This window comes from Micropterus salmoides, unplaced genomic scaffold (genome assembly GCF_014851395.1).
Source record: "Micropterus salmoides isolate LMB-PRFRI ecotype aquatic unplaced genomic scaffold, ASM1485139v1 Ms_hic_scaffold_1, whole genome shotgun sequence".
Classification (NCBI taxonomy): Eukaryota; Metazoa; Chordata; class Actinopteri; order Centrarchiformes; family Centrarchidae; genus Micropterus; species Micropterus salmoides.
The window spans coordinates 35441467-35585340 of NW_024040040.1; the positions used below are offsets into that span (position 1 = coordinate 35441467).

Sequence of the window (143874 nt, forward strand, 5' to 3'; positions counted from 1 at the left end):
TCTTCCTGAGGAGCACTCCTCAGCCTGTGAAGGGAGCTCTCAAACTTTTGATGTTATCATACCTACATTTAACAGCCTGTGTTTCATCTCTGGTGTTGCTTCATCTTGGACCATTCCTTTTTTTTAAAAATCTGTCTCCAGTGATTCTACCAACTCTATGGAAGTGCAAACCACTGGAGGGGCCCTTTAAATTACACACTCTCCTCCCATGACCCCTGCAGGTTTTTGCAAATAATATAGGAAATATCTTCCCAAAACAAAACACTTTTTGACTCTCACCTCTGGACACCTCTTTCTCCCAATTAGGCTTTTAAGGGGGCGGGGTTTTATGTGAACACCTTTTTAAACAGTCTGTGGTGAACACCCATCTACTTTAGAAGTGTCCCCAACCCCTGGTGTCTTTTGTTTCCGTACAGCTGCTTGTGTTTCCGGGTTGCGGCTCCACGCTGGTTTGTTTCTCCCGTGTTTGCGTGGTGGTGGTGCAGGACCTGTGGAGACTTGCATCAGCCAGGAGGGGCCACTGAGCCGGCCGACCGGTTTGCCCGCGAGGTTTGGAGGAGAGAAAACCCAACAGTACGGACACAATATGCGAGGACGCCCACTAGGCTACATGATATTTAAATGATAAAACACCCCCTCCCCCTCTGAGCAGGCGCCCTGCTGAGTGAAAAGTTCACTTTACAGGAGTGAGCAGTTTGTGGAGTCGATAGGAGGTCGCCTGTGCGCTGTGGTCGGTGTATGGAGCAACAACAGGACAGCGTCCAGCTTACCGGGAAGGTGTTTCTGTGTGAATGTACACGCGGAGCAAAGTGCAAGGTCCCCTCAGAGCACTGATAGGAGCTGCGAGCAGCTCCAGACACGGCTCCTCTCTCCCCCCTCTCCTGTTAACTTAAATGAGCCTTTTTGCACTTTTGTTTTTAATAAGCTAGCTTCATTTACACCGAAGATGTCGTGCTTGTTGCTGGGCGTCATACGAAGGTGAGTAATTGTGGCTTTATTTGTGTTTCATGGGATTTAATGTGGTGTTTTAGCTTCGTGACGTTACATTTCATCGTGTCAAGATAATGTTCAGAGTTGTTAACGTAAGAATGCACAAATGCTTTTGCAGTGAATTAAAAATTGCTATTCAAATGTATGTTTGCCTGCTTATGTTAAGCCAATTAATTTGGCCTGTTTTTTTTTTTTTATTGAATTATTCTTAGGCCTATTTTCAAATGTATTGTGGAAAACTTCCTGTCCTGCCTATTTAAAATTAACCTATTTAATGTTCACCACTTTTTCTGAAGCAGACTTTTTATTATTATTAAGAATAGTCATTTACACTTTTACAATCAGATACCTGTGGCACTGTTCCGCCATTCATCTGGTATTAAGTTATAGTAAAAGAGTCACACCTTTTGAAGCTTTTTTTCAGGAGTTCCTGTTAAACTTCTAATTGTGTTGTCTGTCAGCTGTTATGCTGTCAGAAACTTGTCAGACTTGATCTCAGAGGCAAGCCTCACATCAAATCATCAAATGCCCTTGAGCGAAAACTTGTAGGTGTCTTTTTATAGATCAACACCTCACAGGAACAATCGAAAAAAGGGTCATCTTTCTGCATTCCTTCTCCTCACCAATTCCCCCCAGGTTTTGTGGTGAATCCACATCACACAGGGACTCTGGAGCCAATGTGAGCAGCACTCCGGGGCACTGTGTGTTTTGCATTGTATTTAGCCATTACAGATGCATGGAGTGACTGACACCATGGTAGGAGCATGTGAGTTGGTGACAGGGGAGGCCCATGTTCCTGTGCATTCTGTTTGTATTTCTGCTTGAGAGATTGTTAATGGCTGGAGTCATCACTCTTCTGTTTGCCTGAATGTCCTGGAGCATGTTGCCCACCCCCACCTGTGTACTCGCTGTACTATGAAGGAGGTTAATGCATAAAGCACGTGTGATACTCCAGCTTGGCTCCCCTTTGTGTATAGACTCTGCCCTAAGGAGGCTGTTGATCAGGATCCATGTGAAGGGGGAGTGTAGGCGTGTCTGGCAGTGGTGTGTGAGGATTGGCTTGCTGAATTGGAGGTGTGTTTTTGGAGGAAAAGTTGTTCAGCTGTTCATGAGTGTTATCTGTTCCTCGTTTTCCCCCCTGTGCATCGTCGCTCATTTCAAAATGTATACGTCTGAAAACTAGAGAATGACGGTCCCTGTTTCAGTGCTGCAGAGTACTCGCATAAAAAAAAAAAAAAAGTTTTCTTCTAAGCTGATGTCAGGATAAATCTATGCTAAATTTGTAAAATGGATGCATGCTGGTCCTCATCAGTTATGGGGGAGGGCAAAGACAAAGGCATGAGAGGATGAATGTCTGCGCTGTAAGGGGGGGTCTGTTTAGGCTTTGAAACTTCGCAGCATTTTTGCTGCAAAGGAGGACGAATAAAGCTACTAATCCCCATTGGCTGCTTTCACCTCTCACCTTCTGTCTCAAGTTGGCCACAGCCCGTGCTTGAGCAAGTAAATGAATAATCAAACAAATGCTTACTTTGTGTTAATTCATTTCAAATTCACTCGTCTCCTTTCCTAATCTTAAACCACACTGGAGATGATAGTCAGCACCACCCGAAGGGTTAGTGGCATGACAGGGTGGATGATTAGAAGCGTAGATAATTGATTTACTGTGTGTGGAGGGGGAGAGACTAAAGGACTATAGAGCTGATTAAACGAGACTGCATCTAACAGATAAGACTGACAATTCTTTTTCTTTGGGCCAAAGGTCAAGGGATGGTGTGACACAGTAACACTAATTTTCTTTTTAGTTCCCCTTCAGCTAATGATTCATTTATCTGCTTAGTCAAAAAAGTTAAAAGATCCGCTGAAACTAACAGTTTCTGCCCCACATCACATCAGTAAGTTTCTTTTTATAAAGAGGAGAAATGATCCAGTGAAGTGTGTCTGGTGGATTCAGGGGGTACGCAGACATAACAATGCCTTGACTTTTTTACTCTAGCGCTAAATTTTCATGGAAAAAATTTGGTGTATTAAAAAATTTGAAATTTGCTGCACTGGCACAGGTCACCTGTTCAGAGGGAGTGTGAACCCCAGGGCCGGCATCAGACTGTTCTCTGCTCTTTGCCCTCTCACTGTCAAGTTACGTGTTATCTTGTTTCTAGCATGCCCTTTGTGTGCCCCGACCACGTGTGTGTGTGTGTGTGTGTGTGTGTGTCTGCATGCACAAGTAGAGGGCTGTGTGAAGCACGTATAATGAACATGGCATGCAGCCAATTGGGAGCCGTGTCCCTTCACTTGCCGGGACGACTGTGTTGCTGTCTTTGATACAGCAAAGTAGAAGAGTGTGATCTGCGTTCCCAGTCAAATTAGCCACTCACTTTTGATTGGAGGGAAAATGTTGGTCATTTTATGGTTGAAACTAGTTTTAGAGCACCTAGAATTTCACATTTTTTTTTCTAAAGAGGTCATCTGGGGTCATCCACACTGTCCAGACAGACAACACAGCACATACCCACATAGTCTATTCTATTGTCAGACCATTGCTATGGATAGACAAGAGACGCATACAGACACTGGTGTGCGTTTTAACAGCTTGCATAGATGCAGCCCTCACAGGGGCTTGTGTTTTTGGATAGCATGCTGCTAAAGAATAATAAGTTGCCCCCCCGCATGCCTCTCTTTATGTGGAGAAGTCTGTTTGAGGCTCTTAGGTTGCACTAATAACTGCCCCAGGGCAGCAAATGCTCACTGCTGTTGTATAAAAAGCTTTTCAAACTCCACCAGTATCCATTGGTAAAAAAATTAATTGGTATCAATGACGAAGTATCTGGCTTTTTGCTAATTTTCTCACATATTTGTCACTCCGTGAGGGTTCAGTCATTTATTGTGTAAAAAAATGTAGCAGTGAGTAGATCAGAAAATCTCAAAGGCAATGCAGACAGAAAATATCTGGAAAGAAATTAAACTGAAGAGTAAGAAAATAAAGTTGTCAGTAAACCAAGAGTCTCCACTTGAGGCAGTAAGGACGCACACTCTGCTCTACATTCTGGTCAGAGTTAGAAATGATCTAGGAGAATACAGTAGCATTATGTAGATCACAGGACTGTCACAGTTTTATGTATCCCTATTCGGGAAGAACCTAGTGTGGCAGGTCTTGCAGGAATATCTTTTTACAGAGGAATGCACGCCACCTCACAACAGAAAGAAGACTTAATTTTTGGATTAGGGCAGTCTGCATTTTAGATGTGCTACTTGTGTAGAGTCAGACCCGGCTCAGCCACAGTTCATTGTATGAGTACATTGCCTCAATGGTCTGCCACTAAACAAAACCCGGTTCTCTATAGTGACTTTTGGGCATATAAAGATGGCCGCGTTTGTGGAAATAAGCAACTAGTGGAACCAATATCCTACACCCGACGACGCCAACAAATGATGTTGTTCTAGCTTGTCATTGAATCTCCTCTGGTCGCAAGGAAATGGCCAAAAAATTATTCATTGCTTAAATGCCTGTTCTCTTTCAGGCGGGGTGGTGTTGGGGCGAGTGTCGGGGTTCGGTCCCTGGCCACCATCCCCTCGCTGCCCCCGGCCGTCGCTGACTTTGTGAAGAGAGCGGCGGATGAGTGTAAACCCACCGGTGTGCATGTGGTGACAGGGACGCCGGAGGAAACGGCCAACATTCTGGCAGGACTGGAGAAAGAAGGGATGGTCAAGAAGCTTCCCAAATATGAGAACTGGTAAGGACTTTAGATTTGTTTTACCTACATGCATAGATTCACTGGTGTAAGTGTAATTTGTAACACTTAATTTTTCCCCACCGAATTAGCTCTGGTTCTTGATCCGGACTGGAACTGTCGTACAATCTAGTGAACCAGGCCATGTTTCCACCTGATATTAGCTGAACTATCGTCATCAAGGATGCGTCGTCATATTCTACATGTCATTGAGCAACACGCTCTGTTGACATGTCCACTTCAGTTCGCAAATTAAACCTTCTATTTCTTGGTTCCAACTGGGAACCAACTTGTTCAAAATGCTCTTATGGGTTCAAAATCAGCTGTACGAACCAGGACTGAGATGATTTCATGTTGATGGAAAAGGCCTATCATTGCGTGTATGTAATTCTCTTCTAAAGTTCCTCACTTTATCTTCAGCATGCTCAGTTTGCTGCTTTGTGTTTTAGCTGGTTGGCTCGTACAGACCCAAAGGACGTGGCTCGAGTAGAAAGCAAGACTGTGATTGTGACCAAGAACCAGAGGGACACTGTGCCCATCCCCTCTGGAGGGGCGAAGAGCCAGCTGGGCAGCTGGATGAGTGAGTCTGACTGGCAGAAAGCCAGAGAAGCGCGTTTCCCCGGCTGCATGGCAGGTATGTTGCTGGATGGAAATGTCCCTTTTTGCCATGAGATGTGGGTTTTCAACTTCCCTTTTGAAACTTGGAAGATTTGAATGGTAGGATTTTAACCTGAACACCAAGCAACAATTAAAGTGTAAAATAAGTTGTTTTATCTTAAAACCTCAATCAGGCTGAAAAGCTGTAGTTGCTTCTCCGGTTGACAGTTTCAAGCCTGTTTCACCTTTGGCTACACCAGGTGTCTTTCATGGGGCGCTGTTTCACGTCACCCATGTCTTTGTGGGTGTTACAAACTAAATGGAAATCCACTTGACAGCAGCACTAAAAGAAGTCATGTTCAACATGTGTGAATATAAAAACAATGTTGTCTGTATTGGAAAAATAAACTGCATTAATGTGTTCTATATGCTTCTGTGTGTAGGTCGAACCATGTATGTGATTCCCTTCAGTATGGGTCCTGTAGGCTCGACTCTGAGTAAATATGGTGTCCAGGTACTGACTGTGATCCTCTCAACACTTTGTTTTATTGCTGTAATTTATTATAGTCATTTATCATACAGTTTATTCTAATAAATTGCTGCTTATGGTTATTGCGCAGTAAGCGTTTTAGGTTGTAAATCAGGGTGATAAACATTCTGTTTACCTTTTTAAGGTGACAGACTCTCCATACGTTGTGGCCAGCATGGGGATCATGACACGCATGGGCACTCCTGTCCTGAAGAAACTGGCTGAAGGAGTGGACTTTGTCCGCTGTCAGCACTCTTTGGGCCGACCTTTACCACTCAAAGGTACCAATTCCAAGTGCCTAAAACAAGTTATTTTAGTGTTTCCTTTTACTTAAACCTGTCCTTACTGTTTATTATTCACACCTCTGTCCCACCCTCCCCTCTTTGCTCCATCCAACTCCCATCTTTCCCATCTCTGTTCTGTCTGATGTCTTTGTCTCCTCTCCAGCCCCTCTGGTCAACTCGTGGCCCTGTAACCCAGAGAAGGTGCTGATCTCTCACCTACCAGACATCAGGCAGATCATGTCCTTCGGCAGTGGCTATGGAGGAAACTCTCTCCTTGGGAAGAAGTGCTTTGCCCTCCGCATCGCCTCGCGCATCGCCAAGGACGAAGGCTGGCTGGCCGAACACATGCTGGTGAGTGAACACTGCTGCCCAAAGCCTACATGACACATGATTCTCTGTGGTAGGGAACTTGGGAAGATGCTCATTTGTTGGTGTCAAAACTTGAAATGAAGGTAAGGTTGTGTGACCATTACAGAATGAACAGTTTTAGTCACCCCTTCTCCTCAGATCCTGGGTATTACCAACCCTCAGGGGGTGAAGCGTTACGTAGCGGCGGCCTTCCCCAGTGCCTGTGGTAAAACCAACTTGGCTATGATGAAACCAACTCTGCCAGGTTGGAAGGTCGAGTGTGTGGGCGACGACATTGCGTGGATGAAGTTCGACAGCCAAGGTGAGAGGAAAGAGGATGGCTCGCACACAGAATCACTTTGTTACTCCATAAGCAGGGTAGATTTCCTCTGACACGTTTGTCTCTGCAGGTAAACTGAGAGCCATCAACCCAGAGAACGGTTTCTTCGGCGTGGCTCCCGGCACCTCAGACAAGACCAACCCCTACGCCATGGCCACCATTGCCAAAAACACAGTGTTCACCAACGTTGGCGAGACCAGCGATGGAGGAGTGTGGTGGGAGGGCCTTGACCCCCCTGCAGCTGGGGTCACACTCACAGACTGGCACGGCAAAACCTGGAAGCAAGGTAAGATCAGATAAAGATAAAGTTTCCTGCTGGTAGTTCAGCAGTTCTGGAGAAAAGTATTTGTTTTTACCTCTTAGTTTTTAATGAATGTCCAGCAGTTTAACCACCAGTTCGGATTATTAATAGGCCCTAGACCAGAAAAACTCACTGCAGCATCATACAGAGCAGGCCTGTCTCATATTAAACTTTAAGAATTTGTCAATGACACTCAATAGAGTACATATTCTTTCCATTGCATACTTTTTGCTTTCTGAATAAATCAAACCAATGAGGAGTAAACTGAACAGCCATAGTGTGTGTGTATATAGTGTCCCCTAGAGGTATACCTGAAGGTCTGTCACAGTATGAACCATGATAATTAGATGTAGATGTTTACAAAACATTGAAGGTAGAATAAACTGTTGTTTCCTCTCTGTAAACAGGAAGCTCGACTCCATGTGCCCACCCCAATTCCCGTTTTTGTGCCCCGGCGGCTCAGTGTCCGATCATTGACCCCCAGTGGGAGAGTGAGGAGGGCGTCCCCATCGACGCCATTATCTTCGGTGGCAGGAGGCCGGAAGGTTAGTGCTGATTTCATGTAATGCACATTAAGAGTTTTTTTTTCTCTCAATAGTCAGACGTTACTTGATGAGCATACCGAACGATCGATTCACATTTTAAGCATTAGTCAAGCATTTGTCTTAGGTGTTGCAGAGACAGAGGGAAGTAAACTCAATTAGCTTAAGTTAATTTATCTTACATTGCCAGCAGAAGGGGAAGCCTAGTAACATCGTGTAAAAGAGGGATGAAGTGGGAAAATAAGTGGGGGGGAAAGGGCTAATTATGGAAATGATTATGACTTTAATTTATTGCATGAAAATATAATGTAAGCTCAAAGAAGAACAGTTAGGTGTGTGTGTGTGTGTGTGTGTGTGTGTGTGTGTGTTTTTTTTTTTTTTTTTTTTTTTTAATGGGACAGTTAGTAGAAAGTCCTTGTAATTTCATGGTCAATATAATTTTGTTTATTTTTTATAAACGGTTCAAATAAAGCTTAAGCTACATTTAAGTCATGATTTATCATTGTCCTGTCACAGTGGCACTAAGGCCACTGTAAAATAATACATCAGAGGTTTAAAGACAGGTAAGGTGACTGTGCATGGCTTGCCTCGCACAACACAGTGCTTGTGTCCTCATCTTCATCATGTTTGAGTCATTGCAGCTACGATTTGTACTAAGTTGAGCAACATGTGCAACAGACACGTAGCTGTGCATTAAACATGATAACATGTTGATGTTTTCAGGAGTCCCTCTGGTCTACGAGTCTTTCAACTGGAAACACGGAGTCTTTGTTGGAGCCGCCATGAGGTCTGAGGCCACAGCAGCTGCTGAGCATAAAGGTACAAAAACACTCACCTGGTTTTCTTATGAATTCCTGTAACATTCATGCTGATACACATGTCTGGGGGGGAAAAAAGACATAGCCTAATTGTTTCAGAGTTGATTGTCATCACTTGTAATACTTCAGGCATTACAGAGAAGTCCTTTTAAGGAGGTGTTTTTAAAATAATGTGATAAGGAAGTTACTCTTACTATTATTAATGCCAAGTCTTTACCACAATTACAAAGCCTTTAACCAAAGGAAGCTTAAAATCAAGCTCAACAGGACTTGGTTGAAGATGCTCAAAGATGTTTCGTCTCTCATCCGAGAGACTTCTTCAGTTCTGACTGACTGGTAGTGAAACAGCTATTTAACCTCTGTGAGGTCGTTTGTAAAAATTGATACCGCTGGTTTGTTAGTACTCGTGGCTGTTGTAACTGCAGTCGTTATGGCCACCCGAGGCAAAATATGAATGACTATCGTTGGCATTCTTACCTGAGGTCAAAAGGGGGGATAAGTGGCATCGCAGACCCACCCCCTCCAAACAATTGTTTCTCAACCCACGTGTAAATGGCTTTCTTTACACCTCTTTCAAAGCACCGCACTTTCTGTCTAGAATGTGTACTTGAAATGTGATCTTGGTAAACTGCTGAGTCTTGACCTGAGGTGTCGGCCCGTTTTTGTTGAGCCATGCATTTGTGTTGTGGTTTAGTTTCACCAATACACAAGTCTGTGCATTCCTCACTGCATTGGACAGTGTCCAATAGACAACGACCTCACAGAAGTTAAATAGATAAGTTTCCCTACCAGTAAGTCAGAACTGAAGAAGTCTCTCAGATGAGACTAAAGGTCTTCCGGTGTCTTCAACCAAGTCCAGTTGCCCTTGATTTTAACCTTCCTTGCATAATTATGACCTGGATGACTGAGACCCTTCACAGACAAAGCTTTTAATGTTTTCCTTCAGGCAAGGTGATTATGCACGACCCCTTTGCCATGCGGCCCTTCTTTGGTTACAACTTCGGAGACTACCTCGCTCACTGGCTGAGCATGGAGAGCCGAAAGGCCCCAACTCATCTTCCCAAGATCTTCCACGTGAACTGGTTCAGAAAGGACTCCGCGACCGGCTCCTTCCTCTGGCCCGGCTTCGGCGAAAACGCCCGCGTACTGGAGTGGATCTTCAAGCGCTGCAGCAGGGAGAGGGAGGACGAGGCGGCCAAGAAGAGCATTATCGGCTGGCTGCCAGAAGATGGCGCCATCGACACTGAAGGTCTGGGCAGCAAGGTGGATATGGGCGCCCTGTTCGATGTGCCTGCTCCTTTCTGGCAGAAGGAGACGAAGGAGCTGAGAGCCTACTTCACTCAGCAGGTTGGAGCTGATCTGCCAGCTCAGGTGGAGGCTGAGCTGAAGGCACTGGAGGACAGAGTGCACAATTAAAACCCCACTGACAGGAAGTTCATCCAGAAACAGGGAGCTAGTCACTGAGACAGGATTCAGATCATTAGGGTGCAAGCAGAGTCACTGGCTGGGTTTACATACTCAGAGAATTTAGTTAGCTAAAAACTGAGACTGGGTTGGTCGAGATGCCTGGCTGACAGCAACAATAGGATATGACTTAGTTTGAGATATTAATAGTACTTGCTGCTCAGTCAAAGGTGGTTTAAGGCAGCCACATTTTAACTCTCTTTAAGCCTCTTTGTTGTTAGACCATGTTATATGTTGAGAATTCAGCAACCTAAAGCCAGGCCAGTAGATTAACTTTTCTCTGAGCATGAAAACACAGTCAGCAACTCTTGGCTTTCTCTTTTTATGGACAGAAATCTGTAAGAAATTAAATTTCAGATACAGAATTGGGGGAGAAACTAATAATCTACAATGCAATACCAACCTATTGGACATGACTTCACTCTTATGCTGCACCAGTGAGGGACTAATGCTGGGATGGATGTAGGAGGGAGGTTAGATTTCTGTGAAGTTGTCAAACTTGTCATGTAGGGAAGCTAATGTCACTACCTCCGTTCACTCAAATAACCTGGCGTGGTACTAAATCTACATGGCCCTGTTGTGCCTTTGAGATAACAATACAGTGTGTAGGCTGCTAATGTTTACAAGCTAAAGCCCAAAGATCTGACGGTGATAAAGTTTCAACATTATTTAATAAAGCTTTTATGTGAATTTCAGCACCAGCTATTTTAATACACTATCGACAGTCTCATGAAATGACTTATTTTAAAGTAAGTTTGAAATAAAAAAATATTCATCAGAAGTCCATTATCTACACAAAATATCGTAGCATATTTCCAGTGGGGCTGAGGATTACTATGAATAATTCATCTAGCCTCTTTGTTAATGTTTGTAATTGAATTGTTTGATTTAATATGATGTTTACACACTATGTGAAATGTTGGACCAATAAATGCGACTGAGATTAAAAGGAATTTTAAGATGTATGCCAAGGTTTTTATTACAGAGCAATGAATAAATCTTCAGATGCAGAGACGACGCCTCATTTATTTTTGAAGTGATTAAAATACAAAAAAAACATGGGCTACAAAATGTGACAAATGATTAGATTTAAAATGCCTTGTTAAAAATTAATTGTAAAATATTGCAAAATGAACATTTCAAATATAATATTACAACACTAGTAATGTGCGTATAAAAAAGCTTTGGGTTCAAGTTCACAGTAATTTATTCTCATGTCATTTAGAATAGTTCCCTTTTTCACTTGCTCATTTCTGAAAAAGAGACGACTTATCACACAGCATCAACGTCCGTATGAGGTCAGCACATACATTTGACAACAACTTAATGTGATAACGTGTGAAAGATGAAACCAGCTGCAGGGTGTGGAGGTCTTGACTTTCAGTAAAGTGAAGATATTTTCCTGTCCAGTGTCTCTTTCTAAATTAACTGACAAAGTAAATAAAATAAAAAGTAAGAATGCAGTCCAAATGTGACCACAACACACTCCTCATTTTTTCTTCACTTGAGCGTAGAGATCCTCTGGGCCGTCAGCAGTCTGTGTTAAGCTGTTTGCTGGCTGGGACACTTTGACCTGTGCATACAGAGTATCCTGCTGCTGTCCACTGTCCTGCACTGAGTTAGAGGACCAATCACGTCTCCGCTTGGAGAAGTCGATCTCTCCATAATGGATGTCTTCTGCTTTTTCTTCAGTTTTACTTGCTGGGTCTTGAAATGGCAGCTCTTCGTATGTTTGACTCTGTAAATGAATCAAACTGTTGTGAGGGGAACCTTCAGCTGGATCCTTCCCTAATAAATAATTACTAATCCATCTCAAATCAATTGAATGGACTTAGCAGCACAGAGGCGGCTCTGATTAAGGTTTTACAGTAAATCATCATCTGAACAGTGAGTCAGGTAGACTACACAGCCAAAATGAACAGATGTACATTCAGACACACAGTGCAGTACTGTACAGCTGAAGTACTGTAGTATTTTCCCACCTGAGTCTGTTGTGTAGTTGGATGTGTTGACTTTAAAAACCTGGAAGACATGAGAGGCTGTTAATTATACTGTGTTTTGGGTTAAATATACACTGCTCAAAAAAATGAAGGGAACACTAAAATAACATCCTAGATCTGAATGAATGAAATAATCTCATTAAATACTCCTTTCTTTACATAATTGAATGTGCTGACAACAAAATCACACAAATTATCAATGGAAATCAAATTTATCAACCCATGGAGGTCTGGATTTGGAGTCACTCAAAATCAAAGTGGAAAACCACACTACAGGCCGATCCAACTTTGATGTAATGTCCTTAAAAAACAAGTCAAAATGAGTAGTGTGTGCGTGTGGCCTCCACGTGCCTGCATGACCTCCCTACAATGCCTGGGCATGCTCCTGATGAGGTGGCGGATGGTCTCCTGAGGGATCTCCTCCCAGACCTGGACTAAAGCATCAGTCAACTCCTGGACAGTCTGTGGTGCAACGTGGCGTTGGTGGATGATGCGACACATGATGTTCCAGATGTGCTCAATGCGATTCCGGTCTGGGGAACGGGCGGGCATCAATCATAGCATCAATGCCTTCCTCTTGCAGGAACTGCTGACACACTCCAGCCACATGAGGTCTAGCATTGTCTTGCATTAGGAGGGACCCAGGGCCAACCGCACCCGCATATGGTCTCACAAGGGGTCTGAGGATCTCATCTCGGTACCTAATGGCAGTCAGGCTACCTCTGGCGAGCACATGGAGGGCTGTGCGGCCCCCCAATGAAATGCCACCCCACACCATTACTGACCCACCGCCAAACCGGTCATGCTGGAGGATGTTGCAGGCAGCAGAACGTTCTCCACGGCGTCTCCAGACTCTGTCACGTCTGTCATGTGCTCAGTGTGAACCTGCTTTCATCTGTGAAGAGCACAGGGCGCCAGTGACGAATTTGCCAATCTTGGTGTTCTCTGGCAAATGCCAAACGTCCTGCACGGTGTTGGGCTGTAAGCACAACCCCCACCTGTGGATGTCGGGCCCTCATGGAGTCTGTTTCTGACCGTTTGAGCAGACATGCACATTTGTGGCCCGCTGGAGGTCATTTTGCAGGGCTCTGGCAGTGCTCCTCCTGCTCCTCCTTGCACAAAGGCGGAGGTAACGGTCCTGCTGCTGGGTTGTTGCCCTCCTACGGCCTCCTCCACGTCTCCTGATGTACTGACCTGTCTCCTGGTAGCGCCTCCATGCTCTGGACACTACGCTGACACAGCTCACATTGATGTGCCATCCTGGATGAGCTGCACTACCTGAGCCACTTATGTGGGTTGTAGACGCCGTCTCATGTTACCACTAGAGTGAAAGCACCGCCAGCATTCAAAAGTGACCAAAACATCAGCCAGGAAGCATTAGAACTGAGAAGTGGTCTGTGGTCACCACCTGCAGAACCACTCCTTTATTGGGGGTGTCTTGCTAATTGCCTATAATTTCCACCTGTTGTCTATTCCATTTGCACAACAGCATGTGAAATTGATTGTCAATCAGTGTTGCTTCCTAAGTGGACAGTTTGATTTCACAGGAGTGTGATTGACTTGGAGACACTTTGTGTTGTTTAAGTGTTCCCTTTATTTTTTGGAGCAGTGTACATTGCGCCAGTCACTGATTCAAATTAGCTGCTTTGATTTGTGATACTTACCAAACACAGACAACCAGGCAGATGAGTGCAATGATCCCAACGATCCCTCCAAGAACTGCCTGCCATTGTACAGAGTGAACGTCTACTTCTCGAAAAAACAAAACCAATATTAGTGACTACAAGAAGACAAGTGTTGTGCTGAAGTTCAGATTAAGATTATAGTTTGTATGGCACCATTTCATTGAAAGTACTTCACAGGGTACAACCAGGGCCGTAACCAGGGTTCATAAATTAGTGAGGTCCCGATTATTTTTTTATAGTAATTCATACCTAAATTACGCCTAAACACAACCAAATGTATACACTACAGTCACACAATAATGATAAGAAAATACATAGAAAGAGACAGACTGGCAAAAATATACTTGTATTAAAGCTAAATTTTGTCCTTTGTGTGTGTCCATGCGCAGAGAAGGCTTAAGGGTGCAGTGGACACACTAACCACAGGCTGTTCATCATGGTCTTTCTCCCGACTACTTGGCTCACTAAAATTGTATAAAATAAGAGATACAGACATACAAGTTATGATCAGGAGATCTTTGTAAACTAATCTTCACAACATGCATTAGAAAAAATATAGTGCCTTTCAGTAGGTTCTATGTCAAATGACCCAGGGACTCCAAACCAATGCCAAGTTGAAGCTACTGAATATTTTTTCATTAAAACATTAATAAAAAATAGAATATGCACTCAAATTTAACATGATGAAGTGTCTCTCATTTCCCCAGTGTAGCATAGGATTGGAGTCCCTAGGTCAATAACATGGAAGCTATTGAAAATAAACCAGTTTCTTCCACAAAATATTAATAGAAAATAGAAAAAGTACTCAAATGTAGTATGAAGGGGTGTGTCTTATATGCCTAGTGTAGTACTAATATTCGGCGTTGGTTTAGAGTCCCTAGGTCACATTACAGAAACTACTGGGAAAAAAGCATTTTATAAAAATTTATATAAAAATAATTTTTTTAATAACATTAATATAAAATGTGCACTCAAATCTAATATGACGAGGTGTGTCTCCTTTGCCCAGGTTAGTAATACAATTAGGCATTGGTTTAGAGTCGCTGAATCACTTGACACGGAAGCTTTTTTTAAACAAAATGTTAAATATATTAACACAACTCTGACTTTCTTACCAATTTATTTTAATTCCCTCACACTCATGCCATTGTTTCATACTCAACATTTTTCTACAAAGTAATCCGTTCACACAGAGACCATAGTCTTCTTTAACATTCACTAGGTTAATAACAGGAGTAGGCAACAGTAAAGGAAATTATGCCACAATGTGCATGTTTTCTATGCTGCTAGTCTATATTTACAAAAAATGAGGGAGAGGGACAAGTTTAACTAAAAAAAAAATCAGTGTTTCCCATACGTTCATTTATTTGTGGGGGCCGCCACAATATCAAGGCTGACCACCACATATTGATTTTAGATTTTTTTTACTTGGCCTATAAAAATGGATTGCAGAGCGCCTTAGCGCAGCACATCCTCTGGCTCATCCCTTCCTCTCTGTCTCGCTCTCTCCCTCTCCCTCATGAACACAGCTGCACAAATCTGTCCAACACAACGCTGTCAATGTGGGAGACCCAGCTTAAAAAAAGTTAGTAGCACGCATTTAAGGAGGCTAGCTGGGTTTTTGAGACTGTATATAGCTGGCAGTCAATATCGACTGCACTTTTATCATGTCAATTTTGAGATCTCACATGGAAAGAAAACTTCTAAAATACACATTTAGTTTGCATCTATAGATTTCTTCTAAATTAACCAAAACAAGTTAATCTGAGGAAAAGACTCTTGATGTAAGCTGTCATTAACTGAGGAATTTCTGTGATGTGATATGCTTAAGTTATTTTGTTTATCCTTTTCACCTACATTGCCTTGGCATGTGTGCAAATTAGTGCATTTTAATTAGTTAACTCCTAATCTGCATATCAATGTGGCAATCATGATTACATTATTAGACACATATTTTACTGTGTTCACCTTTAGTTTCTCCATTGTAGCCTACATTAGACTGTATGGCAATGATATATTATAAGCTAAACTTGAGCTTATTACAGTAGCTCAGCTCATGAGTTATGCATGTTAGCAAGACACAAGTTAACTATCTTTGCCTTTTGTCTTTTGGCTAATTGGTGGTAAACTGGAGGCACTTGTAGCTTAGCCCCCTACCCTATACCGTCACCTACACCGTAGCCTGACGTGCACCTCCTCAAAAATGTAACTACAGGTCAAGTTGACCGTAAGCTCTGTGATTGGTCGGCTGGGTAGCCTTGCAATGCCTCCGAGCCGACAGGAAGTGCCCGTTCTTTGAAGTAACTTTTAAGTTACTAGGTAAGTAACTAGCGGATTGATATACTTGACTGTCACAACCTGAGCGAAATGACTCGTTTCACTATCAGGATGAGATCCATTCAGTCGATAACATTTGAAAAGGCGACACCAGCCGCACGTTTACAATTTTACCCCCATTCATTGGAATTGACAAAGTCTGTACCTGATATTTAGATTTTTTATTCAATAAATATATTTGTTTGACAGGAAAGCTGTGTGTGTGCAAACAGGAATATGTATATATTAATTTATTTTTTTTAAGGGAGAGAAATGGCAGGTGCCTGAGCCCCCTTTTTATGTTCACGTGCCTGCTCGGAGGTATACTGCCAACACTGGGTGAACCTGAGTAAGAAGATGCCAGTGGATCCTGAGTGAATGTCTGTCGAAAATCCAACTTAAAACTAACTTCACCGCAGTAGTTATGCTTCTGTGCCTTGTGCGGAAATGCACACAGCGTGTCTCTTAATGGGGAGACGCTATACCCTATTTCACCCACCCGGAAATGTACAAAATGTAACGCCCGAAACTCTGCCCACAACGAGTGGTGCTCTCAGTTACTGCACCACAATTTTTCATGTGCTTCACCAAGTCTGGACACTGATGGAGAAACAGTTTTTCAAGTTGAAAAGGGTTTTCCCAGTATAATCAGCTGCGCCCACATGCTCCGAAAGACTTCATTTAAGTTGACTGTGTTATCAATGGTTTTCATTTGAATTATTTTATTGATAGGCTATAGACTACATATAATTACGGACGTCAGGACCTCGCTGACCTCATTGCTGGTTACGGCTATGGAAAAACTTAAAAAGTAAAGCACACATTAAGAGAAAAGAATATAGAAAAGCAGATTTATGTTAGTGGACTCAGTAAAGTAACTGTACTGACTATCTTTACCTTCAACAGTCAGATGGATCTCTGATGATGTTTCATTACCGAGATCATTTGTGGCCACACAGTAATAAACTCCTCCATCAGTGACACTGGTCACCTTGAAGCTGTAAACCTCTCCTTCAGATACATTCTTGGGTCCATCTGTGCTGTTCTTGAACCAGGTGAAGCGGCTGACGGGAGGCTTGGCTCTGCTGGAGCAGGTCAGGTTCACCCAGCTACCTGCTGACACCAAACCTGATGGACTGATGGACACTGAGGTGTTTTTAGGAGCATCTGAGGAAAATGTGACATCCCATCAATCATCATGTGATGATACTGTCCTATAAGCAGTGATTAATAATATCTGAGGTTGATGACTGCTGAACTAAAACCCAGCAAATAAAATATATCATGTCTTCTTCAGTGAAGTTCATGAAAAGCAGCAAAATAAAAAAAAACTGGGGTAGAAAGTTAAAACATAAAAAAACAGTAGTAGATACACTGAGTACATACACTACCAGTCAATATCATAAACTTTAATTCCTTCTATTAACTTCAAATGTAAACAGATTTATTCTTTTTAGTTATTTAGTATTGGATCATCTCACACAAATGCAAAAAAGGTGCTTTACAATGTAATAAAACAAACAAACAAGCAATACAGAGGAGGAAAAGACAACAAAACACAGAAGAGACGATCAGATGAAAGCAGATTCAGCACAGTTCTGTATTTACCTGCAGTCTTCAAATAAATCTGTGATGACGTCTGATTACCGAGATCATTTGTGGCCACACAGTAATAAACTCCTCCATCAGTGACACTGGTCACCTTGAAGCTGTAAACCTCTCCTACAGATACATTCTTGGGTCCATCTGTGCTGTTCTTGAACCAGGTGAAGCGGCTGACGGGAGGCTTGGCTCTGCTGGAGCAGGTCAGGTTCACCCAGCTACCTGCTGACACCAAACCTGATGGACTGATGGACACTGAGGTGTTTTTAGGAGCATCTGAGGAAAATGTGACATCCCATCAATCATCATGTGATGATAATGTCTTATAAGCAGTGATTAATAATATCTGAGGTTGATGACTGCTGAACTAAAACCCAGCAAATAAAATATATCATGTCTTCTTCAGTGAAGTTCATGAAAAGCAGCAAAATAAAAAAAAACTGGGGTAGAAAGTTAAAACATAAAAAAACAGTAGTAGATACACTGAGTACATACACTACCAGTCAATATCATAAACTTTAATTCCTTCTATTAACTTCAAATGTAAACAGATTTATTCTTTTTAGTTATTTAGTATTGGATCATCTCACACAAATGCAAAAAAGGTGCTTTACAATGTAATAAAACAAACAAACAAGCAATACAGAGGAGGAAAAGACAACAAAACACAGAAGAGACGATCAGATGAAAGCAGATTCAGCACAGTTCTGTATTTACCTGCAGTCTTCAAATAAATCTGTGATGACGTCTGATTACCGAGATCATTTGTGGCCACACAGTAATAAACTCCTCCATCAGTGACACTGGTCACCTTGAAGATGTAAACCTCTCCTTCAGATACAGTCATGGGTCCATCTGTGCTGCTCTTGAACCAGGTGAAGCGGCTGACGGGAGGCTTGGCTCTGCTGGAGCAGGTCAGGTTCACCCAGCTACCTGCTGACACCAAACCTGATGGACTGATGGACACTGAGGTGTTTTTAGGAGCATCTGAGGAAAATGTGAGATTCACTTTATTCAAATCAGCTGACATCCCATCAATCATCATGTGCTGACAGGATCCAATAACAAACTCTGCTTGTCTTACATGAAACACTGAGAGTCTTTCTCTCCTCTGCTGTCTTGACATCTTTTCCTTCATTCACAGGATATCTGGCAGAACAGGTGATGTTGTATCCATCATGTTGGTCTGACAGAGTGATGGTCTCCTGGATTTTAGTTGTAAAGGTTCGATCTGTGTTTTCCTCTGTGTTGCTGTGAGAGTCTTGTTGGAGGTTCCAGGTGAGTTTAGGAGGGGAGTGTGGACAGGGAGTGGAAGCTGAGCAGGTTATAGTGACAGACTGCTTCTCCTTCAGATCAGCTGGGATCTCAATTCTGGGGCTCGGAGGAGAATCTGTGGTTTCAGATCAAACACAGATTTTACACTGAAAGGGCAATGCTGTCATTTAAGGATTTACACTGCTTATGTTGATAATTTACAGATAAACTAGATTCATTTAAAATGTAGGGGAGACCAGGTATGATTGTTCCACGTTTTGCTTCAGAAACTACAACTCGCTGAATTTTGCAGCTACAGTTCTCAAACTTTTATACATAGTACCCACATTTGTTCACTACAAATGGCACCAATTCAATCCTCAACAAGAATATCACAGACCTCGTGACTTGATGTCAAATGCATTGTGTTCCCCGGTATTGGAGTAGGTTGTAACAATAAGACAAAAGAAGCAAAAATACATACCACACTATACGATATGCTTCAAACAGGTAGTTATATAAAAAGTATTTCTCTCTCACTGTAACAAAAAAGGTCTGATGACTCGCCCGAATGTCCAGTATGTATATGTAAATTTATAACACTTTTTAAAGAAGTGTTACAACCCAACCCACCCCTGTTAGCCAGTGTTTATCTAGCTGTTTTTTTCATAGTGGTTTGAAATTAGAAAGGAAAAAATGCATCACATGTTGCCTAAGAAACTATATTTCAATCTAATATAAATCAAACAACTATGTCTGTAATAAGATAGATACTAAATAAAATATAGTCTTGGTCAAAAAATGTACTACCTCAAAATCAGTTTTTTCTCTATATATTCTGAATGTACCTGTTTCCAGACTTGATAACCACCATGCCTGAATGGAGTTATGTAAACTGAGGTTCAGGAACAGGACCACGTCTCCCTCACTTATTCTACTACCTGTGCTTCATTCAATTCCTCCAATCAACCACCCGTACTTCACTCATTCCATCCACCTGTGCTTCTCAATCCAGTCACATGCACTCACGTAAATAAGCCGTCTAACCCGTTGTCTCTCCCGTTTCTCAGTTCCCGCATCCCTCCCACCCAAACCCTGCTTGTTCACCTCTCAATGGGCAGCACGGTGGCCCAGTGGCCAGAACTGCGGCGTCACAGCAGAAGGTCTGAGTTTAGACCTCGCTCAGAGTTTGCATGTTCTCCCCGCCTTGACTGGGTGTCCCCCGGGTGCTCCGGCTTCCTCCCACCATGAAAGACATGCACGCTAAAAAATCCATAATTTTGCCTAGTAATCATTTTGTCTCTTCTACAACAGGAACCACAGGGGGGTTCATAAGACCAAGCTGCTTATCGAGACAAGCCCCCAACCTGAATCTCGACCACCTCGGGTTCCTAGCCTAGCTAGCGTTCCTAGCCACCCTTCATCCCTCTTCTCTCCACCCCTTTTCATCCCTCCCCTCTCGACCCCTCCTTCCATAACTATTCATCATAAGATACCACTATGAAATCTAACATTGCCGTGGTCGTTGTTAGTGAATCGGAGAGGAAGTAGGTAAATACTGATATGATCACAAAACTCCTATCTTATCTCTAATTGGTGGAGCTGGTGATGTTACAACTCTCCCCATGTTACAACCATACCCGGTCTCCCCTAATAAAGATTAAAAAACAACTGATGATACATGTGAAGGAGTGAAAATAATTCAATACATGAGTTTTCCCTTTTTCATGTTTCAAACTGACAACTGACATTTTGTCTGATATGACAGTTACAGTAATGCAGACAACATAATAATGAAGTGAAAGATGTTTTCATATATAGGTATCTTAGCAGTATTCAACTGTAATAACTTTGAAAACAACCACTTTCTGTTCACTGGTTGATTTCTTTAACATTGAACTCTGACAGCTGCTGTTGATAATCCTACAGTAGATATTTCATTTCACAGTGAAGGTTAGAGTCATGGAGTTTGCTGTTTAAACCAAAACTACAACTGATTTCATGTTTTATTCCAAACAATAACATTATAGATGTTGATAGATATTGTCACGGATCGGGGCGCTGAGTGCAGACTGAGGCGAGGACCCAAATGCAGACAATGGCAAGGCTAGGAGGTTGCAGTTCAAAAACGTTTATTAATTCAAAAAACTAACTTAAACAGGCTTACAAGGAGCTCTAGGCAAAGTCCAACAAAGGTAGTCCAGAACACAAGGCGATCCAAAACACAGGGAATAATCCAGAACAAGGAAAACAAAGGAACAGGCAGGAACACTCAACATGAGACGCAAGGACATGACAAAGACTGGAGAGACAAGCAGGCATCCATATACACTGGGACTAACGAGTGGGGTGAGAGCAACACAGGTGAGCGGGATCAGGGCTAACGAGGCAGAGACAGAGACAAGCAGGCAGGCAGACATGGGGCAGAGTGAATAACCAAGAAGACAGAAACACACACAAGTTACAAAGAACCAGAACCTAAACGAGAACACAGAACTAGAACACTGAGTACAGAGGAGACCAAATCACAATAATACAAACAAGGACCAGGAATGAATACAAAAACATGAACTAAGGACATGGAACTAAACTCAGACTCCCAAACAAGACACACAGACAGGATCATGACAGATATATACTGAAAAACTAAACTCTTACCTTTAACTGTTATTTGAAGAGGATCACAAGATGCTGTCGCCATGAATGGTTTGTTCTCAATTCTGAAGAAGTATGTGTTTGTATAACTTGTGAGTAAACTGGAAAACAGAGTGGTGCAGTTTTTCTGACTCAGGTTTCCAGTAATCCTCATTGGATAGATGTTAACTGTCCTGCTACTGTTGAAAATCACATTGTTTGAATTGTTGCCAAACCTGGAGTCACTTTTAATCCACACTCCGAAGATTTCTCTGCTGCTGTCAAACTCTTGTTCTGCTTTAGCACTAAAGCTACATGGGATTTGCAAACAAGATCCATTCAGTGCTTCCATCTTCTGTGGTGCAGTGATGAAGAGGCCTGCTGGCTGTTGAGGACAATCAGCCCAAACACCTGTAAAACCAGATGATTAACAAAAAGTGGAGCAAAATCTGCATGAAGACAAAGTTCACGATACACAAACTACAGTTCAGCAGCAGCATGTTCGCTCCTTTTTCCTTTTAACAATGTCAGTATAAAACATTTGACTGCGCTGGTCTTTCTGCTTTGTTTCTAAATGAAGTCCAAACTGTAAATGATGAACGTCTCCAAATAAAAGTGACTGAACAAACAGCTCACCTGAAAGAAAGAAGACACTCAGTAACATGTTGGCTGTCACCATATTCATAGACAGGACTGCAATGACACTCACCTGGAAACAAAAGTTACTTTTCAATATTTTAATCAAAGCATCTTTTACACAAAGCATTCATGATGTTTTAAAGCAACGTAAAATAAACACATTCAAACAGGAAGTAGCCGTGTACAACCAGATGTTACTCTGTGATTAATAATATCTGAGGTTCATTTCTAGTGAGCTAAAACCCAACAAACAAAATGTATCCTGTCATTTTCAGTGAAAGTCATGAAAAGCAGTAAAATAAAGACTGGGTTAGGAAGTTCAAACATGAAAAGCAGAAACATTTTACCTTACCAAACAAGCCGGCAGCTGAAAGAGAAACAATTAATTTTTAAATCAGGTAATTTATAAATTTCAGCAGAAATGCAACATTAACTGACTTCCCTGCTGAGCCTTTGCAATATAAAAGCAAACAGAGTTACTCTTTCAAGCTGAATACCACACGATTAAAATACTGCAAAGTCTTGACACTTCTTGGCCACACCCTGTCAGTGAGGAAGTCAGATGCATCTTCAGCTCATGTGGGGGGGAATTACTGAATTATTTAGTTTAGTTATTTTCTAGTTTTATTATTATTTATTTTAGTTTACACATTCATTTAGTATAGTGTATTGATTGCAAGCCCCATAGGGAATCTATTCTTTCTGTAGCTTATATGGAGTACATACACTACCAGTCAAATGTTGGGACACACCCATTTACTGTTTTTTCTATATTGTTTTTATTTCACATTGTAGATTAATACTTAAGACATGAAAACTATGAAGGAACTGTCACGATCTGGCTCTGGGACCGTGAGACACACTATATTGAAAGTATAACACAGTAATTAAGGATGAGCAATAAATGCAAACAGAACGTAAAACATGTCGAGTTAAAATCAGTAAAGTCAGTAGTGATGGTGTGAGTGAGTGAAAATATGGTGTATGTAGAGGTGTTGAAGTGTAGAAATAAGACAACGGAGAACTCAAAATGGCCTCAGCCACATCCTTGAAGGATGAAGAGAAGAGAGCGAGACACTGCACTACTGCCAGGCTGAAGTAATCGGCACACTGGGGCCCTCAGGTGTTCACGATTTACCTAATGAATGTAAGCACAAGAAAGTTCCACAGGACAGCCACACAGGGGTCGTCACAGAACACATATGGAATTATGTAGTAAACAAAAAAGTGTTAAACAAACCAGAATGTGTTTTATATTTTAGATTTTTCAAAGTAGTCTTCAGCTTCATGAGGTGGTCACCTGGATTGGCTTTCTAACAGTCTTAAAGGAGTTCCCAGAGGTGCTGAGCATGGGTGATTGTGGAGGCCAGGCCATCTGACGCAGCCCTTACTTTGCCTGGAGGTGTGTCTGGGGTCATTGTCTTGTTGAAAAACAAAGGATGGTTCCACTAAGCACAAAGCAGATGGGATGGCATGTTGCTGCAGAATGCTGTGGTAGCCATGCTGGTTAAGTTTTTCTGCCACCATCAGTGTCACCAGCAAAGCACCCCCACACCATCACCCCTCCTCCTCCATGCTTCATGGTGGAGGGCAGAGCCAAAAATTAAATATTTGGACAGCAGACCAGTCATCAGACCAGTACAGATTCAAAGACAGGTTTCTTGGCCCACGCAATTTTCTTCTTGTTGTTCTTCCTCAGTAGCTTCTTTGTGGAAATTCGACCATGAAGACCTGATTCAGGCAGTCTCCTCTGAGCAGTTGATGTCAAGATGTGTCTCCTACTTGAACACATGCATCTATGTAGGCTTCCACATTTTCCTCAGATTATCCCAAATACACCTCAGTGTCCATCAGTCCATCAGGTTTGGTGTCAGCAGGTAGCTGGGTGAACCTGACCTGCTCCAGCAGAGCCAAGCCTCCCATCAGCCGCTTCACCTGGTTCAAGAACAGCACAGATGGACCCATGACTGTATATGAAGGAGAGGTTTAATTCAATTCAATTGAATTTTATTTATATAGCGCCAAAGCACAACAACAGTTATCTCACAGCGCTTTTCATAAAAGAGCAGGTCTAGACCGTACTCTGTGATGTTATTTACAGAAGCCCAACAGTTCCCACCAAGATGCCTCGACCGGTTGGGGGTGAAGGAGAGAGAGAGAGAGGGCAAGAGAGGAACAGAGAGAAAAAGAGAGGGATGGAAGGAGAGAGAGGGGAGGGAGGCAGCCTACACAATATACACACAGAGGTACAGACAGTAAAGGTGATGTTGCTATAGAGTAAATGACTAAAATGGTATAGATATGTATAGTAGTGTTAATGATAATAATCGTAATGTTAATGGTTATAATTACAATAATAACAATAAGACTAGTAACAATAGTCGTTGTAGCAGAGGGTGCCGAGCAGGAACACGGGGGCAGCAGGTGACTCGCAAACACAAATCCAGACTCCACAGATACAGAGCAAGAAACACCTGCAGGAAGTGATAGGAGGAGAGAGGAGAGGGATGAGAAAGCACAAGACTACCAGAAAGGGGATAAGTTGTGTTAGTAACATGCAATAATGGGACGAGGTTGCACACAGAGGGAGAGAAAGTAGAGGAGAGAGGAGCTCAGTGCATCATAGGAAATCCCCCGGCAGTCTAGGCCAATAGCAGCATAACTAAGGGATGGTTCAGGACTAACCTGAGCCAGCCCTAACTATAGGCTTTATCAAAGAGGAAAGTCTTAAGCCTACTCTTAAATGTGCGTGAGATGGTGTCTGCCTCCTGAACCCAAACTGGAACCTGGTTCCACAGGAGAGGAGCTTGATAGCTGAACGCTCTGGCTCCTAGTCTACTTTTGGAGACTCTAGGAACCACAAGTAACCCTGCATTCTGGGAGCGCAGTGCTCTGGTGGGGTAGTAAGGTACTATGAGCTCTTTTAGATAAGATGGTGCCTGACCATTAAGAGCTTTGTAGGTAAGAAGAATGATTTTAAATTCTATTCTGGATTTTACTGGAAGCCAATGAAGAGAAGCTAAAACAGGAGAAATGTGATCTCTTTTCCTGGTTCCTGTCAGAACACGTGCTGCAGCATTCTGAATCAGCTAAAGAGTCTTTTTTGAGCAGCCTGATAATAGGGAATTGCAGTAATCCAGCCTAGAAGTAACAAATGCATGGACTAGTTTTTCTGCACCATTTTTAGAAAGGATGTTCCTGATTTTCGCAATAGGTGAAAAAAGGCAGTCCTTGAAATTTGCTTAATGTGAGACTTAAACGACATGTCCTGATCAAAGATAAACAATAACAGAAACAATAACTTCAGTTTTATCTGAGTTTAACATTAGAAAATTACAGGTCATCCAGGTTTTAACATCCTGAAGGCACATTTGAAGTTTAGCTAACTGATTAGTTTCATCTGACTTTATCAATAGATATAACTGAGTATCATCTGCATAACAATGAGTTTATGGAATATTTCCTGATAATATTGCCTAAAGGAAGCATATATAAAGTGAAGAGGATTGGTCCAAGGACAGATCCTTGTGGAACTCCATGACTAACTTTGGCATGCATGGAGGACTCATCGTTAACATGTACAAACTGAAATCGATCTGATAAATAGGACTTAAACCAGCTTAGAGCGGTTCCTTTAATGCCAATGAAATGTTCCATTTTCTGCAATAGGATCTGATGGTCAATGGTATCAAATGCAGCACTAAGATCTAATAAAACCAGTACAGAGACAAGTCCTTTGTCTGATGCAATAAGGAGGTCGTTAGTAATTTTCACCAGTGCTGTCTCTGTGCTATGATGAGCTCTAAATCCTGACTGAAAATCCTCAAATAAACTATTGCTCTGTAGAAAGTGACACAGCTGTTTAGCAACTGCTTTCTCCAGGATTTTAGAGAGAAATGGAAGGTTAGATATAGGTCTATAGTTGGCTAAAACATCCGGATCAAGTTTGGGCTTTTTCAGAAGAGGTTTAATTAGAGCGACTTTAAAGTACTGTGGTACATAGCCTGTTGATAGAGATAGATTGATCATATCTAGTATAGAGGTGCTGACTAAGGGTAAAACATCATAAGCAGCCTAGTCGGGATGGGGTCTAAGAGGCAGGTTGATGGTTTAGATGAAGAAATTATTGAATTTAGTTGGTAAAGATTGAGGGAAGCAAAACAGTCTAAACATATATCTGATTCTACAGCTGTTTCTAAGGTTCCTGAGTTTAGAGATAAGTTGGTGCCAGAGGGCAGGTCTTGGTGAATTTTGTCTCTAATAGCTAGAATTTTATCATTAAAGAAGCTCATGAAGTCGTAACTACTGAGAGCTATGGGAATACTTGACTCAATAGAGCTGTGACTCTCTGTCAGCCTGGCTACAGTGCTGAAAAGAAACCTGGGGTTGTTCCTATTTTCCTCTATTAATGATGAGTAGTACGCTGCTCTGGCATTACGGAGGGCCTTCCTATAAGTTTTAAGACTATCTTGCCAAATTAAATGAGAATTTTTCAGTTTGGTGGAACGCCAATTCCTCTCAAGTTTCCGCGATATTTGCTTGAATTTTTTTTTAATTTACAGCTTCAAGGTGACCAGTGTCACTGATGGAGGAGTTTATTACTGTGTGGCTACAAATGATCTCGGTAATCAGACGTTATCAGAGATCCATCTGACTGTTGAAGGTAAACAAATGTACTATATAAAGTTGTGAAATAGGAGGAGGTATTTTTGTATAAAGACGTAATAAAGCAGGTAAATTCAGAACTGTGCTGAATATGCTCATTTTAATCTAATCTGCTCTCTTCTGTTTTGTTTTCTTCTGCTGTGTGGCTTTGTTTGTTTGTTTTTAAAGTATTCTGTAAAGTACCTTTTATTGCATTTGTGTGAAATGTTGCCATTCAAATAATGTTAAGAAACCTGTTTACACTTGAGGTTAACTGAAGGAATTAAAGTATATGATATTTAGAGTCATAACACTTCCCATTAAGTTGAAGCTGTCTTGTTACAGATTATCTAGAGTTTGGGGTTGATGTCTACGTTACAGTGAAGATACTGGGAATCGTAATGCTCTACAGTACAATCATCATCTTTGAGTGGTGAGACAAACTTTCTGTTATGATCTGATCATTTGCTGCTAAATACTTGTTGGTCTCTTTGAAATGTTTAAAGTTCACGTTGAAGTTTTATTCATGTTTATTCATTCCATCTCATTTTCTTTCAGGTGGTTTAGATCAAGATGCTGCAACAAACCAGTGAAGGTAAGCTGCTGGACGAGAACAGGTACATTATTCTTTCAACAAGAAATCGCCTCAGAGGATAAAAGGGAGAAAAGATCCTGTTAAGAAAGAGCAAAGGTTTCTTTGTAGGTGTCTTTCAAAAACCACACAGAAGAAACCCTTTAGAGAGAATGATGTTTAGATATCTGAACACATGCGTCTATGTGGGCTTTAATCTGAGGTGCTGTTAATTTGCTTTTTCCGAGGCTGGTAATTCTAATGAATTTATCCTCTGCAGCAGAGGTAACTCTTGGTCTTCCTTTGTCTGGTGCAGGCCTCATGAGAGACAGTTTCATCATAGCATTTGATGGTTTCCACAACTGCACTTGAAGATGCATTCAAGATTTTTGAAAATTGATTGACTGACCTTCATGTCTTAAATTAATGATGTACTGTTGTTTTTCTTCACTGAGGTGAAGGGTTCTTGCCATAATATGGATTAGAACAGTAGTCGAATAGAGATATTCACTGTGCAGAACTGTGTACCAACCCAACCCCTGCACAACACAACTGATGCTCTCAAACACGTTAAGAAGACAAAACATTCCACAAATGAACTCTTGACGAGACACACCTAGTAATAGAAAACCAATCCATGTGCGCAAAGCTGTCATCAAAGCAAAAGGTTACTTTGAAGAATCTAAAATATAAAACATATTGATTTGTTTAACACTTTTTTGTTCACTACAAATCATTATTATTTTAATTATTATTATTGTCTTTGCTACGGCTTTTGTTTTTTATCTGTTTTTTCCAGCTTTTTAAATAAAAAAATACGGGGTATTTTTGGATTAAAGAGCAGCAGACCACGATCCACCCGGCCCAAACAACTGGACGAGGAGCACTCGGCAGGTGGTCCATGTTCCGAGCTGTGAGTGCAAGACTCCGGCAAGATGAGCGGAAGTGCTGTGTTTTACATCAGTGATGCTTGGTGCACAAACGCAGTCAAGATGGACAAATATCAAACTGTTTATTGTGAAGATGAAACTTTCAGATTACCATCTGGTTGCTGCTGTTTCCATTCACCCCAGATTCAAATTCAAAAAATGCACAGTGCAATGTTCGGGGTGTAAACGTGTATGTGTACATGTATATAAATAACTCTATATATTGTTTTATTTTATATGTTACCATATTTTAATGTAGGCCTACACTTAATTATATGTTGTGTGTGTAGCATGAAGGAACTACAAATTTTGTTTCGTTATGCAGTCTTGTGCTGAATAATGACTAATAAACAACTTTGTACCTTGTACATATTATAGATTATACTTATACATATACAGATACTTTACAATACCGACAAGGCAAGCCTGAAGTAGCCGAAAATCTTTTTAGATGTATATGGCACCTTGTCACTTCAATGATGAATTAGCTTAATGAATTTGAATTCAGCTAAAAAATATTTATTGATGAAATATTGGCTAGGGGGGTCTGGCGGTCCTCCCCCAGAAGATTTTGATTATTAAACACTTAATTTCCTGAATTCTGGAGACATTTTCTGCACCAATTTAAGGTGGAAATGTCTTAAATTTTATAAAGGGAAGGACAAAATTTAGGTGGCAGGTGACAATTCAGAATATAAAAATATATAATGTAATGCAGTAATTAGTAGCTTTTTTTTTTTTTTAGCTTATATCTATATATCGGTTATTTTCACGCATTTGGGGAATTATTAAATTTTTTTGGCCCAATCACAGGGAGTGGGGGCTAGTAAGAGATGTAATTGGGCCAGCCTACGAGCTCATCGAGCTAAAGCTGAAGGTTGTTCAGTGTGTCTCACAAAAAGTGGTTTTCTGGCCATGAAGAAAAGATAAATATTTTCTGGTTTTCCCTCTGATGTCCTCTGGCCTCAACTCTGAGATTTATGAAGTTTCCTGATGGACAGAAAGCTTTACTTGTTGCTAACGCTGCAGTAACTGCTAGTTGCTGAACCAGCAGTCCAAAGCTTCTGTACTAATGTCAGAGGTGTAAACACCAACACACATCCGGAGCAGCAAGCTTCCATGCTAGGCTAGCTGCACCGCGAACTAGTTTACTCCATCAAATTATAAGTTATAAAGTTGGGTTTTTGTACAGTAATCAGCGTCTCGCATACCAGGCCTTGATTCAGCAATACTTTATTAATTAAAATAAAACTGTAACATTACAGGATCAACAATAAAACCTGTAACCTGTTTGCAGCCAACGGTAATAATTAACGTGATGACAGCCAGCGGGACGTTAATGATTATGTTAATTGACTACCACAAGTTTGGCAAGCAAACAAACGCTCATTGATCTTTTCATAACAAACGACAGTCTGCGTTAACCTTTCATAGGTTGTATTTAAAGCAAGAAGCAAGCTAACATTAGATGGCCAATGCTGAGCTAAACATGTTTACTAACCTCAGGTTACTCACATATTTTGTGTTCAGTGTTTCTTTGTTTGAGTCTTGTTGTATGAAGTTTTAAAGCCAAAGTTTATGATGAATGGTGGAGCAGCTACCGGTGTTTGTTGTCCTCTCTCATGTGTGACCACATGCAGCAGATAGTAGTTTGTGTTATGTAAGTTATACAGTCCCCTCCAAAAGTATTGCAATGGTAAGGCAAATTCCTTTGTTTTTGTTGTTCACTGAAGATGTGACAGGGCCAGAAAATGGCCAACGATTTTTTTGAGTGTTGTGCATGTTATGTTTTAACTATTGGTGTTTTCATGTGTGATTTTTAAGTTATTTTTACTAACTGGTTGGACTTTCCCAGAACGCCACACACCTCCTCTGACGTCACAAAATTAACAATTAGCAACAGGTGTGGACGATAGTGATGGGAAAAGTCACTCTTTTGAAAGACTCGAGTCACCAAATCTTTTTTTGTGTCATTTTGTTCATTTTAACTAGGCTGGTTATTGCGGAGCTGCAGCCCTCTAGTGGGCTCTCAAACACAGAAAGCTGCCTGGTTTGCTCTAATTGACAAAGTATAATGCACAAATTCACCTCTTGATCTTCTCTATCATGGTTCTATAAAGTGCCATGGAGCCACAACCAAATTCAAACCATGTAAAAACCACAGAAATATGTTGTCAATATTCAATTAAGCCACTACTCCGACTAAATCCATCCATTTTCACAATCTTTCCTGAGTATACAACCTGACCAGCCATATATATATATAATTATAATTACTATCACTATATCTCTAAAGTGCTCATTCATACAGCAGCCTAACGCCTCTCCATGAGTAAAATCTATATATTAACATCAGATTTACAGAGAATATATTGAAGTAATAAGCTTGACACACTAGATGAATAAAACACACTCTTGTTAAAATTTAATAAACACTGCAGGTTGTTCACCAGTGAGGAGCAGTGAAACAACAACAGGGGTCTGTTGATAAATAAAAAGTAAAAGTTAAGTTGCCTTCTCTGGCGGACCAGATCAGCTGTAAACAAACCACAGGGCTAACGTTAACGTTGCTATGTGGCTGTGTTTTAATGGTTTAATGTCCGGGTCCGTTTGTTTTGGAGAGGAGACGAGCTCTCATTCAGCTCCCGGTAGAACTCTGTCAGGGCTCTGAAGTGGACCCACAATAGCTCTCATCAGCTGTTAGCTGTAAACACTAGCAGGACTAAAGTCACAGTGCAGCTGTGTTAAAACTATAACTTAACACAACATAACTGCGCTGTAATAGCATTATGCTTTATTAAATGTCACAAAATTATCAAAATAGATATTAGATATATGTCAGACCAGTGACTGTTACCTGACAACAGACTTGCCTCTCATTCCCCGGTGCTGACAGTAAGTCAGTCTGCCGACAGACTCTGAGGAGGACCCATGAGAGCGCTGAACGATTAGTTCATTCCTGCTCCACAGTAGCGAGATGTCATGTGAAAAATGAACGACTCAAACCTAGAGACCCACAGTTGAGAGTCCTGAACTAATCAATTCTGTTTCCTTTACTGACGGAGACCTTGCAGCTGCTGTGTAACGAGTGAACGTAAGAGTCCAAGACTATTCAAGCATGCGTGAAAATGAACGAATTACTCACTGAGACAACCCGTTCCTCCTGAGTCACATACAAGATTAGGTCAAATGAACGAAACGTTCTTTGAACGACACAACACTAGTGGACGACAGGTAATAGGTTGGACAGGCCTTTTTAAGCCGAGCACAGACTTGAGAAGAGGAATCAGATGAAGATCAGACAAAGAACAGAACAGATGCACGCAGGAGAGACGCAGCAGGGAGCGTGCCTGCTGGGGAGATGGGGGTCCGACATGCACAATGAGAGCTGCAGGTCAAGGAAATAAGATACCAGATTCAAAAAAGTGTGGGAAATAATCTGAGAAGGAAACAGTACTGGGAGAAAGGACAAGGTAAGCCAAGGCAGGGGTAAAAGTGAGACAAATCTACAAGTGTGTGTGTGTGTGTGTCTATAGGCAATATTTTTATAAGGATTTTATATATTGCATTGTGAGATATATTTGGATTGTGTGTGTTCTTTCTGTTAGCCCATAATAACCATGACAGAGTAGCATTTACCTTTCACATTAACATTTCATACCTTTGTCTGAAATCTAATAGGGCCATTTCTTCTTCACTTGTCACTTTCATGTCAGGAATAATATTTATTTTACATTAACACTGACATTTTTATTTGTATTTCCAGTTATTTAGTTAACATAGTAGGTTTGCTGTTGTAAACACAGTTAAAATGTAGGCTAAATCTATTCCAATATACTGTTCTGAATTAAATGATCATTTTAAAAAGGGCTAAGTAAGCTGTAAGTCGGAGGAATAAGTATCATTATCAACGTTGGTATTACCAATGGTATTATAATTATTTTAAGGCACACTAAATTTTTTATTTAGCTACTGTAATAATCCTAGTTCAAGTGAAAGGTTTTTAGTGAAATTACATAAAAAATACCAGACCTCGCAACGCTTGTGAAACTTTTCTCCCTCAAACAGCAAGAAAGAAGTCAACAGAGCACCTTTGTTTATCTGTGTATAGAAGTAATGTTAGCCGGCAGCTAACGTTACTTCTACAGGAGACACACAGCAATATACACAATTACTGTGCTGCTGTCTTTGCGTCTTTCTAGCAAAATAAATCAAACAACAAGCACATTGAGGTAAACCCCTCTTACCGGCGGAATCGCAGGTGTCGGCAGTGCTGCTGTACGGTGTCTGAACTGGAGGGCTTGTCACGGATGAGGTCATCAGGTGAAAGGTCATAATGCTCAAAGCACCCATTGCACCCCCCTCTGCACGTGTCTGGTGTTACAGTTTAATCCTCGTTCATAAAATATGACGCTCTGCCGAAAGTGGACTGGTCTGCGATTGGTCATCTGCTGCTAACACTGCCTCTTTTATGTGAACGCGCTCCTGGCTGGATCGGGAAACCCTGGGTTGATAACCAGCTTCGTGGTACCGCTTATCCCGATCGCGATTGTTAGGGTTAGTGAAGCCAGATAACGAAAACATATCCTGGGTATGTTGAACTACAGGGTACAGGCCCCAGGACTTTTTAAGCCGAGTACAGACTTGAGAAGAGGAATCAGATAAAGATCAGACAAAGAACGGAACAGATGCGCGCAGGAGAGACGCAGCAAGGAGCGTGCCAGCTGGGGAGATGGGGGTCCGACAGAGAACAACAGCCGCAGCGGAGGTCAAACGACCGAGACGAAGCAGCAGGTGAGCAACCGTGGGAGCAGCAGTTAACAGAGGTCTATAAAAAAGTAGCCGAGACAATTCGGACGGAGCCAACCGCAACGCGAGTACAGATGACTGCAGCCGCCAGTGTCCGTCTACGTGACTTCACTCAGGCCTGGGTGGACAGTGTAACGGTCGCCTAGGTAAACCGTGAGCAATATTTTGTGTATTTCCATTGGCGGCACAGAGAGGACCTGGACAGGGGAGGGCTGTAGAGACGGGATTGTGGAGAACACACTACTCTGCAGTTCTTTTGTTGTAGGGACAAGCAATGGAGACTGAGGAATTGACGGAGTGAGCCGTAGGGGAGCAGTGTGACCCGTGGAGCTGCTTGACTTGTGGGATTGACCGAGTGACTGTCACCCCATCTGCTGAGAGCTGGCGCACTATTATTAATTCCCCTTTTGTATAACTCCCGTTTTAACTTGTGCCACCATCACAATGATTTTAGTTAGGCCTTTTAAAATCTTTTTGGACACCGTTAAAAAGACATTTGGGTTTAAGATCAAACGATGAGTATGAAACAAGAGTCCAAGATTTCAGCTCTCATTCTGTGGTATTCACAGCTAGATGTGTTAAACAACTCAGGACATATCACCCTTTGTTTGAACCCACCCATTTTTCAAGTGAGCAAAACTATTGGAACATGTGACTGACAGATGTTTCTTGTTGCCCAGGTGTTACCTTTTAGGGTGATTGTCCAAACATAAATAGCTCTGCATGACTAGTCTAAGTTTTCATCCTTGGTTCAATCCTATAAAGACTGCATTTCCTGTTACAGAGAATAAACCAACATGAAGACCAGAGAGCTGTCTATGGGAGAAAAGCAAGCCATTGTCAAGCTGAGAAAAGAAGGAACATCGACCAGAGCCATTGGACAAACATTGGGCATAGCAAGCACAACAATTTGGAATGAAGAAACTACTTGAGTACTGAGCAACAGACGTCGAACAGGTTGGCCAAGGAAAACAACAGTAGTTGATGACAGAAATATTGTGAGAGCTGTGAAGAAAACCCCCAAAACATCAGTAAGTCACATCACCAACGACCTCCACAGTGCAGGGATGAAGGTATCACAATCCACTGTTGGAAGAAGACTCAGGCCCAATCCCAATGTCCGCCCTAAGCCCTGAACCCTCACAGACGTTACGTGACGTCACTTGGACAATGATTGAGTGCAAGATGCTGCAATGGCTCAAAATGCTGTAAACAGGAACGGGATAGCCCTTTGCCACTTTATCACTGTACCTTGACGACGCTGAAACACGCTACACACTTTTTATTTTATGTTTTTGCCTTATTTTTAAGTCCTACATGCTCTTGCCCTACAGTCAATGTATATTTGTAATTAATCAATACACTATTGTTGGTCAAATAGCATCATCAAGCAAAAACTAAAATAAATAGTTGAATAAACTAAGTGTGTAATAAGGTTATTGCATTCCTCTGATTTCATGTGTTCTATGCAGCAACTTAAGTTCAGAAAACTTAAAAATTTTTTAACATCAGCGTAGGTGTCGATGCTTGTTTGTTTACTGTTTTCTTCTTTAATAATGCGGATTTGCCGTGATATTTGTCTTGCTTCCGGGCTTCCCCTGGTAACCCCCGTGTTTAACGTCATACCTCTATGAACTGTGGGCAATTCCCTCAGCCAGAGTCTGCAGGAATGCGAACTTACAAAAGGGTCTATAAAGGGTTCAAAATGTCCACGACGCACTTGACGATTTAACAGGGGGAAAGCCCTAAGCCTCACAGACTTTGAGGCACGTTCCTGGGAGAGCAGAAATATAGAGGCCACACCACAAGATGCAAACCACTCATCAGCTGTAAGAATCGGAAGGCCAGATTGAAATTTGCAAAGAAGAACAGAGTTGAGCCGCAAAAGTTCTGCAACATAATCTTATGGACTGATGAGACCAAGATTAATCTCTGGCAAAGTGATGGAAAGGCCAAAGTGTGGAGAAAGAAAGGAACTGCTTATGAGCCAAAGCATACAAGCTCATCTGTGAAGCATGGTGGAGATAATGTCATAGTTTGGGCGTGCATGGCTGCTTCTGGAACAGGCTCATTAATATTTATTGATGATGTAACTGATGATGGTAGCAGCAGAATGAATTCAGAAGTGTACAGAAATATTTTGTATGCCAATTTACGGAGAAATGCATTGAAACTAATGGAGGAAGTTTATCATGCAGCAGGACAATGACCCAAAGCACACTGCCAACAAAACAAAGGACTTCATCAGGGGGGAAAAGTTGAAGGTTTTAGACTGGCCAAGTCAATAACCTGACCTTAACCCAATAGAGCATGCATTTCACCTCCTAAAGATGAGATTGAAGGGAGAAACACCCTGAAACAAACAAGAACTGAAAGAAGCTGCGGTAAAAGCCTGGGATAGCATCACAAATGAAGAAGCCAACAGTTTGGTGATGTTGATGGGTCGCAGGCTTGAGGCAGTTATTGCAAGCAAGGGTTATGCCACCAAATATTAAGTGTTATTTATTTTAAGATTATTTGTTCCAATACTTTTGCTCACCTAAGAATGCTGTGGTCTAATATGAATATGAATATGAATATAAATGTCCTGAGTTGTTTAACACATCTAGATGTGAATACCAGGAAATAAAAGCTGAAATTCTGAACTCTTGTCTCATACTCATCTTTTGATCTTAAACCCAAATGTCTTCAGTGAACAACAAAAACAAAGACATTTGCCCTACCGTTCCAATACTTTTGGAGGGGACTGTAGGTAGCGCAGGGAGGGAAATAATGGTAAGCTCATCAGACGTTTCCTAAAAATACAAAACATTGAATCCCGCACCTCGAGTCTGAAGTCTTGAGGACGAGTCTCAGGTCGAGTTATGTGCAAAATTGAATAATGAATTCTAAAGTAGTGTATTGCCCACTTTTAATTTAAATGTACTGCTACTTACACAAAAGTGCAATAACATGTAGTTTGCAAACACTTTGAACAATGTCAGGGAAAATAAATTCGCAAAGAATACGGAGTCAAACACATGTGATGAATCATACTTTATGTAACGTGGCCACGGAGAGAACGCACGGTTACTCTCCCAAACTCAGCATTTCCTCTCCTTAAATACAGAAACAAGTACAAAAAACACCAGCCAATAGTAAACTGCCAAGACAAGGGAAAACAAATGGCAGTGTATTAGCATAGACTAAAAAGCTCTTCCTAAGCTGAGAAAGGAAATGCAAATGCGCCATCAGAGATGTGTCCCTACCTCTTCATTAGTCTATGTTAAAACTCTAACCTACATGCCAGGAGACGTTTATTGTAAGTCAGACAACCTTTGATTAGGAATAAAACCCTGTGACCAATGCTAATTTCTCACAAGTTAGTTACAGTGAAATCCTAAAAATCAGCAACTTAATGTATTTCTCACAACAAAATAAGGTGCTTTTTACCAGCAGGATTCCCTTTACACAGTAGCAATATAATATTTCTTGTAAATCTCAACTTAAACATTAATGTAATCAAATATTAAACCAAAGTTATTTGCCACTGCCAGGGCATTACCTTTTTATATAGCTATTTTTTTTTTTTAGGAATCAGCACAAACATTTTTCTTTTATCAGGGAACATCATAAACAGTCTATGTTCAGTAGCAAGTGTCGCAGTTAAAGTAAGGAGAAATGGTCGAGCACAAGGCGCAAGTGGGAGTGTTCCCCTAAAACTGTCGCGGTTGTGCTCGCGTCACGCACACGCCTGCCCGCCCGCCCACTGCAGGAGGTTGAATTGTCTTGAACTTTTTGTATGCGATGCGCAGCACAAATCATTGGAAGAGAGACTCATCCTTGCTGTTTGAGAGTTCTAGAATCTATTACTGTTTACTAAATAGTTATCAGGAAATTAACACAAAGGAATTCATATGGCAGAGCATCCCGGTTAAACTAGAAGTAGGTCTATCAGGTAAAGTTATGTAGCCTTTAATTTTTAAGTTTATTTGCAGGCTGATCAATATCCCTCCCCTCCTGTGACCCACTGTATGTATTCAGAGCCAGTGAGTATTGGACTTTTAAACTACTACTACTAATAAAAAAAACTGTTTAATGTGAGATAAAATAATTGTTGCCGTTAATTAATTAATATGTTAACTTGCCCAGCCCTAATAAAAATCCAAAAGAAAACAAGATAAAAATTAATTGTAAAATATAGCAAAATGTTATTATTTAAACATTTCAAGCAAAATGTGATCAACATAGTTTGTATAGAACAGTTTCTGGTGGCAAGTTCATTAATTAATTCTTATGTTGTTTAAAATAGTCCCCTATTTTAAGCTTTGGGACTTTGCACATATCTGAAAAAGAGATGACATCACACAGCATCAACATCCGTATGAGGTCAGTACACACATTTGAACAATGATGTGATAATGTGTGAACGACAAAAAGAGGCTTTGAGTTTCAGTGAAGATTATACTTTCCTGCCCAGTCGCTTTAGATCAGTTCAGTGTGCTTTACTGCCATGAATGTTTCAGTGAAAAAATGTTACCCAAGAGTTTGCAACAAAATCAAAAAGGTTACATTTGAATAACAAGAATAATGGAATCAAGTCCATTCAGTTTAGCAGTTATATAACCACTGCAAAACAAATACTATATGTATGTGAACTACAAGCAGGAATTAACAAGATTTAACCTGCCATGCAGCGAACACTGAGTGCAACAGTTGGCTGAGTTACTCGCTGTCCCATCTGTTTTTCTGGATGGTATTTGAAGAGGCAGTTTGTGACCTATTTGACTCTGTGAAAAATTAAACGAGAAATGTTGTGAACTGCATCCTTCTTAGATTAAATAATTGCAGACACATCTGAAGTTCTTTAAATAGACTTTTGGACAAATTTAAACTTATTTCTGACCACATCACTGCAGTGATAAAGATGTTAAATGACATTTTAAATACTGGTTCAGGTAAAACATTACTCAGAGTTGCTCAGGTTGATTCATGAAGTACAGTAGAAAGACTAAAAGTGGCCCTCTCAGCTGCTCCTCTTTACTCTGAACGGATCATATGTTAGCGAGCTAACATTAGCTTAGTCAATTTTGTTCATTCAGTTACACCTGGCAGTGTCTCCATTTCCATGTGGCTTCCATTTAGACAATCTTGCTGAGTGGGGATTTCACACATATCAGAAATATATTTGGCCAAACTTTTACCAGCAGCAGAACTGTAAAATCTATTCTATAGCTAAGAATGGTAAATCAGTAAATACTATTAAGAGCTAATAGCGCATATGGCATCAATTGGAGAGAGAGTTAACAAAAAAGTTGCAATCAATACAAGGGAACTGTAAGGGAATTTTAAGGGGATAGAAGAAGAGCACAGGAAGTGCATGTTAGAGGATAGGAGTTAGAGGTGTTATAAGAGAAAGTGTTTTCAGAAGAGATGAGATTTCAGGAGCTTCTTGAAGTTGGAGAGGGACGCCTGTGCTCTGATGGCACGTGGTAGCTGGTTCCACCATCGTGGTGTCACAGATGAGACTGAGATTGCTTTGTGAAGGGATGGCAGAGCCAGGTGGCGTTTGTTGGAGGAGTTTAGGTAGATGGGTGCAGACCCCGTAGTCACTCTGTATGCAAGCATTATTGACTTGAATTCTATTAGGAAGGCCACGGGTAGCCAGTGGAGGTCACTGAGTAATGGAGTGACATGAGTCCTTTTGGGCTGATCAGAAACCAGACGCGCTGCTGCGTTCTGGACCATTTGTAGGGGTTTCACCACACAAGCTAAAAGACCTAGGAGGGCATTGCAATAGTCGAGAGATAACCATGGCCTGAACCAGAAGCTGGGTGCTGTACCAATATACTCTGTGTTGAATCACAATTGAAATCCATGGCAAAGTGAAAAATCTGGAAAGTATAAAAACGTTTGCGGTTTCAAACAACATTGGATACTGACTTTAACTGTTATTTGAAGAGGCTCACAGGTTGATGTTGCCATGAATGGTTTGTTGTCAATTCTGAAGAAGTTTCTGCATAACTTGTGAGTGAACTGGAAAACAGAGTGCTGCAGTTTTTCTGACTCAGATTTCCAGTAATGCTCATTGGATAAATGTTAACTGTCCTGCTACTGTTGAAAATATCATTCTTTGGACTGATTTGTAATGTGGAGTCACTTTTAATCCCCACTCCGAAGGTTTCTCTTCTGTCAAACTCTTGTTCTGCTTTAGCTCTAAAGTTACATTGGATTTGCAAACAAGATCCACTCAGTGCTTCCATCTTCTGTGGTGCAGTAATGATGAGGGCTGACTCTCAAGGACAATCAGCCCAAACACCTGTAAAATCAGACTGATGATTAATAAATATTTGGGAAGTATCCTACTATTTATGATTTCACTACCCACTTTAAAAATGATGATGTCACAAAGGACTCTATCTCTCTCAGACTCATATTTATTATGCACATGAAAATAAAAAATCTTGTTCACTCATAATGAAGTCTATCCTGATTGTGTTGTAATGTTGTAATGTCTGCTGCTGTCAGTACATGTATAGAGAATTCATACCTCAAATATAAAACCAAATGCTTTCAAGAGGAAAGTAGGAAACATGTTGCAGGTTACTTTCTTGCTCTGCATACTCCCAAGCTTTTCACATGATGAAATAACTATTTACTTACAACAAATTAGTTGTCAGTTAACCCCACAAAAGGAAACAGTCAAAAGACAAACAATAAACTGCTTCTCAAAAACCCCCCCTTTTTTAAAGTAATGGAAAACAGACTTTGGTAGAAAAATTTAAAAACACATTGAAACCTTATTTATTTTTATATTTCATCAGACAATAAAAACAGTTGAGTCAAATAAAACTAATTACCATATAAATCCTATACAAACTAATGACTAATATATATTACACCGTAGCTTCCATAAAATGAAATAAAACACTTGGCCCTGTTTGCACTCCATCCTTTGTTCATCTTATTGAGCTTCTGCAAAGTGAAATATTTCAGAATTAGATGAATAAGAAAGAGCGAAATATTGCATTTATGGTGAACATGACATCTCCCTCTTCCCCTTCATGATGCTTGAATCTCTGTCACTCTGTTGACATCATCTGCTTCTACTGCGTCCTATGGAAATGAAACAGCGCAGAGAGAGAGAGGTGTTAGTGCTCTGCAGTGAGTTAATGCAGCTGAAAAAGAAGTGCCAGCAGCACCTTGAGCTCGTCTTGGTGAATCAAAGCCTGATATAAAGTGAGATGAGCGCTCCTTACTGACATTTGGCTCCATTGCATTCTGGTCCACTGTCACTGCTGTTTAAGGGGACAGATATCTAAACATCATTCTCTCTAAATGGTTTCTTCTATGTGGTTGTTGGATGACGCCTACAAAGAAACCTTTGCTCTTTCTTAACAGGATCTTTTCTCCCTTTTTTCTTCTGAGACAATTTCTTGTTGAAAGAATAATGTACCTGTTCTCGTCCAGCAGCTTACCTTCACAGTTTGTTGCAGCATCTTGATCTAAACCACCTGAAAGAAAATGAGATGGAATGAATAAACATGAATAAAACTTCAACATGAACTTTTCAAAGAGACCAAAAAGTATTTAGCAGCAAATCATCAGATCAGAGAAAAGTTTGTCTCACCACTCAAAGATGATGATTGTACTGTAGAGCATTACGATTCCCAGGATCTTCACTGTAACGTAGACATCAACCCCAAACTCTGGATAATCTGTAACAAGACAGCTTCAATTTAATGGGAAATGTTATGGCTCCAAATATCATATACTTTAATTCCTTCCTTTCTTAACATTATGTGAATGGCAACATTTCATACAAATGCAATAAAAGGTACTTTACAGAATACTTTAAATAACAAATAAACAAAGCCACACAGCAGAAGAAAACAAAACAGAAGAGAGCAGATTAGATTAAAATTAGCAGATTCAGCACAGTTTTGAATTTACCTGCTTTATTACGTCTGATTACTTGAATATTTGTGCTATTAATACTTTATCCAACAATACCTGCTCCTATTTCACAACTTTATACAGTACATTTGTTTACCTTCAACAGTCAGATGGATCTCTGATGATGTTTCATCACCGAGATCATTTGTGGCCACACAGTAATAAACTCCTCCATCAGTGACATTGGTCACCTTGAAGCTGTAAACCTCTCCTTCAGATACAGTCATGGGTCCATCTGTGCTGTTCTTGAACCAGGTGAAGCGGCTGACGGGAGGCTTGGCTCTGCTGGAGCAGGTCAGGGTCACCCAGCTACCTGCTGACACCAAACCTGATGGACTGATGGACACTGAGGTGTCTCTAGGAGCATCTGAGGAAAATGTGAGATTCACTTTATTCAAATCAGCTTACATCCCATCAATCATCATGTGATGATTGTTATATCCAGTGGTCCTTCTCCTCTTTTTACCTTTTGTTCTCTGCTGTTTCGCCCACCCTATTGTGCCTCTCTGTCTGTTTTCCCCTTGTGAGTCTGCTTGGTTTTCAGGTGGGTGTGGCTCTCCTCCCTGGCTCCTGCACTCACCTGCACCTCATTACCAGTCAACTGCCTGTTATCTATCCCGGTCCAGCGCACCAGTATTGGCCAGATCTTCTGCGTATCTCCAGTGGTCCACACCTTGGCCAGCTAACACATAGAAAACCTGTCTTGTGACTCTTCCTTGTGTAAACTAATCCTTGTGTGTTCTCCCTCATCTCACAGACTACCTGGAACTGCCTGCCTGCCCACCTGCTTCACATTCACCACATCAGCCTAACCACACCGCTCTGTTTTCCCTGTTTGGATCTGGATCATCTTCCTTGCCCCTTGTGAACTGACCTACAATAAACTCCCTTTGTACAAAGAACGTCTATCCGGCTCTGTTGTGCTTTTGGGTCCAGTTTAAAGTACACTTAACAATGATACTGTCTTATAAGCAGTGATTAATAATATCTGAGGTTGATGACTGATGAACTAAAACCCAGCAAATAAAATAGCAGCAAAATAAAAAACTGTGTTAGAAAGTTAAAACATAAAAAGCAGTAGAGTACATACACTACCAGTCAATATCAGAAACTTTAATTCCTTCTGTTAACTTCAAATGTAAACAGATTTATTATTTTTAGTTATTATTATTATTTGATCATTTCACACAAATGCAAAAAAGGTGCTTTACAGTGTAATAAACAAACAAAGCAATACAGAGAAGGAAAAGACGACTAAACAGAGAAGAGAAGACCAGATTAAAGCAGATTCAACACAGTTCTGTATTTACCTACAGTTTTCAAATGAATCTCTGATGACGTCTGATTACCGAGATCATTTGTGGCCACACAGTAATAAACTCCTCCATCAGTGACACTGGTCACCTTGAAGATGTAAACCTCTCCTTCAGATACAGTCATGGGTCCATCTGTGCTGCTCTTGAACCAGGTGAAGCGGCTGACGGGAGGCTTGGCTCTGCTGGAGCAGGTCAGGTTCACCCAGCTACCTGCTGACACCAAACCTGATGGACTGATGGACACTGAGGTGTTTTTAGGAGCATCTGAGGAAAATGTGAGATTCACTTTATTCAAATCAGCTGACATCCCATCAATCATCATGTGCTGACAAGATCCAATAACAAACTCTGCTTGTCTTACATGAAACACTGAGAGTCTTTCTCTCCTCTGCTGTCTTGACATCTTTTCCTTCATTCACAGGATATCTGGCTGAACAGGTGATGTTGTATCCATCATGTTGGTCTGACAGAGTGATGGTCTCCTGGATTTTAGTTGTAAAGGTTCGATCTGTGTTTTCCTCTGTGTTGCTGTGAGAGTCTTGTTGGAGGTTCCAGGTGAGTTTAGGAGGGGAGTGTGGACAGGGAGTGGAAGCTGAGCAGGTTATAGTGACAGACTGCTTCTCCTTCAGATCAGCTGGGATCTCAATTCTGGGGCTCGGAGGAGAATCTGTGGTTTCAGATCAAACACAGATTTTACTCTGAAAGGGCAATGCTGACATTTAAGTATTTAAACGGCTTATACTGATAATGTAAAGATCAACTAGATTAATTTAAAATGTAGGCCTAATAAAGAATTAACAACAATAAATGTTGTGTAGGTTTTTTCCCTCACTGATGATGTGAAGGAGTGAAAATAATTCAAAACATAAGTTTTCCTTTTTTCCTGTTTCAAATAACAAATTCAGCAGACAGGTACTGACATTTTGTCTGATTTGGCAGTTACAGTAATGCAGTGAAAAGAAGTGAAAGATGTTTTCATATATATGTATCTAAGCAGTATTTAACTGTAGTAACTTTGAAAATGACCACTTTCTATTCACTGGTTGGTTTCTTTAACGTTGGACTCTGACAGCTGCTGTTGATAATCCTACAGTAGATATTTCATTTCACAGTGAAGGTTAGAGTCATGGAGTTTTCTGTTAAACCAAAACCGCAACTGATTTCATGTTTTATTCCAACCAATAACATTATAGATGTTGACAGATATATACTGAAAAACTAAACTCTCTCACCTTTAACTGTTATTTGAAGAGGATCACAAGATGCTGTCGACATGAATGGTTTGTTCTCTATTCTGAAGAAGTATATGTTTGTATAACTTGTGAGTAAACTGGAAAACAGAGTGGTGCAGTTTTTCTGACTCAGGTTTCCAGTAATCCTCATTGGATAGATGTTAACTGTCCTGCTACTGTTGAAAATCACATTGTTTGAATTGATGCCAAACCTGGTGTCATTTTTAATCCACACTCCGAAGGTTTCTCTGCTGCTGTCAAACTCTTGTTCTGCTTTAGCACTAAAGCTACATGGGATTTGCAAACAAGAGCCACTCAGTGCTTCCATCTTCTGTGGTGCAGTGATGAAGAGGCCTGCTGGCTGTTGAGGACAATCAGCCCAAACACCTGTAAAACCAGATGATTAACAAAAAGTGGAGCAAAATCTGCATGAAGAGAAAGTTCACGATACACAAACTACAATTCAGCAGCAGCTTGTTCGCTCCTTTTTCCTTTTAACAATGTCAGTATAAAACATTTCACTGCACTGGTCTTTCTGCTTTGTTTTCTAAATGTAAATGATGAACATGTCCAAATAAAAGTGACTGAACAAACAGCTCACCTGAAAGAAAGAAGACACTCAGTAACATGTTGGCTGTCACCATATTCACAGACAGGACTGCAATGACACTCATCACCTGGTTATGAAAACAAAAGTTACTTTTCAATATTTTAATCAAAGCATTCATGATCTTTTAAAGCAAACTCAAATTCACACAGGAACTTGCCATCTACAACCAGATGTTACTGTGTTATAAGCAGTGAATAATAATATCTGCAGAGCTGAACTGAGAAAAGTTTCAATATAAAATCAAAATGATCCAGCGTGAGTTTATGATGTAGTTAAAATAAAATGTTGCTGAAGCAACTTCTTATTTCTGTGAGGCTCATTTCTGCTAAACCAAAATTTCAGTTTTCTTTCTAATTATTATTAGAAAGCACAAACATGAAAAGCAGAAACATTTTACCTTACCAAACGAGCCTACAGCTGAAACAGAGAAATAATTTGTTTTAAAATCATGGAATTTGTGAATTTCAGCAGAACTGCAACAGTGACTCCCCTGCTAAGCCGTTGTAATATAAAAACAAGCTGAGTTGTTGTTGTTTCAAACTAGATATCACACGACTAAAATACTGCAGAAACACAAGAAGTCTTCACACTTCCTGCTCTCACTGTCAGTGAGGAAGTCAGTTTGGGGCAGCTTGAGCTCATTTGAATGCAAATGATGTCAGATGTTGTTGCATCTTCAACTCATCAGGGTGCAAATGGTTTATTTATTTAGACTTATTATTTTCTAGTTTAAATATTATTTTAGTTTTCACACTAATGTAGTATTGTATTGAGTGCAGGCTTATATTCCCTGTGTTTTCTGTCGCTTATGTTACATTCATTTCAGTACAGACAATTAAAAACAAAGTGAGCTTACTGTATTGTAAGGAGGACAGTTCCAGGGGATAAAGGTTCAGATGATCTTTTCCTGCTGAGTTTCTGTTTATTGCATTCAGACCAGTTTACAGACCCAAAGGAAAAAGGCTGATTGAGGCAACAGCCAGAGCTGGTAAGGCTCCTTCTGATGGATCAGGTGAGGACTCTGTTGTGGTTTTGTCAACATGCGGCCAAACAAATAAGTGCACATCAGAAAGAAGATTTGAAAAGAAGGGAAGATTTGTGCTCTTTTTGCAGTAAACAGCTGTACAAAGTGTATCATGTTCATGTCAAATTATAAAGAAGGTGAGTAGAAACATTATCTACTTTAACTTAAACAAGATACACAGAAATACAGTAATATCTTAATTTATGCCATTACTGACATTAAAATATGAACAAAACTAAACTGGGAACTTAATGATGAAGCAATTTTTCCAAATGATCAACTTCTGTAAACCTTCTGTAAAAATCCTCAGTGTTTTTTCAACACTTCGTAAACGACACCCTCAGTTTACCCTCCACCACTTCTCTTTTACACACTTTACAGCAGCACCTTGAGCTCGTCTTGAAGCCTAATATAAAGTGAGATTAGTTCTCCTTACTTGTCTATATGTTTCTTTCCAAACAAATGAGATGTCAGAATAGAAATTGGTACACATGTTAACATGAGCACAACATTCACAGACAGGACTGCATTGACACTCATCACCTTGATTTGAAAACAGAAATTACTTTTTAATGTTTTATTGAAATCATCTTTTAAACAAAACATTCATGTTCTTTTAAAGCAAACTCAAATTCAAACATTCAAACAGGAAGTAGCAACCAGATGTTACTGTGTGATTAATAATATCTGAGGTTCATTTCTGCTGAACTAATTCCAACAAATAAAATATATCCTGTCATTTTCAGTGAAGTTCATGAAAAGCAGTAAAATAAAGACATCAAACATAAAAGCAAAAACATTTTACCTTACCAAACGAGCCTGCAGCTGAAAGAGAAACAATTCGTTTTAAATTCAAGCAATTTATAAATTTCACAGTAACAGTAACCAACTTCCCTGCTGAGCCTTTGCAATATAAAGCAAAAGCAAACAGAGTTACTCTTTCAAGCTGAATACCACACGATTAAAATACTGCAAAGTCTTCACACTTCTTGGCCACACCCTGTCATTGAGGAAGTCAGATGCATCTTCAGCTCATCAGGGTGAAAATTACTGAATTATTTAGTTTGTATTATTTTCTAGTTTTGTTGTTATTTATTTTAGTTTACACATTCATTTAGTATAGTGTATTAATTGCAAGCCCATATTCCCTATTCTTTCTGTAGCTTATATGGAGTACAAACTGTTGTGGTGGCAGCCTGGCTGATGGTGAGTGTCCTGTTTATTTGTCTTTTTTTCTTTTCTTGTGATTCTGTTTTTCCCTTGTGTTTTGGCCTGCCTGTCTGTGTCTCCTCTGCTCCCCTTGCTTGTGTTCTCCCTCTCTCTCTGCTCCTGAGCCCAGCTGACGATCCACACCTGCACCTCGTCAGCCACCTCCTCTGCCTGCCACACCTGCCAGCAATCAACTCCATCCCTGCCAGTATTTCAGCCCCAGTTCTCCACACAATAGCTGTTTAATTGTTGTTGCTCCTGACCTGGTGTCACTACTTGACTCAGGCTTTTTATCTAGTCACTAACCCTGTCTGTCTGTCTCTCCCCAGGTTCACTCACCCTCCTCTCCCGTTGTGTCAACTGGGCTCGTCAACCTGCTCCCCCTCATGCCTCGGTCAGCCTGCCACCACACTCCTCCACCAACCCCCGGTCAGTTCTCCCGTGCCTCCCAGTTCCCTCGTCCCAGCTTCCTTGGTCCTGCCTGCTCCTCAGCCCCACCGTGTTCCCAATGGCCCAATCTGCCGTACTTGCTGCTCGGTCCCCCGTGCCCGTGTTCCCCCGGCATCCACCTCTCCCTCACCTCCCTTTTCCCCTCAATAAAACCTGTTTCCCCGGAGCGTTGCTTTTGGGTCCTCTCTGTCCAACACTCACACAACACATACGCTACCAGTCAAATGTTGGGACACAGCCATTTACTGTTTTTTCTATATTTTTATTTCACATTGTAGTTAATTAATATTGAAAACATAAAAACTATGAAGGAACTGTCACAATCTGACATACTGAAAGTATAACAGTCAGGGGCGGCCTGGGACAAAAAGTCGGCACTGTAGCCAAGCCAGCCCACCTTACCATGCATCCACATGAACACACATTGACTACTTAGGCTACATTTGTGTACAGATGGTGAAACAATATAAGCAGTAGGCCTACTGTATGGAACAGCAAGGCCATCACTTTGTGTTGAACAGAGGTGGAGACATAAGGTCTGAGAATAGGGGTGTGATGAAAGACTTTTGATCTTAAGCAGATATTTTAACACTATTTTGAAGAAATATTTGAAGATTTTGAGCATTAAACTCATTTTCTGCATTCTGGAGAGATTCTTTCCTCCATGTTGAAATTGCATTGCATGCTTTCTTATTGTTCAAATAACCCTTTCTCAAAGCATTTTCATTTGTAATTTAACATTTCTTGTTCCAAGCTATTTTTAAGAACATATGCTTACCAATAGTGATGAGCACATGTCCCCATAGACCCTAGTGTAAATGACACCAGTGGTAACAGGTTTGTAACATTTCATGTATGTGACTGGCACACAATGCTCAATAGTTTTTTTGGAGCACACGTTTATAACAAATTTACACATGCAGTCAATACAATGACTGTCCATCTGAGTCTGCTGTACAGCCTGTGTGCTCTCTGTCTATCTGCTGTTACTGTCTGTCTCTACTGCAGAGTTAAATACAACCTGAACATTTTGTGTGACTGTTTTCTTCCTACCTCTCCCACACTCCCAGTCTCTGCTAGGCCTACAGCAGCATCCTTGCTCCCTGCACTGGTACACAGTAACCTATAGAACATTGCAGAAAAATGTTTTTTCACACACTGCTCTCAACATTGGAACACACATGAATAAAAACATTACTCACTAGCCTACTTAATTTTTTTCTCCTTGCCTTCACAAACACAGCGGCTTGCCCTACCTCTTTCTTTCTCTTTCCCTGTGTTTGTCGGCCCTGTTGACTTTCTCCATCAGCAGTGGGCTGTTTTATAAAGTGGACGAAATGACACAGCACTCGCGATTTCCACCAGTGATACCGTTTTCACCCGTGTGTGCATGGAAGAGGCTTGTTAATGAGGAAGCCAATCGAAACTGACACCAACATTGTACCCAGTAGCAGCTGCACCAAAGTGTTCACTGCTGCATTACCTGGTCCGTGCTTATGAATTATCCACCATGTGAGTCTTATAACGTAGGCTACTGGATTTCATTTCTCTCAGTGTTTCTCTGCAAAATGCTTAAATGGGATATAGTTGGGTGGCAGTTAATGTACCTCAACGGCCGCCCAAGTAAAGCCAATGTGTGGGAAACACTGAAATATCAACCCGACAGGCCCACCCAGAAACAAATAGTCCGGCCCCTCTGGCATATGCCAGAATTGCCAGGTGGCCAATCCGCCCCTGCCATTAAGCACAAACCAGATGGGATGGCATGTCGCTGCAGAATGCTGTGGTAGCCATGCTGGTTAAGTTTTTCTGCCACCATCAGTGTCACCAGCAAAGCACCACCACACCTTCACCCCTCCTCCTCCATGCTTCATGGTGGAGGGCAGAGCCAAAAATTAAATATTTGGACATCAGACCAGTACAGATTCAAAGACAGGTTTCTTGGCCAACACAATTTTCTTCTTGTTGTTCTTCCTCAGTAGTGGCTTCTTTGCGGCAATTCGACCATGAGGACCTGATTCAGACAGTCTCCTCTGAGCAGCTGATGTTGAGATGTGTCTCCTACTTGAACACATGCATCTATTTTCTCAGATGCTCCTAAAAACACCTCAGTGTCCAACAGTCCATCAGGTTTGGTGTCAGCAGGTAGCTGGGTGAACCTGACCTGCTCCAGCAGAGCCAAGCCTCCCGTCAGCCGCTTCACCTGGTTCAAGAGCAGCAAAGATGGACCCATGACTGTATCTGAAGGAGAGATTTACAGCTTCAAGGTGATCAATGTCACTGATGGAGGAGTTTATTACTGTGTGGCCACAAATGATCTCGGTAATCAGACGTCATCAGAGATCCATCTGACTGTTGAAGGTAAACAAATGAACTGTAGAAAGTTGTGAAATAGGAGCAGGTATTGTTGGATAAAGTATTAATAGCACAAATATTCAGGTAATCAGACGTAATACTGTGCTGAATCTGCTCATTTTAATCTAATCTGCTCTCTTCTGTTTTGTTTTGTTCTGCTGTATTGCTTTGTTTTTTAAAGTATTCTGTAAAATAACTTTTATTTGTTTGTGTGAAATGTTGCCATTCAAATAATGTTAATAAACCTGTTTATACTTGAGGTTAACTGAAGGAATTAAAGTATATGAAATTTAAAGCCATAACATTTCCCATTAAGTTGAAGCTGTCTTGTTACAGATTATCCAAAGTTTGGGGTTGATGTCTACGTTACAGTGAAGATCCTGGGAATCGTAATGCTCTACAGTACAATCATCATCTTTGAGTGGTGAGACAAACTTTTCTATGATCTGATCATTTGCTGCTTAATACTTGTTGGTCTCAGAAATGTTTAAAGTTCATGTTGAAGTTTTATTAATGTTTATTCATTCCATCTCATTTTCTTTCAGGTGGTTTAGATCAAGATGCTGCAACAAACCAGTGAAGGTAAGCTGCCGGACGAGGACAGGTACATTATTCTTTCTACAAGAAACTGTCTCAGAAGATTAAAGGGAGAAAATATCCTGTTAAGAAAGAGCAAAGGTTTCTTTGTAGGTGTCTTTCAACAACCACACAGAAGAAACCATTTAGAGAGAATGATGTTTAGATATCTGAACACATGCATCTATGTGGGCTTTAATCTGAGGTGCTGTTAATTTGCGGTTTCTGAAGCTGGTAATTCTAATGAATTCATCCTCTGCAGCAGAGGTAACTCTTGGTCTTCCTTGTCTGGTGCGGCATGAGAGACAGTTTCATCATAGCGTTTGATGGTTTCCACAACTGCATTTGAAGATGCATTCAAGGTTTTTGAATTTTCTGGATTGACTGACCTTCATGTCTTAAATTAATGATGTACTGTTGTTTTTCTTCACTGAGGTGAGGGGTTCTTGCCATAATACAGGTGAAACTCGAAAGATTTGCATATCGTGCAAAAGTTCATTTATTTCAGTAATATATTATATAGACCCATTACATCAAATGTTGTATTCCTCTTGTCAAGCCGCTCCTGAACAACAATCAACGTCAGAAGCGTCTTACCTGGGCTAAAGGGGGGGGAAAAAAAGAACTGGTCTGTTTCTCAGTGGTCTGAAGTCCTCTTTTCTGATGAAAGCAAATTTTGCATCTCATTTAGAAACCAAGGTCCCAGAGTCTGGAGGAAGAATGGAGGCACACAATCCAAGTCCAGTGCTTGAAGTCCAGTGTGAAGTTTCCGCTTCTGTGTTGGTTTGGGGAGCCATGTCATCTGCTGGTGTTGGTCCACTGTGCTTTATTAAGTCCAGAGTAAGCGCAGCCATCTACCAGGACATTTTAGAACACTTTATTACGAGCTTTATGGAGATGCTGACTTCATTTTCCAGCAGGACTTGGCACCTGCCCACTCTGCCAAAAGTACCAAAACCTGGTTCAATGACCATGGGATTACTGTGCTTGATTGGCCAGCAAACTCGCCTGACCTGAACCCCATAGAGAATCTATGATATGCGAATGTTGTTCAATCTTGTCATTGAATCTCCTCTGGTCGCAAGGAAATGGCCAAAAAAAGTGTGTCGGAGTTTGGTCCCCTCGTTGCCCCCGGCCGTCGCTGACTTTGTGAAGAGAGCGGCGGATGAGTGTAAACCCATCGGTGTGCATGTGGTGACAGGGACGCCGGAGGAAACGGCCAACATTCTGGCAGGACTGGAGAAAGAAGGGATGGTCAAGAAGCTTCCCAAATATGAGAACTGGTAAGGACTTTAGATTTGTTTTACCTACATGCATAGATTCACTGGTGTAAGTGTAATTTGTAACACTTAGTTTTTCCCCACCGAATTAGCTCTGGTTCTTGATCCGGTTCTGTTCAGGATTCTTGGAACTGTCGTACAATCTAGTGAACCAGCCCATGTTTCCACCTGATTTGTTCTGCACTATTGTAATCAAGGATGCGTCATCCACAGAGGGTGTTGCTCAATGACCTGTAGAATATGAAATGTCCACTTCAGTTCGCAAGTTAAACCTTCTATTACTTGGTTCCAACTGGGAACCAACTTGGTCTAAATGCTCTTAAGGGTTCAAAATCAGCTGCACAAACCAGGACGGAGATGGTTCCATGTTGATGGAAAAGGCCTATCATTGCGTGTATGTAATTCTCTTCTAAAGTTCCTCACTTTATCTTCAGCATGCTCAGTTTGCTGCTTTGTGTTTTAGCTGGTTGGCTCGTACAGACCCAAAGGACGTGGCTCGAGTAGAAAGCAAGACTGTGATTGTGACCAAGAACCAGAGGGACACTGTGCCCATCCCCTCTGGAGGGGCGAAGAGCCAGCTGGGCAGCTGGATGAGTGAGTCTGACTGGCAGAAAGCCAGAGAAGCGCGTTTCCCCGGCTGCATGGCAGGTATGTTGCTGGATGGAAATGTCCCTTTTTGCCATGAGATGTGGGTTTTCAACTTCCCTTTTGAAACTTGGAAGATTTGAATGGTAGGATTTTAACCTGAACACCAAGCAACAATTAAAGTGTAAAATAAGTTGTTTTATCTTAAAACCTCAATCAGGCTGAAAAGCGGTAGTTGCTTCTCCGGTTGACAGTTTCAAGCCTGTTTCACCTTTGGCTACACCAGGTGTCTTTCATGGGGCGCTGTTTCACGTCACCCATGTCTTTGTGGGTGTTACAAACTAAATGGAAATCCACTTGACAGCAGCACTAAAAGAAGTCATGTTCAACATGTGTGAATATAAAAACAATGTTGTCTGTATTGGAAAAATAAACTGCATTAATGTGTTCTATATGCTTCTGTGTGTAGGTCGAACCATGTATGTGATTCCCTTCAGTATGGGTCCTGTAGGCTCGACTCTGAGTAAATATGGTGTCCAGGTACTGACTGTGATCCCCTCAACACTTTGTTTTATTGCTGTAATTTATTATAGTCATTCATCATACAGTTTATTCTAATAAATTGCTGCTTATGGTTATTGCGCAGTAAGCGTTTTAGGTTGTAAATCAGGGTAATAAACATTCTGTTTACCTTTTTTAAGGTGACAGACTCTCCATACGTTGTGGCCAGCATGGGGATCATGACACGCATGGGCACTCCTGTCCTGAAGAAACTGGCTGAAGGAGTGGACTTTGTCCGCTGTCAGCACTCTTTGGGCCGACCTTTACCACTCAAAGGTACCAATTCCAAGTGCCTAAAACAAGTTATTTTAGTGTTTCCTTTTACTTAAACCTGTCCTTACTGTTTATTATTCACACCTCTGCCCCACCCTCCCCTCTTTGCTCCATCCAACTCCCATCTTTCCCATCTCTGTTCTGTCTGATGTCTCTTTGTCTCCTCTCCAGCCCCTCTGGTCAACTCTCTCCTGGGGAAGAAGTGCTTTGCCCTCCGCATTGCCAAGGACGAAGGCTGGCTGAGTGTGAACACACCTGGAAGCAAGGTAAGATCAGAAAGTTTCCTGCTTGTAGTTCAGCAGTTCAGGAGAAAAGTATTTGTTTTTACCTCTTAGTTTCTAATGAATGTCCAGCAGTTTAACCACCAGTTCTGATTATTAATAGGGCCTAGACCAGAAAAACTCACTGCAGCATCATGCAGAGCATGCCTGGCTCATTAAACTTTAAGAATTTGTCAATGACACTCAATAGAGTCCATATTTATATATTTTATAATTATGGAAATGATTAGGACTTTCATTTATTGCATGAAAATATAATGTAAGCTCAAAGAACAGGTAATGGGGTGTTTTTTTTTGTTTTTTTTAATGGGACAGTTAGTAGAAAGTCCTCATAATTTCATGGTCAATATAATTTTGTTTATTTTTTTTATAAACGGTTCAAATAAAGCTTAAGCTACATTTAAGTCATGATTTAACATTGTCCTGTCAGTGGCACTAAGGCCACTGTAAAATAATACATCAGAGGTTTAAAGACAGGTAAGGTAACTGTGCATGGCTTGCCTCGCACAACACAGTGCTTGTGTCCTCATCTTCATCATGTTTGAGTCATTGCAGCTACGATTTCAACTAAGTTGAGCAACATGTGCAACAGACACGTAGCTGTGCATTAAACATGATAACATGTTGTTTTTAGGAGTCCCTCATGCTGATACACATGTCTGAAAAAAGACATAGCCTAACTGTTTCAGAGTTGATTGTCATCACTTGTAATACTTCAGGCATTACAGAGAAGTCCTGTTAAGGAGGTGTTTTTAAAATAATGTGGTGATAAGGAAGTTACTCTTAATATTATTAATGCCAATTCTTTACCACAATTACAAAGCCTTTAACCAAAGGAAGCTTAAAATCAAGCTCAACAGGACTTGGTTGAAGATGCTCAAAGATGTTTCGTCTCTCATCCAAGAGACTTCTTCAGTTCTGACTGACTGGTAATGAAACAGCTATTTAACCTCTATGGGGTGGTTTGTAAAAAATTTATACCGCTGGTTTGTTAGTACTCGTGGCTGTAACTGCAGTCGTTATGGCCACCCGAAGCAAAATATGAATGACTATCGTTGGCATTCTTACCTGAGGTCAAAAGGGGGGATAAGTGGCATCGCAGACCCACCCCCTCCAAACAATTGTTTCTCAACCCACGTGTAAATGGCTTTCTTTACCTCTTTCAAACCACCGCACTTTCTGTCTAGAATGTGTACTTGAGATGTGATCTTGGTAAACTGCTGAGTCTTGACCTGAGGTGTCGGCCCGTTTTTGTTGAGCCATGCATTTGTGTTGTGGTTTAGTTTCACCAATACACAAGTCTGCATTCCTCACTGCATTGGACAGTGTCCAATAGACAACGACCTCACAGAAGTTAAATAGATAAGTTTCCCTACCAGTAAGTCAGAACTGAAGAAGTCTCTCAGATGAGACTAAAGGTCTTCCGGTGTCTTCAACCAAGTCCAGTTGCCCTTGATTTTAACCTTCCTTGCATAATTATGACCTGGATGACTGAGAGCCTTCACAGACAAAGCTTTTAATGTTTTCCTTCAGGCAAGGTGATTATGCACGACCCCTTTGCCATGCGGCCCTTCTTTGGTTACAACTTCGGAGACTACCTCGCTCACTGGCTGAGCATGGAGAGCCGAAAGGCCCCAACTCATCTTCCCAAGATCTTCCACGTGAACTGGTTCAGAAAGGACTCCGCGACCGGCTCCTTCCTCTGGCCCGGCTTCGGCGAAAACGCCCGCGTACTGGAGTGGATCTTCAAGCGCTGCAGCAGGGAGAGGGAGGACAAGGCGGCCAAGAAGAGCATTATCGGCTGGCTGCCAGAAGATGGCGCCATCGACACTGAAGGTCTGGGCAGCAAGGTGGATATGGGCGCCCTGTTCGATGTGCCTGCTCCTTTCTGGCAGAAGGAGACGAAGGAGCTGAGAGCCTACTTCACTCAGCAGGTTGGAGCTGATCTGCCAGCTCAGGTGGAGGCTGAGCTGAAGGCACTGGAGGACAGAGTGCACAATTAAAACCCCACTGACAGGAAGTTCATCCAGAAACAGGGAGCTAGTCACTGAGACAGGATTCAGATCATTGGGGTGCAAGCAGAGTCACTGGCTGGGTTTACATACTCAGAGAATTTAGTTAGCTGAAAGCACAGTTTTTAGTTTTTATCCATGTAAACATAAAAACTGAGACTGGGTTGGTCGAGATGCCTGGCTGACAGCAACAATAGGATATGACTTAGTTTGAGATATTAATAGTACTTGCTGCTCAGTCAAAGGTGGTTTAAGGCAGCCACATTTTAACTCTCTTTAAGCCTCTTTGTTGTTAGACCATGTTATATGTTGAGAATTCAGCAACCTAAAGCCAGGCCAGTAGATTAACTTTTCTCTGAGCATGAAAACACAGTCAGCAACTCTTGGCTTTCTCTTTTTATGGACAGAAATCTGTCTGAAATTAAATTTCAGATACAGAATTGGGGGAGAAACTAATAATCTACAATGCAATACCAACCTATTGGACAGGACTTCACTCTTATGCTGCACCAGTGAGGGACTAATGCTGGGATGGATGTAGGAGGGAGGTTAGATTTCTGTGAAGTTGTCAAACTTGTCATGTAGGGAAGCTAATGTCACTACCTCCATTCACTCAAATAACCTGGCGTGGTACTAAATCTACATGGCCCTGTTGTGCCTTTGAGATAACAATACAGTGTGTAGGCTGCTAATGTTTACAAGCTAAAGCCCAAAGATCTGACGGTGATAAAGTTTCAACATTATTTAATAAAGCTTTTATGTGAATTTCAGCACCAGCTATTTTAATACACTATCGACAGTCTCATGAAATGACTTATTTTAAAGTAAGTTTGAAATAAAAAAATATTCATCAGAAGTCCATTATCTACACAAAATATCGTAGCATATTTCCAGTGGGGCTGAGGATTACTATGAATAATTCATCTAGCCTCTTTGTTAATGTTTGTAATTGAATTGTTTGATTTAATATGATGTTTACACACTATGTGAAATGTTGGACCAATAAATGCGACTGAGATTAAAAGGAATTTTAAGAAGATGTATGCCAAGGTATTTATTACAGAGCAATGAATAAATATCTTCAGATGCAGAGACGACGCCTCATTTATTTTTGAAGTGATTAAAATACAAAAAAAAAAACATGGGCTACAAAATGTGACAAATGATTAGATTTAAAATGCCTTGTTAAAAATTAATTGTAAAATATTGCAAAATGAACATTTCAAATATAATATTACAACACTAGTAATGTGCGTATAAAAAAGCTTTGGGTTCAAGTTCACAGTAATTTATTCTCATGTCATTTAGAATAGTTCCCTTTTTCACTTGCTCATTTCTGAAAAAGAGACGACTTATCACACAGCATCAACGTCCGTATGAGGTCAGCACATACATTTGACAACAACTTAATGTGATAACGTGTGAAAGATGAAACCAGCTGCAGGGTGTGGAGGTCTTGAAGATATTTTCCTGTCCAGTGTCTCTCTTTAAATTAACTGACAAAGTAAATAAAGAGTAAGAATGCAGTCCAAATGTGACCACAACACACTCATTTTTTCTTCACTTGAGCGTAGAGATCCTCTGGGCCGTCAGCAGTCTGTGTTAAGCTGTTTGCTGGCTGGGACACTTTGACCTGTGCATACAGAGTATCCTGCTGCTGTCCACTGTCCTGCACTGAGTCAGAGGACCAATCATGTTTCCCCTTGGAGAAGTCGATCTCTCCATAATGGATGGCTTCTGCTTTTTCTTCAGTTTTACTTGCTGGGTCTTGAAATGGCAGCTCTTCGTATGTTTGACTCTGTAAATGAATCAAACTGTTGTGAGGGGAACCTTCAGCTGGATCCTTCCCTAATAATTACTAATCCATCTCAAATCAATTGAATGGACTTTAGAAAAAAAAATCAGAACTACAAAGCAGCACAGAGGCGGCTCTGATTAAGGTTTTACAGTAAATCATCATCTGAACAGTGAGTCAGGTAGACTACACAGCCAAAATGAACAGATGTACATTCAGACACACAGTGCAGTACTGTACAGCTGAAGTACTGTAGTGTTTTCCCACCTGAGTCTGTTGTGTAGTTGGACGTGTTGACTTTAAACACCTGGAAGACATGAGAGGCTGTTATTTATACTGTGTTTTGGGTTAAATATACACTGCTCAAAAAAATGAAGGGAACACTAAAATAACACATCCTAGATCTGAATGAATGAAATAATCTCATTAAAATACTCCTTTCTTAAATAATTGAATGTGCTGACAACAAAATCACACAAATTATCAATGGAAATCAAATTTATCAACCCATGGAGGTCTGGATTTGGAGTCACTCAAAATCAAAGTGGAAAACCACACTACAGGCCGATCCAACTTTGATGTAATGTCCTTAAAAAACAAGTCAAAATGAGTAGTGTGTGCGTGTGGCCTCCACGTGCCTGCATGACCTCCCTACAATGCCTGGGCATGCTCCTGATGAGGTGGCAGATGGTCTCCTGAGGGATCTCCTCCCAGACCTGGACTAAAGCGTCAGTCAACTCCTGGACAGTCTGTGGTGCAACGTGGCGTTGGTGGATGGAGCGAGACATGATGTCCCAGATGTGCTCAATTGGATTCAGGTCTGGGGAACGGGCGGGCATCAGTCATAGCATCAATGCCTTCCTCTTGCAGGAACTGCTGACACACTCCAGCCACATGAGGTCTAGCATTGTCTTGCATTAGGAGGGACCCAGGGCCAACCGCACCCACATATGGTCTCACAAGGGGTCTGAGGATCTCATCTCGGTACCTAATGGCAGTCAGGCTACCTCTGGCGAGCACATGGATGGCTGTGCGGCCCCCCAAAGAAATGCCACCCCACACCATTACTGATCCACCGCCAAACCGGTCATGCTGGAGGATGTTGCAGGCAGCAGAACGTTCTCCACGGCGTCTCCAGACTCTGTCACGTCTGTCATGTGCTCAGTGTGAACCTGCTTTCATCTGTGAAGAGCACAGGGCGCCAGTGACGAATTTGCCAATCTTGGTGTTCTCTGGCAAATGCGAAACGTCCTGCACGGTGTTGGGCTGTAAGCACAACCCCCACCTGTGGATGTCGGGCCCTCATGGAGTCTGTTTCTGACCGTTTGAGCAGACACATGCACATTTGTGGCCCGCTGGAGGTCATTTTGCAGGGCTCTGGCAGTGCTCCTCCTGCTCCTCCTTGCACAAAGGCGGAGGTAGCGGTCCTGCTGCTGGGTTGTTGCCCTCCTACGGCCTCCTCCACGTCTCCTGATGTACTGACCTGTCTCCTGGTAGCGCCTCCATGCTCTGGACACTACGCTGACAGACACCGCAAACCTTCTTGCCACAGCTCGCATTGATGTGCCATCCTGGATGAGCTGCACTACTTGAGCCACTTGTGTGGGTTGTAGACTCCGTCTCATGTTACCACTAGAGTGAAAGCACCGCCAGCATTCAAAAGTGACCAAAACATCAGCCAGGAAGCAATGGAACTGAGAAGTGGTCTGTGGTCACCACCTGCAGAACCACTCCTTTATTGGGGGTGTCTTGCTAATTGCCTATAATTTCCACCTGTTGTCTATTTCATTTGCACAACAGCATGTGAAACTGATTGTCAATCAGTGTTGCTTCCTAAGTGGACAGTTTGATTTCACAGGAGTGTGACTGACTTGGAGACACATTGTGTTGTTTAAGTGTTCCCTTTATTTTTTTGAGCAGTGTACATTGTGCCAGTAACTGAGTCAAATTAGCTGCTTTGATTTGTGATACTTACCAAACACAGACAACCAGGCAGATGAGTGCAATGATCCCAACGATCCCTCCAAGAACTGCCTGCCATTGTACAGAGTGAACGTCTTCTTCTCGAAAAAACAAAACCAATATTAGTGACTACAAGAAGACAAGTGTTGTGCTGAAGTTCAGATTAAGATTATAGTTTGTATGGTATATACAATTTCATTGAAAGTACTTCACAGGGTACAACCAGGGCCGTAACCAGGGTTCATAAATTAGTGAGGTCCCGATTATTTTTTCATATGGTAATTTATACCTAAATTACGCCTAAACACAACCAAATGTATACACTACAGTCACACAATAATGATAAGAAAATACATACAAAGAGACAGACTGGCAAAAAAATACTTGTATTAAAGCTAAATTTTGCCCTTTGTGTGTGTCCATGCGCAGAGAAGGCTTAAGGGCGCAGTGGACACACTAACCACAGGCTGTTCATCATGGTCTTTCTCCTGACTACTTGGCTCACTAAAATTGCATAAAATAAGAGATACAGACACACAAGGTATGATCAGGAGATCTTTGTAAACTAATCTTCACAACATGCATTAGAAAAAATATATTGCCTTTCAGTAGGTTCTATGTCAAATGACCCAGGGACTCCAAACCAATGCCAAGTTGTAGTACTACACTAGGCAAATGAGACACACCTGTTTTCTATTTTCCCCAGTGTAGTACTACAATTCAGCATAAGTTTGGAGTCCCTAGGTCACATAACATGGAAGCTATTAAAAAATAAAGCAGTTTCTTCCACAAAATATTAATAGATATTAATAGAAAATAGAAAAAGTACTCAATTGTAGTATGAAGGGGTGTGTCTTATATGCCTAGTGTAGTACTAATATTTGGCATTGGTTTAGACTCCCTAGGTCACATGACAGACACTACTGGGAAAAAAGCATTTTATTAAAATTTATATAAAAATTAACTTTTTCATAACATTATTAATATAAAATATGCACTCAAATCTAATATGACGAGGTGTGTCTCCTTTGCCCAGGTTAGTAATACAATTAGGCATTGGTTTAGAGTCGCTGAATCACATGACAAGGAAGCTTTTTTTAAACAACATGTTAAATATATTAATACAACTCTGACTTTCTTACCAATTTATTTTAATTCCCTCACACTCATGCCATTGTTTCATACTCAACATTTTTCTACAAAGTAATCCGTTCACACAGAGACCATAGTCTTCTTTAACATTCACTAGGTTAATAACAGGAGTAGGCAACAGTAAAGGAAATTATGCCACAATGTGCATGTTTTCTATGCTGCTAGTATATATTTAGAAAAAATGAGGGAGAGGGACAAGTTTAACAAAAAAAATCAGTGTTTCTCATACGTTCATTTATTTGTTGCGGCCGCCACAATATCAAGGCTGAGCACCACATATTGATTTTTGATTTTTTTTACTAGGCCTATAAAAATGGATTGCAGAGCGCCTTTGTGCATTTGCGCAGCACATCCTCTGGCTCATCCCTCCCTCTCTGTCTCGCTCTCTCCCTCTCCCTCATGAACACAGCTGCACAAATCTGTCCAACACAACGCTGTCAATGTGGGAGACCCAGCTTAAAAAAAGTTATTAGCACACATTTAAGGAGGCTAGCTGGGTTTTTGAGACTGTATATAGCTGGCAGTCAATATCGACTGCACTTTTTTCATGTCAATTTTGAGATCTCACATGGAAAGAAAACTTCTAAAATACAGATTTAGTTTGCATCTATAGATTTCTTCTAAATTAACCAAAACAAGTTAATCTGAGGAAAAGACTCTTGATGTAGGACTAAGTCATTAACTGAGGAAGTTCTGTGGTGATATGCTTAAGTTATTTTGTTTATCCTTTTCACCTACATTGCCTTGGCATGTGTGCAAATTAGTGCATTTTAATTAGTTAACTCCTACTCTGCATATCAATGTGGGGATCATGATTACATTATTAGACACATATTTTACTGTGTTCACCTTTAGTTTCTCCATTGTAGCCTACATTAGACTGTATGGCAATGATATATTGCCTTAGCTAAACTTGAGCTTATTACAGTAGCTCAGCTCATGAGTTATGCAAGTTAGCAAGACACAAGTTAACTATCTTTGCCTTTTGTCTTTTGGCTAATTGGTGGTAAACTGGAGGCACTTGTAGCTTAGCCCCATACCCTATACCGTCACCTACACCGTAGCCTGACGTGCACCTCCTCAAAAATGTAACTACAGGTCAAGTTGACCGTAAGCTCTGTGATTGGTCGGCTGGGTAGCCTCCGAGCCGACAGGAAGTGCCCGTTCTTTGAAGTAACTTTTACTAGCGGCCAAAACGGCGGCTGTAACACAGCGGATTTATATATTTGACTGTCACAACCCGAGCGAAATGACTCGTTTCACTATCAGAATGAGATCCATTCTGTCGATAACATTTGAAAAGGCGACACCAGCCGCACGTTTACAAATTTACCCCCATTGATTGGAATTGACAAAGTCTGTACCTGATATTTAGATTTTTTATTCAATAAATATATTTGTTTGACAGGAAAGCTGTGTGTGTGCAAACAGGAATATGTATATATAAATTTATTTTTTAAAAAAGCACCCCAGAAAAATGTTTTTTTTATGTTCACGTGCCTGCTCGGAGGTATACTGCGAAAACTGGGTGAACCTGAGTAAGAAGATGCCAGTGGATCCTGAGTGAATGTCTGTCGAATATCCAACTTAAAACTAACTTCACCGCCGTAGTTATGCTTCTGTGCCTCGTGCGTAAATGCACACAGCGTGTCTCTTAATGGGGATACGCTATACCCTATTTCACCCACCCGGAAATGTACAAAATGTAACGCCCGAAACTCTGCCCACAACGAGTGGTGCTCTCAGTTACTGTACCACAACTTTTCATGTGCTTCACCAAGTCTGGACACTGATGGAGAAACAGTTTTTGGAGGAAGTTGAAAAGGGTTTTCCCAGTATAATCAGCTGCGCCCACATGCTCCGAAAGACTTCATTTAAGTTGACTGTGTTATCAATGGTTTTCATTTGAATTATTTTATTGATAGGCTATAGACTACATATAATTACGGACGTCAGGACCTCGCTGACCTCATTGCTGGTTACGGCTATGGAAAAACTTAAAAGTAAAGCACACATTAAGAGAAAAGTAGGAAAATATAGAAAAGCAGATTTATGTTAGTGGACCCAGTAAAGTAACTGTGCTGACTATCTTTACCTTCAACAGTCAGATGGATCTCTGATGATGTTTCATTACCGAGATCATTTGTGGCCACACAGTAATAAACTCCTCCATCAGTGACACTGGTCACCTTGAAGCTGTAAACCTCTCCTTCAGATACAGTCATGGGTCCATCTGTGCTGCTCTTGAACCAGGTGAAGCGGCTGACGGGAGGCTTGGCTCTGCTGGAGCAGGTCAGGGTCACCCAGCTACCTGCTGACACCAAACCTGATGGACTGATGGACACTGAGGTGTTTTTAGGAGCATCTGAGGAAAATGTGACATCCCATCAATCATCATGTGATGATACTGTCCTATAAGCAGTGATTAATAATATCTGAGGTTGATGTTTGCTGAACTATAACCCAGCAAATAAAATATATCATGTCTACTTCAGTGAAGTTCATGAAAAGCAGCAAAATAAAAAAAAGTTAGAAAGTTAAAACATAAAAAGCAGTAGAGTACATACACTACCAGTCAATATCATAAACTTTAATTCCTTCTATTAACTTCAAATGTAAACAGATTTATTCTTTTTAGTTATTTAGTATTGGATCATCTCACACAAATGCAAAAAGGTGCTTTACAATGTAATAAAACAAACAAACAAGCAATACAGAGGAGGAAAAGACAACAAAACAGAGAAGAGACGATCAGATTAAAGCAGATTCAGCACAGTTCTGTATTTACCTGCAGTCATCAAATTAATCTGTGATGACGTCTCATCACCGAGATCATTTATGGCCACACAGTAATAAACTCCTCCATCAGTGACATTGGTCACCTTGAAGCTGTAAACCTCTCCTTCAGATACAGTCATGGGTCCATCTGTGCTGTTCTTGAACCAGGTGAAGCGGCTGACGGGAGGCTTGGCTCTGCTGGAGCAGGTCAGGGTCACCCAGCTACCTGCTGACACCAAACCTGATGGACTGATGGACACTGAGGTGTTTTTAGGAGCATCTGAGGAAAATGTGAGATTCACTTTATTCAAATCAGCTGACATCCCATCAATCATCATGTGCTGACAGGATCCAATAACAAACTCTGCTTGTCTTACATGAAACACTGAGAGTCTTTCTCTCCTCTGCTGTCCTGACATCTTTTCCTTCATTCACAGGATATCTGGCAGAACAGGTGATGTTGTATCCATCATGTTGGTCTGACAGAGTGATGGTCTCCTGGATTTTAGTTGTAAAGGTTCGATCTGTGTTTTCCTCTGTGTTGCTGTGAGAGTCTTGTTGGAGGTTCCAGGTGAGTTTAGGAGGGGAGTGTGGACAGGGAGTGGAAGCTGAGCAGGTTATAGTGACAGACTGCTTCTCCTTCAGATCAGCTAGGATCTCAATTCTGGGGCTCGGAGGAGAATCTGTGGTTTCAGATCAAACACAGATTTTACACTGAAAGGGCAATGCTGACATTTAAGGATTTAAACTGCTTATGTTGATAATTTACAGATAAACTAGATTCATTTAAAATGTAGGGGAGACCAGGTATGGTTGTTCCACGTTTTGCTTCAGCAACTACAACTTGCTGAATTTTGCAGCTACAGTTCTCAAACTTTTATACAAAGTACCCACATTTGTTCACTACAAATGCCACCAATTCAGTCCTCTACAAGAATATAACAGACCTCGTGAGTTGATGTCAAATGCATTGCAAGAAGCAAAAATAGATGCCACACTATACGATATGCTTCAAAACAGGGAGTTCTATAAAAAATGTTTCTCTCTCACTGTAACAAAAAAGGTCTGATGACTCGCCCGAATGTCCAGTATGTACAGTATATGTAAATTTATCTACAGAATAAACTACTACTAAAATGTACTAAAAGAACATCTCTGTACATCCTCAGGTCTAACAAAAAAGAGGTATTTGTGTGTGGTGTCAATGTGTGTATATTCTTCATCAGAGTCAGTGTTTGAAGTGGGTCGGTACTCACTGCTACGCAGCACCAGCACTTCTATATTTTACTCTTTGGAGTAGTGGGACTTTTTCTTGCGCACTGGAATTTCTCACAAGCTGCATGTAGGCTTCTCTGCCCTCTCCACCGGCAGAGACGGAGTATGGAAAAGACCGAGTGCCGATATATACGTCAACATTTGAACAACATGTGAATGGGGAATACTGGTCACAGTGCTGACAAATGAATGGTGGTAACCATAGAGTGCAGGCTTGACGGGCCCAGACTGCAAAGGGCACTCTGTAAAATATTAACATAAAGAAAGCCCCTAGTTGTATGTGTAATGGATGGTTGTAACACTTTTTAAAGAAGTGTTACAACCCAACCCACCCCTGTCAGCCAATGTTTATCAAGCTGTATAAGCATAGTGGTTTGAAATTAGAAAGGAAAAAATGCATCATATGTTGCCTAAGAAACTATATTTCAATCTAATATAAATCAAAAAATTATATCTGCAATAATATAGATACTAAATAAAATATAGTCTTGGTCAAATAATTTACTTTCTTACCTCAAAATCTGTTTTGTCTCTATATACTGTGAATGTACCTGTTTCAACACATGATAACCACCATGCCTGATCGGGGAGGAAGTAGGTAAATACTGATATGATCACATAACTCCTATCTTATCTCTAATTGGTAGAGCTGGTGATGTTACAACTCTCCCCATGTTACAACCATACCCGGTCTCCCCTAATAAAGATTAAATAACAGTAAATGTCTGTATTTTGTCCCTTACTGATGATACATGTGAAGGAGTGAAAATAATTCAATACATGATTTTTCCCTTTTTCATGTTTCAAATAACAAATTCAGCAGACAGGTAGTGACATTTTGTCTGATATGACAGTTACAATAATGCAGACAACATAATAAAGAAGTGAAAGATATTTTCATATATAGGTGTCTAAGCAGTATTCAACTGTAGTAACTTGGAAAACGACCACTTTCTGTTCACTGGTTGGTTTCTTTAACGTTGGAGCTGCTGTTGATAATCCTACAGTAGATATTTCATTTCACAGTGAAGGTTAGAGTCATGGAGTTTGCTGTTTAAACCAAAAATGAAACTGATTACATGTTTTATTCTAAATAATCCCATTATAGATGTTGATAGATATATACTGAAAAACTAAACTCTCTCACCTTTAACTGTTATTTGAAGAGGATCACAAGATGCTGTTGACATGAATGGTTTGTTCTCAATTCTGAAGAAGTATGTGTTTGTATAACTTGTGAGTAAACTTGAAAACATAGTGGTGCAGTTTTTCTGACTCAGGTTTCCAGTAATCCTCATTGGATAGATGTTAACTGTCCTGCTACTGTTGAAAATCACATTGTCTGGATTGATGCCAAACCTGGAGTCACTTTTAATCCACACTCCGAAGGTTTCTCTGCTGCTGTCAAACTCTTGTTCTGCTTTAGCACTAAAGTTACATGGGATTTGCAAACAAGAGCCATTCAGTGCTTCCATCTTCTGTGGTGCAGTGATGAAGAGGCCTGCTGGCTGTTGAGGACAATCAGCCCAAACACCTGTAAAACCAGATGATTACTGTAACAAGAAGTGGAGCAAAATCTGCATGAAGAGAAAGTTCACGATACACAAACTACAATTCAGCAGCAGCATGTTCGCTCCTATTTCCTTTTAACAATGTCAGTATAAAACATTTGACTGCGCTGGTCTTTTTGCTTTGTTTCTAAATGAAGTCCAAACTGTAAATGATGAACGTCTCCAAATAAAAGCGACTGAACAAACAGCTCACCTGAAAGAAAGAAGACACTCAGTAACATGTTGGCTGTCACAATATTCACAGACAGGACTGCAATGACACTCATCACCTGGATTTGAAAACAAAAGTTACCTTTCAATATTTTAATCAAAGCATCTTTTAAACAAAGTATTCATGTTCTTTTAAAGCAAACTCAAATTCACACATTTCCAACTTGCCATGGACAACCAGATGTTACTGTGTTATAAGCAGTGATTAATAATATCTGCAGAGCTGCACTGACAACACTTTCAATATAAACTCAAAATGATCCAGCGTGAGTTTATGATATTATAGTTAAAATAAAATGTTGCTGAAGCAACTTCTCATTTCTTTGAGGCTCATTTATGCTGAACCAAAACTAGATTAGAAAGCACAAACATCAAAAGCAGAAACATTTTACCTTACCAAACGAGCCTGCAGCTGAAACAGAGAAATAATTTGTTTTAAAATCAGGGAATTTGTGAATTTCAGCAGAACTGCAACAGACACAGTAACTGACTCCCCTGCTAAGCCGTTGTAATATAAAAACAAGTCGAGTTGTTGTTTTAAACTAGATATCACACAACTAAAATAGTGAAGAAACACAAGAAGTCTTCACACTTCCTGCTCTCACCGTCAGTGAGGAAGTCAGTTTGGGACAATTCGAGCTCATTTGAATGCAAATGATGTCAGATGTTGTTGCATCTTAAACTCATCAGGGTGCAAATGGTTTATTTAGATTAATTATTTTCTACTTTTATTATTATTTTAGTTTACACACTAATGTAGTATTGTACTGAGTGCAGGCTTATATTCCCTGTTTTCTGTAGCTTCTGTTACATATACAGTACAGACAATAAAAAACAAAGTTCCAGGGGACTCTCATGACCTGGATTTGAAAACAGAAGTTACATTTTAATGTTTTAATCAAATCATCTCTTAAACAAAGTCTTCATGTTCTTTTAAAGCAACATTAAATACACATATTCAAACAGGAAGTAGCCGTGTACAACCAGATGTTATTGTGTGATTAATAATATCTGAGGTTCATTTCTGCTGAACTAAAACCCAAAAAATAAAATATATCCTGTCATTTTCAGTGAAGTTCATGAAAAGCAGTAAAATAAAGACTGGGTTAGGAAGTTCACACATAAAAGCAAAAACATTTTACCTTACCAAACGAGCCTGCAGCTGAAAGAGATTTGTTTTAAAATCATCGGATTTATAAATTTCAGCAGAACTGCAACAGTAACTGACTTCCCTGCTGAGCCTTTGCAATATAAAAGCAAACAGAGTTACTCTTTCAAGCTGAATACCACATGATTAAAATACTGCAAAGTCTTCACACTTCTTGGCCACACCCTGTCAGTGAGGAAGTCAAATGCATCGCCAGCTCATCAGTGTGAAAATTACTGAATTATTTAGTTTAATTATTTTCTAGTTTTATTGTTATTTATTTTAGTTTACACATTCATTTAGTATTGTTAAGATGAATGTCAAATATTAAATTGGTTTTAATTAATTAATTAAATTGATTTAGGTTTAAAATTTTCGTAGCTAAATTAATACATTATTTTCTCGAATACCAATAGCGGCACTGATTGATTGGGAGATCACCTGGAGGGGCAGTCCTGAGCTGAGAAGTTCGCCTGAGGTGAAGGTTCACGGAGGTGTTTCCGATGTAGCCAGGTGGGAAAAGACGCCACATTAATGTGAATTAGGGCCACACTTAATATTATTAAGTGTATTTGGACTCCGGTATTTTTGAATGATTTGCATGCGGCAAAATATAATGACTTTTTTTTAAAAAGACCAGCGTGGCGCTTTTGAGATGCTGCTGTGCGCTTGTTTATTTTGCCTGCTTTAATTTAATTTATCAACATGGTGATTAGTTTAAGGGATTGTTTAATGGGCTTATTAGTCGTGAGTCATGATAGCAGAGGATATTGGTGCTTTACATTATTACGTCATTCAGGGGTGGAAATGTGAACATGATTCGTTTCGATTTCGTCAGTAGTCGATATAATGGTTATACTTAAACGCATGATTAACTTGTTTATTTAAGAGCTGTGTTTAAAGGTGAATTATTATTATTTAGATTAATCTTTATTCTTAGATGAACTGCTCTAGGTAGTATTTGAATGTGATTTAATAACTTTGATCATGTGTTTAGTGTGAGGCAAAAATGCTGACGTTGTACATTTGGAATATTATTCAAGTAAGGGGCTTGGATAGTAAATCACTGCATAGAAATTAATATTGAGCTGATGTGGTTTGTTTTTTTTCTTCTGGTTGCATTTAAAGGTTATCAACCTATCAAACTCCACTGATGTATGAATTACAACTGATGATTGTGGAAAACTAAATAAATTCAAAGGAAGAAGATTTTAAGGAGCGAGTTGTCCCAAGTGTCCTCTCTCATCTCCTAAGCCTTTTTTGAGTTTAAGGCAGTCACTGAAGCCACACCCCAGATAACTCAACAAGTATAATGTATTAATTGCAAGCCCATATACCCTATTCTTTCTGTAGCTTAAACAGAACATACACTACCAGTCAAATGTTGGGACACACCCATTTACTGTTTTTTCTATATTGTTTTTATTTCACATTGTAGATTAATATTGAAGACATCAAAACTATGAAGGAACTGTCACGATCTGGCTCTGGGAGAGTGACAAATATGGAGACACCATATTGAAAGTATAACACATTAATTAAGGATGAGCAATAAATGTAAACAGAACATAAAACAAAGCATGTCGAGTTAAAATCAGTAAAGTCAGTAGTGATGGGTGTGAGTGAGTGAAAATATGGTGTATGTAGAGGTGTTGAAGTGTAGAAATAAGACAACGGAGAACTCAAAATGGCCTCAGCCACATCCTTGAAGGATGACGCCTCTGCAATGACGGGAGAAAGAAGAGAGCGAGACACTGCACTACTGCCAGGCTGAAGTAATCGGCACACTGGGGCCCTCAGGTGTTCACGATTTACCTAATGAATGTAAGCACAAGAAAGTTCCACAGTTCAGCCCCACAGGGGTCGTCACAGAACACATGGAATTATGTAGTAAACAAAAAAGTGTTAAACAAACCAGAATGTGTTTTATATTTTAGATTCTTCAAAGCAGTCGTAGCTTCATGAGGTGGTCACCTGGAATGGTTTTCTAACAGTCTTAAAGGAGTTCCCAGAGGTGCTGAGCATGGGTGATTGTGGAGGCCAGGCCATCTGACGCAGCACTCCATCACTCTCCTTCTTGGTCAAATAGCCCTTACTTTGCCTGGAGGTGTGTCTGGGGTCATTGTCTTGTTGAAAAACAAATTATGGTTCCACTAAGCACATAACCAGATGGGATGGCATGTTGCTGCAGAATGCTGTGGTAGCCATGCTGGTTAAGTTTTTCTGCCACCATCAGTGTCACCAGCAAAGCACCACCACACCATAACCCCTCCTCCTCCATGCTTCATGGTGGAGGGCAGAGCCAAAAATTCAAAATTTTGACTCATCAGACCAAAGTACAGATTCAAAGACAGGTTTCTTGGCCCACACAACTTTCTTCTTGTAGTTCTTCCTCAGTAGTGGCTTCTTTGTGGCAATTCGACCATGAGGACCTGATTCAGGCAGTCTCCTCTGAGCAGCTGATGTTGAGATGTGTCTCCTACTTGAACACATGCGTCTATGTGGGCTTCCACATTTTCCTCAGATGCTCCTAAAAACACCTCAGTGTCCATCAGTCCATCAGGTTTGGTGTCAGCAGGTAGCTGGGTGAACCTGACCTGCTCCAGCAGAGCCAAGCCTCCCATCAGCTGCTTCACCTGGTTCAAGAGCAGCACAAATGGACCCGTGACTGTATCTGAAGGAGAGGTTTACAGCTTCAAGGTGACCAATGTCACTGATGGAGGAGTTTATTACTGTGTGACCACAAATGATCTCGGTGATGAAACGTCATCAGAGATCCATCTGACTGTTGAAGGTAAACGAATGTACTGTATAAAGTGGTGAAATAGGAGCAGGTATTGTTGGATAAAGTATTAATAGCACAAATATTCAGGTAATCAGATGTAATAAAACAGGTTAATACGGAACTGTGCTGAATCTGCTAATTATAATCTAATGTGCTCTTTTCTGTTTTGTTTTCTTCTGCTGTATTGCTTTGTTTGTTTTTTTAAAGTATTCTGTAAAATGACTTTTATTGCATTTGTGTGAAATGTTGCCATTCAAATAATGTTAATAAACCTGTTTAAACTTGAGGTTAACTGAAGGAATTAAAGTATATGATATTTAGAGCCATAACATTTCCTGTTAAATTGAAGCTGACCGTGCTGTCTTGTTACATATCCAGAGTTTGGGGTTGATGTCTATGTTACAGTGAAGATCCTGGGAATCGTAATGCTCTACAGTAGAATCATCATCTTTGAGTGGTGAGACAAACTTTTCTATGATCTGATCATTTGCTGCTAAATACTTTTTGGTCTCTTTGAAATGTTTAAAGTTCATGTTGAAGTTTTATTCATATTTATTCATTCAATCTCATTTTCTTTCAGGTGGTTTAGATCAAGATGCTGCAACAAACCGTGAAGGTAAGCTGCTGGGTGAGGACAGGTACATTATTCTTTCAACAAGAATCATCTCAGATGATAAAAGGGAGAAAAGATCCTGTTAAGAAAGAGCAAAGGTTTCTTTGTAGGGGTCTTTCAACAACCACACAGAAGAAACCATTTAGAGAGAATGATGTTTAGATATGTGAACACATGCATATTATGTGTTATAGATATGTTATAGAAAACCATTTCATGTGCGCAAAGCTGTCATCAATGCAAAAGGTTACTTTGAAGAATCTAAAATATAAAACATATTGATTAGTTTAACACTTTTTTGTTTACTACATAATTCCATATGTGCTCTTTCATAGTTTGATGTCTTCAGTATTAATTCAGTAGAAATGAAGAAAAAACATTGAATGGGAAGAAGGTTAAAGTCAAGGGCAACTGGCCTTGGTTGAAGATACTGGAAGACGTTTTGTCCCTCATCCAAAGGACTTCTTCGTTTGCCAGGGTCATCAATACTGCTGGTTCGTTAGTGTTACTGGTTGCTGTAACGACAGTCATTACAGTCGTTAGGACTGTGGCCAAGACTGAACGACCATCGTTGGTATCTTCACCTGAGGCCAATAGGTTATGCTTGTTGAGTTTCCTGGGAAGTGATGAAAGGACAGCATTGTAAGTGGGGGATAAGTGGTGGCGTAGACCCCCTCCCCTGTTCAATGACGGGTTCTCGACCCGGGTGTAGATGGCTTCCTTGACACCTCTTTCAAACCATCCATCTCTGTCTAAAATGTGGTTAGATAGTTTTGCACCTGGTGGTCCTCAAACGAGTGTCCTCTGTCCTTCAGATGTAAGTAGACTGCAGAGTCTTGACCTGAGGAAAACTGCAGACTACAGGAACCATCTACGATTTAACCTGAGATGCCGAACACACAAACTTATTCCCAACAGCCTACACTTAGGCTCCACGGTAAAAGGACACAGAGCTGGAATAATCCTGGAGAAAGCGCAACACCAGCTACTGAATGAGAGAGTGAGACAGATACATTTCACAATTGAAGCCCTGAACAAAGAATTGGACAACATACACCACAAACTAGAAACATATCTGCCCAGTACAGCACTGGGAAAAGTCATGGACTTCATCAAGAAAGCACAGCTATCTCAGCACAAAAAGAGCAAAGAAAGACAGACCCGGAAATTCCAAAACCTACAGTCCAGCGCAAGCTGCACTAACAGAACAGGAGAATTGTCTTGGAGGAGAAAGGACAACAGCCCCACAACACATGAAACAGACAACAGATGGGTGAAAAACTTTTCAGATAATATTTTCTGGCAAAGAATGTCTCTTTTTAAGACAGACGGACTTCACCCAAACAAACGGGGCTCAGAAATGTTAGCTGCGCACATACAGCATGTGGTGCGGTCCACACATGACTTACGTGAATGACTAATCATTCATGCAGCACACCTGGACACACCACCAGTCACTGAACAGATCTCTGCCTCACTGCCACAAACAACTGTCTCCACCTGCTGGCATGTAAAGCCGTCTGCTCCCAGCGCTGTTCCACAGACTTCTATTCCTGTCATCATCACGCATAGACCAGTAAACCGAAATGTGCACATCCCACACAGAAATATTAGTAATCTCTTAAGGATTAGGACAACTGCACCAACTCCAGCACCCAGAACAAACTCATTTAAAATGGCTCTCTTTAATGTGAGATCACTTTCAAGTAAGACTTTTATCTTAAATGATTTTATCTTGTCTGCAAATCTAGATTTTATGTTTTTAACTGAATCCTGGTTGCAAATGAATGACTATAGCCAGCTAGCTGAACTGTGTCCGCCTCAATATGATTGCTTTAGTCAACCGAGGGTCAGTGGTCGTGGTGGTGGGCTAGTGAGCGTGTATAGGGAAAATTTTAAATGTCATCAAGTACGCTGTGATGAATTTAACTCCTTTGAAGTTCTCACTCTTAAAGTTGGAGGGCTGCAACCTATCATATTTGTTATAATGTATCGCCCCCCAAAACCGCCTGGAGGATTTTTATCAGAACTTCCTGAATTTTTATCTACTCTGGTTTTAAATTATGACAGAATTGTTCTTTGTGGCGATTTTAATATTCATGTTGATGACCCCACCAATCTTAATGCAACTGACTTTTTAAAAATGGCCACTTCTTTTAACTTCAAACAACATGTCAAAGGCCAAACACATAACCGTGGTCATACACTGGACTTGGTTTTTACCCTGGGTGTCAGCATTTCCTCTGTGGAATTAGTGGACATGACCATATCTGAGCACAGATGTATTGTTTTTAGCTGCGATTAGCCTGTTACTCATGCCGCCTCACCAAGCTCCGTGTGTTGTCGCATCTTTAATGAACAAAGTGTTTCAAAGTTTTGCGCATTCTTTCAGAGCCAAAGCCAACACCTGTCTGATTCCAACACCAACAATCTGGTCGATCACTTCAATCATATCTGCTTGTCGTCACTAAATATTACTGCTCCTCTAAAGGTTAGGCCTACGTCTAAAGCTAGTAAGCAACCCTGGATAAATGACAGCATTCGCAGCCTCAAAAGGGAATGCAGGAAAGCAGAGCGCAGATGGAAAAAATCCAGTCTCCAAGTCCATTACCTCAGTCTGAAGGATTTATTAATTAACTACAATAAAATGGTTAAGGATGCGAGAACACACTATTTTTCTGAACTTATTACTACACATAAACACAATCCCAGATTTCTGTTTAAGACTGTGGATCAGCTGGTAAACCCAACCCCTCCTTGTGCCTCAGCTGGAAGTAATGATGACTGTGAATTGTTTTTATCTTATTTTACCAATAAGGTGGTGTCAATCAGAGCCTCTATTACCCCCGTGGCCTCTTACTCAGAGGTCCTTCACCAGCAACAACAGAGTTTTAACCAGTTTTATCCCATCGACTAAAAACAGTATCACAAATGAGAGTGTCCTCCGGCCCACTTGATATAATACCTACAAAATTTTTACTGAAAGTAATAGATTCTGTTGGGCCCCATTTGATCTCTGTTTTCAACAGCTCCCTATCTACTGGTTGTGTCCAGGATTGTTTTAAAACGGCTTGCGTGAACCCACTTTTAAAGAAACCTGGTTTAGATCCCTCCCTCCCACATAATTTTAGACCAATTTCAAAACTGCCTTTTATTGCAAAGATTCTAGAAAGAATTGTGTCCAAACAGCTGCTCACTGTGCTGGGTCGGTCTTAGGACCCATTTTGTTTTCCTTGTATCTGCTTCCCCTTGGACATATTATCCATAAACATGGCATTTCTTTTCATATTTATGCTGATGACACACAAATATACTTGCCCGTCAGATCCACAGACCCTGGAATGCTGAGTTCACTTAACAACTGCCTTTGTGAAGTTAAAAAATGGATGTCAAATAATTTCCTCCAGCTGAACTCAGACAAAACAGAAATCCTGGTCATCGGGTCTCAGCAGATGGCAAATCAAATACTGCCATCTGCTGGTTCCCTAGTAAATCACATTAAGCCTGTGGCAAAGAACCTTGGTGTTTGGTTTGATAGTAATTTAAATTTCGAGCAGCACACCACAAAGCTTGTTCAATCATGTTTTTATCAACTTAGAAATATAGCTAAAATTCGATCTATGTTAACTTTTAAGGACACCGAGACCATTTTACACGCCTTCATCTCATCACGCCTGGATTATTGCAACAGCCTTTTCACCTGTTTAACCCAAAAATCTATTGATCGACTCCAGACTGTCCAGAACTCAGCTGCCAGGCTTTTAACCAGAACAAAGAAATATGACCACATTACTCCTATTTTAGCTTCATTACACTGGCTCCCAGTATGTTTTAGAATTGACTTTAAAATTCTATTGATCACTTTTAAAGCTCTTCATGGCCTCTCGCCTTGTTATATTTCTGACCTTTTAGTCCCATACGCACCAGCACGTACCTTGAGATCCTCGGGCAGAGGTCTGTTGTCTGTTCCAGAGTCTCGACTGAAAACTAAAGGGGACAGAGCGTTTGCTGTCAGGGCCCCGAGGCTCTGGAACAGCCTGCCCGAGGAAATCAGGTCAGCTGAGTCAGTGAACTCTTTTAAGTCCCTTCTTAAAACATACTTTTATAGGAGAGCTTTTCCTGATCTTATTTGACTTTATTTTATCCCTTTTATTTTATTGTATTTTACTAATTTTATATTCAATTTTCATGCTCTTATCTTTTTTTGTATTATTCTTTACACTTGTTAAAGCACTTTGTAAGTTGTTTTTGAAAAGTGCTTTGCCTTTACACCACAGCAGCTACCTATAGTAGACCTCATCACAGCCACAGAATCGGCCATTAGGAAAAACAAATTAACAGAAACAGAAGCGGAACAGCTCAGACTAAAGGTATCTGCAGCCCTTTCTAATGCGAAGGCCCCCCCTTCCAACCTCACCATCCAAGAAAGGAAGGCTGTGACATCTCTGAGCAAGGATCAAAACATCACTATCCTACCTGCTGACAAAGGAAGATGCACGGTAGTCCTTAACACAGCGGACTACCAGAACAAAGTCAACACACTACTAATGGACACAAACACATATGAGACACTGAGACGAGACCCAACCAGCGGATACAAGTAAAAGGCCATAGAATGTCTACAACAGTTACAGAAGGACAACACCATCACCCGTGAACAATATTACCGTTTGTATCCTGGAGAAGCCATTCCATGTATTTATGGACTACCCAAGATACACAAAGGAGCCCCACTCAGGCCGATTATTAGCAGCATTAACTCGGTCACCTACAACATTGCCAAACACATTTCTACCATCTTAGCTCCTTTGGTGGGAAACACGCCTCACCACGTCCAAAACTCTTTTGACTTTGTAAACAAAGTTCGAGGACTAAAACTGGATCCAGATGAAACCATGGTATCCTATGACGTGACTTCTTTGTTCACCTGCATCCCCACCATAGAGACAGTAGAAACGGCTAACACAAGACAACACCCTGGACAACAGAACTAGCCTCAGTCCTGACCAGATCTGTAAATTACTCGACCTCTGTCTAAACACAACCTACTTCCAGTACAACGGAGGATTCTACAGACAGAAGCATGGCTGTGCCATGGCCTCACCGGTATCCCCGATTGTGGCAAACATCTACATGGAAGAAGTGGAGAACAAAGCCCTCAACTCCTTCAGAGGAACAGCACCGAGCCACTGGTACAGATATGTGGACAACACCTGGGTCAAAATTAAAAGCCAGGAAGTGCAAGCCTTCACAGAACACATTAACTCTGTGGACAGTAATATCAAGTTCACACGAGAAGATGTTCACAACAACAGTTTGGCCTTCCTGGACTGCGCTGTACACATTATGGCTCTCTGCTATGTAGGACAGGAGCCTCCAGATTGGGGTTTACAGAAAACCCACACACACAGACCAATACCTACTCTTCGATTCACACCACCCACTGGAGCACAAGCTAGAGGTTAGTCATTGTTAGGGTTTTTTATCTATTTTTTTCCAGCTTTATTGCCAAAACATGGGTTCTGGCATAAATTTTTTTGTCATTGGAAGATGAGGACAGGGTTGTCGCCCGGCCTAGGGGAAACCAGAGAGCAACATGATGTCTCCTGTCTTTTCCCCACTCCCCAGAAATCATCAAAGTGCCACGGAATATTCGGTCTGTTAATAACATGGATTTATTTACAGCCGGTATAGAAAACCCAGACATCAGGGAGAGCTAGGCCAAAATAACAAACAAAACCACCTTTTCCCATTCCAAATAATTAACCCTAACAAAGTAAGTACAAAAAGAAAAACAACAAATACTTGACCTGACTTCCTAGCCAGAAAACAGGAGAAAACAATATTCAAAATAAATGGCAGCTCTCCCCTATGTTTCCCAAAATTACACTGTTATTCTCCAGCACATGGGTAAACTAAAACAGAGGGTACATGAGGTCTCCCCAGAGGCTGGGGAGGTAGGGAGAAAAGGGAGGAGAGCCTGCGCGGCCTCCACACAGGTCCCTTTATACGGCACATCCTACAGCCCAATCTGCTGTCCACCACCTGTAACATAATCAAACAAAACAGCTCCTCCCTAGGGCAGGGAGGGTAACAGCAGGCAGAAATACATATCACTGAGACTCGCACCATTATCTTCGGTGGCAGGAGGCCGGAAGGTTAGTGCTGCTTTCATTTAATGCACACTAAGAGTTTTTTTCTGTAGTCATGTACATTATTTAATGAGCATAGCATTTCACATACATTTCTATCAATTCATATTTTAAGCATTTGTTAAGCCTTATTCTTAGGTGTGACAGAGACAGAGGGAAGTAAACTCAATCAGCCTTTAGTTAATTTATCTACATAGTAAGCAGAAGAGGAAGCCTGGTAACATCATCTAATGGAGAGAAAATGGAAAAAAGTGAAAAAGAGAGAAAAATATCACGGACATGATTAGGGTTTTTTAAATGTAGGCAATTATTTATTTATTTATTATTAATTTATTTAAGCACAAACAGTGGGTAGAAAGTCCTTGTAATTTCAGAGTCAAAGTTTACTGAGTCAAGGAGATTGTTCCTTTGTTTTGTTCTGTTTTAATAAATTTATGTTAATTATTGTTTAAGCTGAGTTGTATCCTCCTTTTTGGTTGTAGTGATGGGAAAAGTCTTTTGACAGACTCGAGTCACCAAATCTCATTCATTAAAATGAACTAATCTTTTTTGTGTCATTTCATTCATTTTAACTAGGCTGGTTATTGTGGGGGCGGTGCGGTGGTGCCTTTTTGTGTGGAGTTTGCATGTTCTCCCCGTGTCCGCGTGGGTTCCCCTTCGAGGGAACTCGAACTGACGACACTATGGGAACGCCTCTGGGCGTGGCAGGGCTGAACTATGAATGAAACTACTCCAATCCTATTGGTGTTACTAGAACGGTAGTGTGTGACGGCGTAACCGGAGGGGGTATATAAGCATGCCGGCACATAGGACACATTAGCTTCTTTCTATTCAGCAGGCACTCTGGCTATGTTTGGAAGCTCCATTATCCTACCTGATGTTGAGACGAAGCAGCAGATCATGTCGAAGCGATTCTGACAGTGTGTCTTTCCATGTGAGCGTTTCATCACGGAGGGTGATACCCATGGGATGTGTGTTTCATGCCTGGGGATGTCGCTCAGGCAGCTCTCGAGGGGGCTGCCTGCGACCATTGCGAGGCCCTGCCCCTGAGGGTGCTGAGGTCTCTAGCGGCTTTCTTCCTAGAGGATGGTCGGATGTGCTCCCCTTGTGGCCCAGGCCCCTCGGTCGCTGAGGCGTTGCGGCGGCTCCGATCCTGGGGATCACAACGTGAGATTGCCAAAGGTGCCGGAACGGCTGAGGCCTTTTCCGGTCCTCGTCCGCGGAATCCTCCTCCCCTCGTCCCCGATCGGGAGCCCGTTTCTCGGTTTCTCCCACTCGAGGGGTGAGTCTGGAGAGGCTGACACGATCTGGCTCTGAGGAGCTAGATGTGCTTAGCATGGAGGAAACGGAACGTCATCAGCCCTCGCCAGGATACGAGGAGTTGTTGGAAGTGGTGACGCGGGCCGTGGCCAAGCTGCACATTGACTGGCCACAGGCTGTGCAGCAGCCATCGGTAGGCAGCAAACTAGATGAGCGGTTTCTGCAACACTGAGCGCCACCCCCGCGTCGGCCCCTACGATTTTTTTTTCCGGACGCCAGTGCTCCCCACCAAGCCGTGTCGGATGATTTCCGATTTGGTGGGCAAGGCCTACATGGCAGCGGGTCAAGCTGGTGCCAGCCTACACACGATGGCTGTCTTGCAGGCATACCAGGCCGATCTCCTTCGGGACTGTGACGTAGGGGGAGGTCCCTCTGAGGAGGACCTGACAGAGCTCCGTAGAGCGACGGACTTGGCTCTCCGTGTGACCAAGGAAATGGCCCGTTCCATCGGCCGATCCATGGCGGCTTTGGTGGCTACGGAGCGCCATCTGTGGCTCAACCTATTGGGCATCCAGGGGAAGGAGAGGGCTTTTCTCCTGGATGCACCCCTCTCACCTTCTGGCCTGTTTGGCGAAGCAGTGGATGCTGTCGTCAACAGGTTCCAGCACGCCAAAACTCAGGGAGAGGCGTTTGAGTGATATCTCGCCCGCCGGTCAGACTCCAGGACTGCGACGGCTCAGGAAAGGCGGACGCAGCCTTCATCCAGCACCTCTCGCCACAGCCAGAAGCAGAGCGTCACTTCGCGGAATCCCCCTCAACCAACCTGGGATGCAAGACGGCGCTCTCGCCCACAGCCCCCCAGGAAGACGGATCTGAGGACCGGGCTGGTCCCCTTGGCGAAGTTCGCGGAAGCTTGGCGAAGCCTCACAAACATTTCCCCGTGTGTCCTGCGCACAGTAGTAGATGGCTACAGGCTGCAGTTCCGGGTTCGCCCCCCCAGATTCTGCGGGATGGTCGGGACTACAGTACATGCAGAACAGAGCCAGGTGTTGGGACAGGAATCTGCTCTCTGCTAAGGAAAGGGGCCATAGAACTCATTTCCCTGCCGGTCAGAGAAGCCGGCTTCTACAGCTGATACTTCCTGGTTCCCAAGAAGGACGGAGGATTGCGTCCGATTTTGGATCTGCGGTCCCTGAACCAATCTCTGAGGAGGTTCAGGTTCAAAATGCTCGCCATCGTCAGCCACATCCAATCCGAGGATTGGTTTGTCACGATAGATCTGCAAGACGCTTATTTCCACATCTCCATCCGTCCCTCTCACAGGAAGTTCCTGAGGTTCGCCTTCGGGGGCACGGCTTACCAGTATCAGGTTCTTCCGTTCGGCCTAGCACTATCTCCACGCACGTTCACCAAATGCATGGATGCAGCTCTGGCTCCGTTGAGGCTCCAGGGCATCCGCATACTGAACTACATCGACGACCCTGGCCCAGTCTCGAGAGTTAGCGGTTCGGCATCGAGATGTCGTCCTCGCCCAACTTCAGCATTTGGGGCTGTGGCTCAACGTGAAGAAGAGCGTGCTGACACCCGCCCAGCGGACTGCGTTCCTAGGGGTGGTGTGAGACTCAATGACGACAATGCGGGCCCACCTGTCTCCCGCACGCATCGAGTCCATTTTATCCTCAGTGACCAGAGTGCAGTTGCGCAGCCGCGCCATCACTGTAAAACACTTTCAGAGGGTGTTGGGTCTTCTGGCAGCAGCGTCCAGTATAATACCTTCCAGTGGTGGCTAAGATCCAAGGGATTCTCCCCGAGGGGAAATCCGCTCCGTCTGATACGGGTTACGAGCAGATGCCTTCGTTCCCTGTCTGTATGGAGGAAGCCTTGGTTCCTGTCCCAAGGTCCCGTGCTGGGAGCGAACTGTCGCCGAACAATTATTTCAACAGATGCCTCACTCACGGGATGGGGCGCGGTCATGGACGGCCGCTTTGCAAGAGGCTCCTGGGAGGAGCATCATTTCTCTTGGAACATAAATTGCCTGGAAATGTTGGCGGTTTTCAGAGCTCTGAGGAGTTTTCTGCCCGCCCTCCACGGTCGCCACGTCCTTGTCAGGACCGACAATACGGCAATAGTGGCCTATTTGCGCTCACGCCCGTTATGCAACTGACACATCAGATCCTCCCGTGGTCCCAGCAGAGACTGTTGTCCCTCAGAGCGATGTACATCCCTGGGACCCAGAATCAAGGAGCAGACCTGCTGTCGAGACAGGGGCTGAGGCCCGGGGAATGGAGACTCCACCTCGAGGTGGTGGAGTTATTATGTGAAGAGTTCGGCCCCATAGACGTGGACTTGTTTGCATCCCGAGAGACGGCGCACTGTCCCCTGTGGTTCTCCCTCTCACCCCCAGCCCCGCTAGGGCTGGATGCCATGGTGCGGACGTGGCCGAGGCTGCGTCTGTATGCGTTTCCCCCAGTCGCTCTGCTCCCGTGGGCTCTGGAGCGGGTCCGCCAGGACGCCGTCAGTCTACTACTAGTAGCCCCATTTTGGCCGGCACGAGTGTGGTTCTCGGATTTAATATCTTCCAGCAGGTCCCAGGCGGAGGGCCGGATCTTTCACCCGCACCCCGCCCTGTGGCAGCTATGGGTCTGGCCCCTGAGGGGGCGCAGTTCCTAGAGGCGGGCCTGACGACAGCAGCAGTAGAGACGCTGCTCAGCTCCAGAGCCCCATCCACGAGAAGGATGTACGGCCTAAAGTGGAATGTGTTCACCACCTGGGGCAGAGAACGGGCGGTGGACCCACTTACCTGCTCGGTAATTGTGATATTGGAGTTCATCCAGCACCGTTTCTCCGCCGACCTCTCCCCGTCCACGCCACTTTGAGCGTGGACGGGGAGATGTTTCGGGTCCCCCAAGGCTGGGCTCCCCGCTTCTAAACACACCATCAGCAACTGGATTGTTCAGACTATTTCCCTGGCCTATCAGGTGCGCGGTTTGCCTTCACCTATGGCCGTAAGGGCGCACTCTACTCGAGGCATGGCCGCTTCTAGGGCCCTCCTCGCAGGGGCGTCACTCCAGGATTTGTGTGACGCGGCTGGCTGGGCCACCACTCACACTTTTATCCGGTTTTACAGTCTGGACCTGCCTTCTGCACCTGGCACCCGTGCGCTCTCCTAGTAGTCGTGCCATCAGGTTCTGCACGCTGGGGGCAGGCGGGGTTTTCCCCTTCTGTGATGTTTGTAATTGAATTGTTTGATTTAATATGATGTTTACACACTATGTGAAATGTGAAACCAATAAATGCGACTGAGATTAAAAGGTATTTTAAGAAGGTGCATGCCAAGGTTTTTATTACAGAGCAATGAATAAATATGTTCAGATGCAGAGGCGACGCCTCATTTATTTTTGAAGTGATTAAAATACAAAAAAACATGGGATACAAAATGTGACAAAAGGTTAGATTTAAAATGCCTTGTTAAAAATTAATTGTAAAATATTGCAAAATGAACATTTCAAATATAATATTACAACACTAGTAATGTGTGTATAAAACAGCTTTGGGTTCAAGTTCACAGTAATTTATTCTCATATCATTTTGAATAGTTCCCTTTTTCACTTGCCCATTTCTGAAAAAGAGATGACTTATCACACAGCATCAACGTCCGTATGAGGTCAGCACATACATTTGACAACAACTTAATGTGATAACGTGTGAAAGATGAAACCAGCTGCAGGGTGTGGAGGTCTTGACTTTCAGTAAAGTGAAGATATTTTTCTGTCCAGTGTCTCTTTCTAAATTAACTGACAAAGTAAATAAAATAAAAAGTAAGAATGCAGTCCAAATGTGACCACAACACACTCCTCATTTTTTCTTCACTTGAGCGTAGAGATCCTCTGGGCCGTCAGCAGTCTGTGTTAAGCTGTTTGCTGGCTGGGACACTTTGACCTGTGCATACAGAGTATCCTGCTGCTGTCCACTGTCCTGCACTGAGTCAGAGGACCAATCACGTTTCCGCTTGGAGAAGTCGATCTCTCCATAATGGATGTCTTCTTCTTTTTCTTTAGTTTTACTTGCTGGGTCTTGAAATGGCAGCTCTTCGTATGTTTGACTCTGTAAATGAATCAAACAGGAAGTGTTGTGAGGGGAACCTTCAGCTGGATCCTTCCCTAATAAATAATTACTAATCCATCTCAAATCAATTGAATGGACTTTTGAAAAATAATCAGAACTACATAGCAGCACAGAGGCGGCTCTGATTAAGGTTTTACAGTAAATCATCATCTGAACAGTGAGTCAGGTAGACTACACAGCCAAAATGAACAGATGTAAAACATTCAGATACACACAGTGCAGTACTGTACAGCTGAAGTACTGTAGTATTTTCCCACCTGAGTCTGTTGTGTAGTTGGATGTGTTGACTTTAAAAACCTGTAAGACATGAGAGGCTGTTAATTATACTGTGTTTTGGGTTAAATATACATTGTGCCAGTAACTGAGTCAAATTAGCTGCTTTGATTTTTGATACTTACCAAACACAGACAACCAGGCAGATGAGTGCAATGATCCCAACGGTCCCTCCAAGAACTGCCTGCAATTGTACAGAGCTAACTTCTGTTCCTTGAAAAAACAAAAACAATATTAGTGACAAAAAGAAGACAAAAAGAAGAAGTGTTGTGCTGAAGTTCAGATTAAGATTAGTTTGTATGGCACCATTTCATTGAAAGTACTTCACAGGGTACAACCAGGGCCGTAACCAGGGTTTATAAATTAGTGAGTTCCCGATTATTTTTTAATACGGTAATTCATACCAAAATTACACTTAAACACAACCAAATGTATACACTACAGTCACACAATAATAAAAATACATGCAAAAAATACTTTATTAAAGCTCAATTTTGCCCTTTGTGTGTGTCCAATGCGCAGCGAAGGCTTAAGGGCGCAGTTGACACACTAACCACAGGCTGTTCATCATGGTCTTTCTCCCGACTACTTGGCTCACTAAAATTGCGTAAAATAAGATACAGACAAGGGGCGGCACGGTGGTGCGGTGGTTAGTCGTCTCACAGCAAGAAGGTCATGGGTTCAAACCCTGGTTGCCCTGGCCTTTCTGTGTGGAGTTTGCATGTTGTCTGCGTGGGTTCTCTCCAGGTACTCCGGCTTCCTCCCACCATCCAAAGACATGCAGTCTAGGTTAATTGGCGACCCTAAATTGTCCTTAGGTGTGAGCGTGCGTGGTTGTTCGTCTATGTGTGGCCCTGCGATGGACTGGCGACCTGTCCTGTGTATCCAGCCCTGTATGCAGGATAAGCGGCTGACGATGGATGGAAGATACAGACACACAAGTTATGATCAGGTAGCTAATAAACTACTAATGCAGAGCGCCTTAGCGCATTTGTGCAGCACATCCTCTGGCTCATCCCTTGCTCTCTCCCTCTCCCTCATGAACACAGCTGCACAAATCTGTCCAACACAACGCTGTCAATGTGGGAGACCCAGCTTAAAAGTTATTAGCAAGCATTTAAGGAGAGCTAAGTTAATGTTAGAATACAACTGGGTTTTTGAGACTGTATATAGCTGGCAGTCAATATCGATTGTACTTTTATCATGTCAATTTTGAGATCTCACATGGAAAGAAAACTTCTAAAATACACATTTAGTTTGCATCTATAGATTTCTTCTAAATTAACCAAAACAAGTTAATCTGAGGAAAAGACTCTTGATGTAAGCTGTCATTAACTGAGGAAGTTCTGTGATGTGATATGCTTAAGTTATTTTGTTTATCCTTTTCACCTACATTGCCTTGGCATGTGTGCAAATTAGCGCATTTTAATTAGTTAACTCCTACTCTGCATATCAATGTGGGGATCATGATTACATTATTAGACACATATTTTACTGTGTTCACCTGTAGTTTCTCCACTGTAGCCTACATTAGACTGTATGGCAATGATATATATTGCCTTAGCTAAACTTGAGCTTTAACTTATTACAATAGCTCAGCTCATAAGTCATGCATGTTAGCAAGACACAAGTTAACTATCTTTGCCTTTTGTATTTTGGCTAATTGGTGGTTAACTGGAGGCACTTGTAGCTTAGCCCCCTACCCTATACCGTCAGCTACGCCGTAGCCTGACGTGCACCTCCTCAAAAATGTAACTACACGTCGAGTCGACGCGGACCGTAAGCTCTGTGATTGGTCGGCTGGGTAGCCTCCGGGCCAACAGGAAGTGCCCGTGCTTTGAAGTAACTTTTACTAGCGGCCAAAACAGCGGCTGTAACACAGCGGATTTATATATTTGACCGTCACAACCCGAGCGAAATGACTCGTTTCACTATCAGAATGAGATCCATTCTGTTGATAACATTTGAAAAGGCGACACCAGCCGCACGTTTACAATTTTACCCCCATTGATTGGAATTGACATATTTAGATTTTTTATTCAATAAATATATTTGTTTGACAGGAAAGCTGTGTGTGTGTGTGCAAACAGGAATATGTATATATAATTTATTTTTTTTAAAAAGCACCCCAGAATAACCTATTTCACCCACCCGGAAATGTACAAAATGTAACGCCCGAAACTCTGCCCACAACGAGTGGTGCTCTCAGTTACTGCACCACAACTTTTCATGTGCTTCATCAAGTCTGGACACTGATGGAGAAACAGTTTTTCAAGTTGAAATGAGGTTTGCCCTGGTATAATCAGCTGCGCCCACATGCTCCTAAAGTCTTAATTTAAGTTGATTGTGTTATCAATGTTTTTCATTTGAATTATTTTATTGATAGGCTATAGACTACATATAATTACAGAGGTCCGGACCTCGCGGACCTCATTGCTGGTTACGGCTATGGAAAAATATAGAAAAGCAGATCAGATTTATGTTTATGTTATGGACCCAGTAAAGTAACTGTACTGACTATCTTTACCTTCAACAGTCAGATGGATCTCTGATGATGTTTCATTACCGAGATCATTTATGGCCACACAGTAATAAACTCCTCCATCAGTGACATTGGTCACCTTGAAGCTGTAAACCTCTCCTTCAGATACAGTCATGGGTCCATCTGTGCTGCTCTTGAACCAGGTGAAGCGGCTGACGGGAGGCTTGGCTCTGCTGGAGCAGGTCAGGGTCACCCAGCTACCTACTGACACCAAACCTGATGGACTGATGGACACTGAGGTGTTTTTAGGAGCATCTGAGGAAAATGTGAGATTCACTTTATTCAAATCAGCTGACATCCCATCAATCATCATGTGCTGACAAGATCCAATAACAAACTCTGCTTGTCTTACATGAAACACTGAGAGTCTTTCTCTCCTCTGCTGTCTTGACATCTTTTCCTTCATTCACAGGATATCTGGCTGAACAGGTGATGTTGTATCCATCATGTTGGTCTGACAGAGTGATGGTCTCCTGGATTTTAGTTGTAAAGGTTCGATCTGTGTTTTCCTCTGTGTTGTTGTGAGAGTCTTGTTGGAGGTTCCAGGTGAGTTTAGGAGGGGAGTGTGGACAGGGAGTGGAAGCTGAGCAGGTTATAGTGACAGACTGCTTCTCCTTCAGATCAGCTGGGATCTCAATTCTGGGGCTCGGAGGAGAATCTGTGGTTTCAGATCAAATACAGATTTTACACTGAAAGGGCAATGCTGACATTAAAGTGTTTAAACTGCTTATGTTGATAATTTACAGATAAACTAGATTCATTTAAAATGTAGGGGAGACCAGGTATGGTTGTTCCACGTTTTGTTTCAGCAACTACAACTCGCTGAATTTTGCAGCTACAGTTCTCAAACTTTTATACAAAGTACCCACATTTGTTCACTACAAATGGCACCAATTCAATCCTCTACAAGAATATCACAGACCTTGTGTCTTGATGTCAAATGCATTGTGTTCTCTTGTTACAACCTACCCCAGTACCGGGGTAGGTTGTAACAATAAGCGTCTGTTGGTTGGGTCGGGGTCTTCTGCGTTTGGCTACTTGGGTTCCGCGTTTGGCAACTTGGGTTCTTGCCTGCCTGTTGCTGGGGTAAGTGTGGCACAGTCGTGGCGTCCCACTCTCACTAACTACATTCTTTAACAGGCTTATGTGCACACACATGTACACACACACACACACACACAGTGTTTGAAGTGGGTCGGTACTCACCGCTACGCAGCACCAGCACTTCTATATTTTACTCTTTAGAGTAGTGGGACTTTTTCTTGCACACTGGAGTTTCTCACAAGCTGCATGTAGGCTTCTCTGCCCTCTCCACCGGCAGAGACGGAGTATGGAAAAGACTGAGTGCCAATATATACGTCAACATTTGAACAACATGTGAATGGGGAATACTGGTCACAGTGCTGACAAATGAATGGTGGTAACCATAGAGTGCAGGCTTGACGGGCCCAGACTGCAAAGGGCACTCTGTAAAATATTAACATAAAGAAAGCCCCTAGTTGTATGTGTAATGGATGGTTGTAACACTTTTTAAAGAAGTGTTACAACCCAACCCACCCCTGTCAGCCAATGTTTATCAAGCTGTATAAGCATAGTGGTTTGAAATTAGAAAGGAAAAAATGCATCATATGTTGCCTAAGAAACTATATTTCAATCTAATATAAATCAAAAAATTATATCTGCAATAATATAGATACTAAATAAAATATAGTCTTGGTCAAATAATTTACTTTCTTACCTCAAAATCTGTTTTGTCTCTATATACTGTGAATGTACCTGTTTCAACACATGATAACGTCTCGGGTTACGTATGTAACCCTGGTTCCCCGAGAAGGGGAACGAGAGACTGCGTCGGTTACGACACTATGGGAACGCCTCTAGGCGAAGCAGGTCTGAACGTGAATGAAATCACTCCAATCCTATTGGCCTGTTGCTAGAACGGTAAGGTGTGACGGAATAACCGGAGGAGTATAAAGCACACCTGTACACACTCATCATTAGCTTAAACTATGAAGCAGGCGCTTCAGGCGGGGAGAGAGGTGCGGCGGACCGACGCAGTCTCTCGTTCCCCTTCTCGGGGAACCAGGGTTACATACGTAACCCGAGACGTTCCCCTTCGAGGGAACTCGAACTGCGTCGGTTACGACACTATGGGAACGAGATACCCACTAAACCGTGCCGAAAACCCCGCCTGCCCCTGTGTGCAATAAAGTGGCACTACTAAGAGGAGAGCGCACGAGTGCCAGGTGCCGAAGGAAGGTCAAGACTGTAAAACCGAATGAATGTGTGCGGAGTGGCCCAGCCAGCCGCTAAACAACATCCTGCAAGAGGCCCCGGAAAGGAGGGCTCGAGAGGCCGCCTTGCCTCTGGTAGAATGAGCCCTCACAGCCACAGGTGAAGGCAAACCGCGCACCTGATAGGCCAGGGAAATAGTCTGAACAATCCAGTTGCTAATAGCATGTTTGGATGCAGGGAGCCCGGCCCTGGGAGACCCAAAACACACTAGCAGCTGGTCAGCCTTCCTCCAACGGGAGGACCTCAGAGTGTAAATACTCAGTGCTCTGACAGGGCAGAGCAGATGAAGTCTCCCGTCCTCCGCCGTCACATGAGGTGGAGGATGAAATGCCTGCAGCACTGTGGACCCTGCCGCACAAGAAGGCACTTTAGGGATGTATCCTGAACGAGGGTGCAGGATAGCCCTAATATTCCCCGGGGCAAACTCCAGGCTTGCGGGGAAACCGAAAGCGCTTGGAGCTCCCCCACCCTCCTCAGAGAGGTGATAGCAAGGAGAAAGGCCATCTTGAGGGTCAAGTGCTTAGCCTCAGCTGACTCCAGGGGTTTGAAGGGGGCCTCAGCCAACGCCCCAAGAACCACTGCCAGATCCCAAGTGGGAACCTTGGACCGAGTCGCAGGTCTCATCCTCCGGGCACCACGGAGGAAAAGTACAACCAAGGGAAGTTTCCCCAAGAACCCCTCCCTCAGAGGGGTGTGGAAAGATGAAATAGCTGCCACGTACACCTTGAGGGTGGAAGGGGAAAGACCAGCAGAGAACCGGTCCTGGAGGAACTCAAGTACCTGAACCACCGGGCAGGTAACAGGGTCCACCGACCGCTCCCTACACCAAGTGGAGAAAACACTCCACTTCAGGCCGTACATCCTCCGTGTGGACGGGGCCCTGGAGCTCAGGAGGGTCTCGACTGCTCCGGCTGTTAGACCCGCCTCTAGGTACTGTGCCCCCTCAGGGGCCAGACCCACAGTCGCCATATGGCGGGGCAAGGGTGAAGAACCCGGCCCTGCGCCTGGGACAGCAGGTCTCTCCTCAGAGGGACCCGCCACGGCGGGCCGTCCAGGAGCGACATGATGTCCAAGAACCACACCCGGGTTGGCCAGAACGGGGCTACGAGCAGTAGGCCGACATAGTCCTGGTGGACCCGCTCCAGAACCCCGGGAGCAGAGCGACTGGGGGAAAAGCGTACAGACGTAGCCTCGACCACGAATGTACCATGGCGTCCAGACCCAAAGGGGCTGGAGGAACGAGAGAAACCATAGCGGGCAGTGCGTAGTCTCTTGAGACGCAAACAGATCCACGTCTATGGGGCTCGAACCACTTCGGGGTGAAGTCTCCATTCCCCGGGCCTCAGCCCCTGCCTCAACAGCAGGTCTGCTCCCTGATTCTGCGTCCCCAGGAGATACATCGCCCTGAGCGATAGTAACCTCTGCTGGGACCACAGGAGGATCTGACGCGCCAGTCTGTCCAGAGGGCGCGAGCGCAGACCGCCCTGGTGATTCAGATAGGCCACCACCGCTGTGTTGTTCTCCTCGGAGCGAACCAGAACGTGGTGGCCTTGGAGATCGGGCAGGAAACTCCTTAGAGCCTGGAACACCGCCAACATCTCGAGACAGTTGATATGCCACTCGGATCGATGCACCTGCCAGGATCCCCTTGCAAAGCGGCCGTCCATGACCGCGCCCCAGCCCGTGAGGGAGGCGTCTGTCGAAAGAACCAGCCGGCGACAAGACCCTCCCAGCACGGGCCCCTGGGACAGGAACCAAGTTTCCTTCCAAACTGATAGGGAACGAAGACACTTGCGCGTAACCCAAACCAGACGGAGAGGATTCCCCTCGGGGAAAAACCCTTGTTCCTTAGCCACCACTGCAGGGGTCTCATGTGCAGCAGTCCAGATGGTATTACGCTGGACGCAGCCGCCAGGAGACCCAACACTCGTTAAAAGTGTTTCATAGTGATGGCGTGGCCTAACTTCACCCCTTTCACGGCAGCCAATATGGTGTCGACACGTGCCGGAGACAATTGTGCCCGCATCGTTGTCGAATCCCATGCAACCCCTAGGAACGTAGCCCGTTGGTTGGGCGCCAGCACGCTCGTCTTTGCGTTGAGCCTCAGCCCTAAACGCCGCAGACGAGCCAGAACGACATCTCGATGCCGAACTGCCAACTCTCGAGACTGGGCTAGGATGAGCCAGTCGTCGATGAAGTTGAAATCCGGATGCCCCGGAGCCTCAGCGGGGCCAGTGCTGCATCCATACACTTGGTGAATGTGCTAGGGGAAGTGCCAGGCCGAATGGAAGAACCCGATACTGGTAAGCCACACCCCCGAAGGCAAACCTCAGGAACTTCCTGTGAGAAGGACAGATGGAGACCTGGAAATAGGCGTCCTTTAGATCTATCGTGACGAACCAATCCTCAGATTGGATGTGCGTCACGGTGGCGGGGATGATGAGCATCTTTAACTCGTAGAGGGAAGGGACCTACGCCTGGCAGCCTCAGCTGCCTTGGGTCCAGACCGGCGAGGGAGGTACTGGCGGAACGCTTCGCACTGCGTCTAACGCTTCGTGGTTCTGCGAAGCTCCGCCAGATCTTCCTCGGAGGGACCCCCCCTCTGAACCATCTCCTGTAGCAGGTTGGCTTGGTAGGCTTGAAGCACCGTGGTGTGCAAGCTCGCACCTGCCTGGCCCGCTGCCATGTACGCCTTCCCCACAAGCGTGGATGTGGTGCGACATGGTTTGGATGGTAATGCCGGCTTCTCCAGGGAGGACGCAAGTCGAGGGGAGAGATAGCTCGCAAGCTCATCCTCCACCCGAGGCATCCTCCCATAACCACGGTCCCTAACCCCCATCACATTACTGTAGTTCAGTGATCGGGGTGTGGAAAGCCATGTAGAGAAGGGTCTGCCCCATGATTTACTCATCATGTAAATCAGGAAAGAATGGCAGAGACCGGCGTGGAGGTGGCGTGTGGTGCTTAAGAAACCTTTCATCAAGCTACCACTAGCCTGTGGTGTCTGCTCCTCCTGTGGCCAGTTGATGTTGAGCTTAGCCACGGCTCTAGTCACCACCTCCAGCAGCACGTCATAGTCGGGCGCGGCCAGATGACGCCGCCCCGACACCCGGAAGTCATCGTCCACTGCGCTGAGCACGTCCGCCTCCTCGGAGTCGGATTGCTGCAGCGTCTCCGGATCCAAAACCGCGAGCGGGAGAAGCCGAAAACGGGCTCCCGAACGAGGAAAGGAAGCGTCGGAGCCAGCGGATGAAGGTCGGGAAAAAGCCTCAGCCGTCCCGAAATCCCCCGACAGATCACGCTGTGAACCCATGAGTGAAGCCGCCGGGCCGCCTCAGCGGCCGCAGGGCCCGCGCCGCGGGGAAAACACATCCGGCTATCCTCGGAAAGAGAGCCATGCTGTACCTCAGTACCCGCACGGAAAGGGCTTCGCAACGGGCGCAGGCAGCCCCCTCGAGAGCTGCCCGTGCGTGCTCCATCCCCAAACATGAGACACACATCTCATGAGAATCTCCATCCGTGATGTACCGAGGGCAAGAAAAAACACACCTTCTGTACATCTGGTTGCCGGACATGCTGGTAGACTTCTTCTTCAGGTAAGACACACTGCTTGTAGGACTGGAGCTTTCTTCAAACAACATACAGAGCGCCTGCTGAATAAAAAAAAGCTAATGATGAGTGTGTACAGGTGTGCTTTATACTCCTCCGGTTATTCCGTCACACCTTACCGTTCTAGCAACAGGCCAATAGGATTGGAGTGATTTCATTCACGTTCAGACCTGCTTCGCCTAGAGGCGTTCCCATAGTGTCGTAACCGACGCAGTTCGAGTTCCCTCGAAGGGGAACCACCATGCCTGATCGGGGAGGAAGTAGGTAAATACTGATATGATCACATAACTCCTATCTTATCTCTAATTGGTAGAGCTGGTGATGTTACAACTCTCCCTATGTTACAACCATACCTGGTCTCCCCTAATAAAGATTAAATAACAGTAAATGTCTTGTATATTTTGTCCCTTACTGATGATACATGTGAAGGAGTGAAAATAATTCAATACATGATTTTTCCCTTTTTCATGTTTCAAATAACAAATTCAGCAGACAGGTAGTGACATTTTGTCTGATATGACAGTTACAATAATGCAGACAACATAATAAAGAAGTGAAAGATGTTTTCATATATAGGTGTCTAAGCAGTATTCAACTGTAGTAACTTGGAAAACGACCACTTTCTGTTCACTGGTTGGTTTCTTTAACGTTGGAGCTGCTGTTGATAATCCTACAGTAGATATTTCATTTCACAGTGAAGGTTAGAGTCATGGAGTTTGCTGTTTAAACCAAAAATGAAACTGATTGCATGTTTTATTCTAAATAATCCCATTATAGATGTTGCTAGATATATACTGAAAAACTAAACTCTCTCACCTTTAATTGTTATTTGAAGAGGATCACAAGATGCTGTTGACATGAATGGTTTGTTAATTCTGAAGAAGTATGTGTTTGTATAACTTGTGAGTAAACTTGAAAACATAGTGGTGCAGTTTTTCTGACTCAGGTTTCCAGTAATCCTCATTGGATAGATGTTAACTGTCCTGCTACTGTTGAAAATCACATTGTTTGGATTGATGCCAAACCTGGAGTCACTTTTAATCCACACTCCGAAGGTTTCTCTGCTGCTGTCAAACTCTTGTTCTGCTTTAGCACTAAAGTTACATGGGATTTGCAAACAAGATCCATTCAGTGCTTCCATCTTCTGTGGGGCAGTAATGATGAGGTCTGTCTGTTTAGGACAATCAGCCCAAACACCTGTAAAACCAGACGATTAACAATAAGTGGAGCAAACTCTGCATGAAGAGAAAGTTCATGATACACAAACTACAATTCAGCAGCAACATGTTTGCTCCTTTTCCCTTCTAACAATGTCAGTATAAAATATTTTACTGCACTGGTCTTTTTTTAAACTTACATTTAGCTGACGTTTTTATCCAAGGCGACTAACAACACCTCTGGAGCAACTAGGGGTTAAGTGTTAAGTGTTGCTCAGGGACACACTGGTGGATGCGTCACAGTGGGAGTTGAACCCGGGCCTGTCACACCAAAGCCATCTTTTCCACTGCGACACCCCCACCCCATCTTTCTGCTTTGTTTCTAAATGAAGTCCAAACTGTAAATGATGTACGTCTCCAAATAAAAGTGACTGAACAAACAGCTCACCTGAAAGAAAGAAGACACTCAATAACATGTTGGCTGTCACCATATTCACAGACAGGACTGCAATGACACTCATCACCTGGATTTGAAAACAAAAGTTACTTTCAATATTAGCATCTTTTAAACAAAGCATTTATGATCTTTTAAAGCAAACTCAAATTCACACATTCAAACAGGAATGTGCCATGTACAACCAGATGTTACTGTGTTATAAGCAGTGAATAATATCTGCAGAGCTGCACTGAGAACAGCTTCAGTATAACCACAAAATGATCAAGTGTGAGTTCATAATGTAGTTCAAATAAAATGTTGCTGAAGCAACTTCTCATTTCTTTGAGGCTCATTTCTGCTAAACCAATTCAATCTCAATTTTTTTCCTAATTATTATTAGAAAGCACAAACATGAAAAGCAGAAACAAACGAGCCTGCAGCTGAAACAGAGAAATAATTTGTTTTAAAATCAGGGAATTTGTGAATTTCAGCAGAACTGCAACAGACCCAGTAACTGACTTCCCTGCTAAGCCGTTGTAATATAAAAACAAGCCCAGTTGTTGTTTCAAACTAGATATCACACGACTAAAATCCTGCAGAAATACAAAAAGTCTTCACACTTCCTGCTCTCACCATCAGTCAGGAAGTCAGTTTGGGGCAGCTTGAGCTCATTAGAATGCAAATGATGTCGGATGTTGTTGCATCTTATACTCATCAGGGTGCAAATGGTTTATTTATTTAGATTAATTATGTTCTAGTTTTATTATTATTTTAGTTTACACACTAATGTAGTATTGTATTGAGTGCAGGCTTATATTCCCTGTGTTTTCCGGAGCTTATATTACATAAATTATAGTACAGACAATTAAAAACAAAGTGAGCTTACTGTATTGTAAGGAGGACAGTTCCAGGGAATAAAGGTTTAGATGATCCTCTCCTGCTGAGTTTCTGTTTAGTGCATTCAACACTCTAAACGACACCCTCAATTTATCCTCCACCACTTCTCTTTTACCCACTTTAGGTCATCAACCACAAACTGACATGCTTTTAACACTTATATTTCATTTACAGTAGCATCGTAACAGTTTCAAGTACTGTGGGAAACAAGACAGTTACATGTTAACTACATGCCACAGGATATACATTCGATGTGTCTTGAAATGAATGTGATGTTCTGTTGAAGGACTTGCACCACACTGCTGACTGTGTTGTAATGTTTGCCACTGTCAGTACATGTATAGATCATTCAGCAGCTGAATTAGATTCAGGAATTAAACCTCATGCACTGAATGTATACCACAAATATACCAAATGATGAAATAACTACTTACTTACAACAGATCAGTTATCAATTAACCCCACAAAAGGAAACAGTCAAAAGACAAATAACAAACTGCTTCACAAAAAGACTCAAGTATGTTTTTCTTAAATATCGGAAAACAGATTTTAACATTTTTCTCTTTATATTTCTACAGACAAAGAAAACACAGTCAAGTCAAATAAAAATAATTACCATATAACTCTTATAAAAACTAATGACTAATGTTACACTGTAGCTACCATAAAATAAAACACTTGGCCCTGTTTGCACTCCACCCTTTGTTCATCTTATCAATGTTCTGCAAAGTGAAACCATTTAATATTTAAGAATTAGACAAATAAGAAAGAGAGAAATTTTGCATTTATGGTGAACATGACATCTCCCTCTTCTCCCTCATGATGTTTGAATCTCAGTCACTCTGTTGACATCGTCTGCTTCTACTGCATCCTGTGGAAATGAAACAGCACACAGAGAGAGAGAGAGAGAGAGAGAGAGAGAGAGAGAGGTGTTAGTGCTCTGCTGTGAGTTTAATGTGAGTTTTACGTTTACTGTTGTTTTCCTTCACTGAGGTGAAGGGTTCTTGCCATAATATGTATTAGAACAGTAGTAAAATAGAGATATTCACTGTGCAGAACTGTGTACAAACCCAACCTCTGCACAACACAACTGATGCTCTCAAACACGTTAAGAAGGCAAAACATTACACAAATGAACTCCTGACGAGACACACCTGGTAAGAAAACCAATCGATGTGCGCAAAGCTGTCATCAAAGCAAAAGGTTACTTTGAAGAATCTAAAGTATAAAACGTACTGATTTGTTTAACACTTTTTTGTTTACAACATAATTCCATTTGTGCTCTTTCATAGTTAGTCAGTATTAATTCAGTAGAAATGAAGAAAAAACATTGAATGGGAAGGTGTGTCCAAACTTTTGACTGCTACTGAATATTATTATTATTGTCTTTGCTATGGCTTTTGTTTTTTATGGGTTTTTTTTCCGGCTTTATTGCCAAAACATGGGTTACCTCATTGGAAGATGAAGACGGGGTATTTTTGGATTAAAGAGCAGCAGACCACGATCCACCTGGCCCAAACAACCGGACCAGGAACACTCCGAGCTGTGAGTGCAAGACTCCGGCAAGATGAGAGGAAGTGTTGTGTTTAACATCGATGATGCTTGGTGCACAAACGCAGTCAAGATGGACAAATATCAGACTGTTTATTGTGAAGATGAAACGTTCTTATGTGGTTTCTTATCTGGTTGCTGCTGTTTCCATTCACCCCAGATGCAAATTCAAAAAATGCACAGTGGAATGTTCGGGGTGTAAACGTGTATGTGTACATGTATATAAATAACTGTATATAGTTTTATTTTATATGTTACAATATTTTAATGTAGGCCTACACTTAATTATATATTGTGTGTGTAGCATGAAGGAACTGCAAATTTCGTTTCGTTATGCAGCGTTATGCTGAATAATGACTAATAAACAACCTTGTACATTGTATATTACAATACCGACAATTAGAGCTTAATATTTGTGTTGCACACTTGGACACAAAAGGGACTTCCAAGCGTGCATAAGTTTACAATAACTCCTTTACTTTCGTATTCTGTAAATACAGAAACACAAGCACATCAGCAGAACGTTGTCTCTACGTACAGCAGGCTGTTTACGTCTACTGACTGACGTTATCAACATTCATATTCCCACTTAAACTCGCATCAACATAAAATGTCCACATTCACAAACACACACTGAGAATGCTGTGCACACCCACACCGAATATTTAGCAGCTAGGCTACAGGTAGCTAAATTACTGTTGTCCTCATTAGCATACTTGTTGATGTAGGCTATTCGTTACCACAACATGCCGTCTCATTTAACTAGCAAAACTACGATATACATCTCATGTCCGCATTACCAACAATCCGTTATCATCTTACACATTCATTATGCGTCTGAGTAACCACATTTTACCTCTTTTCATCACTTTTGCTCACCTGTAAATACAGAAACACAAGCACATCAGCAGAACATTCTTTCTACGTACAGCAGGCTGTTTACGTCTGCTGATTGACGTGTGTGCCCTCCTGTCTAACCCGAAGGACCCCACACGCTGCCCAAAGTGCCTGTGTGAGCCTTACACATTATACCCATAAACTGACCTACTAAAATATTACAGTTGTTATTGTACGATAGCATATACATCAGATTACTAAAGCAAAATCAAAACAATTAAAATACTACATTAGAATGGGGGGTGCCCACTGTTATGTGTCCATCAATATGCCCAACAGAGTCCATTAACAAGGCCAACATTACTGTGGGTCCCACACTCTCCCCTCGAAAATAAATGTCGCCTCGACATTAAGGATTTCCCAGAGTACTTTGGTCTTCAACTGGTAAGTTATAGTGGTAGGTTGTATGGGAGCCAGTCTTTCAGGATACTTTCTGTTTAACCACATTCATTGACATGACATGTTATCTCCCTTTTTATGCCATGTGTCAGCAACAGACATCACTGGCCAGGTGATATCTGGAACACTAGTCCGCTACTCATGCGGGCTATGTACCTTAGACTGAAAAGTTTTGACCCTTTTTCTACCCCATAACCCATTACACAGAGTCACATATACTACTGTATGCCTCACATATGTCACAGTGTTCTTCTATGTGTCAGTGGTCTGTATTCTGGTACTTCACTCAAACTTACATTACTGCATGAATTTAACATTAACATTTTCCTCCAGCCTAAAGTGCTACTATGATCTCTTCTTCATTAAAACTATCACAACAATAAACTCAACATGTGACTATGAACTTGTGTCTTTCATTTTTAGCTGTAAATATCACTGATCTCTGTATGTAACTGATGGTTGACCTAATGTGTTGTATGTGAGTGTCTTGGGTGGATTTCTTTGTTGAAAAGGATATTTTTGGGGGAGGATGACAGTGGCTCTGGATCTCTCTCATCTACTTCATCAGATGACGACACTCGCTCAGAGTTTATCTCGTCTGCTTCATCAGACGACGACACTGGTTCCGCCACTGCTGTTTCTCCATTGTCCACCTCTGGTTCCATCCTGCATTCTGCACCCTGGTCTGGCCACTCAGCATTTTCACCATTTCGCTCCAGTTCTTTGTCAGCTCCTTGTGGCTGAAATTCCTCTGCTTCCACTCTGAGCTGACTCCTGACCTGGTCAAATGTTTCTGCTGGTCGTGTGGTGATGAACCCCCAGTTACTTTCATCCTCTGAACTGCTGTCAGGGTCTCTCTCCTTTTGCTTTGTCTGCCGTTTACTCCAATAATTCACTCTTGGCTTTCTTTTTCCGTTTTCTTTGCGTGCTTATCCTCTTCAATGGGCAGGAAGTCGCAGGGTAGCAGCAGGTTCCTGCGCAGGACTCTAGTCTTTCCAGAGCCTTTCTCAGGTCGTACTGCATAGACAGGACTATCCTTGTGTTTCCTCTCGGTTACGACATGGACTTGCTCCTCCCAATAAGACCTGAGCTTCCCGGGTCCCCCTCTGTCCCTGAAGTTCCTTACTAGTACTCTGCACCCTGGCTGTAGTTCTGCTCCATAAGTCTTCCAGTCATACTGCTTCTTTGACCTGTTCTGCTCCTTCTGAGCTGTCTTCGATGCCAGCCTGTATGCCTCTTGCATCCTCCTTCTCCATTTACTAGCATATTCACTGAGAAGTGCTCTGGTCACCTGGTGTCAGGCCAAACATGATGTCCACAGGTAGTCGAGGATTTCTGCCATAGAGGAGGTAATATAGAGCAAATCCTGTTGCTTCACTGCGCGTACAGTTATGCACATGCACGACCTTGGCCAAGGAGGTCTTCCAATCAGACTTGGCTTCCTCCGTCAGGTTTCTGAGCATAGAAAGGAGTGTTCGATTAAATCTCTCTGCCTGACCATTTCCAGCTGCATGGTATGGTGTTGTGCGTGAGCCTTGGATGCCACAATATTCCTCTAACTTGGAAAACAACTTATTCTTGAACTCCTTCCCTTGATCATGATGAAGCTTGGCAGGAAATCCAAACTTGAGCACAAAGTCTCCAAAGATCTTTTCAGCTGCTGTTTTTGCTGACTTGTTGGTGCATGCATATGCCTGAACAAAGCACGTAAAATGATCTATAACGACCAGAATGTACTCATATCCTCCTTTACAGCTTTCTAAATGCAAGTAGTCGATCGAAACCATCTCAAAGGGGTATGTTGTTATTACATTAACCAGTGGTGCTTTAGTTGGCTTGTTCGGACGCCTCTGTTTCAGACAGCTACACACGTTCGTCACGTAGTGGTCCACATCCCTTTGCATGTGCTGCCAATAGAATCGATCACGGATCGAGTGTCCTCTCCACTCCGAGGTGCCCCATTTCCTCATGTAGTAGTAGCCACTGACTTCCTATACAGGATACTATCTTCATTGACATATAACTTGTTTCTCTCCCTTGCTAGGGCCGAGATGTCATCACGTCGGTCTCTCCCTCTCAGATGAGGCCATTGTCCAGTCATGACATACTCTCGCACCTTGCCAATGACTGGATCATCCATCTCTTGTGCTTTCTTTAGGTTCTCAATGGAGATTTCTGCCACAGGGGATGTTATTCGCTCTTGCTCCACATCGGTACACGCTGCAGTTATGGTGGCAGGACACATCCAGGGCTCCCATTTGCAGGATTCAAGCTGGAGTGCCTGGGTGACAGTCGTTATTACCTCTGGCTCCAATTCCTGTGAGCATGTCTGGATGTACTGCTCAATATCCAGTGGCATTCGTGACAATCCATCAGCGTCTCCATTAACTTTACCTGGCCGATACTTGATTGAGAAATTAAAGTCTGCTAATTCAGCAATCCATCGGTGTGTTGTAGCGTTGAAATTCGCTGTGGTTAAAACGTAGGTTAAAGGATTATTGTCGGTGTAGACAATGAATGAGGGTGCATAATACAGGTACTCCCTGAATCTTTCACAAATTGCCCACTTCATTGCTAAAAACTCTAACTTTCCAGAATGGAGGTGGTAATTCTTTTCTGGAGCAGTTAGTGTCCTCGACCCTGGTGTTGTTCAGTCCAGGTGATCGGCTGACTTGAAGGGAGCTGGTCTGATATTTTGCGTTTTCCCCTGCTCTTACTGGTACTTGCTCCTGGGCCCCTACTGCTTGAAGCCTTCTCAGTGGATAACAGACTGTACAGTGGTTTGGCAATTCGTGAGAAGTTTGGGATGTATGGACGATAGTACGACAGGAACCCTAGCATTTTCCTGAGGTCTCCCAAAGTCTCAGGTTTGCGATCTTTGAGCGCTTTCACTGCCGCTATCTCAGCAGGATCCATGCAGTAACCGTCTTTGGACACGATCTTCCACAGGAATTTCACCTTGTCCTTGAACACTTCACATTTTTTAGCTGTCAGCTTTACAACAAGTGCTTGATAGCGACGTAACACCTCTCTCATGTCATGCAGATGGTCCTCAAAAGACTTGCTGTGGACAAAGTTGTCGTCCAAATATGGCTGCAAAGTTTTATCTCTCAGACCCGCAAGGCACTCTTCCATGCTACGCTGGAACTCAGCTGGAGCCGAGGACAGGCCAAAGGGAATCCTTACCCACTCATACAAGCCCCAAGGTGTTATAAAAGTGGTAAGTGGTCTGCTACTCTCTTCAAGGAAACCCTGATGGTAAACCTGGCCCTGGTCCAGTACAGAGAACCATGCACTTCCACTCAGCCTGTTCAGCATATCCTGCACTCAAGGGATGGGGTGGCGATCGGGAATCGATTTTTTATTCAACTCCCGGTAAACCACACACAGCCGCAAACTTCCATCCTTCTTGCGCACACAGACGATGGGTGAGGAGTATGGGGACTGGGACTTTTGGATCCATCCTCTGTTCAGTAGGTCCTCCAAATACTCCTTCACTTCCTTGTGCAGCGGTTTGGGTACTGAGGTGTAGGTGCGCCTTACTGGGGTTGTGTCGCTCAGCCTGATTTTTAACTGCAGAGATGGAATGTATCCCACATTGTTCTCGTCTTTTGCAAATGCAGAACATTCTTCTCGTAGCATCTGTCTCACCTTTTCCTGCTGATCTGGAGTCAGGTGATCAACTGACACTGGTGGGTCCCATGTCTCCGACTGTCTGTGTTCTCTTTCGTGGTTTTCAGGTGCGCTGGCTGTGCCGGCTTTGCTGGCTGCGTTTTCACTAGCGCTAGCTGCGTTTTCACTAGTGCTGGCTGGTCTCACATCTACTGGGTAAATAGCCTTGACTTGCTGTAGCTGTCCCAGAACTGTGCGGGGAGTGAGAATGATGTCATGGTTGCTGTCATTAGTGACAGGGATGGCCACCTTAGACCAATTTCCCTTCTGCAGGCAGACTACGGTTTCAGTAATATTCACCCCCTCGGGCCATTTCGGGACCTCCTCTGGTTCAAAAAGGACTTCCTGTCTTGTGGAGAGGGGACCTGTCCTCACTGTACACTTGACCTCTCTAGTCTGGCCTGCTGGAATCACTGTCTTTAATCTCCCAACTTTCACCACTCCATCTTTGTCATCCTGGTCACTGCTCTGCACTAAGTGAATCAACACACTTGCCTTTTTACAGTCAATGGAGAAGGCTTCTCTCACCACAGCAGGTGTAACCCTGGCTCACTGGAGACAAGCACTGGCACAAGCAGCTCTGGCTGTGGGCCCCTGCTAGATCCTAACTCGAACTTTAGCTCAACCCAGCCTGCAAATGGTATTGGTGTCTGGTTTGCTGCTCTACCCACAAGAGTCTCATCCTCACCCAGCAGTTCATCCATGTTCCGTAACCGGATGTATGCACCAGGTATGGAGCAACGACGATCAAGCCATGTGGTGTGGTGTGGAGAACCGGGGTTGAAATACAGGCAGGGATGAGGTTGACTACTGGCAGGTGTGGCAGGCTGACGAGGTGGCTGATGAGGTGCAGGTGCGGGTCGTTGGCTGGGTTCAGGAGCAGAGGGAGAGAGAGCACACACAGGGGAGGAAACACAGGGAGGCAGGCAGGGAACAGAAAAACAAGGAAAAAGCAGAATAACTGATAAAAAGGAGAAAAAAAACAGGACATTCACCGTCAGCTGGGCTGCCACCACAACAGAGACACTGGATGACGTTCTAAAACTGTTGGATAACTTGTTTCACAATTACTTTATGTTACCTTGAGAAAATGCTGTTGTCTAAGTCACAACATTGAGCTGTATATGTAGGCATCCTGTACAGTAATACAATGTCTTTGTCTTCCTGCCACAGGGGGGACAGAACATCTTTATGACTGGCTGCCCTGCACAATGTGGTATGTTAAATAGCTTTTGGTTGTGTATAGACTGTTTGTTATGGACTGTTTTTATTTAGGGGATGGTTGAAAACTTTGTTCCAGTTAAACTTTATTTGATAATCAGTAAATCCACTATCAGAATTTAATATGGACATAAATCACATAAGGAGAGTTAACATATGGGCATTAGCAAAGTTAATAGGCTATAGAGACTTTGATAAAGGTAATGTATACCTGTATAACAACAAGGAAAAGAGAAAGGATATGATATATACATATTTACACATTTAGCAGTAATTTGTAGCCTTATATTAGTAAGTTTAGCCTATTACAAACAACGTGAGTAGGCACCGTAAATGTTTTAATTTATTATGGGTGTTTTTCATATATCATTGACCATACACTACCATACACTGTTCATATCATTGACCACCTAATTTACATAGCACCTTAATCCTTACTAACAAAATGCAGTATTGTGTAGGTACTGAGAACTGCAAATGCTAACATTACTAAGCACACAGTAGCAATTTTATTTAAGTCATGTCGGCTGCACAAACATTTTGGAATTCTAATAAAACAATATACAAATGCCTAAAGCTCTGTACTACGTTACGTAACTCCCGCCGAGATTGAACATAACCCCGAAACGCGTGTATATAGGCCTACTTGCTAAAATCGCCTTAATAAATCACCACCTGTTTGCTTTTTTAAGATAAACCACATAAATTCAGTGTAATATATGCTTCTGCTGCAGTTAAAAATTTAGATATTCTCCTGTTATGTGTTTCTATGAAAACCCTATTTTGCAAACTACCGTGATGCTGATTTGTTTTGTTTTTCAGCTCTGAAAATATCTAAAATAAACCAAAATCTTTACTTTTGAAATTCCCCAAATTATGCAAAACAATATTTCTACAAACTAAGTGTTGTAGTATCATCAGCATGAGATCACTGATACCTGGTGTGATTTTTGAGACACTACAGCCTTTAACAGTGAAGTTATTGAATATTGAAAAGAGACGTACCTAATATTAGGTATGCAAAAGTCTTTTTTACCCTAAACAAAGTGTTGTAGTATAACCAGCAGTATATCATTAATGTGTAAGGTGATTTTGAGGGCACTATATTGTGTAAGTGTGAAGTTATTGAATATCTCTGCAGAATGTGTTTTCGGTGTTGCACTTTGTAGACGGTCCCTGCACACTCGTCTCACAGCCGGCTGCATGTAGAGACCAGTGTCAATTGTTCTGCTCCTAGGAAGACTCATTTATGTGAAAATGTACTTGTAGCTCGTTGTCTACTTAACTACGATAATAAAGAGGCATCGTTTGTGTTTTAAACACGTTTTGCTAACGAGTTATTGATCCCGGAACTTTACTGAACTCAGGATTAAATGGCACCTTTCTGTCTTTTCTCATAATTACGAGATCCGGATCTCGTTATTATGACATCTTATCTCGTTATTATGACATCTTTTCTCGTAATTACGACATCCTGATCTCGTAATTATGAGATAAGGCTTCCAATTTTTTTTTCTTTGGTGAATGCAATGCGCTTCCGTAGTTATTATTATTCCTCATGTGTTAATGTAAAAGCAGGATTTTACTTCACACTGCTTGTTTCGTCAGTCTAAACCTAAAAATGTTTAAAAATATATATTAAACAATCAAAAGGAAAACAGGAAAATCTTCACATTTGTGAAGCTCAAACCATGAAATGTTTTTACATGACAGGACTTATTACATTATCTAAATAGTTGCCAATTAAAGTTCTGTTGATCAACTAATGTACAAGCTGTACTTGTATAAACTGTGAGTACCTGAGTACCTTAATTTATACTCTTCATATTGTTTGTGTGCAAAACGCCTCCTTTTTAAAGTAACTAGTAACTAAAGCTGTCAGATAAATGTAGTAAAGTAAAAAGTACAATATTTCCCTTTGAGATGTGGTGGAGTACAAGTACAGTAGAAGTGCCATTCAAGTACAAAGAGAACAACAGCTTTATCACGCAGTGTAGCTGTGAAAAAAAGTCTGTATCAAGTTGCTGCTAATGCAAACTAAACATGTCCTGTTGCGCAGCTTCACATTAAAAGCATTTAACTGGGGAAACACTAGTTGACTTTTATTTTGAAGTAATCACAGGTAATGCAATCTGTTTGTAAGTGAGATTTACGCTCAAATGCGTCTACACAAGACAACCGTAATTTTCAACAGTTTTCTTAGTTACTGTCCACCACTGAAGAATTTACAGGCATATTAAGTTCACACAACAGACAAGTCCATCATATGTGTTTATTATAGTGGTGCATGTGTATGCATCACAACAAAGATATTTATTTATACAGTTTTACAGGATGTAAGTCAAAAATGATTGGATTTGTCTGTCTGTCTGTATGTACATTTAGATGATGTCATATGGAAAACATAAAAGAAAAACATTTAGGGTTTCAATGCTATTTGACGGTATTCAGTATGCTTTTACTACAAATAACTACAAAATAATATGGGTAGTATGTGCATATTGCAAACAAATATAAATCCTCATATTATGGAAATACCAATGTACATTTGAATTATACTATATTATCTAAATTACACAGACTGCCATTTTTCTATTTTTTTTAAATAAAAACACCTACAGAATCTAGCAAAACTTTCTTGTAGATACTTTGGTACAGCTATTTAAAACAGAGGCAAGGCAAGTTTTTTTGTGCAAATCAGTTCCTCTGTGTTGTTTGGTAGTGGTCTTTAGGTGTCTTCTTCCTCAGACTCGGGGCTGGTGAAGCAATTGTCATCCCACTCCTCAATGTCCTCCTGTAAGGAAAGAAAATCACATTCCATAGTGGCTATACTGCTGAATGCATTAACCGCCTGTTTGTGTTGACTTCTAAGTGATTGACCCCTCCGATTGAGGACACTGTTGAGCCCATGTGTAGCGTCCTCTGTCAAGTCACCGAAACCTGTGGAGGAATAGTGGAAAAAATAGAAAGAAAGATGACACATTAAACAAAACATTTGTAATTTGTAATGCTGAGTTTGCAACTTCCACATAACCTTTTAGTCATTATATTTAGTGTATTTACAACTTCTACATTATGCACACCGGTGCCAAATAGCTGGTCAGCACAGTGCCTGATCACAACTCAAAGTATAAAGTAGAGTTCCCTGGATCGAAAAGGGATTAAAATTTGTAAAGACAATGTAGAGTGATGCCATAGGCTTATACTATGGAAATTAACTAAAAGAACAACAAGCTAAACTAGCAATTCATACATATCATACCATGTTCATGTCTCTCCCATGGTAGGATGTATCCCTCTGTCAGACTGCAAGCCAACTCCTCGTCAATCGGACCTCCTTCCACTACGGTGTTGTATTGCAAGACCTTTTCACAAAGGTTCTTCTTTAACTCTTCTTTCTTTGTCTTGCCAGGTTGCTCTCTGCAAATTGAAACGAAAAGAAAACTGTGTCATAATCCCAGAATATTATTGTTTTTTGAAGTGTTATTAATTTAAATAACTTGATTTGACAACAAAAAAATGCGGACGATACAGATCTTGCTTCTTGCCTTGTTGCCTTCTATTATTTGTATAAAGGTACAGTCATTAACAGATGTGTGTGTGTGTGTGTGTGTGGGTGTGTATACATATATACAAACATATATATATATGTTTGTATATATGTATATACATAGTGTACTTTACATGTTTTACCTGTGACTGCCCATTGTCTGACATCACACACCCACTGCTGTATTGTGTCCTGATCAAGGTTGTGCTCCTTCTTGATGTTGCTGAGGCTGGCAGCTTCCACCTTTGCCCTCTCTGTCTATCTTTTAAAGAGAAAAAAATAACAAAATGTCAGAACAAAAGCTCTACGCACCACCACAATGCAAAAACCTCCAATTTTACTTGAGCTTTCGGTACACATTAAATATCTGTGTAGACTACCAAGCAGACTTGTGGATAGGAGAAAAATGTCTGTACAACAGTGAGGTTACAGTCTTGCAAGATAACTGACCAATACTAAGCACTACCCTCCCCTCAGTTACATAAAATTAATAAACCATGATTATCAAAATAGTTGCATACTTATTTTCTATAACATGATTAAACAATTAATCCACAAATAGTTTCAGATCTAGCTGTAGTTGGTGCACTGAGGGAAAGGGGCAGTGCTTAGGCTCTCAATTATAATTTACCCTTACTTTGAAATATCTGTGGGCTAACACTTGATGAAGGTTGTCCCACTTTCTTCTGTTCCAACCCATGGCCTGTCGTGTTAGCATGTTCACTCTTCCTAATGAAAAAAATAATGCACCCACAAGCCAAAAAGTAAGCTTTCACATCCAAAAGGCAATAAGAGAAACCCAACAGACATGCCTAGACCTTATCACTAAAAGTTAGTTGAACTGATTACAATACAATGACAACTTTCGTTAGAAAAGAACAGAGAAACTTTGTTTTTTAATTCCCTGTAAAAACACTATTAAGTATTTATTTAGGCTACCACAGCGTGTAGTGTAAGTGTAACACCAACCTGCCTTTGTCATGTATTTTGTGACAAGTGCTGCCCTGGAGAGAAAGCTGTTCAAGAAAATACTACAATTAAATTTTGGTCTCCATTACATTAAAATAATACCCACACCATAGATCTTAAACTTGTAGTTTATGAGAAAACATGTGTACTGTATTATCCTAGGAATTTAGGACCTGGACTTGAATGTTATATTTACATTAGCACAAACAATTATCTCTAAAACATCTCATGGCACAAGCTTTTTTTTTGGTGGGGAAAAACAAAATCCCTGTCCTACAAATTTGAACAAGCAGCTGAAAAGCAGTTGGTGAAAGATAACACAGCACGTTCTATTATCCGACCCATTATTTCCCTATAGCTACAGCCATACCAGACTTAAAGTTATTGTATGTACCTCACATTTTGCTGTATGGGCTTTGGCATGCATGATGCTCAGGAATGGCCTCATTTCTGTCAATGGCAGAAGCTCTGGTAACCCCTCTGCTACTTTGTTAAGGTAGGGCCAGTACCTAAAAAGCAGGAGCAGCATAATGTGAGTGTAACAAAGATCCTTTTTTAATTGAAATCTTAAATGACTAACATCAGCTGAGAAACAAGACATTTTAATCATGGAGTTGAGTGGACAATGAGGATTACCTGCATGTAACATCCATACAGAAGAAGGTAACATTTGCCTTCTTTGACATCTCTTTTTGAAGAAACATCGGATAAGCAAATATTTCTCCACGGTAATGGTTCAGTCCTCGTAAGAGACCCATGTCTGATAAATCAGAAGAAAATCTAGTGGTTAAGAATCAACTGACCCACTAAGGCCTGGCTTAAGCACACATCTCTGTCATCTGAGTGCCTATAACAAAATATATGATATATATAATACTTGGCCACTAATAATAGGATAGATAAATATCACTCAGCATGCAAACGTGTGAAATGCTTTAAATTTTTACTCAGAATAAGACTTGGACGGCCATTATTAAAACTTATTAACATTAACATTATTTAAACTCAAATATCACACACACACACACACACCTGCAAACTGCAACTTTAACGCCCTCCTCGTCTATCTGAGCACCAGACCTGTTGGACATCTCTCTGCCAGCAGTGAACTTGGCAGTACTGCAGACAGCACTGTCATTTGCCTATAAAGTCAGTTTATTACACATTTTAAGATACATAAAAACCCCAAACTAAAACTGTATAAACAACTATTATAAAAAAACAAATTAAATGTTCTTACACTTCTCATGTTGCCTCTGACAAGGTCAACAAAGGTAGAAACGTCCTCGTCCTTAGCCAGGAACAAGCCCTCATATATGGGTGGCTCCTCAGTCCTGTCCATGATAAGATAACATGTGTCAGTAGTACTACATTTACTATTTGTTAAAATGTATGTTATGATCACTGAAAGACAACCCGAAGGGCTACTATTTGTGTTTGACAAGTCTAAAATAAACTTCTGAAAAATACCTATACCTACCCTTTTGACTTGCTGAAGCGGTAATGTTTTCGGTTTCCATCAGAGCAGACAGCCAACATGTCTGGAGAACATGCTTGACACTCAAAATGATGGACCTGGCACATATCCTCTTCTTTGTACTGACACAAGGTAAACTCAAAAAAGCTTCGCTGAAACATATCTGCACAGATACTGCCTGCCTGCATATTAAGAGCTGTTTGGTTAGGATTTTTTTTTTCTGCAGAGCATGAGGGACAAGATTTCTGAGGCAAGCAGAGATTGTATCGTCCTGTGAACAAGTGAATATACTGTAGTAAAGACTAAAATAATTTCAGTAACCAAATTGCAACAGACTGCCTTCTATACAGAGATTCAAATATATGATATATTAGCTATTTGCCTGGAAATGACATGGTGATAAAAAGCTTTGCGTTGCACACAGTGGTAAAGTTCTATTGTACAATAATACTTGCACAAAAAGGAGGGCTTTCAGAACAACATACCATTGATGGTGACCACAGAAATATGCTTCCCTGGAGTGATTGTGAGGTCATGAGTGCATTCACAAATTGACCCTGGTGCAGGAACAGGCAGCTGACATACTGCAAAACAGAAGTTATGAAGGGTGTATTTACAGCTTCTCTTCGGTCCCTTAGATGCATTTCCCAAAACCTCATTTTCAAAATAGTGCTTTAAAACCCAACAATTAATCCAAACTGGCCACACCACTATTCCAACTGTAACTGTCACTATGTTGAAACAACATGTAAATGCTTCAGCACATTTTGAAAAATATTAAGACGCAATTGACTTAGCTGGGCAAAGATATGCTGGTCACAACTGTCAAAACCAATCAGACTTTTGTTATTCAGCTATTAAATTTCACACTTGCACTTTAGAGTTTTGAGAATAAGTTTAGAATGAGATTAGCATTTTAGAAAAAATGTCTAAGCCATTTAAAAACACTGTTAAATATAAACATGTGCGCTCTCTACAACAACATTTGAGGAATTACACTATAAGTATGAGAAAATTTGATATAATGCTAATTTTAACATACTTTGTTCACAAAACTGAGCCTGGCCATTTTCATTGACCACCACAGCAGTTGTAGGGGGAATGGGCTCAAGGAATCCTTGGAACACAGCCTCTCTGTCATAGAAGACATTTCTCTTGTGGGCCTCCATGTCACAGGTAGCACAGAGGAACTCCATGTCCAGTGGTACACAGCCCAGGCACCTAATCACAGCTTCTACAGCACAGCATCTGTGACAACTCTGCATGAATACTCTCTCGGCTGAGAGCTTTGCATCAAAAAGCACAGGCCTATCAGTTTTCATTCTCACATCTGTGAGAAGCTGCCTTTGTTCAAGCAGAAACCATTCTGCCTGTTCCCCCCGGAACCTGGACTGCAGTTATGGTGTCCCTTAACTCTTGGAGTCTTGTTTCTAAAAAACAAAAATATACATTCACTTGTCCTTAAAAGGTCTATACTCATGATAATAATCACACACAAGTATATATCAGTGATACTCTGAGTCTGTAGTGGAATGAGCCTCTGTAGTGTGACTGTGAGTGGTTGTGAACCCCGCCTTTCGCCCGATGTCAGCTGGGATTGGCTCCAGCCTCCCGTGACCCTGTACGCAGGATAAGCGGTTGACGGATGAAAACTAAAGTAAAGATTATCAGTCGCATGCTCTTAGTGAGAACAATTTTCACAAACATTGCAGCACCATTTTGTCAAAGTGGTATCTGACTCTCATTTTATAATACGTGTAAGCACCAAAACATTATTTAATGAATTATCTTTATTCCTGGATACAGTAATCATGTAATAGTAAAGAACAAACCTGATCCAGGCAGTGTGTTTCCCGACGTTTCTCACGTCTGCCTGTGACCATTGGATTAGTGAGCGATCTCTTCCTGCTTGTCCTCATTTTTCTTTGAGGAAAGGCAGGATTTTCCATGGCAGCCTGTATATTTGCAGAGCACTTATATCAGCAGCACTTATAATAGAGCATTATTCAGTAGTTGTATAAAAGGGTCTAACTAACCCTTTACATCACATCTATAAACAGCAATAGCAATTAGGTTTTTCAGACCTAGGTATTTGCTTATCATGACAGGCCTTACCCTGGCATCATGGAGATGAGCATCACTAATTAATACTGCCATGAGGATCCTGGCATCATTGGGATCATCAAAGATCCTCACATCAGAATTGAGGGACATCGCATACAAATACAAACAATACAGATGCAATATAAAAACAATACACAAAATGAGAGAGAAAGAGAGAGAGAGAGAGAGAGAGAGAGATTGGCTCTTAAAAGTGACATTGTTTTGATTTGTGTGCGTGTATGTGCGTGTTGGTGAAGTCAAATCCTCTGCAAAGACTCCAGGTCCACTTTTTTTTTTTTTCCCAGTCCATCCCTGATTGCGGTAATTCCCCTTAGTTACACTTCTGACATTTACTTTACACTTTGAATAAAACTTTAACCAGGGTTAACCAATGCAACAGCACAACAGTCTTCACAACATAGACAAATACATGAGTTTAAAATGATTTTGGTAGCTGGCGGTGCCACAATCCAGCTGTGCCGGGGACAGCTGTCATTTGGCTGGCTAGCTAACTACTTCGGCGGGTAGCCGTGCGAAAGATAACGCAGCACTAACAAATTCAACCTTTTCTCCTGGGATGAAACGCTACACAGATCGGGCTACAACTAAAAAAATAACAGCAAAGGTTTTGCGTGCTTTTTAACAAACTGTAGTCAGGTGGCAGGTGAAATGAGTGGTAAAAGCGCATTGATTATGGGTAAGAAGCATGCGTAACGTGACATATCGTTGCCGAGGTAACGACTGAAAGTCTTCTGATTCATAATAATAATAGTTAATATTATTCGCTGCTATGACAGAAAATACATTTGAAAATAATAAAATATCGTAAAGGGTTTAATAACGTAAAGAGAACAATCTATTTAACGTTCTTTAGAAATACTCCATCTGTAAATTGATAGTTATATCACAAACAAGTTACTGTTATTTAGACAAGAAAATATGATATGATAAAAGGAGAACGTTTCGTAAAACTAGAAAACCACATTTGCTGCCGCCCAGTGTGTGACGTTGTTGAACCAGGGAATCCGTGTGACAAATGAGCCTCATTGGCTGTGTCCGAAATCCCCTCTCATTCACTACTCCCTACCCCCTATGTAGGGAGTAGTATGTAGAGCACTATATATGGAGCTCACTCGCATTATTAAAACACCTATTGAACGACTACATATAGACGTCTAATAGACATTGAAAATTGGACTAGGCTAAAACAGGGCTGAATTTCATGGCAGGTGGATAGTGCCACGGATAAACTACCAAAGGAGACCGTCGTGTGACTGCTACGTGTGTGGCAAGGCTACTCCGTCGCCAGTGAACAACGTCGTTGATAAGCCCGTCGCCGTCAGGCTTGTTTTTTCCCCTCAAACTTGTTCTTCTTTTTTCTTTTTTTTATTGGCGGTTGGCAAACTAGCCGAGAGGTGCATTAGCGCCACCAACTGGACTAGAGTGTGGAACCAGAGATTATTTTCAATACAAGGACTACAGGCCTACATGCTCCAGCCTTTTTGTCATTAAAAGTGTTGCTGTAAAATTAAATTTTACACAGAAATTTAAAAGGAGGGTAATCTAATGGATATAATATTTATAAAAGATATTAATCAACTTAATTTTGTAAGTTATGTCAGCTGAGAAGTTTGTACTATTAAAAAAAAAACATTAGGCTACTTTAGCTTTGTTAGTAGGATGTCTTTGTCCAAATTTGTAAAAGGTTCTTTTGTAAATCAAACCAAAAGGAAGCGTGAAAAATATCTAGAAATATGACCATTGTTCAATGAACTCCTTGAGGCAAAACAGTTTTATGTAGTTTTAACCTCTCTTCTATAAAGTAACGTAATCATCGAATTTCTTCTCTTTTTCATCTTTCCTATTTGCGGTTTGTATTTTTATGTGTTGTATGCATAGACTGTATGTATTCCTGTATGTTGCATTGTTAATACTGCTATACTAATAAAGAGGGAAAAAAATCTTTCCTATTTGTTCTCTTCAGTGGAATGATTCAATCTGTCTTGCTGTTTTGTGATGTCATCACTTGATGGCACTGTTGCATTGTTTGTCAATTGCAAAATATAAATAATGCATTTTAGGCTAAAAACTTTGATAATATCTTGTGAGTTAATGTTTGAATATCATAAGATTACAATAGGCATCTAGGGTGCACATTGTTAACTAATGCACAAGTGGAAATGTATTAAAAATACGACATATAACGTTACTTTAGGTGATGGGCAGGCAGAGATTTGATGCATTTAGACGAGCTCCATGGAGAGAGGACCCCACTTTTTGCTAACAATTTATAACAGTTTTCAACGAAAAAATGTTGCCACTAGTACTTCTTGTAGATTTTTATTTAAGGTTTAAGTTTGTCCAAATTACTTTTTCGGTGTTCTGTCGATTTATGCTACCTGGTTTTGCGCATGCGCATGCCCCACAAGCATAGTCTGTTTCCCCGCCCATAAATCTGTGCAACCTTGCTGTTGGTCATGCCGTCAAGACTCTGGCTGATCGTCAACAATATCAACATAAAAATCAGAATTAGTCTATCAGAATATGCTACCCCCCATAAATTAAATAAAGACAGCATTATATAGTATATATTTCAACATGCTCCCCATCTTCAAAAAAAGATGTCATAAAACTGAGAATTACACCTTTATGGGATTGGAAATGAATAAGTAATCTTCGGAAGCATTTTTTCTTAATTGATTTAGGTAACATCAAGAATAATACTATAAATGACAATGGCATTGACAAGGTGTTTTAGTGCAAATTTGCAAACAGAATTATGACACTTCATTTAGACACAGGGCTAGTTTTAGTCAGAACACAGTAAAAATTTCTGGTCACACTCAATTCAAACATTCACAGAATGCTGGTGGTGGCTCCACAGCCTCTGCATATTATGTAGAAATAATTTAAAATGTTACTCTCTTATTGGTTGTGAATAATCAGATATTCTGTGTTACATCAAAGCCTTATCAACCTTGGAACACAAATGTTTTGTCAGTCACCAACATGTATTCACACAGGACACAGATAAGCCCTGGATGACCTGACGGGCGAAGACTTCAGGTTGCTGGTCATAGGCTGTGGTAAAATCAACATCCAGATGCTCATTAGCTCTCCCTACTTCAACGATGAATCTGGTGTGCTGCTGTCTGGATCTCTCTGCTGTCCGCTTCAGTCCGTGTATTTCTCTTATCTCTTCCTTGCATTAACTCAGAAAAGAAATATGTATTGATGTACATTTTTGCTGAAACATATCAAGCAAGACTTGTAGCAGGGGAGAATGCAGACAAACTACTGCAGTTTCACAATTGCCCTTCAAAGACTCACTGGGGCTCTCAAAAAGTCGGTGCTCAGCATTGCCAATAACTACATGAGGTCAGGTTTTGTGGCTTTGAGGGATTACTAGCGTGAGTTTTGACTGCTGAAGGCTGACGCTAAACTGGATTGCTTAAATTATACCATTGACTTTGACAGATGCATGTAATCCCAATTTCCGATAACTTAAATTATCAGGTGACAACAAAGGTAGCCAATTCAGTTTGTCAGTATTTGTCTCTTTGTTTGGGATCTTCAGCCATCTACCATAAAACAGTGGAGCGACGTTTGTGTGTGTGTGCTCGTGTATGTATGTTTGACTTTGACTCATCAATAAAGGTATTGCAGACAGGTATTCCAAAAAAAGCTCCACTTTAGGCCACCAATTAATCCTTTGTGCTTTGCTTAACTAACTAACATTAGCAAGGTAACCAGCTCTCCTTAGACAGATCTGTCAAATAAATCTCCAAAAAGTATAAATAGGGTGTGTCCATGAAATGACCACACCAGTAAAACGTGTGGGTAATTTTATATTTTATTTTTGTGGAATTCACCCAATATCAATTTCTCATAAACAAAAATCATTAATATCCAACATATATAAAACTACATAACTAAATAATATTAACAAAACATCATATAAGAACTATATACAGTACATGCAGCAACCTCACCCCTCACTTTAGGCAGTTCCAAAATTTGGAGACTGGACAATGCCAGATATCATACAGCCAGAGAATGCTTCATATGAGGCATGTAATGGCAGCCTCAAGACCAGAGCGCAGGTGTTTGCTTCAGGAAAAACCCTCCTCCTGCTGTGAACTGGCTCATTTAAAAAAGCCAGTGTAGGCACCTCATTGAACCCAAGTGGAGGGATTCGTTCCGTGCCAGTCGCAAACATCAGCACATCTTCAAGGGTCACACTGACTGGCTCAAGTCCATCCTCCACAAACAGGACAGCATCTCCACCTGCAATAAAATAGATGCAATCCATGTTAATCAATGAAATGATAGAAGGCAAATGTTTCTGTACAAGATTGCTTTGATGGCAGAAAAATAAAATATAAATTGATAATGGCTGGTACTGAAATAGATCTGTCATGACAGCTACATAAATGTGCCTACAAAATTAATCAATACATTTTTATTGCAGCAATGCTTCATGTTTACTGAGAGCTTTTACTTTGAAAAGTTCTGAAGGATATTCAAGAGTGCCTGGCTTGCTTGACACAACTCATGTCAGTAAACTGCCTGGAGATACTGGGTAAATGCAAATAACTGTCCATAGTTTTATGAATCCGGGTCGCCGGGATACGCACACACACCCACACGCTTAATGTGAGCATGAGTCAAAGTGTCCTTAAAATTAATTAGTTTAACAAGTGAGGGGAAAAAATATTCACAGCATGTTGGGATCAATCATACAACCCTCCCATTGGGAGTCCTGCGCAATACTGACTGAGCTAAATAGGCAGACAATAACACAAAGGTTTACAATTATTTGTATATGTGTATATACATATAATGGCTTCAAAAAAAATTGGCTTGATGCCAGACAAAGGTTTGCCCAATTATCACACATAGTTATAAAGCTGTTTAAATACAAATCAGTTAAGCATGCAGGTCTCAAAAATGATTAGGTCTGGTTTTACTGTCATGCTGTTGTTGCAGCAGTTCCTTTTATTTGAGACAAATTTCTCCATAGGGATATAAAAGTGACCTTTATACATAATTGACTGGAAATTGAGCTTTCCCATTTAATTTAAGTTGTTTTATGTACACAGTCTCAGTAATGCAGATATACTTTAATCAAGTGGACCACTATGATATCATTGCTGAAATTACATTTTTGTATTTGAAAACTTCATGAAGAATTACTGTGAATAAAAATTATGCACTAAGGTAATTTTTGCACATTTTTAATTTCAAGTTTTCAAAGTGTCGATACCCTCAATATCAATGAGCCAGTCCCTCCAGTGGCCAACAGCTTTCTCTTCCTCCAAACGCCGCGAGCTTCCTGCCACAGAGTATGCCACCTTAAAAAGGTTGGTCATCATGACTGCTGTCAGTGGGGCAGGAGGACCTCCAACAAACATCACCCTTCAACGCTGGGTCCTTTTTAAGTGCTTCCAGCAATCCCAATGCTTCCATGCCCTCCCGCAACCTTGTAAGGACATTGCATAAAATTAGATTAGTGACTTGTTACATTACTACATGTCTAGCCAGAGTACCTGTTTCTCTATAAAATGTTGTTAATATTAAGGCTTATTTATATTAGAAAAAGGCTTACTCTCACATTTGTATGTTTGTATACATTTAGAAAATCACTTTGTAATATCAAAGCCAACATTCAGGACATTATCATGCACTTACGTAATCAGGTTACTCAGGAGTAACTAGGTTACGCAGGTAGTCAGGGCAACATACTGTATTTTAGATGCTGTAGAAACTTTAGCTTAATGTATTTTGCTGCATTATTGAGATGCTTCTCATGTTCCTTCTTTTATATTTTGGTATTAGTGTAGGATCAGGGGTAGCGAAGAAATCTGTTAAGTGACCTATAGTGCGTTAACACAGAAAACACACCAATTGTCTTTTAATCTTTCAAATACACATGCCATTTCCTACTATGTTCCACAGGCACAATAAAAGCACTTACTGTCTTAGAGGTGCGTCCACTCTTCCCTCTAAATAATATGTCAGGGCCGAAGAAAGAATGTCATCCCTGTCATTTAGAGACCGGATGACGGTCAGGGACCCCAATAGGGACAGGTTGGAGGCTGCCTCTTCTGCAGCCTCACGGGTTTCCTCCACCGTTGCTGCTTGTTGGATCTGCAACGAACCAATAATTAGTTTCAGACAATACAAAGTTACAACACCTGGCTGGTTAATATGGATTTCATGTATGTGTGTGCAAAAGTGCCCCTCACAATTTTCAAAACAAAAGGCAACCTCTCTGATTCACCTCCGTTTACCAAATTGTGGAGGCACGTGTATACCTGGACACACAGCAGAGGTGACGCTCTAGCCTAAACACAACATGAATTCTGACATTAAGAGTATCATAGCATTTGATTTTTTTTACTGTTTAGAGCCTTTGTACATTAATACACTCCTACAGCAGTGGACAATAATAATGATCGTGATATATTTAGTATTTAGTTGAGGAAAAGAATCATATCATAATTGTTGTACCTCAGATTTGTTAAGAGATACAGTGTTTGGAAAGTGTTTGTCATGTTCTGACCATAAATAGAAAACCACAATTAATCATCTGGTTTTCTACTGTCACTCAGGACCAAAAATCTGCCTTGAAACCTGAAAGAATTGATGGACATTTATCGTGATAATTATCTATATCAAATTATATGATTTTTTTTGTTGTGATAACATTTTCTGGCCATATTGCTCAGCCCTACATCAAGGACAATAAAAAACACACCACCCATTTGACAAGATTTTGCCCTAAGGTTGCCCATCTAATATCTGACCCCGGTTGTCCAAGGCCTTTCTGTGTGGAGTTTGCATATTCTCCCCATGTCTGCATGGGTTTTCTGTGCAAGAATTGTAAGAACATCAAGTGTTGAACAGAGTCTGAAAGATAAGTTTGCTGAAAAGTATGCAAAGAAGTACGACATAATGCAATATTTATGTACAATTAAAATAAAAGCAAAAACTTGAACAGTATCTGTCATATTAAAGCAAAACTCATGTTAGAGTGAAAAACACCAGAATTCCTAATGTCAATGAAGATATAAGGGGCTTGATAGAAACCAAAGAATCTGCAACCTTAATGTAATTAATGTAACCTGTAGTGACAATAGGAAGACGTGTATCAAACGTAGCTTTAAGTAAATTTAATTTAAAGCATAATATAAAGACATTCCTTAAAAACCATTCGTTTATGTTGAAATTACATTTATTATTTCAATCTGAAGCAGAAATTGTGACTTCATGAAAAATGTTAATTTGTTAAAGTGTCATTTGTGTACTAATTCATGCTATGTGCTACATGTGATTATGGACTTGAATATTAATACATTATGATTGTGTTGTACCGGGCTAATTGTAAAGTGATACATGGTCTTGCCAATATTGCTTTTACAAATTTGAAACTTGCCTTTTGCAACTGTTTTCTTAGATCCTCGTCCTCCACCTCCATCACATCAACAGGGGGAGTTGTTTCCTCCGTCAGCTGGCAGAGCAGTCGGTTGGAGAAAACATGAGGCCCCACGCCTCCATGAATTACACAGACTGAAATTATTGTTCCAATGATTTTGTAGATTCCTCTACTAAGTCCTGAAAACAGAAAAGCTGATAGCCCATACAGTCTAAGGAGGACGGACGAAATTGATAACCTTGCAGAGTGGTGCACAGAGAACAACCTACTGCTCAACGTCAGCAAAAACTAAGGAGCTGATCGTTGATTTCAGAAACGACACAAAGACACACACTCCTGTCTACATCAGTGGAGCTGAGGTGGAGCAGGTGAACAGTTTCAGTTTCCTGGGAATCAGCATCACAGAGAACCTGACATGGTCATCTCACATCTCCATGCTGGTGAAGAAAGCTCAGAAATGACTGTATTTCTTGAGAAAGATAAGAAGGCCAAATTCCCACGCCAAGTTCTTGTCAGCTTCTACAGAGCAGCAATAGAAAGCATCCTGACTGGAAACATCACAAACTGGCATGGGATATGCTCGGCCCAGGATTGGTACCCATCTCCCAAGCATCAGTGATATCTGTGCATAATGCAGAGCCCAGAGGATACTAAAGGACAGTACCCACCCAGCCACAGCCTGTTCACCCTGCTGCCTTCTGGTATGAGATAGCACTTTTCAAAAACAAGTTACAAAGTGCTTTAACAAGTGTAAAGACAATAATACCCAAGAGACAATAATACAAAAAACAACACAATATAGATACAGACATAGAACCACCCCAAGCTATCAGACTCTTAAAGTCTAAGTCATCCACAGCACTGCTCCACTGAATATAGTTTATTTATGTTTACCATTTTTATAATTGATAATTAAATAATTTAATTAATGTATATTGTCTGCTACGTTGCAGAAGAGGGTTACAAACTCAATTTCACTCTTGTTATATTGTGACAAATAAATGTATCTTCCTTCCACAGTAGTTTACAGACTATTCTGGTAGCTTTTTACCCAAGTGTGTGGCTAGATCACCATTTGTGTTCACACTTGTATTTATTATTCTTTGCATTAATGTGTTTCATTTGTGAAAATATTTAACTTTCAAACATCATCATGTCAATTACTTTTATGCCATAAACCACCTACATGAGCCATATAATTGAACAAAAAACTGAAAACTAATTAAAAAACACTAGATTTTATAAAAAGCAAAAAACATACCTATGGAATCCAGTCCAAGATTCTTACTCCAGACAAGTCCCACAAAAAAACGGGAGTTGACAAGAGCTTTCATGACTAGTGTCAGAAACTCCCTGGTGGGTCCTCCATTGTCCACAGACCCTTCTCCTTGACCACAGGTGTCAACAAAAACAACATCCATTTTTTGTTGGGGATTGAAGGCCCTTCTTCTAAATGCTCTGAAGGCACTTTCCAAAATGTCTGCCCTCACAACATTTATATGGTTAGACGGAGGTGGCAGTGCTTCAAAGTTCACTTTTTGTTGCCAACCTACGCAATATCTCCCTTAGCTTGTGCTGAGAGTCTTGGGGAGAGCCTGAATGGGATGCTGCAGGGGAACTCTGCAGAGAAACCGGAGGGGATGCTGCAGGAGACCTTTGTGGAGACAGCAGAGGTGACGCTGCAGGGGAATTCTGCAGAAAGACCTGAGGGGATGCTGCAGGGGACCTTTGCGGAGAGCCTGGAGGTGACGCTGCAGGGGTACTCTGAGGAGACTCTTGACTTGAAGAACTGCTATGGCTTTGGCTGGAAGATGATGCCAAATCCTGAAAAAAAGTTAATAAAAAATATTACCAAAAATCTATTATTTTTATACGTTTTTATTATTTTTGCATACAACTTTATGTGTTGTAATTTCTTTTGGATAAAATCTTTAAGTGAACTGCTGAAATTCAAAATCACCTAGATGCTTTTGAGAGTCCATTGCCTCAGTGGGGTCTGTCTCGTCGATGTCACCCTAATTTATATGGAAACCTTCGTTAATATAGCAGAAAAACAACAGTGCTTCTTCTGAGAATTATTTTCCAAAGGATTATTTTTGTGCACCTCAGGACAGATGTATAAAGCAGAGCGACCCAACACTCCACTTGATTGAATCTGTTGAGGTGTAGTTTCACTCAGGTACCACCACCCTATGCCTATTGACTTTGCAAAAGTCAAAACTCATCCTCTGGACTTTAGGGTAGATGGTGGTAATATATCGACGAAATCCACTGTCATCCAGATTTCGGGGAACTTGGAACACTTTAACTGGTTCCGCTAAAAAACAGACATACAGAAACACAAAAAAAAGCAGAAATGTACTGTACTGTACATTAAGGGTATTAAAATCCCGGTCCACATTAGACCCAACCTTCCCCTCACTCCGGTATAATATTATCTGGCCAACCAAATTATTTTTTTATTTAATTATATTTTATAACTGTTTAATGTCAATTAAAGCTAAGGTCACCGGCCGCAAATACACGCAATGGATAGATATTTCACATTAGTATAGGAAAAATTGTTAAATTTAACTCTGTAAAAGTGGTGTTTTATTGGTTTATGATGCTCAGTTCGCAAGATTTGAGTTTATTTGTGGATGAATGTGTACTTTAGTGGCCCAATGTGAATTACTCAGTTAAAATTTGTAGTGTATTGACCATACACTACATTTCAGTAAAGTAAATATTGTACTACTTCAAATGCAATTGTCAGACAGCTTTACAATTTACATTTTATTTCAGATAAACACATGATAATGTTGAAATTTGTTTATAAAGGCAATAAAGTACATTTAGAGAATATTGCACTTGGAGTACTTTAATGCTGTTGTGCCCCTCCTATGACATGACAGTACCAAAAGTGGCCCCTGGACAATATGGGTTTCATACCCCTGCAGGAAGCAGGAAAACATTTAAACAGTAATAGACGCATGCTTAAAAAGTCATACTCATACTAAAGTTGTAAACTTGATGAGATTTTATAAACATGTTAACACAAAGTTTTGTTTTACCTTGCCGGCAGTTGAACAGCCTTTGATGAGTGAACATAAGGCAAATCCTCATGGACCAGGTGTTGTAGTGAGTCCGAGATGTACTTTAATGACACACACACACACACACACACACACACACACACACACACACACACCAAACATTTTAATTTTATCGCCAGCAGGCATCAATAAATACGGTTGTACCTGGCAGTTCTATGTGCCTCTACATGCCATAAGTGAATAAAGTTTAGTTTAGTTTTAAAATCAACTCCCATAGCTGTAGAACACAGAAGTTCATTCTAATACCTAGATCTGAAAACATTACTGGCACGTACACTGAGAAAGGAAACTTAATAAAAACAGGAAGTAAAATCAACAACATTATTAAATACTCTAAAAAAAGGAGATACACTACCAAGCATGAGAGTGTCATGTTTTTAGTTTCAAACAGAGCATAAACAGTTTATATTAACATTTTATATCCAGGAATTACTTCAGCTACACTGCCAGAGGACCCTGAACTACAGCTGATGCCATATTTGATCTTAAACTTGCCTTTTGTTAGTTTTGTAAATTGAAAAATATATATTGTATTTGATTTAATGTCAAATTAATTAAATTTTTATGTTTGCTTCAAGTTTACAGTGTGTGCTGTATTCTTGGTGTAACCACTTTTATGCTTGTTAGTGCAATAGGGACAGAGGAGCAAGAACACAATTTTACTCACGGATGGCTAGAGTCCGTCACTGCTGTGGTGATGCTACCAAACGAAAAATAAGAATAAAAATGTCATGTTACATATTTCAACTATGGTTAAACCTACGTTATATAACCAATGTATTACAACTAACACAATAATATTGCAGTTAAATTAACCTACTCCATATGTATGTTCTTAAATCATGAAATGTATATCATGCTTCTTGATTCAAAAGGTCAGCATTAGTGCAAATCGCACCCAATAATGTTTTCTTATACAAATTTAATTTGCACAGAACAACAAAATGTTCTAAAACAAAGTTATTACTTGACCAGTACTGTGTTGGAATGGGATGACTTATATTGTAATTATGTGTACAGCTTACATTTCAGGGGCTTCTTGTTTTATAAAAAATAATGATTTAATATTTATAATAACTGGTTCCACATAACAATCAGGTTGAGGAGCGGGGAGCGACCCCGCGGATCAAAGCTGCATGAAACGGCCTTAAACCCTGTCACAGCCATTTACAAGAATTTTTTTTATAACTTGCCAAAACCTTTAATAAGGACGACTTCAAAAGCAACCATTCATACAGCAAAGTGTAGCCTATATAGCCTATATGATCTATCAATCAACAAACTCAAAGTAAACTTTAGACATAGCCTATAACAAGCATCAAAACATAGCCTACCCTTATTGTCAACTCAGTGTTGGGCAAGTTACTCAGAAATAATATAGTTATTACCTACTAGTTACTTTGCATATACTGCTTAAAAAAGTAATATTAGCTACTCTACTTACTACTGGGTGATATAAGCCACTCTCTCCCGATGAGTCTAAGCAGCACTGGTAAATCCTTTCCATTTCACGCGGCCAGCTCCTGTACCACCCCCCCACCCCCCTTTTTTATTACAGATCTGCATGATTCACGTGGGTCTGATTTACAGGTGGGAAAACACTGAAATCCGGAAAAATCACATCCCTGAACAATGTAATAAAGTGTGGTTTTAAAGAACATTTCATGGGTAATTAAACTTTTATACTTTCTTGACTTCATCATTCCATATTCAGCAGCTTTTCTGATATTCTGATGGTGTCTAATTAAAAAATAGAACATCTGTTTCTGATAAGCAATCCTGTCACAAAGACTAGTCAGCATGAGGTTCATTTGTCATTTCTAAGAATTATGCATCTAATTTGAAAATAAAAAAAGAAATAAAATAACAGAAGCCATATGTTGTAAATTTGAAGTTCTCCATAAAGTCATGACTTAAACATTAAATCTGTGTGAAATGTTTATGTTTTGTGTACTTGCACACTTTCTATTTCTAAGATTATATATTTAAAATTATATGACTTCATCAGTTTTCAATAAAATGCATGACCCACTTCCAAGTTATGTAATATCTAAAATATTTTCCAATATTATTTCACAATTGTTTTTACTTCCAAAGTTTAAGTTACATTATTTTTCGCATCTCTTTAGTCTGTTTCAATGCAAAATGTACAAAAGGTCGTGGTTTTATTCGCTGTATATTCCGCTACTTTTGCTTAGCTTAATACTGGTCCTAAAAGGACAGGAAACCTTTGCAGGCACTTACCTGGTGTTGCAATGTTTTACATGGTTCTCTAAAATACACAGTGGCACTTCATTGTTGCACTTGTTGCATTTTTGTTGTAACTCCTCAACACCTTCATCCTAAAATGTAATTAACAGAGATTGTAATGAGTAACATAAAGAACATAGGGAAAAAACTAACAAACACATAATTTACAACTTTTACCTTTTGCACATCACCATTCAGGGGGAGGTCTGCCTGTAACGGCACAATGTAGGCCACAGCCTTGTTCAAATTGCTTTGGTTCTTTAAATAATCGGCAGTGTAGCCCCCTGGTGGCATGGCGATATCAATGAGCTGCTTGCTCCTGTAGCAGCGCACCAGTTTGAAGCCTCCAGAGTGCTTCAATGGAGGAAACGCCCTTTCCAGTGTGTTAATAAAGTCCAGTGAAGAAACTTGCACATTTGTAAATGATACTTTTTTACCACCAAGCCCACTTGCCTGGAGGAACATTGTTTCCTCCAAGTTAGGAGTTTGGTTGGTGTTCATGCGAGCACAGCAGAAAAATTTGTGCTCCCAGGGCTGGGCTTGTTTATGTTGTTGTTTACGTGAACCTTTTGGGTACGGCTGGAAAAGCCGACTCAAAGTGGCCCTCACTGAGTCTGGCCGGCAAAATGGAAAACGTCCCATAGAAGGGGGTCTATGGGATTTATTGTCAATCCAGTGGTAAGTAAACCTGTCTGACTAGGCGTGCCTGTCTGTCCAGCTGCCAGTCCAGTGGTCACTAAACCTGTCTGACTAGGCACGCCTGTATGTCCAGTGGTCAGTCCAGTGGTCACTAAACCTGTCTGACTAGGCGCGCCTGTATATCCAGTGGTCAGTCCAGTGGTCACTAAACCTGTCTGACTAGGCACACCTATATGTCCATCTGCAAATCCAGTGGTCAGTCCAGTGGTCAGTCCAGAAGTCGAGGAGGAGGGTGCTGCTGCTGCTGCTGCTGGCTGTGTGGCTTGATTTCTTATAATCTGGCTCAGCTCCATTAGAATCTGTGTTGCCCTGTATCGATGAACAATAGAAAACATGTACAAAATCAAAAATCTCTTTAGGTAAACAACTTATGGCAGCAGAGTACAGAATCAGAAAATATTTTTATTATATCTATATACATTTTATATTACAAAGATAATTGTGTGGAAAATGTAGTGTTTTACATTAAACAGTAGTTGAGTGGAATGAGTTGAGGTGGAATGTACTAACTATCATAAAAAAATAGCATTATAGGCCAGAGAGTAGAGAATTTAGCACATCAATTAATGGTATATTGAGCTACAAGGTCTGTTACTGAGTCAGAGTGTTTGAGTTTTATGACCACAGGCAGGAATGACATACTGTGGTGCCCTGTTATGCATTGATTATTATCATCTTTAGCCGACAATGCAAGACATCCTATTTATTAGCGCAAACACATTTAATATAAAAAAAGTAAGTAATTCGACATTTGGGACTATTTCCGCCCCTATCCCTCTGAGATGTATAGCAATTGTAAGTCGCTTTGGATAAAAGCGTCAGCTAAATGAATAAATGTAAATGTAAATGTAAAGTGTGAGGAGTGGCCCAGTCAGCTGCCTCATACAAATCCTGGAGCGAAGCCCCTGCGTGGAGGGCCCTAGAGGCCACCATGCCTTGAGTAGAGTGCACCCTTACGGCCATAGGTGAAGGTATGGACAAAATGGACCTGACGCGTGCAGGCAACAGGTGGGCCCGTATCGTCGTTGAGTCCCTAGGAACGTAGTCCGTTGGGCGGGGGGCGTCAGCACGCTCTTCTTCGCGTTGAGCCGCAGCCCTAAACGCTGAAGGTGGGCGAGGACGACATCTCGATGCCGAACCGCTAACTCCCGAGACTGAGCCAAAATGAGCCAGTCGTCGATGTAGTTCGGTATTTGGATGCCTTGGAGCCTCATCGGGGCCAGAGCTGCATCCATGCATTTGGTGAACACGCAAGGGGAGAGTGCTAGGGTGAATGGAAGAACCCGATACTGGTACGCCGCGCCCCCAAAGGCGAACCTCAGGAACTTCCTGTAAGAGGGACGGATGGAGATGTGGAAATATGCGTCTCACTTATCTATCATGACAAACCAATCCTCGCATTGGATGTGGCTGACGATGGCGGGGATGGTGAGCATCTTGAACCTGAATCTCCTCAGAGATTGGTTCAGGGACCGCAGATCTAAAATCGGAGGCAATCCTTTTTGGGAACTATGAAGTACCGGCTGTCTCTCTGCAGCCGTCGCCATCCTGGACCCAGACCGGAGCGGGAGATACTGCTGGAACGCCTCCCCTTGCATCCTGGCATGCTGAAACCTGCTGACGACGGAGTCCACCGCCTCGCCAAACAGGCCAGAGGTCGCGACTGGTGCGTCGAGCAGGAAGGTCTTCTCCCTCTCATAGATGCCCGACAGGTTGAGCCACAGGTGCCGCTCCGTGGCCACCAGCGCCGACATGGAGCAGCCAATGGGGCGGGCCATCTCCTTTGTGACTCGGAGTGACAAATCCGTAGCTCTACGGAGCTCAGCGATGTCCTCCTCAGTCCATGTCCTTCAGCAGGTCGGCCTGGTATGCCTGCAAAACTGCCATCGTATACAGGCTTGCACCAGCCCGGCCCGCCGCCATGTACGCCTTGCCCACCAGAGCAGATGTCACGCGACATGGCTTGGTAGGCAGCGCCGGCTCTTTAGGGTGAGAGATAACTAGCTAAAGCATCCTCAACCCGGAGCATCGTCCCATAGCTGAAACCCTTGACCCCCGCGACGTCGCTGTAAACCCAGAGCGGGGAGTAGTCAGACGTGCTGAGAAGGGCTTGCCCCAGGATTTGCATGATGAGTTGTGCAAAAAAAAGGCATAGACTGGTGCGGAGGCGGCGCCGCAGGAAGCGCTCATCCAGCTTACTGGCAGCCTGTGTGTCTGGCACAGACTGCGGCCAATCGAGCTGGCGCTTACCCACTGCCCGTGTCACCACCTCCAAGATCTCGTCATAGCTGGGCGCTGACTGATGACGTTGATCCGGCTCCCGGAAGTCTTCCTCCTCCATAATGCTGAGCACATCCAGCTCCTCAGAACCGGACAGCCGCAGCCTCTCCGGGCACACACCTCGAGCAGGAGAAGCCGAAAAGCGGGCTCCCCAATGGGGAAGAGGGGATTCGGAGCCAGCAGACGAGGAACGGGAAAAAACGTAGGCAGACCTGATGCCCTTGGAGATGTTGTGCTGGGAGCCTCATGACCGAAGCTGCGCCTGAGGCGGTGCTGCCGCCTCTGCGCGGCCTCAGCGACCGCCGGGCCCAAGCCACGGGGAGATCGCCCTCGAGAGCTGCCTGGGCATGCGGCATCCCCAGACAGGAAACACACAGGGCATGAGTGTCCCCAGCCATGATGTAGCGCGGGCATGGAAAAACACACTGCCTGAACTGCTCGCCAGCCATCTCCTCTGCTTCTCCTTCCAGGTAAGAAAACTTCCTCTCGTGGTTGCTTTTTTTCTGAGTAGTCTCAAAGATGCCAGAGTGCCTGCTGAATAGAAAAAAGCTAATGTGTCCGGTGTGCCAGTGTGCTTATATATGCCTGCAGTTGCGCCGTCACACACTACCGTTCTAGCAACGCCAATAGGATTGGAGTAGTTTCATTCATGATTTCAGCCCTGCCACGCCCAGAGGTGTTCGTCACCGACGCAGTTCGAGTTCCCTCAAAGGGGAACTGCTGTTATCAGCTGGTTCTGAACCAGCAGTCCAAAGCTAATGTACTAATGTCAGAGGTGTCAACACCAACACACATCTGGAGCAGCAAGCTTCCATACTAAGCTAGCTGCACCGCTAATTGAGTTGTTTTCTCCATCAAATTACAAGTTATGAAGTTGCGTTTTTTTACAGTAATCATTGTCTCACGTGGCAGGCCTTGATTCAGCGATGTGCAGCAAGGTCCCACCCCTCTGCTCTGCTCTGGGAAGTTGGCAGACAGGAGGAAAAACAGAGTGCTTAGACAGAGGGTGAAAAGAGGTGCTGAAGCAGGTGACAGTATGAGAAAAATTTTTTTATTTTGAACATTAAAGCATGGAAACATTTACTAGTAGAAAACCTAAATACAAGTATGAACCTGAAAATGAGCATTCTACCGTACCTTTAAGTCTGTGAGGGCTCAGGGCTTAGGGTTTTGCGGAGACAATGAGACTGCGCCAGTCTCACAAATGCAGGCGAGCATGTGTAAGTTTGTTTTGGGTCAATGTCTGGTGATTTTTCAGGCTGTCTGAAGTCTGGTCATTTTTTGGTTCTGAGGTAAACTTTATTAAAGAAGATCACTTTATTAATTAAAATAAAACTGTATCGTTACAGGATCAACAATAAAACCTGTAACCTGTTTTTCCTTTACAGAGCACAACCATGTAATGTGCCACAACTAATCATAGCTTATAAACTACTGTCAGTCAACACATGCCCCAGCAAACAAGCAAACAAACACTCATTCATCTTTTCATAACAAACGTGTTATGAGTTGTAGTTTTTTGCCTGTGAGTTTGAGTTTTTGCCATTGTTTGATATGTCTATTTGCCTGTTTCTCTCGTTCCTTGCCCTTAGTAGTTTGTCTCGTCTTTTATCTTAGCTCTTGGTCCTGTGTTTTAGTTCTTTGTCTTTGTTCCCAGTCCTGTACCTCAGTTATGTTAGTATTTACTTCTTGTTCCTCGTCTGCATTATTTTAGTTTAGTCTGCTCTGTATTCTGTGTCTGAGCTCCTCGTTCTGTGTCTCAGTTAATGTCTTAGTGTTTTGGGTTCTGTCCTGTGTCCAGTATCAGTTATATAGTCTGTTGTGTTTTGGGGTTCACTCATGTCCGTCTCTGTCTGTCACTCATGTCTGTCTTCTTGATGCCTTAGCTTCCAGTTCAGTGTTTTACTTCGCTTCGGTCTGTTTTCCTTGTTGGTGTTAGTTCAGTGGGGATGTGTCTGCTTGTGTCTTGATTCATTTATATTTATTCCTCTGATCTGTTATGTGTTCAGTAACCTGTGTCATGTCTATTCCCTCCAGTATCTCTCTGCCTGCCTCTTGTCTGTCACCTGTGTTGCTCCCGCCCTGTTCGTTATCCCTGGTATATATGTGTGGTCTTTCTGTTCAGCCCTTGTCATGTTACCCCCAAGTCTGTTGTGTGTGTACTCTCTGCCTTCCTGTAACCAGCCTTGCTTGTCTTGCCACCCTGTACCTCTGGATTTTGGATTTCTGTTAGGAACTACTTTGTTTTGGACTCTGTATCAGCCACTCAATCAGTAAGTGTGCTCGCCTTCTGTTTGTTCTACTAAATCACCTCGGTTCACTGCACCTCCTCTGCCTTGCGTCCTTCATTCGGGTCCTCCAACCTGCTCAACTCAGCCACCCATCGTAACAAAACGACTGCGATAGTCTGCATTAACCCCTCGTAGGTTGTAGCTAAAGCAAGAAGCAAGCTAACGTTAGATGACCAATGCTGAGCTAAACATGTTTAGTAACCTCAGGTTACTAACCTATTTTGCGTTCAGTGCCTCTTTGTTTGGGTCTTGTTGTATGAAGTTTTAAAGCCAAAGTTTATGATGAATGGCACAGCAGATCCGGAATTTGTGTTACATAGCTAGGTTATATGTAACCAGGGCGGCCGCCAGGAATTTTGGGCCCCATGACAAAAAAATCAAATACATAACTCTAATTAAAGGCTTGCAAGTGACTGGCTTCTTGTAGTTCAATATTAGTATTAGCACAAGAGGATGCAGTTAACTATTTGCTTCTCAAATAAATTGCCCTTCATGATGGGAATAATGAAGTCTGTATCTATACATGTCATTAACGGCCATAACTCAATCTAAATGAACGTATCAAACTGGATTATTTTAATATAGTCTGTAACTTACATGCAGGCTGAGGTAAGCTGCTGTCCAGCATCCAGTACAGACAGGAAGTTATTTTTTAATTTTATTTATTTCATAATGAAGTAGAAATCTGCTATGGCCTGGTAAGGTTAGGATCATTGTGTTGGTTTGTTGTTCCTTGTCTTTTATTTTCTCTCTTAAAAAGAGAGGTAGGATATGTCCCTAAAAAGGGACATATCCTACTACCCACGACTTCACTTGAAAAATTATGTCACAAAGGAGTCTATCTCTGAAGACTCTTTACATTTCTCATTATATCTTTATTACACACATGACAATATCAAATCTTATTCACTCATAATGAAGTCTCTCCTGATTGAACTGACTGTCTTGTAATGTCTGCTACAGTCAGTACCTCAAATATAGAAGCAAATGCTTTCAAGGGGAAAGAAGGAAACATGTTGCAGGCCACTTTCTTTGCTCTGCATACTCACAAGCTTTTCACATGATGAAATAACTACTTACTTATAACGGATCAGTTGTCAATTAACCCCACAAAAGGAAGAAATCAAAAGTCAAATAATAAACTGCTTCACAAGCCTTTTTTTAAATGATGGAAAACAGACTTTGGTAGAAACCATTGAAACAAACTTTTTATATTTCATATGACAATGAAAACAGTTGAGTCAAATAAAACTGATTACCCTATGAATGCTATACAAACTAATGACTAATATATTACACTGTAACTTCCATAAAATTAAGATAATTAACACTTGGCCCCGTTTGCACTCCATCCTTTGTTCATCTTATCAAGCTTCTGCAAAGTGAAACCATTTAATATTTCAGAATTAGATGACTAAGAGCGAAATATTGCATTTGTGGTGAACATGACATCTCCCTCTTCTCTTTCATGATGCTTGAATCTCAGTCACTCTGTTGACATCATCTGCTTCTACTGCATCCTGTGGAAATGAAACAGCACAGAGAGAGAGAGGTGTTAGTGCTCTTACATGAAACACTGGAGTCTTTCTCTCCTCTGCCGTCTTGACATCTTTTCCTTCATTCACAGGATATCTGGCAGAACACATGATGTTGTATCCATCATGTTGGTCTGACAGAGTGATGGTCTCCTGGATTTTAGTTGTAAAGGTTTGATCTGTGTTTTCCTCTTGTGTTGCTGTGAGAGTCTTGTTGGAGGTTCCAGGTGAGTTTAGGAGGGGAGTGTGGACAGGGAGTGGAAGCTGAGCAGGTTATAGTGACAGACTGCTTCTCCTTCAGATCAGCTGGGATCTCAATTCTGGGGCTTGGAGGAGAATCTGTGGTTTCAAATCAAACACAGATTTTACACTGAAAGCGCAATGCTGACATTTAAATATTTAAACTGCTTAAGTTGATGATTTTACAGATCAGCTTGATATATTTTAAATGTAATAAATATATAAAAACAATAAATGTCATGTACATTTTGTCCCTCACTGATGCATGTGAAGGAGTGAAAAGAACTCAATACATGAGTTTTGCTTTCTCTAAGTGCTGTTTTGGGCAGTTAGATCCTAAAATTTACGCCTCTGCTGAAGCTGAGATAAGACTTGATGCCCTGACCGGTGAATGACAATATTGATACTAACCTCAACCTGAACCAGGCTGTGAGGACCTCAGCAGCCATAAACAACCTCTAAACACTCTCAAGACCAAAAGGGCAGGGTAACCATGGTAACGAAGTTCCTCTTTCAGGTTACATCCAAACATCAAAGATCTCCTTCAGTCTTGACTCTGAAGAGCCATTAACATGGACTCTTAACATGCCCTCTCCCTTTGTCACACCCAGGTGTGAGAAAACACAGAACACCAGAGGAGGACAGCCCACATTCCTTTGTGGGAACAAGAATACCGTCTCCGTATAACTTGCCTATGACCTTGTTAAATTAAATTATCTTAAGTTACTTAGCAGGTCTCTCCACTCCCTTTTCATGTTTTTAACTGAAACTTGGTTGGACCAAGATAACAGTGCAGCTGTCCTTATCTAGTCTACCCCTCCCAACTTCAGTTTTATGAGTGAACCCAGAGTGCATAAGAGAGGAGGTGGAGTTGCCATTTTGTTTAATGACTCCCTCCAATGCAAAAAGATTTCTTATGGGAAATTTGCTTCTTTGGATATGTGGCTCTTCAGCTGAATTCCTCTTCTCGAGCTATTTTTCTAAATATCTACAGGCCCCCTAAATACTGTGCAAACTTTTTTGATGACTTTGGTGAACTGCTGTCTATAATCTGTATTGACTTTGACTGTGTAGTTATTGTTGGTGATTTTAACATCCATGTTGACAACCCCCAGGACAGAGGGACTAAAGAACTGTTTTGTGTTCGTGATAATTATGGGCTGACTCAACATGTGACGAGGCCCACGCACAATAAGGGGCACACTTGGACTTATCTCTAAGGGGGTTGTGGTGACTGATGTTTCTCTCTCTGATCATTCCTGTCTTTTCTTTGAGAGCGCTATCTGCATGCACACAAATGTTAAAACAGAGGTAATCACAAAATGGCATATCACTGAAAACACTAGTGAAAAATTTATTCGGGCTTTCAGTGCCTCCATGCCAGTAACAGGATATGTCTTGTCCCTGTGTCCACTTAAAAACAATTCATATAGCATGAGACAATTTGATTCTATTAACCATAAAAACCTGGAGGACATAATACAACATCTGAAATCCTCCTCATGCTGCCTTGATATTCTGCCAACAGGTTTTTTCAAAAATGTGTCTAAATGCATGGCCTCAGATCTACTACAAATTGTCAACATGACCTGAATCAGACCTGAATTTGAGGAGCCATGTTAACACAATTACAAAGTCAGCCTACTACCACCTGAAGAATATATCAAGGATTAAAGGACTTATGTCTCAGCAGGACCTGGAAAAGCTTATCCATGCATTTATCTTCAGTCGACTTGACTACTGTAACAGTGTCCTTACAGGGCTCCCTAAGAAATCCATCAGACAGCTGCAGCTGATTCAGAACGCTGCTGCTCGAGTCCTCACTAAGACCAAAAATGTGGATCACTCCAGTTCTGAGGTCTTTTCATTGGCTTCCTGTATGTCAAAGGATTGATTTCAAAATCCTGCGGTTAGTTTATAAAGCACTAAATGGTTTAGGGGCAAAATACATTTCTGATCTTATGCTTCATTACGAACCATCCAGACCTCTCAGGTCGTCTGGGGCAGGTCTGCTTTCTGTCCCCAGAGTCAAAACTAAACAAGGAGAAGCAGCGTTCAGTTATTATGCTCCATATATTTGGAACAACATCCCAGATAACTGCAGGTCTGCTGAAACTGTCATGCCCCATGTTTTTTTTTCCCCTGTGTGTGACTGCGGTTTTTGGTTTCCGGCCCTTTTCCCCTTTCTCTCTCACCTGCAGGTTGCTGGGAGGCGTGTCAGCTGCAAGGAGCTGATTACACACACCTGCACGCAGGGACGTGCACAGGGGGGTTGCTCTGGTTGCCCGGGCAACTGCCCGTTTGCCTTTCCTGACTCAAGTTGCCCTTCCGACTCGCCCTTCCGAGAAAAAATAAAAAAATAAAAAATAATCGCGATCGCAAAGCCTCATTCACTTCCATTCGGGCACCGAAAGTGAAAGTCAGTAGGGGAAGGGCAAACTCTGTTTAAGTGGCTGCACTGCTGCAGCGCTGCCTGTACGTCAGTCGATTCTGTTCCCTACCGGAATTCCTGTTTCCTTCCTTTATGCAATCATACTACAACAAATCATGCGTAGTTTTGCCCAGTTACCATACGTGATACGTACCAACAGAAGTGAATACGAGCTAGAAGCGCAACTGAATGTACGGGAAGCCAAAAGGTTAAAAAAGGATTGTATTTTTTTCCGAAATCTAAGCGTTTTTTTATTTAATATTTTATTAGAAGCGAGTTTTCCCCATCTGTCAATTCAATCTAGATTATTTATTTTCAAATAAAAAAAAAAAAGGAAAAAAATAAAAAATAATAATGATTAAAAAAAACAATAAACAATAATATAAGGAACTCTTTTTCTCATATGTATTTTGGTGACATTTATATTGTTAATACATTTTGGATACTGTGTTTAGTGCCTTTTTTCAGGTCAGAGCAACTGCCCTTCAAAATTCCTGTGCACGTCCCTGCCTGCACGTGATTTGCACTCCCTCAGGTTCCTGCCCTACTTAAGCAGCAGCCTGACATCCTGTCCTCGCCGGATTGTTAAGTCGTCTCTGATCTCTACCGGACTCGTCCGTGACCAACTCACCTTCCCCGCCTCCTGGATCTCACTCTCCTGCCTGCTACCTGTTTGCCTCTCTGCCTGGACCCCATCAGCTTCCTCTGCCTGCTCTGCCTGCCCCGATCCCCGCAGCCACCGCCAGCTCCTTGACTCAATAAATCTCTGAGAACTTGCTCTTGTCTCCTGTCTATTCCTGGGTCTTATCTGAAGTGTGACAGAAACAGTCAGTTATTTTAGATTAAGACTGAAGACTTTTCTTTTTACCATTGCTTTCAATTAAATATTTAAGATGTTTCTTTTTACTGATAACTTACACTGCACTGTAACTTTTACTGTCCTGTTTTCTTTTTCTTTGTTTTTAGCTTTTTATTATTTTCCATTTAACTCTTTTAACCATGATTGTAACACTGTAACTTTTATTTTATGTAAAGCACTTGAATTACCTTGTTAAATTGTGCTATACAAATAAACTTGCCTTGCCTTGACTTTGAGTAGTTATATTACCATGTTGTTGTTGAAAAGAAGAATCCATAAAGAAAGTTTGCAGTGTTCAATGCTCACTGATATTTCTTTAATTTAGGTTATACTAATGCCATGCTTCACCACCGTTTTATATAGTTTCTTATTAAAGAACATGATACAGAAATATTATCCTCTGCTACTTAATTAATTTTCCAGCTCGAATGTTAAATACGACAAGACAAAGACAAATTTTACATGCCATCATCTGAAATGCCGTTTCTGCTGTATAGTTGTGTTACTCTGTACCTATTTGTTTGTAATGTGATGCCATGTTCGTGTAACTTGCTTGTATTTTCTAAGTAAGAATGTGTAACAGCCAATATTATCCAGGAAATATTGAGTACAGAATATAATAAGTGTCTTTCATTCTGAAATCCTTAATGTGTTTAACTGGTAACCTAACGATTCTAATATTACAACAACTAAGTAATTGTTTCCTTTCCTTTTATCGAATGCTTGAAACCAAGAAAGGTATAACCGTTTGACAATTAAGGTTTGATTGTGGGAAGATATTTGATTAAAATACGCAAATAAACTTAAATCAGACATTAAAGTCAAAGGACCGGAAGCCCTCCCTCTCAAAGGAAACAAGTCCTCTGGGGAACAAAGACTTTCCCCTCCGGAAAACATGCCCTAGCAAACAAAAGCAGCTTGTACTTCGGCTCTTCAGCAGCTCTCGGCACGCACTCAGCGTGCTCCGTCTCCCATCAACGCCCTAAGAAGTCCGGCCCAGCTTGCCGCAAAGATTTATTTGTTTTTTCAAGCCACACACGGGAAGCGCCACGACCTCAGCTTTTCCCTCGTTTCCAACAACTTACTTGCTTTATATTTTCTTTTGTTTTGTTTGTTAAAAGTTATCAGACCGTCACCAGAAGTCACGCAATTTTAATTCAAGAATGACCAAGTTCTTTGAAGCTTTATTGTAGTTGAGTGCACTGCTCCCAGCGAAGTTCGGACCCAGCCACGTGCGTCCAATGCACGAGCAGTAACAAAGGACAATCAAACCAACAACCCGAGCCAAGGTTAAAAGCCCACCACCGCAAGTTTTAATGCAATGCATTATCAAATTGTCATAATAATAATTTACCATTTAAAGATGGGGACTGAGAACAATTTCCAGCAATATCCAAAGGCTACCCATGCAATGGAAACATGGATTACAAGGACAAAATATTTTCTACAATGCTGCATTCAGTTTTATGTACATTTCGTCGCAAGGAAGATATATTACTATGATTACTGTAGACCAGGGCTCTTCAATTACATATTCAATTGGGCCAGATTTTAAAACCAGAACACAGAGATGGGCTGGATATTTTGAGTTGGGATCATTAGGATTTTATTGACACACTTGCATTGGTAATCCTTATTGGTTTAGTTCTTTATCAGTGCTCTTATCAGTCCTATTTATTACTAAATTATTGAATATATTATTTAAAAAAAGAATGTAACATTTTTATTAACTGAATGTTGTTTCTAGAGCAGCAACAGGATTTACAACAGCAAAGTCACTAATATCGCATTGGAAACACATCTAAAATGTCAGTAAAATAAGTCATATTCTTGACATCAACATACTGAGTGAAGTTTAGAACAACTCAATACCTCCTTTCCTCCTCCCTCTGCTGGTAGAGAGGAGGGCAGGTTTGTCACAGCCACCAACTGAGTTTTAATGTACTGGCAAACTAAGCTAAACAGTTACTAAAAACCATAGACTGTATGTAAAAACAGACAGCTTTCACATTAGCTTGTTTGTAACAATAAGTTATTATTAGCTGAACTAACGCTGTGCTTTTGTAAAACCAAAACACAGCTGGTGGACGAGAGACTGAGCAGATTATAACATTGTGTTTTGTGTGTTTATGCTTATTAAACAGGTGTGTTGGTAAAGTATTGGTTTTTTTACTCTCTAAGTTTTTATTGCCCCAGGCACTTACACAAACGAGCGTAGTTCCCCTTCGAGGGAACTCGAACTGCGTCGGTTACGACACTATGGGAACGCCTCTAGGCGAAGCAGGTCTGAACGTGAATGAAATCACTCCAATCCTATTGGCCTGTTGCTAGAACGGTAAGGTGTGACGGAATAACCGGAGGAGTATAAAGCACACCTGTACACACTCATCATTAGCTTTTTTTTATTCAGCAGGCGCTCTGTATGTTGTTTGAAGAAAGCTCCAGTCCTACAAGCAGTGTGTCTTACCTGAAGAAGAAGTCTACCAGCATGTCCGGCAACCAGATGTACAGAAGGTGTGTTTTTTCTTGCCCTCGGTACATCACGGTAATAAAGTACATTTCTTGCCCTCGGACATCTTTGGATATGTGGCTCTTCAGCTGAATTCCTCTTCTCGAGCTATTTTTCTAAATATCTACAGGCCCCCTAAATACTGTGCAAACTGTTGTTCGAAATCTAAGCGTTTTTTTATTTAATATTTTATTAGAAGCGAGTTTTCCCCATCTGTCAATTCAATCTAGATTATTTATTTTCAAATAAAAAAAAAAAAGGAAAAAAAATAAAAAATAATAATGATTAAAAAAAACAATAAACAATAATATAAGGAACTCTTTTTCTCATATGTATTTTGGTGACATTTATATTGTTAATACATTTTGGATACTGTGTTTAGTGCCTTTTTTCAGGTCAGAGCAACTGCCCTTCAAAATTCCTGTGCACGTCCCTGCCTGCACGTGATTTGCACTCCCTCAGGTTCCTGCCCTACTTAAGCAGCAGCCTGACATCCTGTCCTCGCCGGATTGTTAAGTCGTCTCTGATCTCTACCGGACTCGTCCGTGACCAACTCACCTTCCCCGCCTCCTGGATCTCACTCTCCTGCCTGCTACCTGTTTGCCTCTCTGCCTGGACCCCATCAGCTTCCTCTGCCTGCTCTGCCTGCCCCGATCCCCGCAGCCACCGCCAGCTCCTTGACTCAATAAATCTCTGAGAACTTGCTCTTGTCTCCTGTCTATTCCTGGGTCTTATCTGAAGTGTGACAGAAACAGTCAGTTATTTTAGATTAAGACTGAAGACTTTTCTTTTTACCATTGCTTTCAATTAAATATTTAAGATGTTTCTTTTTACTGATAACTTACACTGCACTGTAACTTTTACTGTCCTGTTTTCTTTTTCTTTGTTTTTAGCTTTTTATTATTTTCCATTTAACTCTTTTAACCATGATTGTAACACTGTAACTTTTATTTTATGTAAAGCACTTGAATTACCTTGTTAAATTGTGCTATACAAATAAACTTGCCTTGCCTTGACTTTGAGTAGTTATATTACCATGTTGTTGTTGAAAAGAAGAATCCATAAAGAAAGTTTGCAGTGTTCAATGCTCACTGATATTTCTTTAATTTAGGTTATACTAATGCCATGCTTCACCACCGTTTTATATAGTTTCTTATTAAAGAACATGATACAGAAATATTATCCTCTGCTACTTAATTAATTTTCCAGCTCGAATGTTAAATACGACAAGACAAAGACAAATTTTACATGCCATCATCTGAAATGCCGTTTCTGCTGTATAGTTGTGTTACTCTGTACCTATTTGTTTGTAATGTGATGCCATGTTCGTGTAACTTGCTTGTATTTTCTAAGTAAGAATGTGTAACAGCCAATATTATCCAGGAAATATTGAGTACAGAATATAATAAGTGTCTTTCATTCTGAAATCCTTAATGTGTTTAACTGGTAACCTAACGATTCTAATATTACAACAACTAAGTAATTGTTTCCTTTCCTTTTATCGAATGCTTGAAACCAAGAAAGGTATAACCGTTTGACAATTAAGGTTTGATTGTGGGAAGATATTTGATTAAAATACGCAAATAAACTTAAATCAGACATTAAAGTCAAAGGACCGGAAGCCCTCCCTCTCAAAGGAAACAAGTCCTCTGGGGAACAAAGACTTTCCCCTCCGGAAAACATGCCCTAGCAAACAAAAGCAGCTTGTACTTCGGCTCTTCAGCAGCTCTCGGCACGCACTCAGCGTGCTCCGTCTCCCATCAACGCCCTAAGAAGTCCGGCCCAGCTTGCCGCAAAGATTTATTTGTTTTTTCAAGCCACACACGGGAAGCGCCACGACCTCAGCTTTTCCCTCGTTTCCAACAACTTACTTGCTTTATATTTTCTTTTGTTTTGTTTGTTAAAAGTTATCAGACCGTCACCAGAAGTCACGCAATTTTAATTCAAGAATGACCAAGTTCTTTGAAGCTTTATTGTAGTTGAGTGCACTGCTCCCAGCGAAGTTCGGACCCAGCCACGTGCGTCCAATGCACGAGCAGTAACAAAGGACAATCAAACCAACAACCCGAGCCAAGGTTAAAAGCCCACCACCGCAAGTTTTAATGCAATGCATTATCAAATTGTCATAATAATAATTTACCATTTAAAGACGGGGACTGAGAACAATTTCCAGCAATATCCAAAGGCTACTCATGCAATGGAAACATGGATTACAAGGACAAAATATTTTCTACAATGCTGCATTCAGTTTTATGTACATTTCGTCGCAAGGAAGATATATTACTATGATTACTGTAGACCAGGGCTCTTCAATTACATATTCAATTGGGCCAGATTTTAAAACCAGAACACAGAGATGGGCTGGATATTTTGAGTTGGGATCATTAGGATTTTATTGACACACTTGCATTGGTAATCCTTATTGGTTTAGTTCTTTATCAGTGCTCTTATCAGTCCTATTTATTACTAAATTATTGAATATTATTTAAAAAAAGAATGTAACATTTTTATTAACTGAATGTTGTTTCTAGAGCAGCAACAGGATTTACAACAGCAAAGTCACTAATATCGCATTGGAAACACATCTAAAATGTCAGTAAAATAAGTCATATTCTTGACATCAACATACTGAGTGAAGTTTAGAACAACTCAATACCTCCTTTCCTCCTCCCTCTGCTGGTAGAGAGGAGGGCAGGTTTGTCACAGCCACCAACTGAGTTTTAATGTACTGGCAAACTAAGCTAAACAGTTACTAAAAACCATAGACTGTATGTAAAAACAGACAGCTTTCACATTAGCTTGTTTGTAACAATAAGTTATTATTAGCTGAACTAACGCTGTGCTTTTGTAAAACCAAAACACAGCTGGTGGACGAGAGACTGAGCAGATTATAACATTGTGTTTTGTGTGTTTATGCTTATTAAACAGGTGTGTTGGTAAAGTATTGGTTTTTTTACTCTCTAAGTTTTTATTGCCCCAGGCACTTACACAAACGAGCGTAGTTCCCCTTCGAGGGAACTCGAACTGCGTCGGTTACGACACTATGGGAACGCCTCTAGGCGAAGCAGGTCTGAACGTGAATGAAATCACTCCAATCCTATTGGCCTGTTGCTAGAACGGTAAGGTGTGACGGAATAACCGGAGGAGTATAAAGCACACCTGTACACACTCATCATTAGCTTTTTTTTATTCAGCAGGCGCTCTGTATGTTGTTTGAAGAAAGCTCCAGTCCTACAAGCAGTGTGTCTTACCTGAAGAAGAAGTCTACCAGCATGTCCGGCAACCAGATGTACAGAAGGTGTGTTTTTTCTTGCCCTCGGTACATCACGGATGGAGATTCTCATGAGATGTGTGTCTCATGTTTGGGGATGGAGCACGCACGGGCAGCTCTCGAGGGGGCTGCCTGCGCCCGTTGCGAAGCCCTTTCCGTGCGGGTACTGAGGTACAGCATGGCTCTCTTTTCCGAGGATGGCCGGATGTGTTTTCCCCGTGGCGCGGGCCCTGCGGCCGCTGAGGCGGCCCGGCGGCTTCACTCATGGGTTCACAGCGTGATCTGTCGGAGGATTTCGGGATGGCTGAGGCTTTTTCCCGACCTTCATCCGCTGGCTCCGACGCTTCCTTTCCTCGTTCGGGAGCCCGTTCTCGGCTTCTCCCGCTCGCGGTTTGGATCCGGAGACGCTGCAGCAATCCGACTCCGAGGAGGCAGACGTGCTCAGCGCAGTGGACGATGACTTCCGGGTGTCGGGGCGGCGTCATCTGGCCGCGCCCGACTATGACGTGCTGCTGGAGGTGGTGACTAGAGCCGTGGCTAAGCTCAACATCATCTGGCCGAAAAAAAAAACAAAAAGAGAAAAGAGGAGCAGACACCACAGGCTAGTGGTAGCTTGATGAAAGGTTTCTTAAGCACCACACGCCACCTCCACGCCGGTCTCTGCCATTCTTTCCTGAAAAGAAAGTACATGATGAACTGAGTAATCATGGGGCAGACCCTTCTCTACATGGCTTTCCACACCCCGATCACTGAACTACAGTAATGTGATGGGGGTTAGGGACCGTGGTTATGGGAGGATGCCTCGGGTGGAGGATGAGCTTGCGAGCTATCTCTCCCCTCGACTTGCGTCCTCCCTGGAGAAGCCGGCGTTACCATCCAAACCATGTCGCACCACATCCACGCTCGTGGGGAAGGCGTACATGGCAGCGGGCCAGGCAGGTGCGAGCTTGCACACCACGGTGCTTCAAGCCTACCAAGCCAACCTGCTACAGGAGATGGTTCAGAGGGGGGGTCCCTCCGAGGAAGATCTGGCGGAGCTTCGCAGAACCACGAAGCGTTAGACGAAAAGAAGAAAAGACAAGAAAAAAAAAAAAAAAAAAAAAAAAAAAAAGAAAAAAAGAAAGAGAAAGAAGAAGCAGTGCGAAGCGTTCCGCCAGTACCTCCCTCGCCGGTCTGGACCCAAGGCAGCTGAGGCTGCCAGGCGTAGGTCCCTTCCCTCTACGAGCTCCTACGGAGAGGAGAGGAAGCAGAGTGTCGCTTCTCGGGGGCCCCCCCGAGGAGCTGGGGCAGCGAGACGGCGCTCTCACCCTCAGCCGTCTGAGAGACGCGATCTGAGGACCGTCATCCAGTCCCGACGGAGCTCAGGGAAGACCGGGGTAGGGGAGTCTTTCTCCCCTCCCGCACCCCCCCCCACCCCCCCGGAGGCCGACCGAGGTCCCCTCCGCCGTGGCAACAGGTGATGTTATCCCGCCGTTTACACGTTCAGGACGCACCTGCCACCATCGAGTCCGCGCCGTACTGCCTGCCCCGAGGGTCTGCAGGCGGACGGCATCCCGACTCACTCACCGTGGATCTTCGGCGGCTCCCCCCTGCCGTTCTGGGGCTTCAGGGGTCCACCAGAAGATCAAACGAGACACCGACCACCAGCCCCGAGGGGCTGGTTCCGTTGGCAGACTTTGCAGAGGCTTAGCGGAGCCTGACGAACATTTCTCCGCGGGTCCTGCGCACTGCCATAGATGGGTATCGACTACAGTTCAAAACCCGCCCTCCAAATTCAACAGAAAAGAGGGGGGGTGGTTTGGACTGTGGTCCGCCCGGAGCAAGGTCCGGTGTTGGGACAGGAAGTTTGTACTCTGCTGAGGAAAGGGGCCGTGGAACATGTCTCCCCCCCAGACAGGAAGTTCCTGAGGTTTGCCTTCGGGGGTGTGGCTTACCAGTATCGGGTTCTTCCATTCGGCCTGGCACTTTCCCCTCGCACATTCACCAAGTGTATGGATGCAGCACTGGCCCCGCCGAGGCTCCGGGGCATCCGGATTTCAACTTCATCGACGACTGCCTCATCCTTGCCCAGTCTCGAGAGTTGGCGGTTCGGCATCGAGATGTCGTTCTGGCTCGTTTGCGGCGTTTAGGGCTGAGGCTCAACGCAAAGAAGAGCGTGCTGGTGCCCACCCTACGGGCTACGTTCCTAGGGGTTGCATGGGATTCGACAACGATGCGGGCACAATTGTCTCCGGCACGTGTCGACACCATATTGGCTGCCGTGAAAGGGGTGAAGTGAGGCCACGCCATCACTATGAAACACTTTCAACGAGTGTTGGGTCTCCTGGCGGCTGCGTCCAGCGTAATACCATCTGGACTGCTGCACATGAGACCCCTGCAGTGGTGGCTAAGGAACAAGGGTTTTTCCCCGAGGGGAATCCTCTCCGTCTGGTTTGGGTTACGTGCAAGTGTCTTCGTTCCCTATCAGTTTGGAAGGAAACTTGGTTCCTGTCCCAGGGGCCCATGCTGGGAGGGTCTTGTCGCCGGCCGGTTCTTTCGACAGACGCCTCCCTCACGGGCTGGGGCGCGGTCATGGACGGCCGCTTTGCAAGGGGATCCTGGCAGGTGCATCGATCCGAGTGGCATATCAACTGTCTCGAGATGTTGGCGGTGTTCCAGGCTCTAAGGAGTTTCCTGCCCGATCTCCAAGGCCACCACGTCCTGGTTCGTTCCGAGGAGAACAACACAGCGGTGGTGGCCTATCTGAATCACCAAGGCAGTCTGCGCTCGCGCCCTCTGGACAGACTGGCGCGTCAGATCCTCCTGTGGTCTCAGCAGAGGTTACTATCGCTCAGGGCGATGTATCTCCTGGGGACGCAGAATCAGGGAGCAGACCTGCTGTTGAGGCAGGGGCTGAGGCCCGGGGAATGGAGACTTCACCCCGAAGTGGTGGAGCTCTTGTGTGAAGAGTTCGGCCCCATAGACGTGGATCTGTTTGCGTCTCAAGAGACTACGCACTGCCTGCTATGGTTTCTCTCGTTCCTCCAGCCCCGTTGGGTCTGGACGCCATGGTACATTCGTGGCCGAGGCTACGTCTGTACGCTTTTCCCCCAGTCGCTCTGCTCCCGGGGTTCTGGAGCGGGTCCGCCAGGACTATGTCGGCCTACTGCTCGTAGCCCCGTTCTGGCCAACCCGGGTGTGGTTCTCGGACATCATGTCGCTCCTGGACGGCCCGCCGTGGCGGGTCCCTCTGAGGAGAGACCTGCTGTCCCAGGCGCAGGGCCGGGTTCTTCACCCTTGCCCCGCCATATGGCGACTGTGGGTCTGGCCCCTGAGGGGGCACAGTACCTAGAGGCGGGTCTAACAGCCGGAGCAGTCGAGACCCTCCTGAGCTCCAGGGCCCCGTCCACACGGAGGATGTACGGCCTGAAGTGGAGTGTTTTCTCCACTTGGTGTAGGGAGCGGTCGGTGGACCCTGTTACCTGCCCGGTGGTTCAGGTACTTGAGTTCCTCCAGGACCGGTTCTCTGCTGGTCTTTCCCCTTCCACCCTCAAGGTGTACGTGGCAGCTATTTCATCTTTCCACACCCCTCTGAGGGAGGGGTTCTTGGGGAAACTTCCCTTGGTTGTACGTTTCCTCCGTGGTGCCCGGAGGATGAGACCTGCAACTCGGTCCAAGGTTCCCACTTGGGATCTGGCAGTGGTTCTTGGGGCGTTGGCTGAGGCCCCCTTCAAACCCCTGGAGTCAGCTGAGGCTAAGCACTTGACCCTCAAGATGGCCTTTCTCCTTGCTATCACCTCTCTGAGGAGGGTGGGGGAGCTCCAAGCGCTTTCGGTTTCCCCGCAAAGCCTGGAGTTTGCCCCGGGGAATATTAGGGCTATCCTGCACCCTCGTTCAGGATACTTCCCTAAAGTGCCTTCTTGTGCGGCAGGGTCCACAGTGCTGCAGGCATTTCATCCTCCACCTCATGTGACGGCGGAGGACGGGAGACTTCATCTGCTCTGCCCTGTCAGAGCACTGAGTTTTTACACTCTGAGGTCCTCCCGTTGGAGGAAGGCTGACCAGCTGCTAGTGTGTTTTGGGTCTCCCAGGGCCGGGCTCCCTGCATCCAAACATACTATTAGCAACTGGATTGTTCAGACTATTTCCCTGGCCTATCAGGTGCGCGGTTTGCCTTCACCTGTGGCTGTGAGGGCTCATTCTACCAGAGGCAAGGCGGCCTCTTGAGCCCTCCTTTCCGGGGCCTCTTGCAGGATGTTGTTTAGCGGCTGGCTGGGCCACTCCGCACACATTCATTCGGTTTTACAGTCTTGACCCTCCTTCGGCACCTGGCACTCGTGCGCTCTCCTCTTAGTCGTGCCACTTTATTGCACACAGGGGCAGGCGGGGTTTTCGGCACGGTTTAGTGGGTATCTCGTTCCCATAGTGTCGTAACCGACGCAGTTCGAGTTCCCTCGAAGGGGAACGTCTCGGGTTATGTATGTAACCCTGGTTCCCCGAGAAGGGGAACGAGAGACTGCGTCGGCCCGCCGCACCTCTCTCCCCGCCTGAAGCGCCTGCTTCATAGTTTAAGCTAATGATGAGTGTGTACAGGTGTGCTTTATACTCCTCCGGTTATTCCGTCACACCTTACCGTTCTAGCAACAGGCCAATAGGTTTGGAGTGATTTCATTCACGTTCAGACCTGCTTCGCCTAGAGGCGTTCCCATAGTGTCGTAACCGACGCAGTCTCTCGTTCCCCTTCTCGGGGAACCAGGGTTACATACGTAACCCGAGACGTTGTCGTCAATATCGGTAATGTCCGCTGATCTGCTGGCTGATTTCGATCCATGTGTGCACGTCTGCGCGTGTGCGCGTGTGTGTGGAGTGGAGGCGCTCTGCAGACACACAGGAGCGGAGTCGCTGCAGGTTGGACAGTTATGTTGAGCCTTGATTGGCGGTGATCGGTACAGCGCATGTGAAACTCAACAAACGAGAAGGAAATGACTTAGCTCACTCTTTAGCTATTTTCATACACTATACATGTAGTTTCCTTTTGTTGTCATATATATTAGATTAGGTGCTGGGCCTGATGTGAATTCAAAAGGGCTGTTGTAGACTTTTCCTTCAGAGGGGGCCCATAGGGTGTCCAAGGTCTGTGTGAGAGGGGCACTGGCCCCTGTTGGCTCCTCCCCCCCCAAACCGCCACAGGTCATGGGGGAAACTTATATAGTGGCTGATCAGGCCATTCTGACACAAAGGAGGTAGACAAACAAATAATATATAAACAAATCACAATAACTACAACAAATTTTAAGCCAATGCTACCTAATATGAACAAAGGGTAAATCAAATAATTATAACAACAAAGTATAACTATAGCAAAGAAAATAACACAGCTCCAAAATGGAAAACTCTGCCACCCCCCACGGTATGGAAAAACATGGCACAGTCCAATTTTCCATTCCCCTACTTAAACACCTTAAGCTGTTCACACTACACGATTTTTAGCCCGATTTGCCGGTCGGCGAGTTTGGGAGCTGTCAGGTTGTGATCAGGAGTAAATCTGTGGTTGATCGGCGGTCGCCATTCGTTATGTTTGAATTACTCAATGACGCGTCAAAACAGCTCCCTGACACATTTCTGACACATCGCCGACGTCTGCCAGATATCTAGCATGCCAAATATCTGGAGAAGTCGGCCGACTCGACATTCACATTCAGCCAATGAGAGCAGGCTGCACGTTTCACTCCCCTCCAGCTCTCTCTGTAGCACAGACAATCCCTGCTACCTGCGTGTGCTAATCCAGTCTTTCACACAGATTCTTTGTCTTTATAATTGCTATCTTTATAATAACAAACAACAGATGTTTTTTCTGTAAGTTCAAGTCATTTCCCGTTTCACATTTCACGTGTGTTTTCTTGACAAAACGTGGTTTGGAGACCAGTGTCGGGTGACAGAGTCATCAGCTCGCGTAGTGTGTGACCACCTGTAATCGACTGTTTTTAAAACTAAAATCTGTGTCCAGTTATTTATTTTGTAACCTATGTAATGTGCTCAAAACAAATGAAAGAGTTACCACCGTGAGTTGTTGCTTCCATGTGTGGCTGCTACTGTGGCCATCACACAGACAATAAAAAACAAAGTGAGCTTACTGTATTGTAAGGAGGACAGTTCCAGGGGATCAAGGTTCAGATGATCCTCTCCTGCTGAGTTTCTGTTTAGTGCATTCAGACCAGTTTACAGACCCAAAGGAAAAAGGCTGATTGTGGCAACATACAAAGCTGGTAAGGCTCCTTCTGCTGGATCAGGTGAGGACTCTGTTGTGGTTTTGTCAACATGCGGCCAAATAAATAAGTGCACATCAGAAAGAAGATTTGACTAAAAGGGTTTGTGCACTTTTTTGCAGTAAACAGCTGTACAAA

The 143874-nt window shown here is 42.2% G+C and overlaps 6 protein-coding genes and 2 long non-coding RNA genes across 15 annotated transcripts; 4 read left to right on the forward strand and 4 right to left on the reverse strand.

Moving 5' to 3' along the window:
• The first annotated feature begins 467 nt into the window (after positions 1-467).
• pck2 (phosphoenolpyruvate carboxykinase 2 (mitochondrial)) lies at positions 468-10950 on the forward strand. Its single transcript, XM_038725393.1, has 11 exons — positions 468-978; positions 4506-4718; positions 5165-5349; positions 5756-5826; positions 5987-6122; positions 6289-6476; positions 6633-6795; positions 6884-7099; positions 7522-7659; positions 8380-8475; positions 9421-10950. Exons 1-11 carry the CDS (start codon positions 947-949, stop codon positions 9888-9890), a joined length of 1908 nt encoding a protein of 635 aa, XP_038581321.1. The 5' UTR covers positions 468-946; the 3' UTR covers positions 9891-10950.
• Positions 10945-23450, reverse strand: LOC119907640 (B-cell receptor CD22-like). Of its 5 annotated transcripts, none has more exons than XM_038725377.1 (11): positions 23369-23450; positions 22421-23206; positions 22066-22138; positions 21454-21840; positions 18626-18931; positions 18259-18528; positions 17548-17817; positions 16837-17106; positions 13603-13687; positions 11921-11960; positions 10945-11676 (listed from the first exon to the last, which is right to left on the reverse strand). In XM_038725377.1, exons 3-11 carry the CDS (start codon positions 22112-22114, stop codon positions 11428-11430), a joined length of 1926 nt encoding a protein of 641 aa, XP_038581305.1. In that variant the 5' UTR covers positions 22115-22138; positions 22421-23206; positions 23369-23450; the 3' UTR covers positions 10945-11427. The 5 variants fall into 5 exon arrangements, with proteins under 5 accessions (XP_038581305.1, XP_038581307.1, XP_038581312.1 ...); XM_038725379.1 differs by having other exon boundaries at positions 22416-23206; XM_038725384.1 differs by having other exon boundaries at positions 21454-21551; positions 21666-21840; positions 22066-23206; positions 23369-23449.
• Positions 23451-39755: 16305 nt separating this feature from the next.
• On the reverse strand, positions 39756-45113 carry LOC119907682 (B-cell receptor CD22-like). 4 transcript variants are annotated; one of them, XM_038725406.1, is made up of 9 exons: positions 44971-45113; positions 44106-44181; positions 43505-43891; positions 42634-42939; positions 42267-42536; positions 41054-41323; positions 40631-40718; positions 40479-40514; positions 39761-40116 (listed from the first exon to the last, which is right to left on the reverse strand). In XM_038725406.1, the coding sequence occupies exons 2-8, from the start codon at positions 44176-44178 to the stop codon at positions 40481-40483; spliced, it is 1428 nt and encodes a 475-aa protein (XP_038581334.1). In that variant the 5' UTR covers positions 44179-44181; positions 44971-45113; the 3' UTR covers positions 39761-40116; positions 40479-40480. The 4 variants fall into 4 exon arrangements, with proteins under 4 accessions (XP_038581333.1, XP_038581336.1, XP_038581334.1 ...); XM_038725405.1 differs by lacking the exon at positions 44971-45113 and having other exon boundaries at positions 39756-40116; positions 42267-42515; positions 44106-44898; XM_038725403.1 differs by lacking the exon at positions 44971-45113 and having other exon boundaries at positions 44106-44890.
• Positions 45114-45542: 429 nt separating this feature from the next.
• LOC119907732 lies at positions 45543-46963 on the forward strand. The gene is made up of 2 exons (XR_005445129.1): positions 45543-46344; positions 46677-46963. It is a non-coding gene; the product is annotated as an uncharacterized LOC119907732 (long non-coding RNA).
• Positions 46964-50757: 3794 nt separating this feature from the next.
• LOC119882713 (phosphoenolpyruvate carboxykinase [GTP], mitochondrial-like) lies at positions 50758-54832 on the forward strand. Its single transcript, XM_038692953.1, has 6 exons — positions 50758-51011; positions 51472-51656; positions 52063-52133; positions 52295-52430; positions 52599-52693; positions 54238-54832. The coding sequence occupies exons 1-6, from the start codon at positions 50767-50769 to the stop codon at positions 54709-54711; spliced, it is 1206 nt and encodes a 401-aa protein (XP_038548881.1). The 5' UTR covers positions 50758-50766; the 3' UTR covers positions 54712-54832.
• An 830-nt stretch (positions 54833-55662) lies between these two features.
• Positions 55663-67405, reverse strand: LOC119882781 (sialoadhesin-like). The gene is made up of 10 exons (XM_038693070.1): positions 67401-67405; positions 65861-66047; positions 65447-65522; positions 64830-65216; positions 62785-63090; positions 62418-62687; positions 61725-61994; positions 58491-58575; positions 56783-56822; positions 55663-56518 (listed from the first exon to the last, which is right to left on the reverse strand). The coding sequence occupies exons 1-10, from the start codon at positions 67403-67405 to the stop codon at positions 56270-56272; spliced, it is 1875 nt and encodes a 624-aa protein (XP_038548998.1). The 3' UTR covers positions 55663-56269.
• A 13328-nt stretch (positions 67406-80733) lies between these two features.
• LOC119907756 (B-cell receptor CD22-like) lies at positions 80734-92826 on the reverse strand. Its single transcript, XM_038725447.1, has 9 exons — positions 92744-92826; positions 91870-91945; positions 91081-91461; positions 84713-85018; positions 84333-84615; positions 82910-82913; positions 81944-82002; positions 81803-81842; positions 80734-81524 (listed from the first exon to the last, which is right to left on the reverse strand). Exons 2-9 carry the CDS (start codon positions 91940-91942, stop codon positions 81276-81278), a joined length of 1395 nt encoding a protein of 464 aa, XP_038581375.1. The 5' UTR covers positions 91943-91945; positions 92744-92826; the 3' UTR covers positions 80734-81275.
• Positions 92827-100265: 7439 nt separating this feature from the next.
• On the forward strand, positions 100266-104085 carry LOC119907766. Its single transcript, XR_005445130.1, has 2 exons — positions 100266-100489; positions 103907-104085. It is a non-coding gene; the product is annotated as an uncharacterized LOC119907766 (long non-coding RNA).
• Positions 104086-143874: the final 39789 nt, after the last annotated feature.

What these genes read in the sequence shown, in the direction of transcription:
- pck2 (XM_038725393.1), top strand. Translation starts at nt 947, where the DNA reads ATGTCGTGCTTGTTGCTGGGCGTCATACGAAG. An exon ending in CCGACCTTTACCACTCAAAG is followed by an intron (nt 6,123 to 6,288) that starts GTACCAATTCCA and finishes TCTCCTCTCCAG; the next exon opens with CCCCTCTGGTCAACTCGTGG. An exon ending in GATGAAGTTCGACAGCCAAG is followed by an intron (nt 6,796 to 6,883) that starts GTGAGAGGAAAG and finishes TTGTCTCTGCAG; the next exon opens with GTAAACTGAGAGCCATCAAC.
- LOC119907640 (XM_038725375.1), bottom strand. Translation starts at nt 22,195, where the DNA reads ATGCTTTGTGTAAAAGATGCTTTGATTAAAATATTGAAAAGTAACTTT. An exon ending in GATTTATTTGAAGACTGCAG is followed by an intron (nt 17,107 to 17,547) that starts GTAAATACAGAA and finishes CATTTTCCTCAG; the next exon opens with ATGCTCCTAAAAACACCTCA. An exon ending in TGCCTGGTTGTCTGTGTTTG is followed by an intron (nt 11,961 to 13,602) that starts GTAAGTATCACA and finishes CATGTCTTCCAG; the next exon opens with GTTTTTAAAGTCAACACATC.
- LOC119907682 (XM_038725403.1), bottom strand. Translation starts at nt 44,232, where the DNA reads ATGAATGCTTTGATTAAAATATTGAAAAGTAACTTTTGTTTTCATAAC. An exon ending in GATCCATCTGACTGTTGAAG is followed by an intron (nt 40,719 to 41,053) that starts GTAAACAAATGT and finishes GTCTTGTTACAG; the next exon opens with ATTATCCAGAGTTTGGGGTT. An exon ending in ACAATCATCATCTTTGAGTG is followed by an intron (nt 40,515 to 40,630) that starts GTGAGACAAACT and finishes ATTTTCTTTCAG; the next exon opens with GTGGTTTAGATCAAGATGCT.
- LOC119882713 (XM_038692953.1), top strand. Translation starts at nt 50,767, where the DNA reads ATGCGAATGTTGTTCAATCTTGTCATTGAATCTCCTCTGGTCGCAAGG. An exon ending in TTTCCCCGGCTGCATGGCAG is followed by an intron (nt 51,657 to 52,062) that starts GTATGTTGCTGG and finishes TTCTGTGTGTAG; the next exon opens with GTCGAACCATGTATGTGATT. An exon ending in TGAGTAAATATGGTGTCCAG is followed by an intron (nt 52,134 to 52,294) that starts GTACTGACTGTG and finishes ACCTTTTTTAAG; the next exon opens with GTGACAGACTCTCCATACGT.
- LOC119882781 (XM_038693070.1), bottom strand. An exon ending in GAGTGTCTTCTTTCTTTCAG is followed by an intron (nt 65,217 to 65,446) that starts GTGAGCTGTTTG and finishes CTGGTTTTACAG; the next exon opens with GTGTTTGGGCTGATTGTCCT. An exon ending in TCTTCAAATAACAGTTAAAG is followed by an intron (nt 63,091 to 64,829) that starts GTGAGAGAGTTT and finishes CTGAAACCACAG; the next exon opens with ATTCTCCTCCGAGCCCCAGA.
- LOC119907756 (XM_038725447.1), bottom strand. Translation starts at nt 91,942, where the DNA reads ATGAGTGTCATTGCAGTCCTGTCTGTGAATATGGTGACAGCCAACATG. An exon ending in TGCCTGGTTGTCTGTGTTTG is followed by an intron (nt 81,843 to 81,943) that starts GTAAGTATCAAA and finishes CATGTCTTACAG; the next exon opens with GTTTTTAAAGTCAACACATC. An exon ending in CAACTACACAACAGACTCAG is followed by an intron (nt 81,525 to 81,802) that starts GTGGGAAAATAC and finishes ATTCATTTACAG; the next exon opens with AGTCAAACATACGAAGAGCT.